At 39.8% G+C, this 144,179-nt stretch overlaps 1 protein-coding gene across 1 annotated transcript; it reads right to left on the bottom strand.

The window, feature by feature from the left end:
- Positions 1-52,337: 52,337 nt before the first annotated feature.
- Positions 52,338-139,514, bottom strand: LOC124721657 (protein N-terminal glutamine amidohydrolase). Its single transcript, XM_047246726.1, has 6 exons — positions 139,249-139,514; positions 115,734-115,887; positions 79,304-79,449; positions 58,560-58,684; positions 58,340-58,446; positions 52,338-57,158 (listed from the first exon to the last, which is right to left on the bottom strand). Exons 1-5 carry the CDS (start codon positions 139,377-139,379, stop codon positions 58,340-58,342), a joined length of 663 nt encoding a protein of 220 aa, XP_047102682.1. The 5' UTR covers positions 139,380-139,514; the 3' UTR covers positions 52,338-57,158.
- Between the last annotated feature and the right edge of the window lie 4,665 nt (positions 139,515-144,179).

Here is a 144,179-nt window from a genome sequence, read left to right as displayed (position 1 = left end):
TATATATTTATCTACCTAAGATATTATTTGTCTGGTACATTAATGCAATTATTATCGTTCTAGAACAACACAGATTATCATTATTATTAATTCTAGTGATACATATTTTAGGCTTTATGTTTTCAGCTAAATTTATTATCTTTTGCCTTTACTACCTCTGGACTACAGTCTGGATGATTCACTGATCTGGCCCTGTAACACTAACCAAAATAGCCTTGCTGTTGTGGTACTGCGAACGGCTGAAAGCTAGGGGAAACTACAGCCGTAATTTTTCCCGAGGACACGCAGCTTTACTCTATGATTAAATGATGATAGCGTCCTCTTGGGTAAAATAGTCCAGAGGTAAAATAGTCTCCCATTCGAATCTCCAGGTGGGGACTACACAGGAGGACGTCATTATCAAGAGAAAGAAAACTGGCGTTCTGCAGATCGGAGCGTGGAATGTCAGATCCCTTAATCGGGCAGGTAGGTTAGAAAATTTAAAAAGGGAAATGGATACGTTAAAGTTAGATATAGTGGGAATTAGTGAAGTTAGGTGGCAGGAGTAACAAGTCTTTTCGTCAGGTGAATACAGGGTTACAAATACAGACTCAAATAGAGGTAATGCAGGAGTAGGTTTAATAATGAATAAAAAAATAGGAGTGCGGGTAAGCTACTACAAACACCATAGTGAACCCATTATTGTGGCCAAGATAGACACGAAGCCCACGTCTACTACAGTAGTACAAGTTTAGATGCCAACCAGCTCTGCAGATGATGAAGAAATTGATGAAATGTCTGATGAGATAAAATAAATTATTCAGGTAGTGAAGGGAGACGAAAATTTAATAGTCATGGGTGACTGGAATTCGACAGTAGGGAAAGGAAGAGAAGGAGACGTAGTAGGTGAATATGGATTGGGGCTAACAAACGAAAGAGGCAGATGCCTGGTAGAATTTTGCACACAGCATAACTTAATCTTAGCTAACACTTGGTTCAAGACTCATGAAAGAAGGTTGTATACATGGAAGAACCCTGGAGATACTAGAAGGTTTCAGCTAGATTATATAGTGGTAAGACAGAGATTTTGGAACTGGCTTTTGAAATTGTAAGACATTTCCAGGGACAGATGTGGACTCTGACCACAATCTATTGGTTATGAACTGTAGATTAAAACTGAAGAAACAGCAAAAATGTGGGAATTTAAGGAGTTGGGATCTGGATAAACTGAAAGAATCAGAGGTTGTACAGAGTTTCAGGGAAAGCATAAGGGAACAATTGACAGGACTGGGGGAAAGAAATACAGTAGAAGAAGAATGGGTACCTTTGAGGAATGAAATAGTGAAGGCAGCAAAGGATCAAGTAGGTAAAAAGACGAGGGCTAGTAGAAATCCTTGGGTAACAGGAGTGATACTGAATTTAATTGATGAAAGGAGAAAATACAAAAATGTAGTAAGTGAAGCAGGCAAAAAGGAATACAAATGTCTCATAAATGAGATCGACAGGAAGTGCAAAATGGCTAAGCAGGGATGACCACAGGACAAATGTAAGGATGAAGAGGCTTATCTCATGAGGGGTAAGATAGATACTGCCTACAGGAAAATTAAAGAGATCTTTGGAGAAAAGAGAACCACTTGCATGAATATCAAGAGCTCAGATGGAAACCCAGTTCTAAGCGAAGAAGAGAAAGCAGAAAGGTGGAAGGAGTACATAGAGGGCCTATACAAGGGTGATGTCCTTGAAGACAATATTATGGAAATGGAAGAGGATGTAAATGAAGATGAGATGGGAGATATGATACTGCGTGAAGAGTTTGACAGAGCACTGAAAGACCTGAGTCGAAACAAGGTATCAGGAGTAGACAACATTCCATTAGAACTACTGACAACCTTGGGAGAGCCAGTCCTCACAAAACTCTACCATCTGGTGACTTCAAGAAGAATATAATAATTCCAATCCCAAAGAAAGCAGGTGTTGATAGATGTGAAAATTACCGAACAATCAGTTTAATAAGTCACAGCTGCAAAATACTAATGCGAATTCTTTACAGACGAATGGAAAAACTGGTAGAAACTGACCTCGGGGAAGATCAGTTTGGATTCCGTAGAAATGTTGGTACAGATGAGACAATACTGACCCTACGACTTATCTTAGAAGCTACATTAAGGAAAGGCAAACCTATGTTTCTAGCATTTGTAGACTTAGAGAAAGCTTTTGACACTGTTGACTGGAATACTCTCTTTCTAATCCTGATGGTGTCAGGGGTAAAATACAGGGAGCGAAAGGGTATTTACAATTTGTATAGAAACTAGATGGCAGGTATAAGGGTCGAGGGGCATGAAAGGGAAGCAGTGGTTCAGAAGGGAGTGAGACATGGTTGTAGCCTATCCCTGATGTTATTCAATCTGTATATTGAGCATGCAGTAAAGGAAACAAAAGAAAAATTCGGAGTAGGAATTAAGATCCATGGAAAAGAAATAAAAACTTGGTTCGCCGATGACATTGTAATACTGTCAGAGGCAGCAAAGAGATTGTAAAAGCAGTTGAATGGAATGGACAGTGTCTTGAAAGGAGGATATAAGACGAACATCAACAAGAGCAAAACGAGGATAACGGAATGTAGTTGAATTAAGACAGGTGATGCTGAGGGAATTAGATTAGGAAATGAGACACTTAAAGTAGTAAAGGAGTTTTGCTATTTGAAGAGCAAAATAACTGATGATGGTCGAAGTAGAGAGGATATAAAATGTAGACTGGCGTTTCTGAAGAAGAGAAATTTGTTAACATCGAGTATTGATTTAAGTGTCAGGAAGTTGTTTCTGAAAGTATTTGTATAGTTTAGACAAGAAGAGAATAGAAGCTTTCGAAGTGTGGTGCTACAGAAGAATGCTGAAGATTAAATGGGTAGATCACATAACTAATGAGGAGGTATTGAATAGAATTGGGGAGAAGAGGAGCTTGTGGCGCAACTTGACTAGAAGGAGGGATCGGTTGGTAGGACATGTTCTGAGGCATCAAGGGATCACCAGTTTAGTATTGGAGGGCAGTGTGGAGGGTAAAAATCGTAGAGGGAGACCAAGAGATGAATACACTAAGCAAATTCAGAAGGATGTAGGTTGCAGTAGGTACTGGGAGATGATGAAGCTTGCACAGGATAGAGTAGCATGGAGAGCTGCATCAAACCAGTCTCAGGACTGAAGACCACCACCACCACAACAACAACAACAACCTCTGGGAATTGCTATCATCTGAGTATTAAACGAGGTATCTGCTAGATCAGTAGTCTCATCAGATGTTAATATATCTCTGATTTTATTGCACTATACTTGAACAGATTGTCAAGTATTATCTGATGCATTGTATCCTGTAAGAATGAGATAAAACATTTTTGGATGTTATATTCAGCTTATTCCTTTTCTAGAATTAGTTCTCTTTTTTGCTACTACTGCCATAGAATTGAATGCCTCCGTTATGGAATCTGTTTTTTCACAAACGGTATCGAGTTTAGCAATATTAGTATCATTAAAGAGAATTTTATAGTCAACAGACCAAGCTTGAAATTTTTCATTAAATCTTGATCTTATTTCTTCAATCTCATATAAATGCTTTTTAGGTGGCTCAGTCTCTTTTTCTGGCTGAAATAGTTTGCTACTAAATGGATTAATTTGATCTCGTCTCACTTCTTTTCTTGCCCCAGTGGTCGATTTTTCAATGACATCAGCATAAAATCTGCAAAAATAATTTATATTAGGTACTCGTTTTAGCCTTGATTTAGTCTTTTGAAATAATTCTGGATAAAATTTAAACTCCTATAACCCAAGAGCATGAACTAACTCTGATTTCTCTAACTTAAAGTTTCCTCTAATGCTCAGATTTTAGCTGTAGCTTTGAGTGCACTTATTTTCAAATTATCTAAAGTTATTGTAGGAGGAGGTAAATTATTTGAAACGATTAAAGTAGTTAAATCATATTTTCTAAATCTGCTGTACACTCATAAATTATTCCTTCTGCAATAATCACATAGTTGAGCAACTGTAAACTCTCCTAGTGAAGATTCCATTTATTGAGAATAAAAAAACATTATATTTGTAAAAAATATGATCAAAAATTTAAGAAGTTGATTAATCATAAATGTCTTTTGATATCACTTGTAATTATTTCATTTCCACATTTACATGCAATTTTTCTTTTTAGTTGGCAAATCTTAAATTTACTTGAGAGTTTGTTTCTAGATGAAATGATAATCTAAAAACTACTAAAATCTTTAGTTTTTCACAACCAATACATTTTTTGTTGAATTATCACAGTCATCATTTATCAAAGAAAGCAATATTTTAGAATGCTCCTCCCACATAATTTGTTTTAAGTGCTTCTTATAATATTCAGGTGAAACATATTTTCCACACACACAAAGAACGTTAATACACCAATTTTTGTGATAAAGATTATCACATTGTTTACTAATATGTGAATGCTTATCCTTTTTGTACATGTGTGAATAAAAATTATCAATCAACTTCTCTTCATCGCATATTTTTGCACTTCTTGAACATCTCCATTTGTAAAGACAACTTTTCATTAGATTAATTATAATTATTACTTAATAAATTAATCCACTTACATAGTGTTATGGCATAGATAGTTGTATAGTTAAAGTATTTACACTCTGTTTTTTTCCTGCTACAAGCGTTTTTAATGTGTATGTTTTATTCCATTTATGAGTTTGCAGTACAATACATGTGTCATGAAAAAGAAATTGTAATCTTTAATGACACAAAATTAAGGAAATTACAAAACTGAGTTTTAGATAGAATTCCAGCTGGGAAATATCTCCCTCCAGAAAAATTAAAAGACTGCTATAGAATTTTAATTTACTTAATATATTTTTATCCTATATAAATGGAGTTGATTCCACTGACAGCTGAAGCAATCTCAAATACATCCACTACTGTTGTATGTGTTTTAGAATCATCTACCATGAGTATATATAAATTTATTGACAATAAAAGTTATCAGTTAAATTTAGGTAGTTGGTTTAAAGAAACTTGGGTTCCAATATTCGAAGAGAAAAATGTACTGATCACAAATAAAATTTCATGTTTTATTAAGTATGAAATTATAGCGTCAATAAGTGACAACCCTAAAAACATTAAATGAATAAAAGGAGATTTCATTAAAACTATGAATAATTACAATCTTGAATACAAAGATATCAAATATGATAATACACTTTCTTTAGAATATGAATATATTCAAAATGAAATTAAACAATTGACACCAAATAATTTAGTTAAAAAAACTTGGATATTACTATCTGTAATAAATTTCATGTAACTTGTAAGAGTTTAAGAACAAAGGTTGCTAATGAAATAAATGATTACTATATTGAACTTGAAGAAATATTTCGTGAATATGTTAACTGTTGTTGTTGTGGTCTTCAGTCCTGAGACTGGTTTGATGCAGCTCTCCATGCTACTCTATCCTGTGCAAGCTTCTTCATCTCCCAGTACCTACTGCAACCTACATCCTTCTGAATCTGCTTAGTGTATTCATCTCTTGGTCTCCCCCTATGATTTTTACCCTCCACGCTGCCCTCCAATACTAAATTGGTGATCCCTTGATGCCTCAGAACATGTCCTACCAACCGATCCCTTCTTCTGGTCAAGTTGTGCCACAAACTTCTCTTCTCCCCAATCCTATTCAATACTTCCTCATTAGTTATGTGATCTACCCATCTAATCTTCAGCATTCTTCTGTAGCACCACATTTCAAAAGCTTCTATTCTCTTCTTGTCCAAACTATTTACCGTCCATGTTTCACTTCCATACATGGCTACACTCCATGCAAATACTTTCAGAAATAACTTCCTGACACTTAAATCTATACTCGATGTTAACAAATTTCTCTTCTTCAGAAACGCTTTCCTTGCCATTGCTAGTCTACATTTTATATCCTCTCTACTTCGTCCATCATCAGTTATTTTGCTCCCCAAATAGCAAAACTCCTTTACTACTTTAAGTGTCTCATTTCCTAATCTAATACCCTCAGCATCACCCGACTTAACTCGACTACATTCCATTATCCTTGTTTTGCTTTTGTTGATGTTCATCTTATATCCTCCCTTCAAGACACCATCCATTCCGTTCAACTGCTCTTCCAAGTCCTTTGCTGTCTCTGACAGAATTACAATGTCATCGGCGAACCTCAAAGTTTTTATTTCTTCTCCATGGATTTTAATACCTACTCCAAATTTTTCTTTTGTTTCCTTTACTGCTTGCTCAATATAGAGATTGAATAACATCGGGGAGAGGCTACAACCCTGTCTTACTCCCTTCCCAACCACTGCTTCCCTTTCATGTCCCTCAACTCTTATAACTGCCATCTGGTTTCTGTACAAGTTGTAAATAGCCTTTCGCTCCCTGTATTTTACCCCTGCCACCTTTAGAATTTGAAAGAGAGTATTCCAGTCAACATTGTCAAAAGCTTTCTCTAAGTCTACAAATGCTAGAAACGTAGGTTTGCCTTTCCTTAATCTTTCTTCTAAGATAAGTCGTAAGGTCAGTATTGCCTCACGTGTTCCAGTATTTCTACGGAATCCAAACTGATCTTCCCCGAGGTCAGCTTCTACTAGTTTTTCCATTCGTCTGTAAAGAATTCGTGTTAGTACTTTGCAGCTGTGGCTTATTAAACTGATTGTTCGGTAATTTTCACATCTGTCAACACCTGCTTTCTTTGGTATTGGAATTATTATATTCTTCTTGAAGTCTGAGGGTATTTCGCCTGTTTCATACATCTTGCTCACCAGATGGTAGAGTTTTGTCAGGACTGGCTCTCCCAAGGCCGTCAGTAGTTCCAATGGAATGTTGTCTACTCCGGGGCCCTTGTTTCGACTCAGGTCCTTCAGTGCTCTGTCAAACTCTTCACGCAGTATCGTATCTCCCATTTCATCTTCATCTACATCCTCTTCCATTTCCATAATATTGTCCTCAAGTGCATCGCCCTTCTATAGACCCTCTATATACTCCTTCCACCTTTCTGCTTTCCCTTCTTTGCTTAGAACTGGGTTTCCATCTGAGCTCTTGATGTTCATACATGTGGTTCTCTTATCTCCAAAGGTCTCTTTAATTTTCCTGTAGGCAGTATCTATCTCACCCCTAGTGAGATAAGCCTCTACATCCTTACATTTGTCCTCTAGCCATTCGTGCTTAGCCATTTTGCACTTCCTGTCGATCTCATTTTTGAGACGTTTGTATTCCTTTTTGCCTGCTTCATTTACTGCATTTTTATATTTTCTCCTTTCATCAATTAAATTCAATATTTCTTCTGTTACCCAAGGATTTCTACTAACCTTCTTCTTTTTACCTACTTGATCGTCTGCTGCCTTCACTACTTCGTCCCTCAGAGCTACCCATTCTTCTTCTACTGTATATCTTTCCCCCATTCCTTTCAATTGTTCCCTTATGCTCTCCCTGAAACTCTGTACAACCTCTGGTTCTTTCAGTTTATCCAGGTCCCATCTTCTTAAATTCCCACCTTTTTGCAGTTTCTTCAGTTTTAATCTACAGGTCATAACCAATAGATTGTGGTCAGAGTCCACATCTGCCCCTGGAAACGTCTTACAATTTAAAACCTGGTTCCTAAATCTCTGTCTTACCATTATATAATCTATCTGATACCTTTTAGTATCTCCAGGGTTCATCCATGTATACAACCTTCTATCATGATTCTTAAACCAAGTGTTAGCTATGATTAAGTTGTGCTCTGTGCAAAATTCTATCAGGCGGCTTCCTCTTTCATTTCTTAGCCCCAATCCATATTCACCTACTACGTTTCCTTCTCTCCCTTTTCCTACATTCGAATTCCAGTCACCCATGACTATTAAATTTTCGTCTCCCTTCACTATCTGTATAATTTCTTTTATTTCATCATACATTTCTTCAATTTCTTCGTCATCTGCAGAGCTAGTTGGCATATAAACTTGTACTACTGTAGTAGGTGTGGGCTTCGTATCTATCTTGGCCACAATAATGCGTTCACTATGCTGTTTGTAGTAGCTTACACGAACTCCTATTTTCCTATTCATTATTAAACCTACTCCTGCATTACCCCTATTTGACTTTGTGTTTATAACCCTGTAGTCACCTGACCAGAAGTCTTGTTCCTCCTGCCACCGAACTTCACTAATTCCCACAATATCTAACTTTAACCTATCCATTTCCTTTTTAAATTTTCTAACCTACCTGCCCGATTAAGGGATCTGACATTCCACGCTCCGATCCGTAGAACGCAAGTTTTCTTTCTCCTGATAACGACATCCTCTTGAGTAGTCCCCGCCCGGAGATCCGAATGGGGGACTATTTTACCTCCGGAATATTTTACCCAAGAGGACGCCATCATCATTTAATCATACAGTAAAGCTGCATGCCCTCGGGAAAAATTACGGCCGTAGTTTCCCCTTGCTTTCAGCCGTTCGCAGTACCAGCACAGCAAGGCCGTTTTGGTTATTGTTACAAGGCCAGATCAGTCAATCATCCAGACTGTTGCCCTTGCAACTACTGAAAAGGCTGCTGCCCCTCTTCAGGAACCACACGTTTGTCTGGCCTCTCAACAGATACCCCTCCGTTGTGGTTGTACCTACGGTACGGCTATCTGTATCGCTGAGGCACGCAAGCCTCCCCACCAACGGCAAGGTCCATGGTTCATGGGGGGATATGTTAACTATACAAAAGAATATAGTATTATTCAATCTCAAAAAATTATCGAAGAACAAAAAAAATAGAAATACAAGCAAAAGATCAACAATTAAAGAAAAGGACATAGAATGTATGTATTTAGAAGATATAGTACATGGTGTGGTGGAAATGAAGAAAGAGCAAATTATTTACTTTGACACATCAAAGCAATATGCCAAGAACAATTATTTCAAAGTTGGTGGTGTATTGTCCAAAAATCGTTATAATAGTGGAAGACCTAAACAAGATAAAATATTTTATGTCAGAAAATACGAGGGCTATCCACAAAGTACATTACGTTTTGGAATTAAAAATAAAATAAAATATTGGAAATTTTTTTTATTATATACAGATTAAAGCCACACTTAAATACTACTTTTTTACATAGTTGCCATTTAAGTTAAGGCACTTATCGTAGCGATGGACGAGCTAGGAAATTCCTTCGTCGTAAAATTCGGCCGCCAGCGCCTTCAACCACGTGGTTACCTCTTCTTGAAGCTGTGTGTCGTCATCAAAACGCTGCATAGCCAACCACTTCTTCGTTGCTGGGAATAAGTTGAAGTCGCTCGGTGCCAGGTCGGGACTGTACGGCGGATGAGGAAACAACTCCCACTTAAAAGATTCTAGAACTTCACGAGTGGCATTTGCCATGTGGGCCCGGGCGTTGTCGTGAATCAGCAAGATCTTTGAGCCCAACTTTCCCCTGCGCTTGTTTTGTATTGCTCTTCTGAGGTTGTGCAGAATTTGGCAATACCTTTGAGAGTTTATTATGGTGCCTCTTTCCAGGAAATCCACAAAAATCACACCTTTTCTGTCCCAAAAGACAGTCGCCATCACCTTCCTTGCCGACATTGTCTGCATGCATTTCTTGGGTATTTGGGGGGAATTTATGTGCCCCCACTACGTTGACTGCAATTTTGTCTCACAGTTCACATGCTTAACCCATGTGTCATCACCAGTAATGATGCGATCGAGTAATGAGTCGCCATCTTTCTCGTAAGCGTCCAAAAACGTTAACACTGCAGCCATTCGCTGATTTTTGTGAATCTCTGTTATTATTTTTGGTATCCATCTTGCACAAAAACTTGTGGTAACCAAGCTTTTCGGTAATGATTTCGTGCAACAAACTTCGTGAAATTTGTGGAAAACTCATAGAGAGTTCCGTTATTGTGAAATTACGGTTTTCACGGACTGCAGCATCGACTTTTTCAACAACTTCGGCAGTCACTATGCTGGGTCTTCCACTTCGTTCTTCGTCGTGAACGTTAGTTCGGCCATTTTTAAATTTTATGACCCATCTACGCACTCCACCTTCAGTGATTATGTTGTCCCCATACACTTTACAAAGCTGCCAATAGATTTCTATCAGAGTACAGTTTTTTGCAGTCAGCATCCTTATTACAGCACGCACTTCACACTTCGCTGCATTTTCAATTAACGCTGACATATCAAACTGTCACAGTAACTCAACGGAGTACAGCACGAACCTCTCACTAGCACGGCAGGATGCCGACTGAGCGGCGGAATGCCATGACACAAAGATGGCCGCGCTAGCCCCGCCCCTAACGGACACAAACGAAAACGTAAAGTTCTTTGTGGATAGCCCTCGTATATACGTACAGATTATAAATTAGTTGAACATATGCTTAATATTTATTTCGGTGCACACATTTATTTTGTTGAGAAATTATGTGATCAGTCCAATGATATTGTCGATAAAATAAACGAAAAGCGAAAAAATATTTATGACGAAATTTTGAATGAGCCCACTATAAATTCAAATTTATCTAATATATTTTGATTCTATATTAATGGGGTCACTTGTGGATCTAAAAATTTAACAAATTCAATTGCAATAATAAAAATGTTTTAATAATTATTGGTGAAAATAATAATCCATTATTTAAAGCAAAAGATGTGGCTATACGTTTAGAATATTAATCAAACACATAAAGCCTTTAAACATATTGATGAAGAAGATAAAAAAACATTCGAAAATATCAGACCATCCAATCTGAAAGGTCTGACTCCTCACAAAAAGAAACAATGTTTATTAATGAATCTGTGTTATATTGCTTAATATGAAAACAAAAAAGAAGAAACAAAAGAATTTAGAAAATTTGTTACACATGAGGTATTATCAGCAATTCATGAACATGGTGAATGTAAGATTAGAAAAGAAATGATAGATTCCTACAGATATCAAATAGAATACAAAAATTATTGTGTAGAACGTCTAAAGAATATAAATAAATTGGTTGAATGATGAGTAGAAAACTTGAAAGTGCCGGTTGATATGACTTTTGATGTAATAAACAGAAGAAATGAAGAAATAAATACATTATTACCACATGCTGCTCCTCAATTAAATGATGAAAATTTAAGACCGACTTTTGTTATTTTTAGATTACATGATTTTCATTACTTTTTTTTTTGGTCATCAGTCTACTGACTGGTTTGATGCGGTCCGCCACGAATTCCTTTCCTGTGCTAACCTCTTCATCTCAGAGTAGCACTTGCAACCTACGTCCTCAATTATTTGCTTGACGTATTCCAATCTCTGTCTTCCTCTACAGTTTTTGCCCTCTACAGCTCCCTCTAGTACCATGGAAGTCATTCCCTCATGTCTTAGCAGATGTCCTATCATCCTGTCCCTTCTCCTTATCAGTGTTTTCCACATATTCCTTTCCTCTCCGATTCTGCATAGAACCTCCTCATTCCTTACCTTATCAGTCCACCTAATTTTCAACATTCGTCTATAGCACCACATCTCAAATGCTTCGATTCTCTTCTGTTCAGGTTTTCCCACAGTCCATGTTTCACTACCATACAATGCTGTACTCCAGACGTACATCCTCAGAAACTTCTTCCTTAAATTAAGGCCGGTATTTGATATTAGTAGACTTCTCTTGGCCAGAAATGCCATTTTTGCCATAGCTAGTCTGCCTTTGATGTCCTCCTTGCTCCAACCATCATTGGTTATTTTACTGCCTAGGTAGCAGAATTCCTTAACTTTATTGACTTGGTGACCATCAATCCTGATGTTAAGTTTCTCGCTGTTCTCATTTCTACTACTCCTCATTACCTTCGTCTTTCTCCGATTTACTCTCAAACCATACTGTGTACTCATTAGACTGTTTATTCCGTTCAGCAGATCATTTAATTCTTCTTCACTTTCACTCAGGATAGCAATGTCATCAGCGAATCATATCATTGATATCCTTTCACCTTGTATTTTAATTCCACTCCTGAAACTTTCTTTTATTTCCATCATTGCTTCCTGGATGTACACATTGAAGAGTAGGGGCAAAAGGCTACAGCCTTGTCTTACACCCTTCTTAATACGAGCACTTCGTTCTTGATCGTCCACTCTTATTATTCCCTCTTGGTTGTTGTACATATTGTATATGACCCGTCTCTCCCTATAGCTTACCCCTACTTTTTTCAGACTCCCGAACAGCTTGCACCATTTTATATTGTCGAACGCTTTTTCCAGGTCGACAAATCCTATGAAAGTGTCTTGATTTTTCTTTATCCTTGCTTCCATTATTAGCCGTAACGTCAGAATTGCCTCTCTCGTCCCTTTACTTTTCCTAAAGCCAAACTGATCGTCACCTAGCGCATTACTAATGTTATGTTATTTGAGCACAATTTAAAAATGTGCAAAATGAAAAAGATATTATAAGAAATAGACATCTAAATTGTGAAGAACTTTTAAGAATTAATTATTTGGCAAATTCAGTAAATTTTTATAATCGAATTAACTTTTAGAATTAATTGCCATCTAAATTATTTCAATACTTTGGATAATTATTTATGAGGAGAACTAATTAATTATATAATGAATCTTCGTCACCAAAATTCAACTTAAAGAAAGTCATTGGTTGGAAAAATGAGCCACTGAGAAAAACAATAATAAAAGTAGTATGAGAATATATATTTGAAGACAGAGATTTTAAATCGCTATTTAAATTTATTAAATCTCCTATGCATATTTCTATATCGAAATTACTTAATGAATTAGGATAGAAATCGATTACTTATCAAAATTTTTTTTCTAGGTCCAGCGCCTTTCTTTTCCATTGGTCGATTATGTCTTTTCTGTTCTTCCAATTCAGCATCAGCTTTTTTGTTGGTTATTACTGTATAGTGTCCACTGTTCACATCTGGACTCTGTTCAGAAATTATATGATGCCTGCATCAGACCTATATAAAATGATCGTTAGTAGCGTGTGATACATCCTACAAGTAACAAATAAACGCACAGCAACAGCGTCCAACAATTGAAAATTACAAGTCATTCCATCACTAACTCTGTAAACAGGACATCTGCGGGGCAAATGTGTACACGGGGATTGCAAGGCCTCACAAGCTCCTATCGCTAACTTAGTTATGACGCTGAAGTCTGGATTTTACACCCAGGATGCGATAGGGGGGATGGAATACATGACATAAATCAAAATTCGTTTAGAGGAATGTGTCAAGTTTCATCACACATGAGATGGAAGTCCTTTGATGACTGACAGGTTTACCGTTAACGATCGAAAGTAGATATTGCTTTAAACCACATACAGAACACATGGCTGTATATGAGTAGAATGTAGGCTATATCACACGACTGAATCATCCGCACAGAACACTGGGAAAAAAATCACCTGCAGCAACTTCTCCTTCTCTAGAATGAATCAGTCAACCATTAAATTGTACCTCGTTACAGCTCTATCTCAATCGATCATCCCATCCACTCTATATTACCCTTTAACGCAGATGCAAGTAAGTTGAGAGGTGAATGGTCCTCTGTCCTCCTGAAAAGCATCAAATACTGTAGTCAACTCGCGTGTATCACTGGTATCTCAACAGACATACAGTATAATAGTGCCTTGACAGAAAAAACTTGACTACCTCCTTGATTCCCTTCGTTTCGATGTCGACCATTTCCCGCATTCCTCCTGTTGCCGCATTCTTCCCATGTACAAATTGTTCTGCACGAACCAGAAGATACGCAATTACTTCCTCAATTTCACAGCATTTTGGTGTATATACTGTCAATTTATATCTAATCCCTCGTTATTTTTCGCAATTCTATCCATTTTAGGTCACATCTATCCATGCGATCACGACATAACATCTCGTTCTGTGTTCTAAAATTGCCTGTAAATGTAGCACAGCTGCCAACACCTAGCCCAAATGCACTATACTCGATTGTATCTAGTCACATTCGGAGAGCGTTTCCCCTGTTTTCTATATGTCTGCGTATATGCACGCCTCACCCCTCTAGACGACCGAATAGCGAACTAAAAATACTTAGTATGTTTTGGGCGGCTTTCGTGATCAAGTGGAAATTTGAGAAGATTGTGTATGGAGGTGCGTTGGCTCTGGTCTGTTATTCCCTCCCATGTAAATTGTTCCGTTGACTGCTTCTGCACATTTTGCACTTTTAGTAGTTGAGGGAAGATCGATTGTGGTGTGTAGATCTAGCATGTGGAAGACACGTTTGCCTGTTCTCTAGACATGGGAAAGACCTTAGTTGTCTTGTAAATTATAGGTGTGATTTGGAATCTGTTACATCACCGACATCGTATTCGAGAGTGGAAATATCAGTTTCGTCTGTTTGTTTCTAGTTACTCAGTGGTTTACAGCACGCTGCACCTCGCTAAAGTTTGTCGTTTGTAGAGAAATAATTTCAATTCTATATCTTGGGAATTATATCACGCTAGCGATCGGTAGGAAGCCACCTAGTGCTTGATATCGAGAAGTACCGCGAAAATGGTATAATATTATAGTGAACCATGCGAAAATAGGTGTGTTCTTGTAATCCCAGAGTCTAGACATGTCTGTAGAAAGCGAACAGGTTCAAAGCAGGAACAGTAAAGCGTTTGTGCCGAGGGGAAACGATCTCGAATTTGTAGAAGAGTTCTGAGAGCGACTTTGGTCCACTGAGGGTGCTCTGACGTGAAAGGGATGATTTTGTATGGCGCTGAATGTCACGTCCGTAGAAAGAAAGAAAAGGCGTACGGTGTTTTCCTAGGACTAGGGAGCATCGTGACACAAAGCCGGTGTGAGTGTAGGCATACAATAATTTTTTCGGGTGCTGTGCAGATGTAAAAGATAACTGCACTGTTTGTGTAAAATAAGTATATATTGCATTGTCAAGTTAATGTGGCTTATCTGTTGTACAATGTGTATATATTGCATTGTAAAGTTAGTATGGTTTATGTTGTGGCATGACTAGAGAGGATGACTGTGTGTCCTATATTGAGGGAAGTATATATTCAGCACATCGATAACGGAGAGAGATTTTTTAGGTGGAAAATTACGTGCGCTATAGATAATGAGATTGGTTCCAGAAGCACAGCCGTCAAGAGGAAGCATTAACTGTACAATGATCGGTGTCAGACTGTAGCAGCAATAGTAATATTTAATTGTAGTTACACTGGTAAATATTCTCTTGGCTTTCAATATCCTCGTGAGTCTAGTATGTATTTGATGATCTATAAACAGCTTTGCGGGTTTAACTGTCAATGCAATTTTTGCCATCTGTGTAAAATAATTTTACTGCTGAAAATCCCAGAAAGAAGAGATGGATGGTGCTTCGACATCGGCGGTGTCAGTAATTTAGTGGGTAAATTCGATAAGAGCCAATCATAATGCTCGATTCACTAATATCCTTTGTGCTGGAATATAGGAGCCTCTACATAGCGGTGAGAACGTTTGTGTGTGTTGAAAGCAGGAAGGGTAACACGTGATGGACTGGGGTATCACGTTAGGATCGCTGGGAAGAGTGCATTCGGCGTTATTTTCGTAAATATGTTCTGTTAGGGCAAGAATTTCCGTGCATACAAGCTGAGACAACACGAAAACTCCTACAAAAGCGCAGGTTAAGTATTTCTGGGACAATATGCAATTTACTAGAGTTCGATTTGGTTATTATTTTAGATAGCAATGTGGCTTGAGATCGCTAAGGAGAAAGCAGCTTGTGATATTGTGGAATGGATTTCTGCAATGTCTTTGCCGGACCGCAGTTAGAGGGAGGGTAGCGACGAAGCCATGCACCCGGCCCAGCTTAGAGCATGTACGCTCTGTAAATAAGTCTTCGCTCCTGTCTGATCACGTCATCAATGGCGCCTAGATGACGTTCAGCGGTGGCTCGCGGCTGCGCTCCCGCCCAGTCCCATCAGCACGTGTGTCTAGGTGAACACATATTTGGATAGGAATTTCTCAGAAGTCAAGTATGAAAGGGATGTCCCCGGCTCATGCATTTGGGCATCTGTGTGTGGTTTGACATTCAGCAATACTAAACAGTCCTCCAAAGTAGTACGTTCAGTCAACGATTTAACAATTGCAAATTTCAGGGAAAGCCTACAGCAGTTAGACTGGGATGAGGTGTACCGTGAACCTGATGCCAATTTAAAATATAATTTATTTCATGACATTTTTGTAAATGCATTTGAAAACTGCTTCCCCAAGAAAATAGTTAAATATACTCGTAAGAAACCTTGTAACAAACCATGGCTTACTAAGGGTATAAAAATATCTTGTAACCGGAAAAGGGAAATGTATCTGACAGCAAGAAAGAGTAGTGACCCAGAAACTATCAAAAATTATAAAAACTACTGTGTTATATTAAGAAAAGTTATTAAAAAATCCAGGAGTATGTGTATCATGTCTGAAATCAGCAACTCTGATAATAAAATTAAAACAATTTGGAATATTATTAAAAGAGAAACAGGTCAACCAAGAGCAGAGGAAGACAGTATTACCATCAAATTGAATGAAAACTTTACGAACAAAAAGTCAGAAGTTGAAAATATTTTTAATAATCATTTTCTAAATGTTGTGGATATAGTAGGATCCAGGTGTTCATTAGAAGATGCTAGGCTGTTAATGGAAGAGGCCATACCTATGCAATTTGATACAATTGAAATCTCACCCACTTCTCCCTCTGAAATTAGGAAAATAATAAACTTGCTTAAAAGCAAAAACTCACATGGAATTGATGGCATTTCCAGCAAAATACTAAAAGCTTGTTCTCAACAGATAAGTAAGATTCTCAGCCACCTGTGTAATAGCTCTCTGGAACAGGGCATTTTCCCTGATAGACTGAAATATGCTATTGTTATACCTTTGCATAAAAAGGGGGATAGATCTGATGTCAACAATTACCGTCCAATCTCCCTTCTAACAGCTTTATCCAAAATTTTTGAGAAAGTAATGTATTCAAGAGTAGCTTCACATATCTGTAAAAATGAAGTACTAACAAAATGTCAGTTTGGTTTCCAGAAAGGTTTTTCAACAGAAAGTGCCATATATGCTTTCACCAGTCAAATTTTGAATGATCTGAATAACCGAACACCACCCATTGGGATTTTTTGTGATCTCTCAAAGGCTTTTGATTGTGTAAATCATGAAATTCTGCTAGACAAGCTCAAGTATTGTGGCATGAGTGGGACAGTGCACAAATGGTTTAATTCGTACCTAACTGGAAGAGTGCAGAAAGTTGAAATAAGTAGTTCTCGTAACATGCAAAGATCAGCACATTCCTCAAACTGGGGAACTATCAAGAATGGGGTTCCACAAGGGTCAGTCTTGGGTCCTTTGTTGTTCTTATTATATATTAATGACTTGCCATTCTATATTCATGAAGAGGCAAAGTTAGTTCTCTTCGCTGATGATACAAGTATAGTAATCACACCTGAGAAACAAGAATTAACTGATGAAATTGTCAATACTGTCTTTCAGAAAATTACTAAGTGGTTCCTTGTAAACGGACTCTCACTGAATTTTGATAAGACACAGTACATACAGTTCCGTACAGTGAATGGTATGATGCCATTAATAAATGTAGACCTTAATCAGAAGCATATAGCTAAGGTAGAATATTCCAAATTTTTAGGTATGTCCATTGATGAGAGATTAAATTGGAAGAAACACATTGATGATCTGCTGAAACGTTTGAGTTCAGCTACTTATGCAATAAGGGTAGTTGCAAATTTTGGTGATAAACATCTTAGTAAATTAGCTTACTACGCCTATTTTCACTCATTGCTTTCATATGGCATCATATTTTGGGGTAATTCATCACTGAGGAATAAAGTATTTATTGCACAAAAGCGTGTAATCAGAATAATAGCTGGAGTCCACTCAAGATCATCCTGCAGACATTTATTTAAGGATCTAGGGATATTCACAGTAGCTTCTCAGTATATATACTCTCTTATGAAATTTGTTATTAACAACCAAACCCAATTCAAAAGTAATAGCAGTGTGCATAACTACAATACTAGGAGAAAGGACGATCTTCACTATTCAAGATTAAATCTAACTTTGGCACAGAAAGGGGTGAATTATACTGGCACTAAAGTCTTTGGTCACTTACCAAATAGTATCAAAAGTCTGACAGATAACCAACAAGTATTTAAGAAGAAATTAAAAGAATTTCTGAATGACAACTCCTTCTACTCCATAGAGGAATTTTTAGATATAAATTAAGGAAAAAAGAAGAAAAACAAAAATATTAAAAAAAATAATAATAAAAAAAATAAATAAAAATAAAAAATAAAGAAAAACAAAAAACACAAAAAAAATTGTTTTGCTAACTTAAGTATGTTGTTAAATTAACCTAATTATGTCATGTATTGGAAAATTCGACTCGTTCCACATCATTACGAAATATCGTATTCATGATCCATGGAACTAGTATTAATCTAATCTAATCTGACGACTGTGTCACTTCGCAGTCCGGTGGACAGGGTGTGGGGGGGGGGGGGGGGGGTGCTTCCGCGCATTGACTGCATTATTTTGCGAGCGGGTCTGTAGGCTGTGCCATGCGTTATTTGGACGGTTTACAAGTACTCAGCATGTCTACACATCACCGTGCTGCATTATTTAGGAGCAGTTAGCAGGACTGTACTGAAATTATTTCAGAAAATTAGGAGTTGTTTGAGTGTCTGCAGACTGTATTGTGACCCCAAGCACATCAGGACGAGTGTTTTGCGTCAGTGTGATAAATATACCTCATAGCTAAATAAAATGTTCCAAACTAAATAGAGTGCACTCCTTCCTTACTTTCCTCAGCAGCCCAACGCAGCCTGAGTCATTTTCGCGGCATTTTCCCCCTACAGACCACCATCTGGGATTAGGTCATAGGAGGGATGACAGTACCCTCTGATGACAGTAATGTGTACTAGGTCAGTTGGAGTCTAGATCTTGTGGTGGAGACATTGCTTGCAAAAAAATAATGACTTATGTTTAGCATAGGCAGAGTCGTTTTCCAGCCATTTCACCCCACCATCTTGGATGACGTCGTGCACTGTGCGTGTTAGTACACGTTAGCGCACGTTAGTACACGTTAGCCCGCCAACATGGGTTGGTAAGGGGACGTGGCGGTCGGTTGAGGATCGTGGTGTAGAGTTTAACTATGTCCTTCCAAGTACAGGTGGGCTTGGCACTCGCGAAAATTCATTCCAAGTCCACAGTAGCACTCTCTAGTGGTGTCAATATGTACCAGGCCTTGTGGTGAACACAATGTATGCCACCATCTTGAATAGCGGTAGTCACGTCATCAGCTGATGGCATGGTAGCGCCCTCTGTCGGTGGCGCTGAGTACTAAGTCAGTTGGAGTCTGGAGCTCATGGTGAACACAATGTATGCCGCCATCTTGAATTACGTCACAGATGGGAGCGCCCTCTGGTGGTGGCGATGTGTACTAAGTCGGTTGGAGTCCGGAACTCATGGTGAACACACTGGATGGCCATACTGCATGAAAATGAATAAATAAAGATTTACGTACAAGTCCTCTTCCCCAAATGCTTAGGAGAAGGTGGCGGTCAGGTGACTGAGGTTAGTACAAGTGTCCTTTCTTTTGCGCCATTTTGTAGCTTAGTAGAGATATGCGAATTGACGTTTGTTTACCACCAAAATTCAAACTTGGCGCCAGTTCATAGGAAGAAGTGGTGGTCGGGTGACTTAGGTTAGTAGAGGTAGGCCAAGTGACCTATCTTCCCGCGATTTTCTTAGATTAGTAGAGATAACTGCAGTGTGATGGATTATCCTGTTGGAATTCAAACTTGGTGCCAGTTCATAGGAAGAAGTGGCGGTTGGGTGAATTAGGTCAGTGGAGGTAGGCCAAGTGAGCTATCTTCCCGCGATTTTCTTAGCTTAGTAGAGATAACAGTAGTGTGATGCATTATCCTGTTGGAATTCAAACTTTGCGCCAGTTTGTTGGAGCAGGTGGCAGTCGGATGACTTAGGTTAGTGAAAGTAGGCCCAGTGACCTATCTTCCCGCAAATTTCTTACATTGGTAGCGAAACCCCAAGTGACCTTTATTTACTGCCACAATTCGAACTTGGTGCCAGTTTGTAGGAGGAAGTGGCGGTCGGGTGACTTAGTTTAGTGGAGGTAGCCCAAGTGACCTATCTTCCTGCAATTTTTTTTGCTTAGTAGAGGTAACCGTGCTGTGGTGCATTATTCTGTTGGAATTCGAACATCGCCGGCTGGTGTGGCCTAGCGGTTCTAGGCGCTTCAGTTTGGAACCGCGCGGCCGCTACAGTTGCAGGTTCGAATCCTGCCTCGGGCATGGATTTGTGTGATGTCCTTAGGTCAGTTAGGTTTAAGTAGTTCTAAGTTCTAGGGGACTGATGACCTAAGAAGTTAAGTCCCATAGTGCTCAGAGCCAGCCAATTTGAACATCCCACCATTTTTCGGGGGGGGGGGGGGGAGAGGGGTTACGTTAGTGGAGATAGTCAAATTGACCTTCTTCCCACCAAAATTGAAAACTTCATGCCAAAATCCGCCATCTTGAATGACGTCATGGCCGACATCTTGGATGACGTTATTGCCGCCATCTTGGATACATCTGGCAACAATGCAGAGTGTTCTCGTATTGCTCTTGCACCAATACTGAGGTTTTCACCTCTCCTCAGTATACTGTGTTCCTATTGGCTAATTCTGGAGACAAAGGGAGATCTCACGCAATTTCTACTTAAAAAATAGAGTGGAATAAGCCATTTACACTACCCTATCAAATTAATTGTTTAGCAATTTGCATGAGTCAAAGCACTCACCTCCTCTTTACGATGATGGTTCTTCATAATAAAACATATTTTCAGTATTTTAGTATCACACACAGACATTATGCAAATCAAGTAATGAAATTTCCACTACAAATAGGTCATAGAGCTAAATATATCCGACATCTTGCCCACGCCAACGTTTGAGAGTACAAACACCATCCTGCACCATAATGTTGCCACTAAACATATCTTGTGAAAAAGAAAAAAAAAAATCCTACCGCTCATACAAATTCGCGATTGCGAGGCGCGCGCCATTCGCCGACTGCTGGGCATCCCCATCGGCACCATCCATGAGAGAGACCTGCACCGGTGTAGGCGATGCCTGCCGATACTGAACGCATGCTTGCTCGTAATACAACTATAGGAAGCAATAAATTGTTCAGTTGGGAACTTGTGACTGGGTTTTTAAAGCACTGTAGAATATTGGTCCTCTCCACTCCATTCAGAAGGGGGAGGAGGGGTGTACCACATGATAGGATAGTAACAACAACAACAACAAATACCGCTATGATGTACTGAGAAGCACCTAACACGACACACTTAAATCGTGATGAAATTCATAGTTACAAGTTGTCATAGCTAGATGTCAGAGATCGATGAAACATAAGCACATCCCGCACATTCACATGCAGAGGTCCACACACAGCATGCCAACCCCCCTCATACACTGCCGGCGCCAGTGTTCAGAGGTGGGTGAAAACTACTGCCACAGCCGCAACTGCAGTCGTGTACGCTCGTATATACCTTAATGCACCTGCCCCGGTCATGGAGGGCATCCAGGGATGATTGGAGTGTAGGAACTCGGATGTTATCAATACGTCCAACGCAAACACCCGTGTTTTTGAATCTTTTCTTGCATAACGCACACATCTGTTTCCATCCCCGCTCACGCAGCATACTGATCACTTCACTAGCCCCCCGTCTACCGCAGACAAGAACAGAGAGGTGGGCAGGACTGGATGCATTTGACTACAGTGCTATACTATGCAGTCCATCCAGAAAAATAGTGCATTTGCAGTAGGTGTTGACAACTTTACTACATTTACAAGCAATTTTAGAATACATGACAAGAAGTGATGTCACGATCGCATCAGCAAAAGTGACATAAAATTGATGAAATTACCAAAAAAGAAGAAAAATACGTATAAATTGAGGGAAAATACGCCAAACTGAGGGAGAAATTGAGGGGGAATAAGGGAGTACTTGCATGTCTTTTGCTTGGTACAGGAAAATTCTTGTACTTGGGAACGAATATGCGACAACAAGGAGAATACGAGAAAAAGTTGACATGAAAGCATTGGGAACCAGGGAAACAGCCATTTTTCGTGAACAGTGATAAGGCGGTTGGAACAGAATGTTTAACGCGGATTACCACCAATTGTAGAGCAAAAAATTTATGTATTTCGGATCGAAAGTTCAATTGTGACTCCAAAGCTATCAGCAACCGCCTTATAAATTTTTATAAAGTGTTGTTAGCTAAAGAGCGTTGTATTACCAGCTGCAGTGACCGCAATATACAACATCAGAATCGATCGCTTGTTTGGCCCGATGCAGGATTGTTTAGGTGTATTTACCATGTGCTTCTCTGTACTCTCCACCAATCACAACCATGTGGGGGCAGAAGACAAATACCTTACAGACAGTTGCTGTATAGTTTTTTTTAACAACATCCTACTGTACGTCTATTGAAGTAATAGTGATACACGCCAATTGACTGTTGCCTTTGATGTTTTCCTAGAAGAAAGAGCAATCTGCCTCTAAACTGACATGGATTTGTGTTAAAGGGTGAGAGAAAGTAGATGGAGTGATCGGTTGAAAGTGGTTGTAACGAGATACGATGCATTCCAGAGAGAGGGAGATGTTGCTGCAGGTTATTCATCATGCATTTAACCATTTTTTATGTTGTTCTCTCAGGATATATCAGTTGTGTGGTATAACCTGTGATTGACTCGTATATAGCTGTGTGTCCTGTGTGTGACTTAGAGCACTGTCTACCTATGATCGTTAACAGCAAACCTTTCCATACCACCAACTCATGCCTGATAAAACATGTCCATCGATAGAAAACCTGTTTTACTACCCTGCATTTCTCTGTCACTTTTTAGACATAGAATTCAGTTTCATAGACGTACGAAGCAACTGTTAATATACTTTTTATGTTCGTCCTATCCAAAATGCATCCACATGAATTATCGGCAATAAGGTAAGTCTTACGATTTTTTAGTAGGTTGGTGTATAAGATGCGTAAATATTCTCGAAGAAAAGCAAACAGCACATGGGAATGTCAGCAATATGACCACATATACACTCCTGGAAATTGAAATAAGAACACCGTGAATTCATTGTCCCAGGAAGGGAAAAACTTTATTGACACATTCCTGGGGTCAGATACATCACATGATCACACTGACAGAACCACAGGCACATAGACACAGGCAACAGAGCATGCACAATGTCGGCACTAGTACAGTGTATATCCACCTTTCGCAGCAATGCAGGCTGCTATTCTCCCATGGAGACGATGGTAGAGATGCTGGATGTAGTCCTGTGGAACGGCTTGCCATGTCATTTCCACCTGGCGCCTCAGTTGGACCAGCGTTCGTGCTGGACGTACAGACCGCGTGAGACGACGCTTCATCCAGTCCCAAACATGCTCAATGGGGGACAGATCCGGAGATCTTGCTGGCCAGGGTAGTTGACTTACACCTTCTAGAGCACGTTGGGTGGCACGGGATACATGCGGACGTGCATTGTCCTGTTGGAACAGCAAGTTCCCTTGCCGGTCTAGGAATGGTAGAACGATGGGTTCGATGACGGTTTGGATGTACCGTGCACTATTCAGTGTCCCCTCGACGATCACCAGTGGTGTACGGCCAGTGTAGGAGATCGCTCCCCACACCATGATGCCGGGTGTTGGCCCTGTGTGCCTCGGTCGTATCCAGTCCTGATTGTGGCGCTCACCTGCACGGCGCCAAACACGCATACGACCATCATTGGCACCAAGGCAGAAGCGACTCTCATCGCTGAAGACGACACGTGTCCATTCGTCCCTCCATTCACGCCTGTCGCGACACCACTGGAGGCGGGCTGCACGATGTTGGGGCGTGAGCGGAAGACGGCCTAACGGTGTGCGGGACCGTAGCCAAGCTTCATGGAGACGGTTGCGAATGGTCCTCGGCGATACCCCAGGAGCAACAGTGTCCCTAATTTGCTGGGAAGTGGCGGTGCGGTCCCCTACGGCACTGCGTAGGATCCTACGGTCTTGGCGTGCATCCGTGCATCGCTGCGGTCCGGTCCCAGCTCGACGGGCACGTGCACCTTCCGCCGACCACTGGCGACAACATCGATGTACTGTGGAGACCTCACGCCCCACGTGTTGAGCAATTCGGCGGTACGTCCACCCGGCCTCCCGCATGCCCACTATACGCCCTCGCTCAAAGTCCGTCAACTGCACCCGGTTCACGTCCACGCTGTCGCGGCATGCTACCAGTGTTAAAGACTGCGATGGAGCTCCGTATGCCACGGCAAACTGGCTGACACTGACGGCGGCGGTGCATAAATGCTGCGCAGCTAGCGCCATTCGACGGCCAACACCGCGGTTCCTGGTGTGTCCGCTGTGCTGTGCGTGTGATCATTGCTTGTACAGCCCTCTCGCAGTGTCCGGAGCAAGTATGGTGGGTCTGACACACCGGTGTCAATGTGTTCTTTTTTCCATTTCCAGGAGTGTATATGGAAAACTGTGGAAAAAATATTAAAAATGACATAACATCGGTAAAATTCGAGGAAAACTTGGTAGAATCATGAAAAATTGATGTGACATACGTAAAAATTGAGGAAAATACGACGAAATATGTAAAATTTTGAAAATACGGCAACGTTAAGGAAATTCACTGAGAATACATAAAATTAGAGAAAAATACCATGAAATGAGTTTTGGGGAAAATAAAAAAAAATGCGCGTTCTGGAGGAGGAGAGTAGACTGATGCTACATATACACACCTTAATAGTGCAGAGAGGAGGAATTCTAGAAATGTGGTGTCAAGGCGAAAAAGCAGTATTATCCCATCCACAAGCAATAGAACCTAAAACTGGATCATGACTTCTGTGTGCAACAGGAAGGTTACCAGGGGTGGTGGTAAACTGCAATAATACTGTTACATCTCCTCTGGCTATTGACTGCGGTGTTTATTTCCTTGTAAGATGTTACTGATCCTTCTTATGTTGTGAACATACCATAATTTCCGAAACATAATTTGGCATGAACTTCGTAAACAGTGGGCGTCTTACCCCTCTGGAAACCTATGTAGTGTTTATGTTACAAAAAATCTTTTTTTTTTGTGTGTTAGATAGTAGTTTGATCACTTTACAGTTTATAACGGTAGTTTATGATACAGAAACTTGCAGGCACAATGTATGTCATGCGCTGGAAATATATTTCTTACATAGTAACACTAATAGCGTTGGAATCCACATGTCTAGTAGGTTCCAAACTGCACTGCTCTAGCATTATAGCATGTTTTAAGTGCAAAACCATGTTACCTTAAGAATGCATGTGTTTATGTTCCATGATCATTTCTCTCATATCAATACCTCCTTAGTGCTAACCCCAAACGCCAGAACACAAATTTAGAATTGATAGCGCAATCGATTTACGTACAATGCATCAAACTCCATAAGTCTGGAGCTCCATCATGCATAAACCACATGTTCCTTGAAACTTCCTGGTAGATTAAAACTGTATGCCGGACCGAGACTCGAAGTCAGGACCTTTGCCTTTCGTGGGAAAGTGCTCTAACGACTGAGCTACCCAAGCACGACTCATGCCCTGTCCTCAAAGCTTTACTTCCGCCAGTACCTCGTCTTCTACATTCCAAACTGGTGGAAGTAAAGCTGTGAGGATGGGGCATAAGTCATGCTTGGGTAGCTCAGTTGGTAGAGCACTTGCCCGCCAAAGGCAAAGGTCCTGAGTTAGAGTCTCAGTCCGGCGCACAATTTTAATTTGCCAGGAAGTTTCATATCACCACACACACCACTGCAGAGTGAAAATTTCACTCTGGACACGTGTCTTCTTCAGAAGCATCTGTTATATCATCACAACATGCCCATATCTGCTAGACACGGATAAAGGGTGCTAATCTCCCCTACATGCTCGCATCTGGAGAGAACTTGTGCACTTGGATGGGTGCCTTGGGTAAGATTGGCGCGGATATTTCTGATCAGCCGCAAATGAAATCGAGGACAGTGTTACAGGGAGGGTTGGTCAAAGACAGTGTATGGACATCTTCCAATTTCTGACTTTACCCTAAGAATGCGATAATGCTCTGTGACTCCCATCAGCATAGGGAAAGATGGGCAATCATAATCGTAAATTAAGCACTTGACTGAAGTGCTAGAAATATGTAGATCTGTATGGGACACTGTCTGGTATACTTCAGTATATATATGTTTAGGAATTAACAATGAATGGATGTACTACACAATTATCTATTGACATTTGTAATCTAGTATATGATAATTGCAAAGAAGTGGAGGTGTGGTTTAGCAGCGATACGGAAAATGGGAAGTATGCTGTCATGTTATGGGTCGGCATTGAAATTATGGAAAAACTGGTCAAATTGCTAAAGTTGATCGCACTGTCTGCTGGGGTGCTTATTACAGTACATTGATGGTGTCTTTTCCATACCATCCATCCAATGGTACGCTGTTGATTACTATATAATGACTGACTGGCATCACTTGTTTGAGATGGTGCAAGAATCTTGGTTCAGTACCTTCTATGGATGGTCAGCACCGAAACAGTGATCGCCTACGTAACTGCAATATGAGGAATCAATTGGAGTGGAACACCAAGACATCTGCTACCCCAGTCACTGTGAAGATGAGTTTAAATGTAGAGGTCGTCAGTCACCTTCAGACAGCTGTTTGGAAACGCTCCACAATGTCACAAAACTCGCAGTTTCCATACGCTGTGGTGTCTTCCGCATTTTTGTCAGTAAGAAACACCACCTCTGTCTTTTATTTCAATCATCCTGTGTATTGTGGGAGCAGCACCATAATTTACACTGTGCGATGCCCAGTTTTCTGTGAGAGACAATAGATTGAAACATATTAATGTCAGTTTAGAACCTTACACAGACCTCGAACTCGTGGTGAAAAAAAAGTATGGCAGTGTACAAAACTGTAGTCATGCACTGCTTGGATTTGTTACAGCAGAAAAAAAACAATGCATCAAGCTGCTTATGAAAGAACAACACAAAAGCCCTCTCTTGCTGCTGAGTGTCTGTGGGATATGGTAGTCCTATAGTACAGGTGATGAAACTATTCACTGGTCTGTGCAAGTGACTTCGATCACTGGCCACCTGCTCCAGTGGACCAGTACCTGTGTATTTAGTGGGATCGCCACATATGCTCAATGTCAGCATGCAGAGGGTATTTGTTTCCCAATATATCAGAAGAAAGTGATGCACTAGTATCTTATCAAGTTCTCTGTTGGATGAAGTTAGCGGAGATTTTATAGTTTGTAGTTCTTCTCTGTTGAATGGTAGAAAATAATGAGGACAGAGAGAATGTTTGGGTGACGGACATAAATGCACACTGGGAGACACGGATCTCCTTTGGACTGCAGTAGCTGTTCATAGCTTGGAGACGCACTGCAATGCAGTAGCAGAATACTCGTCCTTCTGTCATTTCACATTTGATGTGGAGCCTTCCTAATTTTCCCAATAAAACACATCACCATAACTGCTTGAACTCTCTTTATTCCACTACTTCACATTGCAGGACACGGCTGGCTTTATACACTATACATTGTTGGCGAAATTATGACAACATTTCCCATTTCCAGCGAGTGGTCAAAACATGGTCCTGTCACATTAACTCAGCTCACTCTGCTTCGCCATGGGAAACACAAAGTGGTAGACGTAATGCTCTCTGACTTCTGTTTAGTTCCGATTTAAAGTGGACCGATCACATGGACAAAGCTGCAGGGAGAATGGGGCAGAGAATGAGGAGCAGTTACAAGATGTGGAGGGACTATCTAAAACCACATTGGAGCTTTGCAGTTTGGGATCCTTAGCAGACATATTCGAAATAAAAGGTGACTCGTTTCGAGATATGAGAGTGTCACGAATATGATTCACCTGTGGTTGTAATCATTAAAAGATATTTTCATAGGATCCAACCCAAGTATGCGGCTAAATGGAGAGACTTGATTCTAAATCGTAGACAGCAATTCCGCCAGGAAGCGTAACTCTATCAGTGACTCTTGTGTGCGCCTGTAGACCCAAGACCGCTTTTTATGAACTATTCAGGATGACATAGCTATTGTGATCGTGTTTTTAATAGCGTGGTCCTAATGCAAAATGTGTATTGGTGGGAGTAGAATCCCTCTGTGGTCTGCTTCAAATGTCGATTCTCAATTGTGTTCCTCCAAACGAACATCGTCTTCTCTCGATCGATTCCCATTCGAGCTACCCCTTGACTGTAATCCGACTGCTGAAAAAAATATTACTCACGATGCAAAGTGACATCACGCAGTAGGCTCTTCCTCCTACCGAATGTGATGGAGAGAACCAATTTAGGAATTGTATAGTGCTTTAAATAATCAATCGTGACGAGAATTTCCCGATTGATAGCGATCACTGACATCTGGCCATGACAACCTATTATTACGGATTGGATCACAGTTTAAATGTGTCGTGTTTAGTGCTTCACAATACATTGCAGCGGCATTTGTTGTTGTTATTGTTGTTACTGTCGTATCATGTGGCAGCCCCTTCCTCCTCCTTCCGAATGTAGTAGAGAGGACAAATTTAGGAATTCTATAGTGCTTTAAAAACTCAATCGTAACATCGAATTCCTGATTAATCAATTTGTTGTTTCTGATAGTTGTATTGCGAGCATGCATGCTTTCAGTATGGTCAGGGATGGCCTGTGCAGTTGTGGATCTCTCTCCCAGCAGGTGTGGATGGGGTTGCCCTACAGTTGGCAAAAGGCATGTGCTTCGCGATCGCAATTTTGTGTGATCGGTAGGATCTTTTTTTTTTCACCAGCTATGTTTAGTGGCATTGTTATGGTGGACGAGGGTGTTCGTGCTCTCAAACTTTGGTGTGTACAAGACGTCGGATATATTTAGCGCTACGATCTGTTTGTGGTGGAAATTTCATTACTTGATTTGCATAATGTCTTCGGTGTGATACTCAAATATTGAAAATATGTTTTATTACGAAGAAGGATCATTGTAAGGTGAAGGGATGTTTTAAGCGATCTATTTGACTCCTGTAAATTGTTAAACAATTAATGTGGTAGTATCAGCCCCAGATCTACGATATTTCAGAACCAAGGCAAAAACTTGATAGTTGTATCCCCCCTTCCTACTCGAGCTTTTGACATAATACATCAAAAATTAAAAACAAAAAAGGTTTTTCTAAAATATGTGCATTTTGTAGTTCACATTTTTCTGAAGAGTTTGACATATAAAACATATGTGTTCGAGAAAATGTAAGACATGCTATTTGCTCTTAAGTGTGCCACAATGCAGTGCCATGACTCTTCGCACAGCATTCTTATATCTCACATCACTGAATTTTGCTCCGTTGTACTCAAACTTGCATATTTTGTAATGGAAGCCATCAAACCAATATTCAGGACAGTGGAAATTAAAATGTCATGTGGTGCCTCTCCTGCTCCCAGTCAGCTGGTTTGACATCCTATAGCTTCCTTTACAAAAGTCACAATTTAAATTCCTTGGGATTATTTGTGACCAGAAGAATAAAAACTCTTCAGAAAATTTGCAGTCTTTATTGCCTATTAGGTAATAAGTTTCTCTTTTGGGTGATATGAAATTAAATGTACGAAACTAAAAACAGAAAAGGCAAGAGACAAGCAAGACAGTACACATTTCTTCAATTCTTAGATACCAGCATTTTTCTCTCTCTAATCTTGTCACAGGTTTACACTCTTGTGCTTTCCTTTCTGTGAAAGAATCTATTACCTTATCAAATTTCATCAAACGTTTTGCTTCATGAAATATCAAAATGCCGTTGTCTAATACTGAAAAAGCTTCTAATACAAATAGTTCCCAGGACTGGTGTGGTTTCTCGATTTGATTACGTCTATTTTGTCACTGTCTGCTAGATAAAACGAAACAGGCCTTTCTAGGATTGTAACAATTGTAACACATGCCAAATAAGCAAGACTATTTTGGCAGGAATGGTAACTTTTATCTACCCTATTTACATAAATAACACGACAGAATACAACTGATGAAGCACCAATATCAAATGATTACTATGCCTTACACGCAAAAAGTTTACTTTAGAAAATACTCTCATATATCGTTCAAAAGCTCCAGTTTCCCAAGTATGAGATCGGAAAGTAGTAGTAGCACGAAATTTTTGTATAAATATGGAATCGTCATATTCTTCCATATAGTTTACGTCATGTCCTCATACCTTTTGCTTCCTAGTTCTAACAAACAATCTTGTCATCTCCTATTATGTAACTGTTCCTGCCACTGTCAAAACTTATTCTCCGGTTAACTCCTACAACTGACAGAATCACCAGTTCAGTTATCCCGCATTTATTCTCCAGTTAGGCGTTATTACACGTTTGTGCAACGCGGTTTCCGCACTATTCCGAGAACAGAACTTAGATAGCTGCTAACTAAAGACTGTGCAACTAGTCATTGGTAGTGTAGCGATCGGGCAAAAATTTTCTGTCAAAATTTCATTCTCTTGGATACACTGGGAAGATAATATTTAATCTTTCTTACCTCTTATTCCTGTTGGTCGTTTGTTTCCACTCTGGCAGCCTGAAACTATGGGTTTCGCTAATAATTATAACACTTCTGAACGTTTGCACACCCAACCAATCACATAAACAAACAGCAATCGGCGTTTACCCGTTTGGGTTTATTTGGCTCAGTCATATAGCCTCATCCCTTTTTGTCTGCAGGAAAGTTTTTTTTTTTTTTTTTTATTTCTTGATGCAGTGGGGATTCCCTGGCAGAGACATCACGTACATTATGTATGCATTCAAAAACCAGTTTATGATTATTTCAAAAATCAACTTAGAATATATTTAAAAAGTTCGAAAACGAACAGAGATGCATTTCAAAACCATATGAATAATCGTTAGACCAACCTGCGCTGGATGCTAGGGGCTTTGCGAAACAAGGTTTTTTTTCTTCAAGAATATGAATTTGACGCCCCCTGAAATTGCCGCCCAGGGCAGATACCCTGGATTGCAGCCCCTCCCCCAGAACCAGGCCTGGTTATGGTAGTGCTAATACATTATTTCACTCTATTTTTTATACCGAAGTCGCATCAGCTCTTCCTTTGTCTCCAGCACTAGCCAACAGGAACACAGTCTTCTGAGGAGAGATGAAAATCTCTATGTGTGTTTCGAGCTGTTGATTCACACAGACAAACAGGGAGTAACCTATTGAGAAAGACAGAGACAGGAAGCAAGTCTGGAATTTCCTGATGAACAGAATGCCGCCACTTCATGCTTTGTTTGGGGGCCGTAAGATCAAAGAAGGCCTATATCCGGACCGTGGTCGGTGGTATATAAATGGTTCAAATGGCTCTGAGCACTATAGGACTTAACTTCTGAGGTCATCAGACCCCTAGAACTTAGAACTACTTAAACCTAACTAACCTAAGGACATCACACACATCCATGCCCGAGGCAGGATTCGAACTTGCAACTGTAGCGGTCGCGCGGTTCCAGACTGTAGCGCCTAGAACCGCTCGGCTATCCCGGCCGGCGGTGGTATATAGTAACATGGACCTATAATTAGGACATTGGGCTGTTTTGACCTTTGTGGAAGCGCCCTGATGATAGACGCACACATGGGAGACCCCAAGCAGTGGCTACTATACTGCACTTCATTCTGTTCATGACTTGTAGACCACTTTTGCACAGTTTAACTTTCAGTGCAATATGACTGCTGTATGTTTCTCGATCTGTACAAAATAGTTGATGCTGAAATTCTAGTAGTTTTTCCGTCTGCAGAAAGTGGGAGTGGTTTTCTAAATGTCATGAGCTTTTAGATATGTAGTTGTTCTTATTTTCCCATCTGTGCTTCGACACCAGAGTGCTTCGAAAAGTGAGGAAAATAAAAAATAAGAGCCTTAACATCCCTGACTGAGCAGCAAATATAAACTAATTCCACTCAGCGTTTCCATGCATGATCAGTATAAAAAGCGCTGCAGTTGTTTGAATATTGCATACTGCCTTGTCACCCACAAATTGTTTAAATAAACAGTAATCAATACACTATAGTCAATTTCCTGACAAATTCTTTAACTAAATAAATAATAAGTATATTCCAAATACTGCCTTGTATCCCATAAATAATTTATATAAACAATATTTCACACATTGCCTCAACTGCCAGAAACCGTTTAAACAATATTCCATACATAGCAATCCATTTCCCACCCCATTCTTTAAATAAATAAATAAGCTATATTCCATACACCGCTTTGTATCCTATAAATTGGTTAAATAAACAGTGTTCCAAATACTGTATAAATTGTTTAAACAATATTCCATGCACTGCAATCGATTTCCCACCAAACAGCCAATCAAATGAGTCTTTTTCCCACAAATTTCCAGATAGGGGAAGGCTTAATTCATTGAACGATTTAATTAATTAGTCAATCAAATTGATATCAAAAATGTGCTTGTATCAGCCAGGGGATTCATAGAGGGAAGGAGGGGGGGGGGGGGGGGGTTCTTTGAAGGATGAATTGTTCCCAGGCAGTCATAATCCACTTAGCAGAACAATAGGTGAAGAACCTGTCAATCAAAGGGTTAGATTATCCCTATGGGTTCATAATCCTTTTAACAGAAAAATATGATAAGGACCTGTCAATCAAAAGAGAAGGGTAGGTTTGCTCCTGAATGTATACTTGCCCCTGATGCAGATAACCAGCACTAATAAATTGTGCTGATTCTCTCTTTGCTCCACTACTATCATTGATGAGAAATGATTTGTTCAGCTGCTTGGAGGCCATTTACAGCCATTCATGGCTTTGTGTCCCCAAACAACGATGTTGTCATTGAGCCACATTGAGCCAATGATATGGCCATCCAGATGCCCCCACATGAGTTACATTGAACATTTATGGGATATAATCGAGGGGTGAGCTCGTGCACATCCTGCACCAACAACACTTCCATAATTGTGGATGGCTATAGAGGCATCATGGTTCAATATTTCTGCAGAGGACTTCCACCGACCTGTTGAGTGCATATCAAGTTGCTGCACTCTGGACGGGTCAAAGGTCTGACACAATATTAGGAGATTGTTGTTGTTGTGGTCTTCAGTTCAGAGACTGATTTGATGCAGCTCTCCATGCTACTCTATACTGTGCAAGCTTCTTCATCTCCCAGTACCTACTGCAACCTACATCCTTCTGAATCTGATTAGTGTATTCACCTCTTGCTCTCGCTCTGCGACTTTTACCCTCCACGCTGCCCTCCAATACTACATTGGTGATCCCTTGATACCTCAGAACATGTCCTACCTACCGATCCATTCTTCTAATCAAGTTGTACCACAAATTTCTTTTCTCCCCAATTCTATTCAATACCTCCTCATTAGTTATGTGATCTACCCATTTAATCTTCAGCATTCTTCTGTAGCACCATACATCGAAAGCTTCTATTCTCTTCTTGTCTAAACTGTTCATCATCCATGTTTCACTTCCATACATGGCTACACTCCATACCAATACTTTCAGAAACGATCGCCTGACACATAAGTCTAAATTCGATGTTAACAAATTTCTCTTCTTCAAAAACACGTTCCTTGTCACTGCTAGTCTACATTTTACATCCTCTCTACTTCGACCACCATCAGTTATTTTGCTCCCCAAATAGCAAAACTCATCTACTTTAAGTGTCTCATTTCCTAATTTAATTCCCTCAGCATCACCTGTCTTAATTCAACTACATTCCGTTATCCTCGTTTTGCTCTTGTTGATGTTCGTCTTATATCCTCCTTTCAAGACACTGTCCATTCCATTCAACTGCTTTAACAATCTCTTTGCTGCCTCTGACAGTATTACAATGTCATCGGCGAACCTCAAAGTTTTTATTTCTTTTCCATGGATTTTAATTCCTACTCCGAACTTTTCTTTTGTTTCCTTTACTGCATGCTCAATATACAGATTGAATAACATCAAGGATAGGCTACAACCATGTCTCACTCCCTTCTCAACCACTGCTTCCCATTCATGCCCCTCGACCCTTATACCTGCCATCTAGTTTCTATACAAATTGTAAATAGCCTTTCGCTCCCTGTATTTTACCCCTGCCACCTTCAGAATTTGAAAGGGAGTTTTCCAGTCAACATTGTCAAAAGCTTTCTCTAAGTCTACAAATACATACGTTTGCCTTTTCTTAATGTAGTTTCTAAGATAAGTCGTAGGGTCAGTATTGCCTCATGTGTTCCAACATTCCTACGGAATCCAAACCGATCTTCCCCGAGGTTGGCTTCTACCAGTATTTCCATTCGTCTATAAAGAATTGGCGATAGTTTTTTGCAGCCATGATTTATTAAACTGATAGTTTGGTAACTTTCACATCTGTCAACACATGCTTTCTTTGGGATTGAAATTATTATATTCTTCTTGAAGTCTGAGGGTATTTCGCCTGCCTCATATATCTTGCTCACCAGATGGTAGAGTTTTGTCAGGGCTGGCTCTCCCAAGGCTGTCAGTAGGTCTAATGGAATGTTGTCTACTCCCGGGGCCCTGTTTCGACTTAGGTCTTTCAGTGCTCTGTCAAACTCTTGATGCAGTATCATATCTCCCATTTCATCTTCATCTACATCCTCTTCCATTTCCATAATATTGTCCTCAAGTACATCGCCCTTGTATAGACCCTCTACATACTCCTTCCACCTTTGTGCTTTCCCTTCTTTGCTTAGAACTGGGTTTCCATCTGAGCTCTTGGTATTTATACAAGTGGTTCTCTTTTCTCCAAAGGTCTCTTTAATTTTCTTGTAGGCAGTATCTGTCTTACCCCTAGTGAGATATGCCTCTGCATCCTTGCATTTGTCCTCTAGCCATCCCTGCTTAACCATTTTGCGCTTCCTGTCGATCTCATTTTTGACCATTTTGTATTCCTTTTTGCCTGCTTCATTTATTGCATTTTTATGTCTTCTCCTTTCATCAGTTAAATTCAATATATCTTCTATTACCCAAGGATTTCTACTAGCCCTCGTGTTTTTACCTACTTGATCCTCTGCTGCCTTCACTATTTCACCCTCAAAGCTACCCTTTCTTCTTCTACTGTATCTCTTTCCCCCCTTCCCATCAATCGTTCCCTAATGCTCTCCCTGAAGCTCTCTATAATCTCTGGTTCTGTCAGTTTATCCAGGTCCCATCTTCTTAAATTCCCACCTTTTTGCAGTTTCTTCAGTTTTAATCTACAGTTCATAATCAATAGATTGTGGTCAGAGTCCACATCTGCCCCTGGAAATGTCTTACAATTTAAAACCTGGTTCGTAAATCTCTGTCTTACCATTATATAATTTATCTGAAACCTTCCAGTATCTCCAGGCCTCTTACATGTATACAATCTTCTTTCCTGATTCTTGAACCACGTTTTAGCTGTGATTAGGAGGTATCCCATGACTTTTGTCACCTCAGTGTACATTGCTATATGGAGATCTGAAATGCCCTCCTTTCAGTGTCTTCAACACTGTGCAAACAAGCTACTACAAATAGTTATCATATTCGGAAGTATGCTCAGAATAATGCACTGATCAGATTGCAGCCATTCACACTGTTCTCCAGACATTATTACACTGCTGGTGCACTGAATTGTCCCTCAGATGAATGTGAACCTAACAGGCAATATGTGACTACCAGTTTGTCAAAGCAATCGTTGCTGTAGTCCATATGCAAACTCATGAGCGAGCGAGTCCCCACTCTGCCCATCAACTACATCACAAGGCACTTCTACAGGCTGTTTAACAAAATTGTAGCGGCCTTTCCGTGGTGCGCGCATTTACCCTGTAAATACCACGCATGTCACAGTCTCATGAGCTACATCTGGCAGCCGCGTTTCCAAAATGGTATGATCCATATATTTTTGTAAGTATTATTACGTGTATAATATCAGTACTGTACAATATAAGAGCATTAAACGCTATAGAAAAAAATATTACTTTTGAAGAATGCCTAAGTGAAGAAATAGCATATCAGTTGCATTAAAAACTGTTTTTCATGCAATCGGTGTGCTATTTCTTCACGTCGGAAATATTGCTATTCCATTCTCACCACAACCCTCCAGTGCAATCGGACTGCTTCCTTGTACCACCTATACTTGCTTCACACTGTCAAAGAGAAAGACTGGACGCGATGGAAGCTCAAAAAGTAGTAAGTCTGCTCCACATTACGTTCTACTGCAATTTCGAAAGAAAAATTTCAAATACAGGGTTATTACAAATGATTGAAGCGATTTCACAGCTCTACAATAACTTTATTATTTGAGATATTTTCACAATGCTTTGCACACACATACAAAAACTTAAAAAGTTTTTTTAGGCATTCACAAATGTTCGATATGTGCCCCTTTAGTGATTTGGCAGACATCAAGCCGATAATCAAGTTCCTCCCACACTCGGCGCAGCACGTCCCCATCAATGAGTTCGAAAGCATCGTTGATGCGAGCTCGCAGTTCTGGCACGTTTCTTGGTAGGGGAGGTTTAAACACTGAATCTTTCACATAACCCCACAGAAAGAAATCGCATGGGGTTAAGTCGGGAGAGCGTGGAGGCCATGACATGAATTGCTGATCATGATCTCCACTACGACCGATCCATCGGTTTTCCAATCTCCTGTTTAAGAAATGCCGGACATCATGATGGAAGTGCGGTGGAGCACCATCCTGTTGAAAGGTGAAGTCGGCGTTGTCGGTCTCCAGTTGTGGCATGAGCCAATTTTCCAGCATGTCCAGATACACGTGTCCTGTAACGTTTTTTTTGCAGAAGAAAAAGGGGCCGTAAACTTTAAACCGTGAGATTGCACAAAACACATTAACTTTTGGTGAATTGCGAATTTGCTGCACGAATGCGTGAGGATTCTCTACCGCCCAGATTCGCACATAGTGTCTGTTCACTTCACCATTAAGAAAAAATGTTGCTTCATCACTGAAAACAAGTTTCGCACTGAACGCATCCTCTTCCATGAGCTGTTGCAACCGCGCCAAAAATTCAAAGCGTTTGACTTTGTCATCAGGTGTCAGGGCTTGTAACAATTGTAAATGGTAAGGCTTCTGCTTTAGCCTTTTCCATAAGATTTTCCAAACCATCGGCTGTGGTACGTTTAGCTCCCTGCTTGCTTTATTCGTCGACTTCCGCGGGCTACGCGTGAAACTTGCCCGCACGCGTTCAACCGTTGCTTCGCTCACTGCAGGCCGACCTGTTGATTTCACCTTACAGAGGCATCCAGAAGCTTTAAACTGCGCATACCATCGCCAAATGGAGTTAGCAGTTGGTGGATCTTTGTTGAACTTCGTCCTGACGTGTCATTGCACTGTTATGACTGATTGATGTGAGTGCATTTCAAGCACGACATACGCTTTCTCGGCTCCTGTCGCCATTTTGTCTCACTGCGCTCTTGAGCGCTCTGGCGGCAGAAACCTGAAGTGCGGCTTCAGCCAAACAAAACTTTATGAGTTTTTCTACGTATCTGTAGTGTGTCGTGACCATATGTCAATGAATGGAGCTACAGTGAATTTATGAAATCGCTTCAATCATTTGTAATAGCCCTGTATTTACCAGAAACTGCGAGAAAATATAAAAGTGTCGACACTCGATATTGCCGCTATATCGATACATCGTGGTGGACTTTTGTCGTCATATATTGGTATTTGTTAGAAAAAATACAGACGTATCGACATATGACAACAGCGGTAGTTGTAGCGCTCTCTGCTGCCGCGCGGTAATTAGAGCATTAAATCTGTAGCGATGAAGTGTGTAGATACGCCTGTGCGACATTTATTTTTACAGAAATGCGCGTTACCACCTTACAAAACGCAAAAGACAATTGCCTTCTTCCGAAACAGAATATCATAGAGAAAATTATATTAGCATAGGAATGGAAGTCAGGATTCCTATATCTATTACAAATATAGAACTGAATGCAATAAGAATACATGTTTGTCTACCATCTCCTTCTAAAATAATGGATATATTCTTACAGACTTTTCAGCAAAATATAGTGCAATTACGCAGCACAATTTATGTCTTATTCTTACGTGTTACTTTTCTTTTAAGCGGTTTTCAGATGCAACAATTTTTGCTACACGTGTCTAAAAAGTAATGAGGAATTCATAATTTCGCGTGTTGCATTAAACTGATTCGCACCACTGTTTTTTGTCATTGTAGTGGTAAACATGTACAAACGTATGTGTATATTGTTAGGCATATTGGATATTTAATCTATTGTCAGTTATCAAAAAGTTTACATGTGTTGTTACAACTGTTATGGTGGTATCAGCGATTATTTATTTTCTATAAAAATGTATCAGAGAATTTGTACTAAATTTGTTCTAAGAACGGAATAAAGAGCGTCGAAGTTTTAGAAATGGGACATGTTGCTTTTGGTGACTCTGCTATGAGCAAAAGGAGAGTTTAGAAGCAGTATAATTGTTTCTAAGAAAAAGGCCACGAGGACGTTGAAGATGGCGGACGCCCCAGAACATCAACCGATGAAATCGTGGAGAAAGTGAAAGAAATGACTCTAAAAGACCGCAATCAGAGAAGTCAGTGATGATGATGTGTGACGTCAATTGGCTTATGCCATAAAATTGTTGTGGGTGTTTAGGATACATCTGTTCCGAAATTTTTGAATTTTGAACAAAAACAGTAGTTGCTCAGTTGTCACTAGACTAAATCAACAGTGATATAGAACTATTCAAACGAGTCATAATAGGTGATGGATCATAAGTTAGTGGATGTGACACTGAAAATAGGGCTCAGTCGTCCCAGTGGAAGCAACCTGGATCGCCAAGATAGAAAAGAGCTCGACAAGTGCGGCCAAATGTGAAGGTTATGCTCAAGAGTGTTCGATTCTAACATTTACAGTGTACCATGACCTCTTACCACAAGGTGAAACGAACAATAAACAGCACCTACTGCTTACAAGTTCAATGTTGTTTGCGTGAAGCAGTCTGTAAAAAAAGTCTGGATCTTGACGGAGGAATTCATGGTTTTTGCACCATGATAATGCACCTGCTCACATTTCGTGTATTTTTGCCCAAAAACAATACTTAGGATGCCCTCGTTCCATGTGACAATTTGGTTCCCCCCCACCCCCCTCCTCAAAAAAAACTTTAAATGCAGTCTTTTATAAGTATAGTTAAGACTAAAAAAGCGGCGCTGAGAAGACTAATAGCCGTCTCAATGTTTCTTCTAGAAGTGTTTCGGGTTTTGGAACACGCTGGCATGAGTGTACAATATGCACTGGGGAATAATTTGAACAGATTAACACTAGTAAACAAGGCCAGCCTTAGACCCAATGTTCACCACAATAATCCCATTGTTTTTAGTTTAAACTAACTGTAACACCCCACCCGTCACTTATCTGGTTTTGGCATGTGTTCGCCCCAGCTAATTGACTGACAGATCAACAGAGAATGCAAAACTGCCGCAATATCGGATAATGCAAAAAAAAGTAACAAGGCCCTTTGACTCCTGATTGAACTGCGGTGGCGGTGTTGACATTAATTCATTCAGAATTGATCACTTTTAATTAAAAAGGGGTACACATTGATGTTATATTCAGCTATTGAACACCAGATGCAAATGTTGAACATAAAATTAATTAAGAAAGTGACTTGGGATTTCAACTACTTGATTGAAAACAGATGCAGTCGAATAGCACAAATTTATTTTAACTCCTGACCTTCAATCATCACATTACAAGACTCTCCTACAGGCAGTGGTAATAAATTGCGTTTGCATGGAGTAAAGTGGGATAACTCAAAAGTAATTCCTGTCGACTGACCCAGGCGTAATGCGAAGTGCGAGAAGAATTCTACAATACACGTCCCATGAAACCTTTGCTGACGTGATCCAACGAATTAATCAGTGGCCGGAGCGGGCGCAATATCACCGAATACAGCGTGACAGAGCGGCGTCATTGTGCGGACGTCAGCCAACCTCGTGGTGCTGCAAGGCTGCGCTCGTCTATTCACTCCTAGCTATCTTGCTCAGTACATAGCTGAACCAAAACTTCCTATCTCCAAGCTCAATCGTTCCATTTGCTAAGTCCTAAACTGCAGAGATGCTCACTCTTTCTCAGGTAAGCTGAGTAAAGAACGCCACGTCCGCACTCCAGGCAAACTGGGAACGGAAGACCACTACAGGGACTTCTCCCAGTCCGCTCTTCGCCTCGGTTTCCCCTCCAGCAAAATCACTTACGCCAACTGCAGCGCAAGTCGCGTTAATTATGCGTCGCTTCCCAGCGCCGACCAATGCCTGCTCTGGGAAGTAAACAAATTCCCACAAAATTTCCCTTCCTCTCAACTTCTGCTATTTAGCTTCTCCCAAGCCACCCATCAAGGTTAGCGTCTGCACAAAACACCAATTTTTCCGGAATTCTGACTCCCAGGAGAGTACTTCAAATTCCTTGGTCCTATGTTCCCATCGGAGGCAGGCGTATTTTATTCTGTCGCTCTTCACCTGATTTACTTCAGACTCTGCGGACCGTGAATTCAGTGTGAAGTTGCTATAGTCACGAACACGCATATTTTGGCCTCTGTTGACCGCTCCACCGTAGCTTTGCGTGGCTTACTCTCATTTTTCACTGAAAACGAGACGACGGACATTTATCAACAGGCATACAAGTTCAAGTGTCAACCACCCACTCACTGTCACTCATCTTAAGCCAGCTGGAGGCCGCGCCCTGTTACTGCTTTCTCAGAGCTTGAGCCACCCTAAGCTGCCTATTGTCGCTTCCCTTCGCCGCTCCCCAGCCGGCCACAGTCAACTCGAATACTTCCCTGGGATAAACTAGCCTCCAGTAAATCGATGTGTTTCCACAAAGTTTTCATGTTGTGTGAATTACTTTAAAACCATCACCCGACACTAATTATTCCAATACGTCCATACTATGCCCCTCTATAAGACGCATTGTTCCTTGTCAGTCAATTTTGTTGAGCCCTGGTGTTCGCTCAACGTGAGTTAGGTGATCTTTAATGACTTCATGTAAGGGGCATAGTTCTTGCCATCTTACATAACGTTGTCTATTACGTCGTCAATGACAGGACCCAGACACTTTCTAAAAGTAAAGTTGTTTTTCACCAATGTTTCGTCGATACAAAATAACTTTCCGTCTTACTTGTATCAAGTATTCGGAAAATTTATGGTTAGTTCCTATGGGACCAAACTGTGGAGGTCGTCGGTCCCTAAGCTTACACAATACTTAACCTAACTTACGCTAAGGACAATACACACACCCATGCCCGCGGGAGGACTTGATCTTCAGATGGGGGGAGCCGCGCGAACCGTGGCAAGACGCATCAGACTGCGTCAAGTATTTGTATTGCCAGTCAGTTACATTAGTTCTCTTTACCAGATTATTTGTTTTACTTACAGATCTCTTCCAGTGAAGTCCCATTTCCCGTACTGTCTTGCGCGAACCAACTTTCTGCCAAGGAAATTGGATTTGTTTTGTTTGGAATACGTCATCTGCGTAATGCCTGCAAAAAATTTTTGACTGATTCAAAAGTTCTCAGTCATTTGTCTAATTACTGATTCTTTATAGCTGTCTGTAGTGATGGGTTTCTTCAAAAATCCTTAATGCGCTTTCTTGGTGATTCGTGTAAACCGTGGGATTTATTTTCGCGTTTCTTTCTAATGCATCCTATTGTGGCAAGGCTGACTTTTTTATAAAACGCAGCCATTTGTTTGGGACTGGCAACATTAGCCAATAGTTGCTTTTGTTTCAACTCTGATACGAGCTGTAATTACGTTAGAGGCGATTAAACACACTTTACACTTAAAAAAAAAAAAAAAAAAAAAACCTTCCTCTTCGTATTGTGTACATTTTCTTACAGTGTATTACGTTTATCCATGGGTTCTGAATAACTAAGTATATCACAAAATACACAGACTGAATTGACTCATGCTACTGATTAAAATCGCATGAGCAGAATCGTTGTGCACAACACATTTGGACAGGAAAACGGCAATCAATTTTGGTTGTGCCTGTAGGGCAGCTGCAGGGTCCTTCCCCGAAAGGCCACTTTCCCCACCAAGTGTGCTGCTCACTCATGAGTTTGCCGACAGACTATACTGACATATATTTACTTTTTTCTTTCTTACTATTTACTACATTGATGACAAAGACAGGAGCATATTTTTAGTTTGCACAACAGCTCACAACATATTGTGGTCAAGTTGAATGAATTATCTCAACATATCCATGTGGTCATTTACTTTATGGTAACCACAGATGATTTAATTCAAGAATGGGTTTCATCTGGCTTATCCTGTTGTACTCCTTGTTGAGAGGAGTCATCTCATTATGATGTACCCTAAAAGACTAGCAGCTTCACTCTGAAAAAGACAGCAATATGTGATGTAATAAAATCACCACCGTGTATTAAGTTTCTTTACACCATCTGTGGGTATTTTATATAATACAAGAGCTAAGGAAAATGCCAAGTCTGTTGATCATTGCATCCCTGCAGATAATTTAATAGTAATTTCTAACTTTTCAGCATTGTAAAATGATGATGTTTCAAGATAGTAATACAAAAAATATTGAAGCTTTATTACAACTTTTATCTTCAATCGCATTTGCTATACAGGAAATAAACACGAAGCATATCTATGAAATCCGCAAAACTAAGATATTTCACCCCACAGTTTTTCTTCTGATAAACCGAGTCTAGTGAAACTGTACCAAATTACATTCTTATCAAAGAATGGAACAAAATATAATGAACTGCAATCTGTTGTGATCTCCTGCTTACCTTGTGTGGGCATGGGTGGCAGAAAGCAGCTCAGAACAATGACCCTTTCACACAGTAGTATGCAAAATATCAAGCCCAACTGTCCACAACACTCTTTGAGAAGCTGCAGTCTATACATGTAGACCTATAGTTGGTATTTAATAAAACATCAATCATTGTGTCTTAAGACACTAGATTGAAATACCAACATACAAAACCTCTTCTATCATTGTCACTGATGTTGACCTTCAAGTGATCTGAAAAAGTTTGCCAGTTTGTATGGTATAGGGTCAAGTTCCACTCACAATGGCCACTGCCAACGCTTTCCTTTTATTAAGAATGTCAATGCAGTGCAGCACATTAATGTTGTGGCCAGTATGTCTTCCAGGTGTAAATGTAATAAAATTATCTAGTATTAGATTTGAAGACTTATTACAGCTAGGTTATATCTCCAAGACTATTACAAAGTTGGAAAATTTTCATTGCTTGATTATCATTCCTCACTAGCTCATCAATAATCTCACTGAAGTCACATAGCTCAGTGGTACAGCAATGATGGATGTTCACAGGGACAGAACACTATAAAGGACACTGTGTTTATGGCTGCTTCACTTACTTTTGATCTATTTCTTGGTGCAAAAATCTGTCTCAACTTGTCTAACAAATCTACCACAGCACCTGCAGAACTGTATTCCATAATTAATAGGTGGTCCATATTATAAATTAACTTTTTCCTGCTTTAACATGTTGACTGCCACATGCTTAGTGATGGATGTTTCACCTCCAGGCCAAGCACACAGCACGACTGCTGCGACCGCTGGCTTCAACTAGGTGTCAGGCATGTAGATCTGCTGCGGCTATGGCCAGCGATGGATACACAGTAGTGAGTGTGTTAATAGCTTATCAGACAGCAAGATCAAAGCAGGCATACAAGTGTGTTAATCTCTCTTACTAAGTTGCAGTATGATTCGATCATCATATCCTGTGCACTTGTTTCTTCTTATAAAATGTTTAGTACTACTCCTACACAGAACACTGGATAGTGTCTATGCAGGATTTGACAGTTCTTTCGCATACATTTTCCAGTGTTAGGTCTTGCCCAAGCAGGTATGGTACATAAATATGCAAGAGGAGTACTAGTACTAAAGGCAGAAGATGAATACTAGAGAAAACAGGTAGTTACGTAGGCACAACAATGTTGAAAAGATTGAGTTTCGGTAAGTAACTATGGTCAGAATACTAGATAGCATTTATCTCCCTTCATGCAGTAGATTACAATAGCTATAATCCTATCAGACGAAGTGCGTGGACTCTGGTCACTTCTATGGAAAACTTAAAGAAATGCTCCTTGGGTAAGAATTAATCTAATCTGTATACAACAAAGGGAGTGATTTGGAACCGAGTGTGAACAGAATAGAGAAGACATTGAAAGATGTAAAGGAAACAGGTTAATAGTAGTGTCTCTATCTGAAGTGCAAATATGACTGCCACATATATTCTTTTAATGAATGGCCACAAAAAGTGATTGTCAAGTAATATTAGTTTCAGCATAATTTTTATGGAAGTGTACTAGCTGTCTCCAGAAAAGTGAAGAGTTGTAACAAAATCACATTCTATTTGGAGTAACATCATATGAAGCTGAGGAAGAGTATTAAGCTAAATGTTCAAGACCCACAAGAACGTAAACAAAAATATGAATTTGCATCACACAAAGGTCTGAGTGCTTGTTGCTCTCAGAAATCTTCATTTGTCTTACCATGTTGTTTGTAGTTGCAGAATAATAGAGGTGCAGTAGTTAACCACCAGAAAAATGCTCCTACTGGAGCACAAATTTGTCAATAAGTTTACATCTACATTTATACTCCGCAAGCCACCCAACGGTGTGTGGCGGAGGGCACTTTACGTGCCACTGTCATTACCTCCTTTTCCTGTTCCACTCGCGTATGGTTCACGGGAAGAACGACTGCCAGAAAGCCTCCGTGCGCGCTCGAATCTCTTTAATTTTACATCCGTGATCTCCTCGGGATGTATAAGTACGGGGAAGCAATATATTCGATACCTCATCCAGAAACGCACCCTCTCGAAACCTGGACAGCAAGCTACACTGCGATGCAGAGCGCCTCTCTTGCAGAGTCTGCCACTTAAGTTTGCTAAACATCTCCGTAACGCTGTCACGCTTACCAAATAACCCTGTGACAAAACGTGCTGCTCTTCTTTGGATCTTCTCTATCTCCTCTGTCAACCTGACCTAGTACAGATCCCACACCAATGAGCAATACTCAAGTATAGGCCGAACAAGTGTTTTGTAAGCCACTTCCTTTGTTGATGGACTACATTTTCTAAGGACTCTCCCAATGAATCTCAACCTGGCACCCGCCTTACCAACAATTAATTTCATATGATCATTCCACTTCAAATCATTCTGTACGCATACTCCCAGATATTTTACAGAAGTAACTGCTACCAGTGTTTGTTCCGCTATCATATAATCATACAATAAATGATCCTTCTTTCTATGTATTCGCAATACATTACATTTGTCTATGTTAAGGGTCAGCTGCCACTCCCTGCACCAAGTGCCTATCCACTGCAGATCATGCTGCATTTCGCTGCAATTTTCTAACGCTGCAACTTCTCGGTATACTACAGCATCATCTATGAAAAGCCGCATGGAACTTCTGACACTATCTACTATGTCATTTATATATATTGTGAAAAGCAATGGTCCCATAACACTCTCCTGTGGTACACCAGAGATTACTTTAACGTCTGTAAAGAACAACATGCTGTGTTCTGTTTGCTAAAAACTCTACAATCCAGCCACACAGCTGGTCTGACATTCCGTAGGCTCTTACTTCGAGTATCAGGTGACAGTGAGGAACTGTATCGAATGCCTTCCGGAAGTCAAGGAAAATGGCATCTACCTGGGAGCCTGTATCTAATATTTTCCGGGTCTCATGAACAAATAAAGCGAGTTGGGTCTCACACGATCGCTGTTTCCGGAATCCATGTTGATTCCTACAGAGTAGATTCTGGGTTTCCAGAAATGACATGATACACGAGCAAAATACATGTTCTAAAATTCTACAACAGATCTGCTCAACAACCCTGTTTAGTTAAAAGACTGACTGAAAAGTAGGGTACCAGCTGCCTCATTCTACCTTCCTCAGCACCTTTAAAATTTTTACCAAAAATTTTGGCATGCGAACATATTTGTGCTTTTTGTAAATGCAACTCGCTTCAAATGCCCACAAGCTCATCTAACTGTAACACACCTTCTAGTCTATCACCAAGAGTCACTCATACCCATCCACTCCCAGTTGCCCTTTCACACTGTTATTATGTCTTTGTGTGTGTGTCATTGTCTCCTGTGTCACAGCCACAGTTCCCTTTGTTCTGTGCTACTACTTAAGTCACCACTCACCATCTTTCTCTCTCTTACTGTTAATCTCTCATTCCTTCCTTTCTGCTGCTGCTGTCTCTTCTCACTGTCACTTTCTCTCTCTTCCCCACTCTCACTGACATATATTTACAGTCTCTCATTATCACTGGCTCTCACACACTTCCACAGTGTTTATTCCCCTCCCCTTCCCACACCACCTCCCGACACTGTCTCCTTCACTTTCTTCCTAGCACTTTTCTTTCACTATCAACTATGTTCCACTGCCACTGTGTCTCTCTCTTTCTCTCATACTACCATTGTCTCCCTCCCTCTTTTTGTAACACAACCTCTGTCTATTATCTTCCAGTATTTATTACTTTTCTGTCTGCCACCTCCAGTTTTCTCCTCCCTCAGCATAAAAAACTGCACATATGTTCACAAATTTTTGGGAACATTTTTCTAAAGGTGTTGAGGAAGATAGAATGAGGCAGCTGGTACTACACTTTTCAGTCAGTCTTTAAAGTAAACAGGAAGATATTTGCATTTTTGTGCCTCAATAGGAGCATTTCTTCACTGGTTCCCTTCTTTTTTCTGCTGCAGCAGAGCATGTAACACATTAAAAAAAAAAGAATCAGTAAAATTTAGATAGTTTTGTTATATGAAACTGAAATAATGCAGGACTAATTTTACGGGCCAAAAAAAAAAAAAAAAAAAAAAAAAAAAAAATTGCATGTGCTTCAGTACTACAACATGGAGTTCACAGATGATAACAAAGACACTTTGCAGCACATTTCTCCATGCTACATCGCTTTCTAAACTATATTTTCACCTCGCACTGGATTTTGTGTGTGTATTTTACATGTGTAAGTATGGTAAATTTGAACCTTTGTGTCTCAGAAATGGATAAAGATGTAAAGAAAATTTTCAAGGTCGCTTGAGGTTGCGATCTTATGAACATATCATAAAAATTTCAGCCATTTGCAGTGCATTTGGTATCACATGCTGTTGCGTGCTTACTGGTCATGTGTTACATCAGTACCGTATTTACTCGAATCTAAGCCGCACTCGAATCTAAGCCGCACCTGAAAAAAAGACTCGAAATCAAGGAAAAAAAATTTTCCCGAATCTAAGCCACACCTGAAATTTGAGACTCGAAATTCAAGAGGAGAGAAAAGTTTTAGGCCGCACCTCCAAATCGAAACAAAGTTGGTCCATTTTAATATGAGACACAATTTAGGTCGAATGAATGACGATACAGCTACAATAGTTTGGTTTGAGTTGTAAGCTTAGCAGTTAAGCTTTACCAGGTAGCCATTGCTATGCGTCAGGCGCTCCGTCCATATTTATACAGGTACCCTTCCTTTTTCACGTGCTTCGTCTGGTTTGAATGGATTGCTTATTTTTCTTTGATCTGATAAGCGCCATTTTTTGTTATAGTTGTTTACGTCACTCTAAGCTGAAAATGCATTACTGTACTGTGTCATGCATTGTTTGCCACAAGAACCAAATAACAGACTGCGTATGACAGAAGATGTTCTGCACGAGAGTTTAGCGAAAATTTTTCCCCGTTTGAAAATCTTTGCAGACGCCTCTTTAGTACATCACATTACCTTCTGCACAGTAATTAGATCCACCTTAGATTTAAAAATCGAGTCACTTGCTGTGCTTCATTTCTGATTGTATCACTATTAGCCATAAGAATAATACGAATATAAACATGACATGATACGTATATTCTTCCGCATTTGCTGTTGTCTCACTCTAGTTTCGTAGTTTATTAGGCAGTCAGGATTTAAATGAGGTAGCAGCAAACACGAAAGAATACATCACAAAATGTTTATATTCATATTATTCTTATGGTGAAGAGAATACTGCATGTGATTCACAATTCATAAAAGTTCCTATTAGCAACCATCTCTTCTCACAGGTAGGAAAAAATTCAGAATGTAGAGTTGGCCATATTGACAAAAACCCCAACAGTCTTGCCAGTCGGATTTTCGCAGTACATTGGAATGCTGCTACATTCGAAGATGAACAATATGGAATCTGTATTTACTTCGTTGGATAACGTATGAAAATGCAGTGGTCGAAACTTGGGGCAGAGAAATAAGCTCTTCTTCCACCTTTTTTTAAAATTTATTTACTGATGCAGAGGTTTTGGCGCCGGTATTTATCTTTGTGCCTGCAAAGCAAGCCTGTTTAGCACTACATATATTCGACGGCAGAAGTTAGTTGTGGCGGCACCTACCAACATTTTTCAGAACTTCCGCTTACTTTGCACTCGATTCTAAGCTGCAGGCGGTTTTTTGGATTACAAAAACCGGAAAAAAAGTGCGGCTTAGATTCGAGTAAATACGGTAAATGGGTAGTGACAAAAATGAGGGTGGAAAAAGGCTGAAAAGACAAGTGAAAAAAGACAATGACAAATGTGCATGCATGTGACATCCTGATACAAGCATAAAACGAAGATGTAGCCACTGATGTTTTAATCTAATAAAACTCAAAGGATATGGTGAAATACACATTTTTGTTAGATGCATGCACAGACCTAAAATGGTTTAATTAATTTACAAACCTTGCCTAAGGTATCCACCATATACACAACCTGTTCCACATTGTCATACATAGGACACATTTACTTGCATGGGATTCAAATATAAATTGACTAGGAAAGAACGCAAAGAGTGTGTGTATAGTCAAGAACGCCTAGAGAGAGAGAGAGAGAGAGAGAGAGAGAGAGACCCCTCCACACACACACACACACACACACACACACACACACACACACACACACACACACACAGGATTTGCTAATCAACGCACAATCCATCTACATAAATTATTTTCAGTGGAGGAGACAGCTATAGAGATGTCAATTGTAATATGATGTGAAAGGTTGACAGGAGTGGATTTTTAACAGTCTGTATCATATGGGCAAATAGTTGACTTAACTGATGAGAAAATCATACAAAGGGAAAAAATAATGAGATATCACAAGTTTGTGCTACCTGAACCAGCAAATACTGGAATTACTTAGGACTGAAAAGTATGGGGGAGGCAGCAGGGCAATACCAGCTGCAATAATGAGAGTGAAGTATACATCTGTCACTTTGGTCATCAGGCATGGCATGATAGCTCAGTTGGACAAAAAAAGAAATTAAACACCTTCTTTGCCATATCTATTAGCACTTTGGTAGGCCTCCGAATTGCTGTTACTGATGTGGTCGTTCCCATTCATGTCATCTGGACTATGAAACTTAGCTTGTCTATAATGATTTCCAGGCCTTAAATTGCATGAAAACCATTCGAAGTATGAAATGGAACCAAAGATGTTTGGGTCAGACATCCTTCAATCAATGCAGAAAAATACACTAAAGTACATAACAGTTATCAATTTTTACATAATTTTATTTAACTCCTGTGCATGCTTTGGAGTGACTTAACTCCATTTCACTCACAGGGAAAATTATTACTTCACTTCAAGTTTACAAAAGCAGTCGAGTGTCTCAACAAAGATGTATTGCTGAGTACAAAGGGTTTACCAGATTGCACTCACAAGCATGTTCCATTTCCTGTAGCTACGAACTAAATAAAATGTGGTACTAGTTTTAAAAAATCTGGGCATAATGGGGTATTGAGGAGTGAAGAGGGACAGAGTTACCTAGGAATGTTTTTAAATAATTTATTTAAGCATCAACACCGCAATAACAATGTTCTCAGAGAATTTAAGTGCACAGAGTGGGATACTGATCAAATAGTTTGAAAATAAGTTTTTTTATGTAATTTACATTTCTGTACAAAATGACTGATATATAAAATTTGTAAAAGATGAGGGAATCACATGCTGTAGATATTAACAAATGTTTATTATTACAGGTAAGTAATAAACATACCTCAACAATGGCACAATGAAAAAATGCAATGAACAAATGTCCACACCGGAGCATTGCTCCACACTCCATACTTAAAGCTAGTTAACTCCTTTCGTTTATTCTTAAAATAAAAAAAAACAAAGATTATGAACAAAGTTAATTACAAAGATTATACCCGTAACTTTATCAGAACAATGTAACTGAATTAAAAATCTATGAAAATTTGGAAACTTGACTGCATAAGATTCCAATGAATCTTAAACAGATGAAACAACCCATATTACAAATATTTCAATAAATTTAAAGCATTTACCACTGGAGCCACAACTTCTTAGATTCACAATATTTCCTTTTCCATATGAACTTTGAGAATATTATACACGAATTCCTAGATTTTTTTACTTTGAAATGGTTCTCTTTCAAAGTATTTTTATGTACATATCAAGGAACAGGAATTTCACAAATTTATGGTTACAAGGCAACTACCACATGTGAATAGTTCAAGCTATTACTGCCAACCCAACCAAAGTATTTACAAAAATGGGTAGAACATACAACTGGTTTAAGAAAGTTCACACCAGCGTGGATAAATGTAGAGATGCGCTGGTTTCAAGAAAATCACAGGTAATTTGAGGAACTCTAGGCAGCTGTTATTAACATCAGAAATGACAAGACATTTCAGATGTGTTAAAGGCACTATCAATATGAGTTTGTCTTAACAGAAAAACGGTAATTTTACACACACACACACACACACACACACACACACACACACACACACACACACAGAAAGAGAGAGAACATCTTCAAGTATGGAAAAAATGACCAACATTCTTTAAATTTGATAAACAACATGGCACCCTTGTGGAGCTCTATAAGAGTTACATGAATGACTACAGTATACAAGTGCTCATAAAATATGAGTGGATAAATCTCTAAAAAAGAGTCAGTATGGAAAATCGTAAGTTGTCAATAACACTACCCAGATATTCACTATATCTCAGTGTAGTAATTGACGTATTGAGCAAATTACATATAATGATCAAACAGAATTTAATTTCATAAAAGAATGGAGTGAAGTTGTGGCCCCAAGGTGAAAAATTAATTATTACATACAGACAATGGATGGAGAAATGGGCCCCTTCTCACATTTAAAGACTTAATGCTAATGAAACTTGCAGACACACAAGAAACTTATTTCACCACATACAAATTAAGCTTTTATAATAAATTTTTCACCTAAGTGACAGTTGCAAAAATGCATTGATTATATCAGGAATAGTCTTATGTTTTGAATAGTTGTGCTCTTGGTCAACATCCCAATTAAATGAACACTACTATCCTCAGATGAAAAATGTCTCAGACTTTCAATTATGAAGCAATTTCTTCATGTTTTCTTTTTGGGGCCCATGTCTGCAACCCGTGTAGTTACATTTTTCAGTTTTTGGTCTTCATATATATTATGTACATCTATTTACAGTTTCCAAAATGAGAAGGTGGAAAGACAATAGTAGATAGAGAAGGCTAACTCTGCAGTCTTATACTTCATAAATATCACATAATGACATTTTCATATTTGCCCTTGCATGTTATATCACAAATTGAATTGTAGAGAAGATAGACCTTGAAAAGCTTTCATTATGTGTAATGTTGCAAATTAAAATAAATGATTAACACTTACCAGGAACAAATACTGAAACACTAATAGCCTAATTTATAGACTGATAACTGTAAAAAAGAAAGCAAAGCAAAAAGGAAAGGCACTGTCAGCAAAATTGAGGAGCAGGTCAGTCACAAATTGCATTACATTTTTACTGCTATTCTTCAGATGGCATAATTACCATTTCTGTTGTTACTAATCTGGGCTAATCATGCGAGTGACTTGCTCATCTCTTTTCTTGCCCTACAACACCTCCTTCCCTCATCTTCTCCTTCTGAAGATTAAGCTTAGATAGCAAAAGTGATGGGACAGAAAAAGAATGGCCATTTGCATATATATATATATATATATATATATATATATATATATATATATATATATATATATATATATATATATATATATATGTTATTGTGAACAGTTACTTTAGCAGTCATTATTAATTTGAAGAACATTGTACGTGGTTTCCTTGTTGTTCCATTATTATTATTATTATTACTGACACACAACATTTCTAACGCCTTGAGTCTATGTATGCACCAATGCACCACAGTCACATCAGTCTCCTTCAACACTCCATCACCTATTGTCCAATATGCTTATCTTTTTGTTCAACTGGGAAGCTGCAGGGTAGGTTCTGTGATCTTTCCTTAATCTTCCTTCCGTTAGATAAGTGCAGGGGGCATTTTGAGGAATGATATCTACTTTGTCCTTTCTCATAAAAAATTTGGTAAGAAAGATTTATAAAAATGTAGTAGGTTACTAAGTAAGATTTACAGAAAATGCAAGTCCATTTGTTACATCAGTCATTTAGGCACATGTTGTCATTTTCTGGAAATAATGCTGGGAAATTATCTTCACAATAATTCTAGTATATTACGTGTTCTTATGATTGCATAATGTGGGATTTCAGAGTTCGGGGGGAAAAAAAACTGAATTTACACTGGCCTTCGATAACATGATCTTGACATATCATTTCAAAAAAGAATGAACAAACAAATCACAGTTCACTTAGCAGATGCAAGTTTGGAACTGAGAATGTAACACTCAAGGTAGAGGTTTCTTAGATACTTTTTTTTGTCACTATTTCTGTTTGTTATGGCCTTTCCTTCACCTGAGGTATTCAAATTATTTTTCAAGCCTTTTAAAAATCTCATGTATCAACTGTAATTATTGTATGAATCATACTACTAATTAAGTGTGAAACAGCAGTGAAGTTTAATATACATGCACTGTTCTTTACACAGTATATAGGCATTAAGTGACAAATTACGTGAACTGTTTAATTCAATTACACACAGAAGTTACAATGAATGATACAATATTAGAAAAGGTTGAGTAAAATATGAAGAAGAGAATGAGTGAAAATAACCACTCACTATATGGTAGAGGCATCGCGTTGAATATAGGCACAAATAAGGAACATGGTACTTCAACTTGTTCTTTGGAGTGTGCCATTTATTTCAACTACATTACCGTGGATACTTATTTTTCTAATATTGTCTAAAAGTGATGTTTTGAAAAGCAATGCCTTGCAATAAGCTACATACATATATGCCAAACTTTGCATGTAACTTATTACTAAGAACATGGCCATCGCTGTCAGGCCTGAACATTTGAGCAAGCTATCTTCAACAGGAAGACAATCGAATTAAGCACAACATATTTCTTTTTACTGTTCAAACTTTCATGATTAAAACTTTATTTTCTGCCCATTCAACTAGTCAATATTTATGACAGCTACTGTCTTATTCTGAATTTTATTGTCTATCAAGGTAACCTGTTGGATGTGTTTATTTCTTTGCTAATTGCAAAAATTAGCATTTGGCATTTGCAAAATGAATGTAGCTGCCGGCAACTTCAGAGCAATATTCGTGTGGTTCAGAATATGTAGTATATATGTATTTTACTTCAAGATACAACAGTCAATTTTACTGCAGACAACAATTTATGAACATATGTATTAAACAAATTGTGTTCCAAACACCAATCAGTATACAAGTGTATCATATTAAGTTTCTTCAAGGTCTATCTTCTGAAAGCAATAGTGGGATATTTACAACATATTCTTAACTAACCACACATAGAGGAACCACAAAGTAAGCATGGTATGTCAGAAAGTGCTATAAGGATAGTGCAATCCCTTATAATTTTAGTTTATTGATCCTTACATTTACTTATACATGGAAAAAATATTGAAACCATTATTAAACAATAACAAATTCTGAGGTTTCAAAAACTGTATGGATTACATATTTTTATAGTAAGATGTTTAAAACTTTGTATAAAATGTAATTTCAAAATACTGTATATAAGTTTTAAGAAGTTTTGTACAAATCACAAAAATGTGTCTTAGTTAAAAAAAAGACTGATCACAAAAAAGCACACCAATATAAGGTGGAAAGTATGATTTTATTGATAAGCAAGCTAAGTGGGGTAATGTTTTATTTTCTTTTTTAGAAAAAGTACGCGTTCCTTAGGAGAATTACAATGTCCTCAATACCACTGATCAAACTCAAAACACTTAAAAATGAAACTCCTATACAGATTACCTTTTCCTTTTCCACCTTTTTACCGAAAATAAAAGACTGTTAGACTAATGTAATTTTACTGCTTCTTTCATAAACATTGATAACATTAAAAATAATTTAACAATTAAAGAACAACACATTAAACTAGACTACAAATATTGTCAATTTATTTCACACAATGTCATGTGCAACGTAAACACAAGAAGAAACTAAAATTACCTTTGAATAAATCTCAATAAATCTCAACAAATCAGAAGTACAGTAGGTATTTAAAAAAGAAAAAAAAAATGAGAGAGAGAGAGAGAGAGAGAGAGAGAGAAGAAGAAGAAGAAGAAGAAGGGAGGTAGCAGAGAAATAGGTAATCTCTTTCATAACAGCAGGTCATTTATCCCAGGCCACCACCATAACCACAACACCAACCAGGTCCTACAGCTCCACTCTCTTTTTCTCTTTTAATTCCAACACACAGCTATCCTGCATAGAAGGACTTTCATAACTGCTGTTAACGTAAACATTCATTTCCACTGCTGCATGTTTCAATACAATAACACATTTATACTGAAATGTCTGGCATTTAACTGCACTGTAATTCAATACTTTTATGCAGTCCTTCGATTGGTTAATTTTGAAGAAGGAAACAACTTTCAGGGATTGCCATTTGACATTGACAAAACAACTAATGAGTAGTCTTTAAGAAAACTGCTTATGGACAAGTAACCACAGATCACAATGATAAAAATTATTGTGAAACTAGAAAATTAAAATAAGTTTCTAATGGTTACCATCAGTGCAGGGCAGCAACATTAAACAGCGCAATATTAAAGGGAAATCTTAATACATAGTAACTGCGAAACATATCACCAAACAAATAAGTTTGTTACACATATAAGCAGGGATATCACAAAATTTGGTCTTACAGCTCACTTTCCTTATACTTTGTCAGAATGTGTCTACTAAGATATTAAATAAAAGCGAAAGGCGGAAAAGTGAAAGACAAATACAACACATACAGCCACACTACCCTATAAGACCAGGAGGCATTTATTGCCTAAAGGGATATTACATGGCATTTCTCCATCAACAAAATGATGTAATATTATTGCTCTTTACTCCTTTTGCCATCTATTGAGCAACAAGATGGGCTTATGACTCACTTCCCCTGTACTATATCATTATCTGTTAGTTAACATATCAACTAAAAAAGAAAAATCATAAAATTAGAAGAAAGATTGGTTAGTGAAAGAAGAGTAACATACATATAGCAAACTACCCTACAAGTCCAAAAGGCATTTAGTGCCTAATGGAGTATTACATGCCATTTGTCCTTCAACAAAATGGTGTAATGTTATTACTCACTGAACCTCTTGCCATCTGTTTATCAACAAAATGGACTAATGACTCACTTCCCCTATACTATGCCATTATGTTTTAACTAACGTATCAACTGGAAGTTAAAAATCAGAAAATTAGAGGAAAGGTTAGTTAGTGAAAGAAAATTACAATATTTACAGCAACTTCTCTATAACGCCAGAAGAAAGCGACCAATTACTAGTTAAAGGTATTTTACGTGGATCACTGCCATTCTTTATCAGAACTGTTAACTAACACATCAAGTATATGTAAAACCCTAAAAATTAATACAAAAGTTAGTTACAGAAAAATTTCAAGAGATATAGCAAACCACCTTTTGCAGCCAAAAGAATTTTGTCACACTTCACGAATCATTTTACCATCTTCCCACATTCCAATTTTCCAAAGAGTAGGTAAGGTCTTCAATTTGTAAGATATGCAACCATCTGGACTTGATGTGTATTAATTCCATGAAAATGTCTTGATCGCTAAAAACTTTATTTATTAAGTGGTCGAGTAATCATCATCAGATAACATATGTTTAGGAAAGTTCAAGCAACTGAGCAATACACGAAAATTGTACAATCTCGTGTACAATTGCTGTTAGGCGTATTTGCAAAAGATGTTATATGGAGACACAACATCTTTTGCAAATACGTCAAATGGCAATTGCACAGAGATTGTATGTTTTTCTTGTACTGATCACTTGTATGAGCTTTCTTAAGCATATTTTGTCTGATGATGACTACCCGAAATGTGTCATAAATAATGTTTTTAGCAATTAAGATGTTTCCATGGAATTAATACATCGCAAGATTAGATAAGGTTTGTCTACCACAAATTGGAGCTTACTTCTCTAATTGATGCAATGTTACCAAGGACAATAAAAGGTTATTTGCAATTACACTTTTACATAGGAACTACAAAATGACTAATGATCACAAAATATCTAAGTTTACTCTGAATGACAACCACAAAGCAGAGTAAGTAAAGTCAATCTCACCTCAAAACTGCTGAAACATAACACCAAAACATAATACACAGTTTTGTAGCAACCTTTACTTATTCTTTGAAAGCTATACCTTCTCCTTTCAGTACAACTTCACAAAATTTGTTAGTAAATATATTAGATGAAGAGAAAAATATTAAATGCTAGTAACACTCAAAATTATAAATAAAGATAGAAAGAGAAGCTCACTATAAATTTACATTACAGATACACTAACACTTGTTCATAACAAAATCTATAGACTATGTACAACTACAAAACACCAACTGCTGCCTCTCGTATTTTTCAGTTATATGATGTGGTTGTGGTTATGATGGACAAAGCTATTTATGGACAAAAGATTTTTTACTGCAACAACAAAATTCTGATAAAAACTGTTTTGAGTTTGATTCTGGGCACTTATCGATATGTCCTCATTACCTTTGTAAATGGACAGGTTAGAGTTGTAATAATCAACTATATGCACCTGGTACAAGCTTAAAATTTACAGTATTTCGCAGTGATTTCTGATACATATGTGACTTGGAATTACATGCAAGAAATCATCTTTCAGAATTTATTACAAATCTGGAGGTTGTAGCATAAGTCTGCAAGGGAAGAAAGAAGACAAGAATCAGCTCCTACTTCCATTTCACACCACACACAGTGCATCTTAGCACATCACACTTAAAAACAAATCAATTGTTACATTTTTGAGAAGTACTAAGGATAGTAAACCTTAAGGATACACAAGATCAGTAACAGAAATATATATGCAGAGTCAATATGAAATATTTACCCACTGAAGATACACAAATTTTCTGAACAAACTTTCAACTTATAAAATTTAGTGTGAAACTGCAGATCACCCAAGCACAGGAAGGAGGGTGAGAGAGGGACAAAAATGAACACACACACACACACACACACACACACACACACACACACACACACACACACACACACAGACAGAGAGACTCAACAAAGATCTTCCTTCCTATTTGATTTGACTACTAGTCATGTAGAAGTAACCAAGAAATTATACAGGTAAAGGAAATATCTAGGATTTCTCTATAAAAAATTTTTGCAGATGAATTATGATCTAGGACAGCTGCAAACAAATGCAGCAACTGTTATTCATCTGTATAACTTCTCACTTCAATACTACCATATTCAAATTTAACAAATTATTACATTATAACCCTTACAAATATTTATCAGAACTTCTTGTTATGATTATAAATGTCTTTTATGAAAATTTTCAAAAACTTCTACTGAAGCTGATATAAATAGCGCTTAAATTTTGTAAAGAAATTAATAGGTTCACAACTGCCTTGGTAAATGAGGCAGGATGTGGGTATGGGGTAAAAACACGGTAATGGACATATACTAACAGAAACTGTAGGAAACTTTAGTTTCAACAGCGTATTTAACAGGCAACAAATTCACAAAATATTATCTGCATTTTACAGCAACTTGTGACAAATTATCCATGCCATACCACTGTGCAATGAGCATTTGATATATAGGAAGCATTCACAAACAGAATATCACATATTATGCTCAAGCACACTTTTATCATCAGCAAATAGTTTTCAGTGCCAACAAGCAAACTTCCCTTAAGTTAATCAACACACTCAAAACTGTAACAATTTAAAATGCAACTATTACAGGTTTCACACTTCAACATCATTTAATAGAATATCAGAGAGTAAACAGTAAATTCCAGTGGTTTTCTTGTAGAAAAATTAGTATAAAACTTAATTACAATGATGTACGGAAACCATACCTATGTCTGTTGATAGAACTTGCGAACAAGTTGTGTAAGATTCATGACTTCTCCATGACCCTTTGTTGGATCCATATTAATAAATTCTTCAAGATTGTGAGAACAAGCTGGAAGATAGAATGTAATATGACAATACAAAATAACTGTTCACATTTTTATCTTCATTATAACAACCAATACTTTTACTTTACAAAATTTTTGCTGTTAGAAAATAACTTACAAGGAGTTGTGATAGGGGGATAGTCAGGTGGAGCCTTCAACCAAGCACCATCCAAACGTTTCATGTGTCTTCTGTCTGATGCAAAGTGTTGCAAAAATACTGGTGCTGGCACAACACGAAAATACCTAATACAAATAATAGATTTGATTAAAATTTATTAATACAAATGACAGAACTGAAAGCGTTTACAATGACAAAAATATCAAAATAAATTGAACACCAGTGCCAAAGGAAGGGCCAATTTGTTCAAAAAATAACAGAAGAGAGGATCGTTGTATGTTCAGCTCAAACTCTTTTTTGCAATGTGAAAATTGTAACTTAATATAAAACTACTATTCAGACAGACATCACTGTCATGACCACAACTCAATCGAAATTTTACTTTCAACAAGCAGTTTACACATTTTGACCAGCCTCTGTGCCTTCATTTACTCATGCAACCACTCTTACAATGGCATTAAACACAATCAGCTGCACTAACTTTAAGATGACAAAGAATGACCATATATTGAATGTTAGTTTTTGTTAACATCAATACAGGACATCTATACAGAATATGAACTTGCCATATACTCACATAATACGGCATGAGTACCCTAACTTGGATGGCCACAGAACAATGAAAATTACAAAGCTATACTCTGAGCAGTATTTAGTTGCAAGTACTGTAATTATTCCATGCATACTGACATGTCAAGGAGTATGTAGATCACAAACAGCCATGCAGAATATCCAGACGTTTGGAATATCATTTGAGGCTGTTCACAAGTTTTGTATGTACACAGCCCAACTGCTCTCTCAACACGAATTGTAATTTCTCTTTGTAACATATATGTCCAGGACATGCCATGCATACTCAAAATAAGATATGTACCTTAATCACTCAAAATAAGATATGTATCTTAATCTCCACAATCTTATTATAGCACAGGAGACCAGATTCATTTGTGCAACAATGCAGGAAGTAACTAGCTGTGTCAACAATGCAGGAGCATATGAATGGGAAATGCTACTGCATGCCAGTGTCACTTCCATTCAAGCTCTCTTAGGTCAGCTTTCACGGAGTGTTGTCTTGGCCCAAAATGCTCTCGGTTTAATGTAAGAATCAGTTTCTGTAGCATGCTCCTTGTAAATATTCATAGGAAAGCTGCTCTGCTTTTAAGCAGTTGTTTAGTGGCATATGATGTGGAGTTGTATGACAAAGTATTAATAGGAATAACAAGACTAGTTGAATTGCAGTGCTTCTGTTCTTAAGTGACAAATCCTGAAAATTCAAGTGATAAGTACTACAAACCATCTTGCTATGAGACCATCTGAGCACGATTTTTGTGTCTGGAAGGATGAGTGGGTGTTAGATCTGTTGTTGTTGTTGTTGTTTTCTTCAGTCCTTAGACTGGTTTGCTGCATCTCTCCATGCAACTCAATCCTGTGCAAGCGTCTTCATCTCCAAATAACTTTCACAACTTACATCCCTCTGAATCTGCTTACTGTATTCATCTCTTGGTCTCCCTCTACAATTTGTACCCGCCACACTTCCCCCAGTACTAAACTGGTGATCCCTTGATGTCTCAGAATTTGCGCTGTAAGTCAATCCTTTCTTATAGTCAGATTGTGCCACAAATTTCTTTTCTTCTGTTTTGTTCAGTACCTCCTCATTGGTTACATGACCTACCCATCTAATCTTCAGCACTCATCTGTAGCATCACATTTCAAAAGCTTCTGTTCTCTTCTTGCAAAAACTGTTTACTGCCCATGTTTCACTTCATTTCAGACAAGTACCATCAGAAAAGTATTTGTAACATTTAAATTTATATTCAGTGTTAGCCAATGTCTCTATTTCAGAAATCCTTTTACTTCTATTGCCAGTCTTCATTTTATATCCTCTGTACTTTGGCTAACATCAGTTCTTTGGCTGCCCAAATAGCAACACTCATCTACTACTTTCAATGTCTCATTTCCTAATCTAATTCCATAAGCATTTCTTTAATTCAACTACAGTCCAGTATCCTTTTGTTAATGTTCATCTTACATCCTCCTTTCCAGAAAAAGTCCATTCCGTTCAACTGCTCTTGTAAGCACATTGCTGCCTCTGATAGCATTACAATGTGATAGGCAAACCTCAAAGTTTTTATTTCTTCTCCCTGAACTTTAATTCCCATTCCAAATTTTTCCCTTGTTTACTTTACTGCCTGCTCAATGTACAGATTAAATAACATCAGCAATAGGCTACAACCCTGTCTTACTCCCTTCTAAACCACTGCTTCCCTTTCATGCCCTCTCGACCCTTATAACTGTAGTCTGGTTTCTATATAAGTTGTAAATAGCCTTTCAATCCCTGTATTTTACTCCTGCTACCTTCGGAATTTCAAGAAAAGTACTCCAGTCAACATTGTCTAAACCTTCTTTCTTCTAAGATAAGTCATAGGGTCAGTGTTGCCTAGTGTGTTCCTCCATTTCTCTGGAACCAAAACTGACTTTCCCCAAGGTTGACTTCTACCAATTTTTCTATGCTTCTATACAGAATTCATGTTAGTATTTTGCAAGCATGACTTATTAAAGAACATCTACTGGGCCCTAATTCAACAAATTTGCAAGCTAGCTCATTCACAGGATAGCCTCACTCTCCAGTATCTCAGCAATGCGGGAAATTCATTAGGATGTATATTATTGCCCAAGATAAATAATTCAGGGCTCACAACACAATAAGAATTCTAATAAACATGAAACCATTTGCCTGTAATTGAAGATATGCAACAGAATTTGTGCTCTGTGCACAATATTTGCTCACATAATGACCCCAAATTCACCACAATTTTCATTCCATTTTACTTTTGTAAATGGTAAAATGTTTGTCATTATTACCACAAAGGAATATGGTTAGTCATACATGAATATTCATCTGGGACTGTAGCCCTGGTTCAGTGCCATTTCTTCGAGTAACAATTTTCAGTATATCTCTGGAATCTGACAGTATGGGCAGATGGGATCAAGTGGGCATCTCAGAACACTGTCCAACATTTCGCAGTCATTGTCAAATAATTCTACAAAAAAACATGGGTGAGTGAAAAGTAGCAATTTTGGGCTCAAGCTTGTTCATTGGAGTACTTGGAATATTTGTGGATCACCTCTGCTTCTTGTACACCTTCTAAAACATACACACACAAATGCACACATTTGGAAACTTACTACTACTACTACTACTACAATAGGTTCCTTCTGTCAAAAGACCAGGCTTTTTTGCTACTCTCACTGCACTTGAAATGTTGGCAAGACTAATTCATCACAAATCAACTAACTGTCTTTACACAATCATAATCGCTCATCTGACACCTTGTAACTCTACCTAAAGGCTTACAACAGTTGCAGCCCATAGGCATTATTTTTCAAAAGACATGACCTCTAATTCTGGTGATGCGTGTACCACATATGTATGACATAAAAAACACCATACAGATTCAGCAATTGACATGTCTATGATCACTGTCGACTATCAGGCAGTTTAGATACACGAGAAATGCAGGTTAACTGCATTCACCAGAGATGAAATAAGAGATGAATGACATAAAACAATCAGAAGACCAGTTAACTATTTAACCATGAACCTTTGGATTTGTATTCAGGCACTTACACACCCTTTCCGCATTCACACTGCCCAACAAAACATGTCAAGTATCCAGAAGGAGAGGAGGAAATGAAACTACATGGGTTGAGAGAGTATGTGGTGTTATTTCAATGATTACAATATCCAGTCAAATTTAGATAGACTTAGCAGCACGAGCTCACTTACCAATATGGTATTGCACCCCCTGTGGCCTGGATTCATGCTCCAATTTAGTTAGGAAGGGTATAGTAAAGCCAATGTTTCCTCTAGTGAGGCAAGCTGGCCTACACCTGTTGTAACTGGCCCTCAATATCCCAGACACTTGCACTGGGACCAATCTGAGGCTGAGCTGGTGCCACAGATTTTATACTGGGGAAGATCGGGTATCTTGCTGGCCACTGGAGTACTTCATCATCATGCAGACAGTTCATAGAGAGACATGGTATGTGTGAATGAACACTGTCCTATTGAAACATGGCACTATGATACCATTGCATCAAAGATAACAGGTGAGGATGTAGGTCTGTAACATACTGTTGTGCCATCAGTGATCCCATAGTCACAACCAGCCACAACCTGAAGTCATACCCAATGGTGTTCCACACCATGAAACATTGTGCTTATCCAAAACATTGGAAGAATGTTACCTCTTCACCAGGTTGCCACCATTCTCACTGACAATGGTTATCTAAGGTAGTGCACAACTGCAAATCATTGCTGAACACAATTTGACACCTTAATCAAAATTCCATGTTTCCCAGTCATGCACCACTCCGAATACAAGTAATTTGTGGTGTGATATTAACAGCAGCTTACACACGAGATAGTCCAACACGGTGCCACTGTCACATCCAAATTCACCACAAATCTGGATACTGCATGATTCAACCAGCTGGTCAAATGGAGACCCACAATGGAGGACCCTTTTCAGTCTCTATCAGGTGCTGTTAATGTTGTCTCACACAATTACGTGGCATCTGAGTGTCCTTCACAGTGATCATCCCACATCTCATGCTGTTCACACCTCTTACATTCCCTACTAAACACATACAACACTAATGCACTCTGGTAGCCATTCTACCTATTACAGAGAATTGCACTTCTAATCATTTAAATATCAACTAACGGATAGTACTTAGTACACTTAGTTACATTGGCACTGGACCTTATCTTCCGGGTGCTTCATCTTTTTTGTTGGGTAGTGTATTTAATAATATAAATTACAGGATGAAACGTAATTTTTCACTTAAAAAAACTGTGGGCTATTAAATGTATTCAAATGAACAAAGTGGAGATTCGTTTTCCACTTTTTGAGAACAGGGAGCCCCAGAAACAAAAGTAATGATGTTTACGAGTGTGGGTTAGTGGCACTTTCCTCTTAGTGCTGTGGCTAAAATGGTAAAACTGTCTCCATACTGACTGTATCAGACATGCTCTCTTCATTTCTGTGCAGAACTGGTAAACATAATTATTATGTAGCTGTTAATTTGAAGTCACAGTCCTTGAAGCTGTCATATACACCTTTAGCTGATATGATGAAAATAATAACAAATAACAATGATAATATGCAAACTCTGACTAACAATTTGAGTACATGCCACCATCCTTCGCTATTAGAAAAAAGTTTTAACATTCTTGGCATTTCTTAAAGGACAATTTCTAAACACCATGTGCACACTTTAAACATTTATTAGCCAAACCAGTACTCATGTGTACAACCCAGCAGTCAGTGGCATCTGGTAATGAGGACACCAAAAAATTGCATGTGTATCTACATCTAGAACAGGAAAATTGTATACATGACAGCAGAAACCTAAATCTACCAACATTATTAATCTCTATATCAATGACATGCATGTCAGTTATAACATCCTGAGACACTTGTGTCACTTATAACACTCTTACAACAAATTGAAAGAACATAGTTACAGAACAACATGAATATATATTAAGCTCGGTTAAGGATCTCTCCACCTCATGCATGAAGAATTGTCTATTTGACCTGAAATGTTAGATTACCCTTGGATCCAAGTCCAAACTACCAACCTCATTATATGACAGTGATTCTGCATTAAGGCCAACTAGCTCAATATGTAATTTGCAACAATAAACATCAGTTTTTATCTATTTTGTATACATTTTTACAATTTTATGCTTAAGTCCCAAGCCATTGGCAAAAAAAAAAAAGCACAGGTGACTCCTGTATAAAACAAGGGTAGAAGACTGGACCCACAAAATTACAGACCAATATCTTTAACCCTTTACCTACTATGAGGCCTCAGAGGGCTGTCTGTGATGTTTAATATTGTCTCTATTAGTAACCATATATTTTATTTCAATGAAATTTTATGAAATTCCCTAATTTGTCAAATTACTAATAATTTTGGAAAAAAATTATAAAAATTTACACATGGCTTTGTGTTAAAGTGTTGGTGTATGTTTCCTTCCGCACGGGCATCACAGACAGTGCGATCAGAAGCAATTTTTCAACATCCAGATGTCTGTGTATGCAGGGTCTGTTACACCATTTGCCACTGTTGACTCCTGCTACTGTTCTTTCACTATTCAAAGGTCCTCCTTGTGATAACCATATGTTTATTGTGGTGCATTATTTCATAACAGCTGTCTGCTCTATAAACTGAAAACGTTATGGAGAAGAGGACTATCACATGAGGAGATAAGGGAATCGTTTGAGCAGCTTTCTGATTCTGAAAACCCACCTGGTGAATGTGAATCTTCCAGTGATGACGATAATAAGGTTGATGTCACTGAAAACTTAGAACTACACAAAGAGGATGATCATGAAAAAGCCCTTTACAAAGGTGAAGAAGAATAATTTAGTGCAAATTCTGCAGAGTGTGACATCCTGTTTTTTTTTTTTTGTTTTTGTTTTTTGTTTTTGTTTTTAGGGTGCACAACTACAGTGGTCATTAGCGCCCAGACTAAATTATGAATGCACTGTGAGGCACAATGGTAAAACAGCAACTAAAAAGGACAACACTATAAAAGGCACATTAACAGGCAAGGGATTAAAAGAAAACAGCATAATCAAATGTCCTTAGACAGGTTTGTTAAAATTCTGACAGGATGTTAAAATGTGGTGTACCGTCAGCAATTGCCCACATAGGCAGAAGGGCGCTGGCAGAGCCGTCAGCAAATGGTAGTGGTTGAACCGGCAGTGTCCAATCCGTAACCGGGCCAAAACGACCTCCTCCCACCGAGAAGGGCGCGAAGAGGTCGTCCAAGCCATGGGGAGAGGTTTCAAGGCCCGAAGCTTGTTTTCAGTAAGCGTAGACCAATCGGCTTGCCACAGCGATAAAATGCGCTGACAAATGACCCTGCTAAAATCAGATGAAGGCACACAGCAAGAAGCTGTCTGAGGCTGGAGGACCGCAGCCTTGGCCGCGGCATCTGCAGCTTCGTTCCCAGGGATACCGACATGGCCAGGAACCCACATAAAGGTAACTGGAGAACCGTCGTCCGCCAGCTGCTGAAGAGAGCGTTGGATGAAGTGCATGAAAGGGTGAATCAGATACGGATCACTGAGGCTCTGGATGGCACTCGGGGAATCAGAGCAGAATGTCGGTGGCGGTGGATGTAAAGAACAGCCTGATAGAGGGCAAATAGGTCAGCTGTGAAGACCGAACAATGGCCATGGAGCTGGTATTTGAAATTGTGTGCTCTGACAATAAAAGAACACCCGACACTGTCATTGGTCTTAGAGCCATCTGTATAAATTAAGATCGTAGTAAGGAACTTTGAACGAAGTTCGACAAACCGCGAGCGGTATACCGAAACTGGGGTAACCTCCTTTGGGAGCGAGCTGAGGTCAAGGTGAACCTGAGCCTGGAGTCAAGTGGGCGTTCGGCTCTCGCCCACTCTAAAGGTTGCAGGGAATGGAAAATCAAGTTACCGAAGGAGGCGACGAAAGCGAACTCCAGGGGGTAGCAGGGCAGATACATACAACCCGTATTGATGGTTGAGAGAGTCGTCAAAAAAGGAACGATAAGACGGGTGGTCGGGCATTGACAATAGCTGACAGGCATACCGACAAAGCAGTATATCACGCTGGTAGGTTAGTGGCAATTCACCAGCTTCAGCATGAAGACTCTTGACAGTACTAGTATAGAATGCTCCAATCGCAATACGTAACCCCCGATGTTGTATAGAGTTGAGGCGGCGTAAGATGGACGGTCGTGCACAGGAGAATACAAAGCTCCCATAATCTAGCTTTGAGCGGACGATCGACCGATATAGGCGAAGTAGGATGGTTCGATCCGCTCCCCACGACGTACCGCTGAGAACACGGAGGACATTTAGGGAACGGGTACAACAGCCAGCCAAATATGACACATGTGGAGACCAGCTAAGTTTCTTGTCAAATGTAAGACCTAAAAATTTTGTTGTCTCCACGAATGGGAGAGCAAAGGGACCGAGATGTAAGGACAGTGGGAGAAACTCTTTGTACCGCCAGAAGTTAATACAGACCGTCTTCTCAGCAGAAAAACGGAAGCCACTGGCGACACTCCAGTAGTAAAGACGGTCAAGACAACGATGAAGACAGCGCTCCAGGAAACATGTATGCCGCGTGTTGCAGTAGATGGTAAAATCGTCCACAAAATGGGAGCCTGATACATCAGCTGGGAGGCAATCCATTATTGGATTGATCGCTATGGCGAAGAGAGCGACGCTCAAAACTGAGCCCTGTGGCACTCCATTCTCAAGGCATCGGACAGGACAGAACCCACACATACCCTGAACTTTCGATCCATTAAAAATGCATGAATAAAAGGAGGGAGGCGACCGTGAAGGCCCCATGCATGCATGGTGCGGAGAATGCCTGCCTTTCAACAGGTGTCTTAAGCCTTCTCCGAATCAAAGAACACAGCCACTGTCTGGCGATTCCGCAAGAAGTTATTCAAAATGGAGGTCGACAAGGTAACCAGATGGTCAAAAGCAGAGCGGCACTTACGAAATCCACATTGTACATTGGTAAGTAGGCGTAGAGATTCGAGCAGCCAAACCAAATGAGAGTTAACCATTCATTCCATCACTTTACAGAGACAGCTGGTAAGGGAAATGGGTCGATAACTGGAAAGCAAGTGTTTGTCCTTCCCCGGCTTAGGAATCGGGACAACAATAGATTCGTGCCAACATGTGGGAACATGACCCTCAATCCAGATGCAATCATAAATACGAAGAAGAAAACCGGGCAAATGCACTTTCGAGTTCCCACATGGTGAATGAGGCATTATAACTTTCATGATTCGAGGAGCGGAAGTTAGGTGGCCCTGCCTCCTCTGCCTGTTTTAGGGGGAGGAAGGCAGGGTGCTAATGAGCGGAGCTCGAAACCTCTGCGAAAAATCGGCCGAAGGCATTGGAGACATCCTCAGGGGCCACAAGCATATCATTCGCGACCGTCAAGCCAGAAACTGGTGAGTGGACCTTAGTGCACGATAGCCGGCGCACGCTACCCCAGACAACAGAAGAAGGATTAAAACTGTTGAAGGAGCTTGTGAAAGCAGCACAGCTGGCTTTCTTTAATAACATGACGACACTGCGCACGTAATCGTTTATGACTAATACAATTCACCATCATAGGGTGGTGTTTAAAGGTGCATAAAGCACGTCGACGAGCACGTATAGCGTCTCTACATGCTGCGGTCCACCAGGGGATTAGTACGCGACATGGAGAAGAAGTAGTATGAGTGATGGAATATTCAACAGCAGTGAGAATAACTTCCATGAGGTGTGTGACCTGACTATCGCAGCTTGCGAAGTTTTGATCCTGAAATGTCGCCCTGGAAGAGACGAGCCCCCAATCTGATCTGGAGATGTTCCAACTAGTTGAGCAAGGAGATGGGGTATGATGCAGGAGATGGATAACACAAGGGAAGTGGTCGCTCGAATATGCATCAGAAAGAACGTACCACTCAAACCGAAGTGTAAGTTGGGTAGTACATATAGAGAGGTCTAAATGGGAACAGGTGTGAGTTGTGTCCGAAAGAAAAGTAGGGGCGCCAGTATTGAGACAGACAAGATTGAGGCGGTTGAAAAGGTCTGCTAACAGGGAGCCTCTCAGGCAGGATGCTGGAGAGCCCCAAAGGGGATGGTGTGCACTGAAGTCTCCAGTCAACAAAAGGGGTGCAGGTAGCTAAGCAATAATTTGCATCATGTCTGCCCTAATAACGGCAGACGACGATGGAGTGTAAACAGTACAAATGGAAAATGTGAAAGTGGGGAGAGTAATTCGGACGGCAACTGCCTGCATATTGGTGTGCAATGTGATGGGATCATAGTAGATATCATCCCAGACCAGCAACATAACCCCTCCATGAGCCGGAATAACTGCCACATGGGGTAGGTCAAAACGCACAGAGGTATAGTGTGCCAAGTCAACACGATCGCATGGACGTAGCTTCGTTTCCTGGAGAGCTACTACGAGTGGACAGTGCAAGCGTAGCAGCAACTTTAAGTCCTCTCGGTTGGAGCGAATGCCACGAATATTCCAATGAAGAAGTGCCATCGTGAGAAGAAAAAGAAAAAGGAGAAGCAAGAAGGGGTCGCCTCGAAGGCCGCTGAGGGCCTGGCTTCGAGCGAGCACTGCTGCCGCTATCAGCAGGCGGAGAGTCATCGTCCATTTTTTCAAGAGGTTCGTCGGCCACCATGTTAAGATGGTCGGGAGGGGGAGCTTCCTCCGCCGGTGAACGGCAAGATGTTCGGCTACCAGTGGTGCGGTCAGGCGAAACGGATGACGGCCTGGGGCGCAGGAGAAGAAACACGCTGTTGTGGAGAAGGAGAACTTTTCTTCCTATGAGCCTTCTTGGAAGGTTGTTTAGCCAAAGTACTGGTCGAAGGCTGGGAGTTCGGGGTATGTAAGGAGTCTTCACGGGACGGTTCCTTCTTGAAGGCCCGTGCATCTGACTTCTGGGTCTTAGTCTTGGCAGAAGTTGATGAAGGTGCTTGTGTCTTAGGGGTGATGGGAGGAAGAGGAGACATTGACCGGGCGATCTTAGCACTGGCCGAACGGACGACCGTAGCGCTGAAGGTCAGATCGCATGTCTGCGTCGATACTTACCTGGTAGGCTGAGGAGAGCCGAGGATGGTACTGCATTTCCCCGCTGGGAGCGGTGTGGGCTTCCTACTAGGAAAAAGCTTGCGAGCAGCCGAGGTGGACACTTTCTCTTTGACCTGAATTTCCTGTATACAGCGTTCATCCTTGTAGATAGGACAGTCGCGAGAGGATGCCGCATGGTCACCCTGACAGTTCACGCAATGAGGAGATGGAGATAGACAGTCACCCTCAAGGGTGTCCCTGCCACAAGTCACGCATTTAACCGCATTAGAGCAAGACTGGCGGATGTGATTAAAACGCTGACACTGGTAACAGCGTGTAGGTGTCGGGACATAGGGGCAAACAAAAATAACCTCATAGCCCGTTTTGATGCGTGACGGCAGCTGAACACTATTAAAGGTCAAGAAAAGTGCCCGGGTCAGACAAGGTCATTGTCGACCTTGTTCATGACTCTACGGACAGCCGTCACGCCCTGCTCAGCGAGGAGAGACTGAATCTCCTCATCAGTCAATTCCTCGAGTGATCTAGCAGATACCACACCATGCGATGAATTCAAAGTGCGGTGAGCCTCCAATCGGACAGGGAACGTGTACAGGAGTGTGGCCCAAAGGAGTTTTTGTGCCTGAAAGGTGCTCCCAGTTTCCAACAACAAGGTACCGTTATGCATCCTGGTACAAGACTTGACAGGTCCGGCTATGGCACCTACGCCCTTCTGAATAACGAAAGGGTTGACAGATGAAAAATCCTTTCCATCCTCAGATCTAGAAACTATGAGGAACTTTGGGGCAGGTGGTAGTACTTTTGTCACTGGTGGCTGGTCAAGTTTCCGTTTTTGGGCAGAAGTCGAGAGAGAAGATGAAGAGAAATCCATTGCAGATGAATCCCCCATGATTGCCAGCATCACCGATGGTGCGTTCCTTCCTTGTGGGACCCCTCTCGGATGGCGCTCCCACCTTAGGTGTATGTTTACACCTCAGGTCACACCTCCAGAGAAACGGACGGAGGGACCAATCGGCACGGTCGGAAGGTGTCAGCTCGGGTAATCACCCCTCCCCAGGCCTGGCCTTTACCAGGGGGTACGCACGGGCCCTACTTGTCTACTCAGGGCGGGGAATTATGCTTTACCCCATCACCGGCTACGCGTGCGAACATGTGGATCGGCCTTCAGGCACGCGCAGGGAGGATAGAAGAATAGGAAAAAAAAGGAGAGACGGAGAGAAAGGACAGACTGTCTTATTAAACGCCGAGGCGGAGACCATAAGGTGGATAAGAAGGCAAGGTGAAAAGTAAGGAAGACAGTGAGAGTGGGAGAAGGACAAAAAAGGAAACAAACAAAGGAAGGAAGAAACCAGAGTAAGCGAAAAACCAAAATGACCACAAATGTAAGTCGTTGAACCGTCCGTTTCCGGATGCAGGCGCAAACTACCACCTTGAGGGGGAGGGACTCCTCTTAGTCGCCTCCTACGACAGGCAGGAATACCCTGGACCCACAGGGGGGGGGGGGCCGAGGGAAGTATGATAGGATAACTGTTAATTTCTGTATACATAAATGATCTGGTGGACAGGGTAAGCAGCACTCTGCAGCTGTTTGTTGAAGATGATGTGGTGTATGGGAATGTGCCACAGTTGGGTGACCGTAGGAGAGTACAAGATGACTTAAGACAAAATTTTAGTTGGTGCTAGCTAGTTCTAAATATAGGAAAGTGAAAGTTAATGTGTATGAGTACGAAAAACAAACCCATAATGTTTGAATACAGCATTAGTAGTTTGCTGCTTGCTACAATCACTTTGATTAAGTATCTACATACGACGTTGCAAGCAGTATGAAATGGAATGAGCATGTAAGGATTGTAGTAGGGAAGGTGAATGGTTGACTTCAGTGTATTGGCAGAAATTTATGAACGGTTGGTTCATCTATAAAGGAGACTGCATATACGACACCTGTGTGACAAACTGTTAAGTACTGTTGAAGTATATGGGATCTGCACCAGGTCAGATTAAGGGAAGACATCGAAGAAATTCAGAGGCAGGCTGCTATATTTGTTACCAGTACGTTCAAACAACACACACACATTATGAAGGTGCTTCGGGAACTCAAATGGGGAATCCCAGAAGGGAGGGTGCCATTCTTTTCAAGGAGCACGTGTGACAAAATTTAGAGGAATGGCATTTGAGGCTGACTGCAGAACGATTCTAGTGCTGCAATGAACATTTCCCATAATGGCCTTGAGGATAAGATCAGAAAGATTGGCGATCATATGGAGACAGACACACAGTTGTTTTTCCCTTGCTGCATTTGTGAGTGGAACAGGAAAGGAAATGGCTAGTAGTGGTACAGGGTGCCCTCCACCACACATCACATGGTAGCTTGAAGAATATGGGCATAGATGTTACTGCTAGTGAACTTCTCAAACTAGCACTTCATATGTACATTTTGCTAAGGTTCTGAGATCGAAGTTTAGTGTGCCAGTAAAGTCATATGGTCGCGTATAACAGGTGCGTGTGACATGAAGTTAATTGTTGGATGTTTTTACTGGCAACCTGATTCTGCTGTGACAACTGTAGAGTCATTCAAAGAAGGTCTACGGTCAGCATTGTGTAAATACCCAGATCCTGCAATACTAGTTGTAGGCGACTTTAACCTGCCACATATAAACTGGGATGTCTATGGGTCCATTGTGTGTAGGGGGGAGGGGGCAGTACAGACAGACAGTCATGTGAAATACTTCTGAAAATGTTTCCTGAATATTGACTTCAGCAGCTAGCTTGGCAGCCCACATGCAATGGAAATATCTTAGACGTTATAGCTACAAACAGACTGGACCTTATTGACAATGTCAGTATAGAAATGGGGATTAGCAATCATGTCATTATAGCAACTACAATTACGAAAGTTAATAAATCAGTCAAGAAGGCTAGGAGAGAGTTTCTGCTAGATAGAGCACATAAGCAGTTATCAGCATCTCACTTGGACAGTGAATTGGTATCACTTAGTTCTGGTAAGATGGATGTAGAGGAATTATGGGCAAAGTTTAAGCAGATTGTAAATCATGGTCTGGAGGGTTATGTGCCTAGTAAGTAGAGAAAGGATGGAAAAGGCCCACCATGGTTCAATAAAGAAATTTGCAATAAAAGAAATTATTCACCTAGTTAAGGGAGACAAAAATTTAGTAGTCATGGGGGACTGGAATGTGATTGTAGGGAAAGGAAGAGAAGGAAAAGTAGTAGGTGAATATGGAATGTGGTAAGTAATGAAAGAGGAATCCGCCTGGTAGACTTTTGCACAGAGCGTAACTTAATCATAGCTAACATTTGGTTTAAGAATCATGAAAGAAGGCTGTACACGTGGACGAGGCCTGGAGACACTGGAAAGTTTCATACAGAGATTTAGGAACCAGGTTCTAAATGTTAAGACATTTCCAGGGGCAGATGTCGACTCTGAATACAATTTTTTGGTTATGAACTATAGATTAAATCTGAAGCAACTGCAAAATGGTGGGAATTTAAGGAGACGGGACCTGGATAAACTGAAAGAACCAGAGGTTGTAGGGAGTTTCAGAGAGAGAATTAGGGAATAATTGACACTAATGGAGGAAAGAAATACAGTAGAAGATGAATGGGTAGCTTTGAGAGATGAAATAGTGAAAGCAGCAGACGATCAAGTAGGTAAAAAGACAAGGGCTAGTAGAAATCCTTGGGTACCACAAGAGATATGAATTTAATTGATGAGAGGAGAAAATATAAAAACACAGTAAATAAAGACGGCAAAAGAAATAAAAATGTCTCAAAAATGAGATCAACAGTAAGTGCGAAATGGCTAAGCAGGGATGGCTAGATGGCAAATGTAAGGATGTAGAGGCATATATCACTAGCGGTCCGATAGATACTGCCTACAAGAAAATTAAAGAGACCTTTGGAGAAAAGAGAACCACTTGTATGAATATCAAGAGCTCAGATCGAAAACCAGTTCTAAGCGAAGAAGTGAAAGCAGAAAGGTGGAAGGAGTATATAGAGGGTCTATACAAGGGCAATGTACTTGAGGGCAATGTTATGGAAGTGGAAGAGGACATAGATGAGGATGAAATGGGAGAAATGATACTGCATGAAGAATGTGTGACAGTACTGAAAGACCTAAGTCGAAAAAGGCCCTGGAGTATACAACATTCCATTGGAACTACTGACAGCCTTGGGAGAGCCTGCCATGACAAAACTCTACCATATGGTGAGGAAGATGTACGAGACAGGAGAAATACCCTCAGACTTCAAGAAGAATAAAGTAATTCCAATCCCAAAGAAAGCAGGTATTGACAGATGTGAAAATTACCTCAGTTTAATAAGTCACAGCTGCAAAATACTAACACAAATTCTTTACAGACGAATGGAAAAACTGATAGCCGAAATCGAGGAAGATCAGTTTGGATTCCGTAGGAATGTTGGAACACGCGAGGCAATACTGACACTAAGATTTATCTTAGAAGAAAGATTAAGGAAAGGCAAACCTATGTTTCTAGCATTCGTAGACTTTGAGAAGACTTTTGACAATGTTGACTTGAATACTCTCTTTCAAATTCTGAAGGTGGCAGGGGTCAAATACAAGAAGCGAAAGGCTATTAACAATTTGTACAGAAACCAGATGGTAGTTATGAGAGTCGAGGGGCATGAAAGGGAATCAGTGGTTGGCAAAGGAGTGAGACATGGTTGTAGCCTATCCCTGATGTTGTTCAATCTGCATATTTAGCAAGCAGTAAAGGAAACAAAAGAAAAAAAATGGAGTAGGAATTAAAATAAATGGTGAAGTAATAAAAACTTTGAGGTTTGCTGATGACATTGTAATTCTGACAGAGAGCAAAGAGCCTGGAAGACCAGATGAACAGAATGGACAATGTCTAGAAAGGAGGATATAAGATGAACATCAACAAAAGCAAAACGAGGATAATTGAATGAAGATGAAGTAAATCAGGCAATGCTGAAGGAACTAGATTTGGAAATGAGACACTTACAGTAGTAGATGAGTTTTACTATTTGTGGAGCTAAGTAACTGATGATGGTCAAAGTAGAGAGGATATAAAATGTAGACTGGCAATGGTAAGGAAAGTGTTTCGGAAGAAGAGAAATTAGTTAACATTGAGTATAGATTTAAGTGTCAGAAAGTATTTTCTGAAAGTATTTGTATGAAGTGTAGTCATGTATGGGAGTGAAACATGAACGATAAATAGTTTACACAAGAAGAGAATAGATCATGTAACTAATGAGAAAGTACTGAATAGAACTGGTGAGAAGAGAAACTTGTGGCACAACTTGACTGGAAGAAGGGATTGGTTGGTAGGACATGTTCTGAGGCATCAAGGGATCACCAATTTAGTATTGGAGGGAAGCTTGGAGGGTACACATCGTAGAGGGAGACCAAGGGACGAATAGACTAAGCAGATTTAGAAAGATGTAGGTTGCAGTAGTCACTTGGAGATGAAGGAACTAGCACAGAAAAGAGTAGCATGGAGAACTGCAACAAACCTTTCTCTGGACTGTAGACCACAAAAACAACAACAACAGCAACAACAAAAAACAACCCGAACTTTTGTTACCTGCAGAATCCTCAGTTCAAATATAATAAACTTTCTTGAGACCGAGAAGCAAATGTCCACCAACCAGCATGGTTTTAGAAAGCAATACTCGTGCGAAACTCTGCTTGCCCTTTCCTCACATGACATACTGAGAACTATGGATGAAGGGCAACAGGCAGAGTCCATACTTCTACATTTCTGGAAATAATTTGAAACAGTGCCCCACTGCAGGCTGTTAATGAAGGTACAAGCATATGGAGTGAGTTCAGAGATATTAAAGTGGTTTGAAGACTTCTTAAATAAGAGAACACAGTATGCTGATTTGGCGGAGAGGGTTGGCAGCAATCTGTGGTTGTTTGCTGATGGTGCCATGGTGTACGGTAAATTATAGAAGTTGGGTGACTGTAGGAAGATACAAGAAGACAATAGAATTTCAGTTGGTGTGATGAATGGCAGCTAGTCCTAAATGTGGAAAAATGTAAGTTAATTTGGATGAGTAGGAGGACTAAACCTGTAATGTTTGGCTACAGTATTGCTAGTGTCTGGCTTGACACAGTCAAGTTGTTTAAATATCTGGGCATAATGTTGCAAAGTAATATAAGGTGGAATGAGCATGTGAGAACTGTGGTAGGGAAGGTGAATGATCGATCTCGGTTTATTGGGAGAATTTTAGGGAAAAGCTTTTTACCTGTAAACAAGACCGCATATAGGCCGCTGGTGTGATCTATTCTTGAATACTGCTGGAGTATTTGGGATCTGTATCAAATCGGAATGAAGGAAGACATCGAAGCAATTCAGAGGCAGGCTGCTAGATTTGTTACCACAGGTTCAAACAACATGCAAGTGTTACGGAGATGTTTCAGGAACTCAAATGGGAGTCTCTGGAGGGAAGGCGACATTATTTCCGAGAAACACAATTGAGAAAATTTAGAGACCCGGCATTTGAAGCTGACTGCTGAATGATTCTACGGCTGCCAACATACACTGTGCATAAGGACCATGACGATACAATATGAGAAATTAGGGCCCATATGAGGCATATGGACAGTTGCTTTTCCACCACTCCATTTGTGAGTGGAACAGAAAAGGAAATGACAAGTAGCGGCACATGGTAACTCCGCCATGCACAGTACGGTGGCTTGCAGGGTAAAGATCAACAGAAAGCGAAGATTACTACTGGAGAGTGTACAGAGTCCCAAGTAGGACACAACACAGCCTTTTTTTTTTTTTTTACATGTTAGTGCTGTCTTCATCTTCCAGCACTACCCATAGTGTGCACATTTATCACTGTGAGTAATATCACACTACATTCAAACAGTTTGTCAAATTCATTTCCTGGCAATGAAGAAAACAATATAAAAGCTCAGTATTTATTGAAGGCTTTCATGATCAGATAGTCCGCCCCAGTAGCTGAGTGGTCAGCGTGACGGATTGCCGTCCTCTGGGCCCGGGTTCGATTCCCGGCTGGGTCGGGGATTTTCTCCGCTCAGGGACTGGGTGTTGTGTTGTGTTCATCATCATTTCATCCCCATCCGGCGTGCAGGTCGCCCAATGTGGCGCCGAATGTAATAAGACCTGCGATATGGCGGCCGGACCTGCCCCGCGAGGGGCCTCCCGGCCAATTGACGCCAAACGCTCATTTCCATTTCCATGATCAGATATCTTAGTTGCTGGTGAACCTTCCAGGTTATACGGCCGCAGTGCATGAAGCGTTTTTGTTCCTGACATTTCGTTCTGAGTTGTGCCGGAAATCTTCAAAGATGCTCCTGGTTCCACAGTCTCTAGTCAGCAAGAACCAGCAGAACCAGGGGCACTTCTGGAGATGTCCAGCACAGCTCTGGATGAAATGTTAAAAAAGGGAAAGTTTCATGGATCACAGCTCTACAACCCAGCAAACTCACAAGCTGCTAATGCATTATGATTATATAGTTTAAATAGCTCTATATATAACAACCAAGACTTTGATAAAAAGAATATTGGAGTTGGAGGAGATGTAATATAAAATGTTCCTATAATATCTTATTTGGCATTTTAACTACATCTGCAACTCTTATACTTATGCCTGTCAGTTGTTCACACTGTGGAAAATCATTTGCATATTAAAAAACTGAACACAGTGAAATTTACCATCCACACAAAGAGTCACAGAATTGTTGCAGCTCCTTTTTCACAACACTGCATTACACACTACAACTGCATAAAAATGCTATGCTACAGAAGTCCAGTACACACTTTTTATCCAAATCGAGTGTGTCTGAAGTGTATACCTCAAACAACATATACAATCAGCCGAGGAAATACGTCGTGAAACTTGTCGTGCGTTGACGAAATCCAAGCCGATGAAGTCAAATATCAGCAGTAAAGAGAGGGCGGCCATTCGTGATCTGAGGGAGCGCTCTGAAATTGTCTTACCGGCTGACAAAGGCAATGCTACAGTTGTTGTCTCCCATAAGGACTACACTGATAAGATGCAGAGCCTGCTAAATGACGATTCCTACCGGAAGATCAGCGTTGACCCTACAAAGAAGGTGGAGAACAAGACGAGGGCGCTTCTCAAGGATGCAGATTTACCGGAGGGTGACGCTAAGAAATTGTTACCCCAAGGTCCGGTACCGCCTAGACTATATGGACTCCCGAAGGTTCACAAAGAGGGGATACCATTACGCCCCATTGTCAGTAACATCAGGGCACCTACATATTTGTTGGCCAAATACCTGACGGGAATATTAAGTCCTTATGTGGGTAAATGCCCTCATCACATCCGTAATTCCGTGGATTTTGTTAAACGCCTTGACAGCTTCAGGTTGGATGAGTCAGATATCACGGTGAGTTTTGACGTCGTTTCCTTGTTTACGAGGGTACCCCTGCGAGAGTCACTAGAATTGATTAGTCAGAAGTTTGACGAGAAGACCACTGAACTTTTTAGGCATGTCTTGACTTCGACGTATTTTCTTTTTAATGGAGAATACTACGAACAAACGGAGGGAGTCGCCAAGGGTAGCCCACTCTCACCGGTGGTAGCGAATTTGTACATGGAGAACTTCGAGGAGGAAGCCCTGTCGTCATCCGTATGGAAACCTACTTGCTTTTTCCGTTACGTGGACGACACGTTCGTCATCTGGCCACATGGTATGGATACTCTCCTTGACTTCCTTACACATCTAAACTCCATACACCCCAATATCAAATTCACTATGGAGACTGAAACGGAGGGTAAATTACCTTTCCTTGACGTCTTGGTCAAGAGAAGGGCTGACGGCACCCTAGGTCATGGGGTGTATCGGAAGACTACGCACACTGATCTGTATTTGCACGCAGACAGCTGCCACCACCCTTCACAGAGGAATGGGGTACTTAAAACTCTAGTACATAGGGCGCGCACTATCTCTGACGCAGAGAGTCTACCCCAGGAATTGGAACATCTGAGAACTGTATTTCGAAAAAATGGGTACTCAGAGTGGCAGATTCAACATGCTCTCCGCCCAACCACTGCAGCACAACCTCTTGAGATGGATGAAGTCACGAGGGAGGAGGTAGGCACTGCATTTATTCCATACACAGGCGCACTCTCGGGGAAAAATCGCTCGCATTCTGAAGAAACACCGGGTCGGAACTGTGTTTTGTCCTGCAAATAAAACTCGTGCACTGGTGGGGAGCGCCAAAAATGACCTCGGTTTGAGGAAGGCCGGCGTGTACCAGATTCCGTGTCGATGTGGCAAGTCGTATATTGGTCAGACGATGCGTACCGTCGAGGATCGATGCTGTGAACACCAGAGGCACACTCGCCTGATGTATCCGAGCAAGTCGGCGGTCGCTGAACATTGTTTGTCGGAAAATCACGCCATGGAATATGACCGCACGAGGATTCTGGTACAGACGTCGAGATACTGGGACAGCGTTGTTAGAGAGGCCATCGAAATTCGCACCAATGACGACCTCATAAACCGTGACTGTGGCTATAATCTTAGCAAGGCTTGGGAACCAGCGATCGGGTTAATCAAGAGTAAATCGAGCAAACGTATAGTTGTGACGACCACGGCGGACAGAGCCATCACTCCGACGTCATCTCAGACGCCGTCGCAATCTGTTCCACCGCGCGACCGTGGCGCGGGGCGCGGACGGCGGAGGGAGCGCGCCGCGGGCGGAGGGTATTTAAATTGGCCGCCGCCGCGACCGAACCCAGTTTCCTCTGAGCAGCCATAGCGTACGGATCTCCGTGCCGGCATGTTCACAGGAGCTCAGTCCGTCAGTTCACCTGATGATGGCGACATGTATGATCGCCGAAATATTGTGCCCGTTGGACACTATAGACCAGCAGCACACCCGTGGATATTTTGACTAACATATACAATAATATTACTGAGTATCAATACCGGAATGAAGTATATTTGAGAGAATTTTTTTTCTGAGATACAAATGCATAAACTCAAAATAAAATTAACAACTTACAACAATCTCAAAACATGTAATTTTTGTTTTATTCCCTAATTATTTGTGATTAACATACCTGAAGTAGTCAGGCTTGAGAATATGATCTGTGCGGAATGTTTCTGTAACATATTTGTGGAAGTAAGTCGGAAATGGTAACTCCGAATCTAAATCATATACCAAACAACGGTCATCTGGAGTGTACAGGAAGAGTACATGATAATCCTGAAACACATGGAAAATTAAATAAATCAAGCACTTTCAAACTCACAGCCATAAAAAATATCAAAATACGTCATTGCATTCCATCGTTAAAGGTCTGTTAATTCAAAATCCATTCAAATGGTTCAACCTTTTGTTGCTTCCATTCACAGATTTCAACTTTTGCCGCATGTCTTTCACAGAAAACCACGCACATGATGTAGGTTGTGATGTTTTACATTTTAAGAATAGAAAGATCACTATTAGAAATACTGAAAGCCAGTAGCCACCTAACACAGAATGCTAGCTTAGTATTAAATGAACAAACTTAAATTTAGTTTTTCCCGTCTGTTGATTTAAGTTATACGAATATTAGGTTACACTCGTAAAAGCAGCTTTACTTTTCTTCTTTTGTTGAATGTAACTCTACAAATTATTTTTCATTTTTAGTTACACATGACTGTTTCTATGTGACACAGAAATTTAGTACTTTCCTTTGTAAACACAGTACATGACATTTTTGTATTTTGTGTACAAATAATATCTGTAATTTTCATGTCATTTTATCTGCATTTGCAACATTCAGTTGTGACCTGATGGTGGCCAGAGAAGCTGAAAGCCAGCTTATGACCTACTAAATATAATTTTGCAGAACATTACGAATTAGTGTTCCTCTCTAATATTGCTGTCATGTTCAGCCAAATACCAACGGAAATTTCTGTTAATTTTTCAAATTTCAATTGTTTTCTGATTGTAACAAAATGGGCTGTTTCAAAATACAGATAACAGCATTATTTTTTACAATATGGTCCACACTAATTTCATTTAAAATTAAACAGAATAAATCTTGTTGCCCTCATATCACAGACATTTGTGAAAAAGTGTAAGGAAGTAAATGATAGAGGGATAAAATAATTTTTCCAGATTATTTTACCAAGACTAGTCAGAAGGCCATTTACGACAGTGGGTCATTTTCACATTGGTAGGAAAGTAGTAGTTGTGGTAGCTTTATTCATCCATAGATCTCTTTTTTCAAGCATATAGGACACATCAAAGTATTTACAAATTTAGATCAATTTAAAATAAGCTAATTCGTATACATATACATTTACAGACTTCTAGTTAGAGACAATCATTAGATTTACTCCTGGTATACTTTTTTTTTTAAATAACTTAATAAATAATAACGCAACTTCCCATTTGCTATCCTGGAAAACTGAGTCAGCATCTCTCCATAATGAGTGAGATGTTGAGCTCAGAAAGAGGAATACGTGTTAGTATTGTGCTATGCATCGCTTGGGGTACGTATTTATAGAAAGGAAAAAAAAGAAGGAAAAAAAAAGTGAAGGTGTTACGTGGAATGTTGGATATTTTGTAATCATCATTATTATTTATTTGTATAACATTGTTTATCAAACCCCTACTCTGTTTTAGCTAAGTAATCCTTCAATGTATAAAACGTACTGCATAACAGGTACTTTTTAGCTACCTTTTTAAATAAGTATATTTTGGCAATTTCTTTAATCTCTTTTGGTAATTTATTGTATAGTTTTATATTCCTTGCTAGAGAATGCTGTTTTGAGTTTTATCTTTATTTTTTCTTGGTAAATGTAAGTAGAGTCTATCTCTTGTTGTATGGTCATGGACAGAGTTGTTTGTGCAGTAATTATCAATGTTATTTTTGATGTGTACAACTGACTGGTAAATGTATTCACATGGAGCAGTTAAAATCCCCATTGCTCTGAACAGATCTTTACAATGAGCTCGGCTATTATTTTTGGTTATAATTCTTATGGCTCTTTTCTGGAGTTTGAAAATTGTGTTCATTGTCATTTTTCCTCTTCCAAACTGAAATTCATGGCATTAGTTTTCTTTATGTTCAATGTGACTTTATTACTTATTGACCAATCATAAACTTCCTAGAGAGGTTCATTTGCTTTCTCAGCAAGGAATCCTCTTGTTTTCTCAGTGACTATAATAATGCTGTCTTTAGCGAAGAGGATTTTTTCACCATGAGTAACACTACTGGGAAAGTCATTGATGTAAATCAGGAACAGTATTAGTCCTAATATGCTACCTTGCGGAACACCTATATTAATGTACTTTGGTTCTGATAAGTGTTTTACTAAATGTTTGGATCTATTTGAAGTATGTGTTATCTCTACTCTTTGTACTCTATCTGTTAGGTATGATCAAGACCAGTTGTTAGCTACCCCTCTTATTCCTAATGCTTCTAATTTATTTAATAGAATCTTGTGGTCAACTGTATCAAACGCCTTGGAAAGATCCAAAAATATGCCTGTGACACACTCATCTTTATCAAGAACATCAAGTACAACTCTTGTGAATTCTACTACGGCTGACTCCGTGTTTTTGCCACTTCGGAAACAAAACTATGATTCGCTTGTAACAACTACAACTTAATTTTATGTCACTGGAAAGATAAAAGAATCACCTATGATATAAAATTACTACAATGCTGGAGTCATGCATACAAATATAAACAAATGTCAAATGAAAGTCATTTCTACACATCTATTTTTTCTAAATTTCAGAAACTTTTTCACCAAAAATCACAAGTTTCATCTCAATGTTTGTTTTGCATAACGCCTATTATCAAACTTTTCAATACAATAATATTTAATGACATAAATCTGGAAGAACATAAAAATATAGTTGTTTCATTTTGCTGCTCTTAGCTAGTGTACAACATATGATCTGCAATTCAATAAAACGCATTCATAACATTTTAGAAATTGTCCATATTTTTAAACAAATTATCAATGGAGAATACTGTGTCTGAACCAAAAGTTTTTAAGGAACCTGTGCTTGTACCAGGAGCAGGCTATGTCATTAAAATGTTTTCATAGAAGGTCCAGCAAACATCAGCATGAAATGGCCACAAATAACTGAGGAAGGTCCCCTTGGTTTCATGAATTTGAACTCTGCATCTATATGTTTCTCACTGAACTAAAAAGGTGTGCACATAAAAAGGCAGGTGGGAGGATGACACACAGTGGCAAGGAGTAGTACCACGTGACACTCCAGTCAATAGGGTCTGCCATGTAGCATGCGCATCAGATTGCGTGTAGAATATTTAGTACTGACTTTCATATTAATTTCAGCATGAGGAGATTACTTGGCCACACACTAATAAAATATCATAGACCTTAAGACACCTATGGATGCAATCAAACATTACCCAAGTGGTGGTTGATTCTGTTAAAAATAATTTCTCATCCCCTAAGAATAAGATTACTGCATATGCAAAACAGGGTAAGCCTTCATTCCCACACTTAGGACAGCCGCAACACCAGACCTGGTGTCTCCCCCACTTAATCATACAGTCTATCCACTTCTTCCATGTGAAGACTTCAATATATACAACATACTTTTGGGATGCTACCACTATTTGCCCCTGGTCATGGCTACAGAGAGCATAATGCCAAAAGAAGACTGTGAAAGGCATTATCTTTTCAATTCTCTCATGGTGTGATCCTGTGCCATTTATCTCTTGTCCTGAAAGACATTACACAATAACTTGCTATTAGGTTACCATCGATCATCTGCCTGCAAATGTCAGACAATGTTGTCTGAAAGAAAGACATCCAAGTGAGAGCTTAGCATGGTGAAACTTGTTATATAGTCATCTGGTTAAGGTTGTATTTTAAAATCGGTATCTGCAACTAGGGGCTGGTAGAGCACATTAGAAACCTCATCTGCTATTCCAGTGATTTATCTATTCCACAGTTTCCTTGTAACATTAGCATTACTGATTTGAAGATGGAAATGTCTGTAACAGTTGCAGGGAACTCTAAATCATTTTGGTAGTGAAGACAAAATGTCAACACACTATTACATGGAGTAAGAAGAAATCAGAGTGCAAGTTCCTGAGGCTCCATCTGCATTTATACTTCTCAAGCCACCTTACAGTGAGTGGTGGAAGGTATTACTGGTACCATTATCACTCCCCCCTTCCCTTTCCCATTCACGAAAGGCATGCAAGAAGAATGACTGTCAGTGTGCTTCCATATGAACTAATTTCTTCGATTTTCTCATTGTACTCATTTCATCTTATGTCGGTATATTTACAAATTTCATAATATTCCTAACATTTAAACTAATAACCTGTTTGCTCAGATCATAACTATTTGATATTCAACAGTCAACTCTCTTTTTTTTACAGAAGATTACAACAATAGTTAGTATCTCAGGAAACTAGGCCTCTGCATTTAATTTGGTAGACTATTTGCAACAGCACATTAATTGTGTTTCATCAGTAAACTGCACAGAGGTGTTTGAAGCCACACTCATTTCACTGTCACAAAACCTTATTGCACTCAATAATTAACCTTGTCTCAAATGCAGTACCTCACTGTGAAGTAACCACAACTCTCAATTCTTATTTCCTATAAACACAGTTGTAACTGAAAATACAATGCCTATACTGGCCATGTGGCACACCGTAAGTCAAAAATTCCCTTAGTTATATCAAACATGTATTTCACTTGATCCACTTGTAACTTACAGAACTACCAAGAAAATTGGAAATCAGTTTTTGCTTATTTCACTGTTTTGGTGTCTAGCTACTGATACAGTGTCACAATTCTATATCGGTAAACTTCACTGTAGTCCATTTTTTACTCTGCCTGTAATGACAATTTCTGCCATCAGAATGGTGCACTAAACCAGAAACAAGAGCTGCCACAGCTTTATTCTAAGAAACTTTTTCCCGTCCGTAAATTTACTATGAGCAGTTTTACTTTTGATTTATTTGTTATAGTGGTAAGAACACATATTATACTCAGTACCAATTACTGCTGTGAATGACACAGGTATTTTGAAATAGTTTCAATACTTGTAATGCAGTCAGAAGTATCAATGGCTGATGTCATGATACTTCACACTACACCTACAACAGGAAGAATTGCAGTGAACAGAGACCAGCACAGTATCTCCGGCCAGCTCGTCATCAGAAAGCCAATTTAAGGAAAAGTGGGCACAGGCCCAGTCTCACTTTTGTCCACTAGATAAAGAATTCCTCTCCACAGTCAACTGAAATATTGATGGCAACTCTGCAAAACATGGGTTATTCTATGGACTCATTTTAACTGAGCCTGATTAGAGTTTAATGCTGTCTACTATTTCTGTTAATTTCTACTTCAGTTGACTGTATCATCATTTGGCTAAGTGACAAGTCTAAGCCTTCCCTACAAGTTTGTCACCACAGTAATTCAAATTGTGCTATTGCCGATTATTTCATCAGTAGTCCTGGACAATTCACAAGAACAGTAATGCTTATGAACAATGTGTCATTTATTGTGTGTCCAGTGTAAACAACAAGTTTTACTAGAAGACTTTTGCGATCTGAATTGGGATCTATAAAATTGGCCAAGCTATTCCAGCTTTCTAGCCCTTTAATGACAAATTTGAGAACTGGGACATTTACCAGAAGCATTTTGCACTACACTTAAAACAAGTGATTACCACGTACAGAAACTGGTCACACTGTCTGAAGCCTAAGAGTTACCTGTTTCTGACATTTATGTTTCACTGACAGAACATTTTCCTACTAAAATGCACGTGACAGCAGCTCAATTCGAATCTGCATCATAAACCATACTCTGAAACATATGTTTCATGAATTTCATCTCTTGAAGGAATTACAGTATTTATGATTTAATTTTTGAAAGTTTGTAATTATTCAGTATAGTGTATTATATTACTGATAAGGAAAACTGTAGACCAGTTTTTGTGTTCTGATGAGTCTCCTGTACATGAAGTCAATGACTTGAAGTTGTTTGTTACTAGACAATAAACTTCTGTTCTCTTCCATTCTATTCTAATATTATGCGTGAATTTCCATTTGCTTGTGGCCGGTTACTCATGGGAAGTTTAATTAGGGATGTGGTAATTTGTCTTGCCCCTGGTAGAGGTACACACACACACACACACACACACACACACACACACACAAACACACACACACACACACACACACACACACACAAGCCTTACATCAGATGTGTTGTTGGCAGAGCTTTCACATAGACTACACTTTTGATATTTCCCAAGCTGCTCAGCAGACTTTTAGCAATGTCTTTTAAATGTCTAAAATGGTCCCAGAAAGGCCTGACAAAGTGCAATGGAACATTTCTGCTTTCCCTGAAATGATAAAACATGTTGCACCTTGTAGCAACCCACCTGCCCCGTACTATCCACCTTGTGACATTCAGAGGTGTCGACATGACTGTTTTGCCTCTTTGTCCTGATTGTTTCATTTTATATCCACATCAAAAGTACTCTCAATAGGATGCCACCTGATGTATGTATGAATGTCAAGGGTCTGACAGGCCCCAGCTGCATGTCTCTACAAGTCAGATCAACAACGTAACAGCAAGTGCTTGTGCAGCAGTTCCACAAAAAAAGCTGCAAGAGAAGCTAAGCTTTCACATATAATGTTGATATTTTTTGTGCATGTTGCACTTTGCATAAAAGGAAATTTACTTTGAAATTAACGCTTTTCAAACCACCATTCCCAGTATTTTCCCGCGACCTGTTAGAAATAGGTTCATTTCAGCAGTTTTAAGAGAGCGCCAGATAACAGGTGCCACCGTGCTTTGGCAGCTACTATGATGCAGGAAGCCCGTATGTTCGTACGTGTAATACATTAAAAGATCTTACATTATGTCATAAAAGAAACAAGACATCAGAGGATACTCCAAGAGCATTGGAATTTCGTGAACCATACTAAAATGGCACATTTAAAGTGCACTCTTAAGGAGCACATTCGTATATCCAGATTCCCAATGAAGTAGGCCTCGACCTGATATTAAGCTTTTCAGTGTGGGTTTCGGGATGTAAATTTTCTTGGAGTACCAGTACTGTATTAACTCATTTTTGATTCTTTATTATGGCATAATGCCATATGTGCTAGAAGATGAAAACGTGCACTTTAAATGCAGTGAGCAGTTGAAATTAGCCAATAGTATGGAACTAAAATTCGTTTCAAACACATTGACTGCCTTGTTCTACAAGGCGATTAACGCATGACTGTCAGAAAAGTGGAAATAAAATAAAATCTGAAACTAATAACATGTATTAGCCTTCCGTAATTATGTGACTGTATATTAATTCAATTGATAGATCCCGGCCACAGAAACCCGTTTCGTTTTCATTTGACGTAAGAGCAGCAAACAAAGAGGAAACAGCAAAATCACTAAATGTAAACACGGGTCACGTGGAGACTACCCACTTCCCCACTATAACTCAGACTGCTCTGCACATCAGCCCCAGATCTACGATATTTCCGAACCAGGGCAATACTAAGATTTTTCCCAGCTGCATCTAGCTGCTTGCTGCGACTGCTTACACAGCCAACAGCTACATTTCTATGGCCAGAATGGGGAGAAAGTACAGCTCATACACCACTCAACTGTGCATGCGCATGAGCCCGCTCGTAACTGCTAAAACGAATCTAATGTAAACAGTTGTGACGTCACCCTCATCAGAGGCAATTTGTTGTTATGAAGCATTGCATCGTCTTCCTAAAGCCTTTGACACATTTTGCTGTTGGCAAACAGCTTGTATGAGCACTGTGTTTTGTAGTTGTATATGGCACATTTCCAATGCCATTTATGTTTTATTTTGATATTTTTTTCTCGTTCTATTGTTGCAGTATTATTCTGCAGTAGCAAGACACAGTAATATCCTTTGTTAGAGTATCAATTCTTACCAGTCAAAATTACAAAAATTTAACTGAAAACTAAAAACAACAAAAAATTCCTGGAATTCTAGAAAATTCCCGGTTTTCTCCCAGATGAAAAAATTCCCAGGTTTTTTCCGGATCTCCTGGTTGTACCGGGTCATATACACCTTGTGTTACATTGTTATTTCATAAGGGTGTGTGTCCGATCAATAAATTTATGTACTTTAGTATTAACACCCTGACCTTAGATAGTTTGTGTTCCTGTACAATGTATAACTATTATTAAATCGATATTTTAGATTCTTCTTCTGAGGCTGGGGCAGGGAGACAAGAGGCCACATGCCATACCACCAGTGTTGACTGTGATGTCAGCACTGTTTCTGCAGCACTTCCCAGGTCATCAGTGAGCTTTTCCCAATCAGACTGGCCCAGTTTTACATATAGCGGATCTAGGAGGCAGCTTGTTCTCAGTGTTACTGGCCTCAGGACACGTCCAATTGATCTTGGAGACTGAAGTTTTCTGCTATGTGTGCCCCAATGTTGGAACTCTGTTTCCCTTCTTTCCAATAAATAACTTTGCTGTCAACTATGCCTTCATCTTATTACTCATGAAGTCACAGATTATCCTGTCACCCACACACCTAGTTTGGACATTCTGTACAACAGTGTCAGAAGTGGGATTAAACCTATAACCTTTTAGCTTGTTCTTTGCTACTAAAGTACACCCAGGAGAATACATTCACACCAAATACACTATTTTTTTACAATGCAAGAGCATGCTGGACAGCCCTTTTGCACCACCCTTTCAATGTCCTCTGATTTCACTATGTCACGCACACTTGTGTGAGCCCTGCAAGAAGTAATCAGTTCTTGTTTCTATATGGTTGAGGCAATTTGGCATAGTATCATGCTGTTTGCTGTTCGAATTTGTCAGGTATGACACTGCACACAGGGACCCATCTGGTGTGCACACCTCGTGGATGCATGTATCAGACCACCAGGACAGCTAGCTGCCTGCCGGCCTGTTTGCTGTAAAGGAGGGTCATGAGGTTGTTTCTCACTGTCACAAGTTGATTATGTATCACCAGCCGACTGTGCTCCGCCACATCATCCTCATCCCAGCCTCAGAACATCCATGAGTGATTAACTGTCATTATTCTAAGCCACCTTGATTGCTGAAGCTTCATTTAGAGCTTAACAGAGTAATGAGATGAAGGTTGGCTATATCCACCTTCATTGAGGCAACATTTGCCTGACAATATTTGTCTATTATAATTATTAGTGATTTGTTGTCTCGTGTAGCTTAAGTGTGGCACTATGCTATTTATTTTATTATTCTATTCATTGTGTAAAAGACGGGAAAATTTTTAGAATGTAGGTTAGGACAAAGAATGGTTAGGAATAAAGCTCAGGGAAAAGATGCACATTGCCCAAGAACTTTAGTTGTAAAGGGAATTATTATTGTATTCTGGATGAGGCAAATATAGATCACTCTGTTGCAACAGAAAATTGCTGCACTCATGTCAGAAAGCCAACAATGGAAAGAAAGTTTAAACCAGGCAGTTGCAACTGCAGCAGCATCTAATAAGGACAAAAAGATGCAAACCAATCCCCCTATAGCAACTGTGTCAAACCCACAAGCACCTGTGGCAATGGCAGTTAATCTATTAGATGTTTCCTTGAGTAATTTTGTACATTCCGTTTTAAGGAAAGTTGAATGAAAACGTGCACACACTTCTACAGAATATTAGAGATGTGAGTCATTTGTATGCATGATGGAGAGTTTCAATTGAATATCACACAAATCGTCCGGTGATGCCAAGAGCTATGTTGAGTCAGTAAATCCACTCAGAAAGGCTACCTCTTCTGAAATGCTTGCACATGGGTTGGTGTAATGTTTCATCAAGACAAAGCAAGTGTTAGTTTTTATTGGGATAAGTTATGCATGTTGAGGAAAAAAACCTGCCAAAGACCTTTTAATCATTTGCAGACAAAATGCCACTAACACAATGATAAGAAGTTGCACAAGGCATAGCTGACCACAACTGATGGCTTTGTAAAAAGGACTGATCTTAGAATAGGAAATGAAATAAAAGTTGTGTCTCCTAATACCTCACAAGAAGTGGTACAGCAGCGGCAAACCAATCTGCAACAACTGGAAGCCGTGAGACTGATGCACGCCACTTTTTCGTAATTGGCACACCAAGTAGTTGTGACCGATGACTGGGATACCGTATGTATGAGTGTTTCAGAGGGATAGGACACAGGTAACAGGCATGTCATAGGCTACGATATGAGCAAAATAGGAATTTACAGGGTGTTAGAGTTCGCTGCAAAGGTAATAATAGAGGCCAAAATGCAGGAAACGCATTGGGAGCCAGAGTAGCCACTGCCCCCATCTCCCATTGACTCAGGTTAATCTGGTGAGGAATCAAGAATTAGGAAACATGGTAAATGTGATGATGACAGGAGAATTAAACGAGAAGAAAGTGAAGATACTTTTGATACCAATTATTATCCCACCTCAGCAACAGGCATGCCTTGTGGCAGCATCACATCACCTGATTGGGTTAGGAAATGAAATAATAAACCCTGTAGGCTCACAGAAGGTTAATTTGAAGATTCATAAAGAAGTATTGGCACAAACAGTAGAGGTGCTGTCACGGGAAAATCCAGGTTTTTAACATGCTACCAGGGAGTGATTTCTTGCACTGCATTACTGGTGCAGTTGACTTTGGGTCACATAGTGTCTGAATAGGTGACCAACAGTTCCTATTTGGCAGAGAGAGTACTATACAGGCACCTGAGAATGGCAGGAAAGGACCTGTCCTATCAGAGGATTGATGCACTCCAGTGCTTAAGTCAACTGACTATGGAACTATATACAGTAGAATGGGAAGGATTTTGTGGGTGAAGGTCAAATATAAAATCCCATGCATTCATTTATTCTGGTGGACCTGACCCCAGGAACAATTTGCTCAATGAGTTGCAAGTGCACGTGAAAAGAAGTATTTGTCAACCAGCTGTAAGGAATGAAGAAATATTTTTTGCCAGTTAGTATTAATAATTTTGGAAGGACAGATGCCACGACACCCAAGGGAACAGTTTTACCAAGTATACAAGAATTGCCGGAAAATGAACAGCTACGAAGTGTGAGAGTAAAAAGAATAAAACAGTTGTAACGCTTCAGGCTTTCCCGGCGATCTAATGACATCTTGGGTTGTCGGGTGTTCTGCCGGATACCAGCGTCGTACTTGCACGATATTTCGTGGTGAGCGGGCGCGGACCGCAGAGGGAACACCTAGAACCGCAGCGGACGGAAAACGGAGCAGCAACGCTCCAGCAGGTCGCAGGGAATGGGCGCGGACCACAGAGGAAGCGCCTGCAGCCGTTGGTGGAGGGGGAAGGCCATAGGCATAAATACTGGACCAGATCCACTCGAGGAGCAGTCTCAGGTCTCACCTGATGAAGGCCATGAGCTACATGACCGAAATATCGTGCAAGTACGACGCTGATATCCGGCAGAACACCCGACAACCCAAGATGTCAATAAAACAGTTACTGGTAGCTGCCAGGAGAGCTACTGTTTCCAATGTATTTAATTAATGGTTAATATATACATAAGAAAAATTTTGTGTTATTCACTTTGTCCCTTGTCTTTATGTGCACTGAATGAAAATGTTACAAATGTGGTTGTTAGCCTTCTCACTGATAAAGAAAGTTAAGTGTGGTAACATGTCCTGATGTTTTATGTCTGATGAGTATGTTACTTTTATGTTCAATGCCTACAATTGATGGGATCAATAATGTTAGCTTTGTTACATAATGGCTAATATAATGAATTCTTTTACCTTAGTACATGTATTGATGTAGGGTTCAACAGTACATCATTTAGCTTTGTGACAGATAGTGGTATCTTAGTGGGTTTGTTGTCAGAAGGATGTGGATCTATGCAACACTTGCAAAGTGGCTGTCCTAGAAATGAGAATTGAGCAGACCAAACTTCCTCTTCTTCTATTAAAAAGAAAAAAATAATCTTGTTTGGGTTGTAATCTGTTAACGGGAGTAATCTGCCATGAGGAGGATGATCTCACAGCTGCTTTGTGTGCTTGTGATTTCTCCTTACCCTCTGAGATAAGCCTTATATAATAGCTTCAGTGTATCCACTGCTTTCCACTTGTTCTGGAAAGTACATAGGTTTCTAAGGACTTCAGGATGATATCAACACGCAATAGTTATAATAAAGTGACAGACATGTGCCTTCTGGAGTCAAACCACAAATCAACATTATCCACTACAACTAGATAATTTTTTTTTTCCTGCTGTGGCATGATCTTACATTCCTGACAAAAAGAAAGTAGCCCAACTGCCCAGTGAGACTATTTTTCCTAGTCTATCATGATTTCATGTACGCAATGGATATCTTCCATATCCTACTAGTATCCTTATCACAGTATATCTATTCCCTTTCTAAAATGTTTTTCGCAGAAACAGAACCCTTAGTTCCTATATTTATATTCTGTTGATAACCTCTGCTTTATGCATTATGTCAAATCCACAGTAGGGCTAATCTAACCACTAGCGTAAACAAGCTGACCGCAAATGTCTGCACCGACACATGCAAATTTCTTGTCACTTGGAGCACTGGCTATACCTTGTCCCAGCTCAGGTCGTCTTCTGTCTTATGCACTCTTCTGTTATCACCAACAGCCACCAATTCTAAATTTATTTTCACATGCTTTCTATCTAGTCATTTGACACTTTGCTATACCTCCCCCACTTTAATGTCCACTTTAGAACATCTTGACTGTTGCAGGAAGTGCCTAATTCTACTAATTATGAATTAATTACTTTTTGGAACAGTTACAGTTCAACAGCAATAGCAACTTTCATTAGAGAAAGCAATTCTCTGCACAACAAAGCTGCATTATCACAACAAAATGCTTAATCCAATTTACCTCATTTACAATCACAACTTTATTAATAATGAGTATATTTGAAAAACTACAGAAAGAAGGATACCTTATTTCCTGCTAATGCCCTGCCTAATCCACATACTGAAAGAAATTATAGCTCCCAAGAATCTGTAGATACTGACATAAGTGGATGATTAATCCAGTTTTGTTTATGTTTACATATGTGCATACTGATTGTATGTATTTTATGTGTTTATTGGAGTGTAAGTACAAGATTTGTAAAGTGTGGCACCACATTTCAATTTATTCTATGCGTATTAGTAGTAGCAATTGAAAGATATATTTTTACTGAATACTTCATTTTGTGACTCTTCCCCATGTATATTTATCTCTGTTAAAGAAATTGTGCTGTATTACACTCGTGTACCCTGCACCATTTCACTAGTGCACCCATTTGAGGAATCTGTCAAAAACATACATTGTACAGCAGACAACTAAGCTAGCCATATCTAGTTCTTCCAACCCTCCTTGACTAAGGAGATTTAGTGTGTTCCTTGCATATTATACTTACCTTTTCAGACAATGAATGCATATAATGCTTATCTAAAGGGACCTACGAATGTTCTAATTTTGTATGCACACTGCCATTGGTCTATCTGAAGACTTTTTTCTGCATCCATGCACTTCCTACAACACCCCATTGCTGAAGGGAGCAATTCTATGTTATTCTTATTTTGTCTCACGACTGATTCTTGCGAGTATGAGTAACTAGAGGAGGGTATTATGGCTATTATGATATTGATAATAGGTAATCTCTCCCTTTTCATCAGTTCATTTTTAAAGATAAGACTGATCATTATGCTATATTTAACCTACTCGTAGACGTACAAAGGAGATCAGTATAATGCACAGTTGTTTTCTTAATCTATTTTAAGTAGTTAATTTTGAACCTAATAAAACACCGGGAATATTTAACTATTCATATAAGTGTGTGCACACTTTTTGTTGCATTAAGTAGATTTAGTTAGTGTCAATTTCTTACAATTCCCTGAAACATATATAAACTACTTAACTTTAATTTTTTATTGCAGTTCTTAATGCAACAATATGTTGTCACTTCATTCTCAAAAAGCAATTATTGTTAATTTTTAACTTCATTACATCGACTAAACATTTTAAATTATAATGTTTAATATTACCCCTCCTACGATGACAATGTCATCACTGTGCTCTTACAAGTTGTACAAGCTTCAGCTCACCTACACGTACCTACCAGCCTGGCAGCCACTCTACCCAGTCTACTGCCACTGCTTATAAGAAGGCCAGTCACATGAACATTACTGTTACTTTTGCTTGCATGGCCTTCAAAAATTGCATACTGTAATGCAACCCTTCTTAAAATTTTCTTCTTTAATAATTCCTCCATTATTAAGAGTCAGCAATCAGAACAGAATAACAACAAATGGACCTTTGTGAATGGGTAGGAGTTTACAATGTATAATTATTAAGTACTATAACAGCCTAAATAATTTTGATTCTTCTTCTGACGTGGTGGCAGGGAGATGAGGACTCACACGCTGTACCACCTCTGCGGTGGCAGCGGTGATGTTACAGAAGCCAATGAACTTTTACCACTCAGATCGGGAAAGTTTTCCCGGTAGCAGATCTGAGAGGGAGCTCACACTGTTACGGGCCCTTTGAGGAACATATTATTTTAAAACCTTCCGCAGTGATGTGTTTTTTAAAAGCTTGTTACTTTGTTCAAGATAAGTTTTGTTGAAATTCCATATTCTGGAACAGCAGCAAGTGCTTTCATCTATTTACTTTAGCTAATGGGCCTCTCCCTTATTAGTAGTACATAAAATTGGTGACCAAACAGATTATCAATGCCCTGGTGGAAGCAAGTTCCTATTCTTTACCTGAAGTGATGGAATTTTTTTACAAATTAGCTGGTAGCCAGTTCTGAAAAAAAATTTCTGGGTGAGGCTTATTTCCTGCTTCCAGTGGCAGAGGAGTGGAACAAAATATTGGTAGTGAATATGTTTTTTGGCCTTCACCTGTGTAGGAGGCTGCCGTCTGGTGTCATGAGTGCATCTAGTATTTTCCAAAAGTTTTTAAAACAGTTTACAGATATTCCCAATGCATCAACTATATGTCAACATTGTGGTTGTACAACAAACAAGGAAATACGTACATTCTTTGCATCAGTGTTTTTGCAGCTCTGTCTGAAAAGGACTGACAGAGCAATTTTTCAAAATGTTGATTTAATCTCCCATCACTACCCCAGGATACATCTTTAGCAAAGAGGAGTTTCGGCCTGCACGTGTCTATGTCGAGGCAATTAAATATATGCTGTTTCTCAGATCTGTTAAGGAGCTCCTGGTGTTTCTTGGAAAGGTTACATATTACGCCTGTTTGCCTCTGTAGCTGGGTTGTCAGCATGGCTGACTGACCTACAGGTTCAATTCCTGGTACTGCCATGGAGTTTTCCTTAGTGAGAGGACTGAACAGGGTCAACTCAGCTTCATGATGCTAACTGAGGTGCTACTTTAATGGGAAGTAGCAGCCTATGTCTGCAAAGCCAACAATAGTTGGGACAGTGGTGTTCTGACCCCACACCTCTCCATACCGCATCCAACTGACACCATTAGCTGAGGGCGACAGCAGTCAGTTGGTATCAAGTTGTCTGCCTGAGGCCAGATCAGTGGAAATTTACTTCACTATTATGCTCAGTTTATTCCTTAAGCAGCTTCCACTGCTTATCCTTTGAATCAGTTGTCTCTCAAGTTTGTGCTTTTTTAATGGTTTGCAGCGTATCAGCAAGCATTTCAAACTTCAAAAAACTTTCTTACACTTAGCCCCTTGTTTAACTATGTATGAGGTTCAGTTACCATTAGTTTTGGAAACAGATGCCTCTCATGGCATTCGGGCCATCCCATCCCTTAAGTTCCCAACTAGTTCCAGAAAGCATTTCTTTCCAAAACCTTAAATCAAGTTCAATAACGTTATTCACAAAAAGAGAAGGAAGTACTCACTATCAATTGCACAGAGAGTATTTTCTTTATGGAAGTAACTTTAATTTAGTTACCAACCACTAGCCTTCGTTGTCTTTGAGACCAAGGCTAAACTGCTGGAACAAATGACTCACAATTTCCCTCTTTGGCCTTTTACTAACCCAGTTACAAGTAATACATACTCTATCGCCCTTCCCATTGACATTCTAACAACAGATGCCCTCTCCAGACTATATAAGGGTCTAGATTTGAAATTGAACAGGGATCTGTGATTTTATATTGACTCTCACATTGAGTCATTGGAGGACTTTGTGTTAAATTCTAAGGCTGTCACAGAGGCATCCCTGCAGAATATCCTGTTGCTGTGTGGTTTTCAGCATGTTCATGCAGGATAGCCTACCAAAGTGCCAGCCGAAGCCCTGCCACATGTTCACTGTTACCAGCTCCAGATACACCAAGGTGTCAACTGCTGCTTGTGGTGGTGGTGGTGGTGTGGACATATGACAGCAATGTCTTTAGTGGTCGTACTAAAATGGAATGAGACAAGCATGGATGGAGGTCGTGAAATTATTAAAATGGGAATCGCAAATAAAATCATAACGAACGACCTAAAAACACAACACACGCCCTATTTCCCCCCTCCCTCCCCCCCCCCACTTCGCATGGGCGCACGCCCCCCCCCCCCACACACACACACGACCCCCCCCTCCCACACACACAAAATGAAAACAACTCAGATCTAAAAAACATAGTAACAAGGGGGAAAATAAGTGGAAAGAATTTAAAGAAGACAGGCACCTGCGGCTGGATGACCACTGGAATAAAAGAGATAAGCCAGCCATTCTGCAACACACAAAACCTTCAGCCTAAAAGCTTAGGCCACAGTCCAGCAAAATTTTACAACCTTCACCACACTTGTCTCATCATCAGCTAAAGTAGAGGGTGGATACCCGCTTAAATCTACTTCTGCCCACTTATCACAAAATAAAATACACTCAGTTAAAATGTGGCGTATAGTGATTAGCACACCGCAGGCACCACAGACAGCGGAGTCCTCTTGATGGAGTAAAAACTTACACATCAGGGGTCAGTGCCCAGTTCGGAGGTAGGTCACGGCCACTTCTTCTTGCCAGAGCAAACGGCACGAGGAATGCCATGGCTTGACAGTTGGCTTCACTACCTGTAGTGTATTGTCTCTCACTGTCAGTCACTCCTCCTCCTCCCCCACAACTGCATGGAACTCAGACTCAACAAAAGGATAGTCTGCACGAGGATAGTATATTGTGTCATGTTTCCTGCAGGCATTCTTGGCAGCTTTGTCTGCTCACTCATTTTCGCAAATTTCCATCTGCTGCATAACCCAGCATAATTATACCAGCTTCGCTCGTTGCTGATGGAAGTGCAGTTGGTCAAGTATTAGCTGCACCATTTTCTCTGCTTGGTACATGTGCTGCAGACTGGAGGGCACTGAGGGAATCTTAGTAGATCAGGAACTGTTTACTCGGCAGACAATCCCATCTGTTATGGCACCTTCAAGATCAAATGGAGCTTTGTAGTAAGTACAGTATATTCACGGGGAAGTTTGGAGCCTGAAGACATTGTTGGGCAACATTACTGAACAGGCAACCCAGTAGGCAACGGTAAAACTGATGCCTATCTCAAATGTTAAAAAACAAATATTGGAATGTAAAAGCCAGAATGCAATCTTCCTTATAATGTTTCCAGTCTAAAACAATTCTTAGTCTCTATGGGAGCCAGAGTGAGCATCTGCTCTAACTATGGTTGTAAACCTTTAAAACCAGCCACACTAATGTTGAAAAGACAATCCTCCATCCAAGTCCAGTTAAGCCTCATTTCTTGGTCTCAATTATGGAAAAACTGTTCCACTGGTGGCCTAGCAATGGTATGGTAGGGGGTGCCATGGACACCAGTGGAGAAGGACCCGACAGCACTGGGGAAGCACTTGTGGTAGCGATGTCACGTGGGAAGGGGTGGCAGCATAAGCTGTGGGCAACAGAGCCCAGAGCAGAGGCAGGAGGTGGCAACATCCCCAAGGTCTGGTCGAAAACCCCCACCCCCCAAAACTGACATCCCATGAGGCCTAGACAGGACGTAAAGGTGGCAAGGTGGCAGTAGTGGACATGCAGCCATAGCTGTGGTGCAACAATATATTCAGATTGTGGTGGCACACCACTGGGCCCTCACTGATGTGCACCATACAGAGGCAGCAGCCTCAATAGCTGTGGATCATGGAGAAACCGCTGGGCCCAGACTGCAGAACCAGGAGTGAACCATGATGAGGGCTGTGCTAATGGCCGTTGGTGTGATGGCATGAGCAAATGCAGGAGGGTGCACGGCTTGTGAGTGTAGCGCATTTCGGCCAGACTCCGATTCCTCACTGACGTAAAGCTGTTTTAACTCAAGAAACGTGTCACGGCATTGTCCATGAAGGAATATATCATCATTTGAACCTCGAATATGTGGACGAGACATTCTGCCTTGCCGTTAGACTGGGGTGGAAAGGAGGAGCAGCCACATGGGAAATGCCTTCCTTGATGGGCGCACAACTCGTGGAAGGTCTGAGATGCAAACCGAGGACCTTAATCTGTCAAGTGTACAAGGCAGTCCTTAAGCATTCAAGAAAGAAAACAGGAGTAAGCTTATCACTAACTTTAATTTGGAGTAGGATTTTGGACATATACTGTCCACTAACATTATGAATCACCTCAAAGAAAACAATTTACTGACAAATAGCCCATATGAATACAGAAAATATCATTCTTGTGAAATACAAGCAGATCTTTATTCTCACGAAGTACTGGGTGCTGTTGACAGGGGATGTCAAATTAATTCCATATTTGCAGATTTCCAGAAGGCTTTTGACACAGTTTCTCAAAGCAACTTCCAATCAAATTATGTGTCTATGGAGTATCATCTCAGATCTGTGACTAGATTCATCATTTCCTGTTAGACATGTCAGTTTGTAGTAACTGATGGAAAGTCACTAAGTAACTCAGAAGTATCTAGTGTTCCTCGAAGAAGTGTTACAGGCCCTCTGTTTTTCCTCATCAAAATAAACAATTTAGGAGATAATCTGAGCAGTCCTCTTACCTGATTTGCAGATGATGCCATTATTTACAGTCATTTGAAGTCCTCAAATTATCAAAACAAACCACACAATGTTTTAGACAAGATAACTATATAGTGAAAAAGTTGCAATTGACTAAATCATGAAAAGCAACATGACAATGTAAGGACTTAATCCTGACCTGCCAAGTTGCATTTCAACCCAGCAGAATGTAAGATCATAAACAAGGTACATAAGCTACATAAATGCTCTTTCATCAATGCACCCACAATGACGATATTGAGATAGTTGATGCAACCTGGAATGAATATTGTCAGTTGTTCCAAACAATGCTGAAAAATTGCTGGGTCACTTCCCACACTGAATGGTTGGTGCTGATATTGCTACAACCTGAAGATGTGTTAATCACAAGAAGTCTTTTAGAATTCTCATCAAACAGAACCTGTAAACAGGCTTCAGATATACCAATTTTGGAGACAAATTGCCAACCTCCTCCCACCCACACCCATCCCTCTACTGGCAATTTTAGTGATAATTCATCCAGATGGGGCAAAGGGTAGGTGTTGATGGCAGAGTGAGCATTAATTGGCACTTTTAAACTCAGAGAGGAAAAGCTGACCAGTCAGTTTAACAATCACAAGGGGAGTCGCCCATTTACTCTATGTAATCAGTTGTATGACCATCAATAATGTCAACTTATCCAATTCTGATTTCAATTTATCGCACAAAGCACATGAACAGGGTGTGCATGGAAAAAGCACAGCCACACCATAGGTTTTAGGGTAATGCAGGCCACAATTAGTGGCACTACCTAACCCTTCCAAAAAATAGATGAGAACACACTCTACAGAGAATGTAACAGCTGGTAAGGGACCGGGACTGAAACGAGGCGCACCATACTCTAAATGGAAAAACCAAAAGCAGTGAAAGCATCCAGACTGAGCCAACTGTCAGCACCAGCATCATCCACTATAAAGAAAGTCAAGGAACGAACCAGAAATTTACACTGTGGGAGCTGTAAATTTCCTCAAAACTGGAACATGGTGCTTGTTGTAACTCACCAAACATTGAGTAACAGGAGAAAATGCCAGAGCCAAAACCCACATCAGCTTGTGAGTTAAAAAATAAAAGAAATATCGTAGCTGCACCCGTGTCCACTTGCAGTCTGAGCACTTTGTTCATCATTCACAATTAAATGAACAGTTTGTAATGAGTTGTACGCACTGGAGACAATTAACATCCACAGCCATATGAGGGTCCTGGGAACTACGCAGTCACCTTATGTCCATTTCCCCTACAGTTGTTGCATGTCGCCCAGTGCTTAGGGCATGTGGTCTTGTCATGTTGCACGAAACAGTATGGTCAAGATGGGAGGGTGGAGTACTGCCACTGTTGTTCTCGTTCGGCACAGAGCTGTCCAGTGCACTGGCTGCATTTGTATGGCTGCCTTGTTGTCCTCCCGCTGAGATCTGACTGAAACCTGACAACCAGGAACAGGAGCCACTGTGGAAATGTTACACCAAGCCTCAATCTGACCATCTGTAGCAAGACATAGCTCTAAAGATTGAGCAACATTTAACACATCAGCCTAAGAGGGAGCCTTGCACTGTAGTGTGTGCTGATGCACCTACTTGTCAGGAGCCAACCAAATTATGGCATCACAGGCCACAAAATCAGCATGGGAATCATGATTAGCATTGGTAACAAACTGCGACTGAGGCCATCAATCTTGGCTGCCCAAGCCTGGTAGGACTGTAGGGGCTGTTCACAACAATGCTAGAAGCTGCAGTAGTGTGTGTGCATTTATGGTGATAATTTGACAACAACGTACACATTTTCTCAGACAAAAGCAATGCATGTTCATGAAATGGGGCTACTTGGCACAACAACTGGTAGATTTGAGGCAAAATCTTGAGACAGCAACAAAGCCTTACACATGTTTGCATCAGTGACACAAAATGCGAGGAAGTGCTGCTGAAGCCACTTCTGATAAGCCTTCCAGTCTTTGGCCGTATTGCCATGAGGGAGAAAGGGAGATGGGTTTGCCGACAGTGTGGGAGCCTCTACATCTACATCTACATGATTACTCTGCAATTCACATTTAAGTGCTTGGCAGAGGGTTCATCAAACCACAATCATACTATCTCTCTACCATTCCACTCACGAACAGCGCGCGGGAAAAACGAACAACTAAACCTTTCTGTTCAAGCTCTGATTTCTCTTATTTTATTTTGATGATCATTCCTACCTATGTAGGTTGGGCTCAACAAAATATTTTTGCTTTCGGAAGAGAAAGTTGGCGACTGAAATTTCATAAATAGATCTCGCCGCGACGAAAAACGTCTTTGCTTTAATTACTTCCATCCCAACTCGCGTATCATATCTGCCACCCTCTCTCCCCTATTACGTGATAATACAAAACGAGCTGCCCTTTTTTGCACCCTTTCGATGTCCTCCGTCAATCCCACCTGGTAAGGATCCCACAACGCGCAGCAATATTCTAACAGAGGACGAACGAGTGTAGTGTAAGTTATCTCTTTAGTGGACTTGTTGCATCTTCTAAGTGTCCTGTGAATGAAACACAACCTTTGGCTCGCCTTCCCCACAATATTATCTATGTGGTCTTTCCAACTGAAGTTGTTCGTAATTTTAACACCCAGGTACTTAGTTGAATTGACAGCCTTGAGAATTGTACTATTTATCGAGTAATCGAATTCTAATGGATTTCTTTTGGAACTCATGTGGATCACCTCACACTTTTCGTTATTTAGCGTCAACTGCCACCTGCCACACCATACAGCAATCTTTTCTAAATCGCTTTGCAACTGATACTGGTCTTCGGATGACCTTACTAGACGGTAAATTACAGCATCATCTGCGAACAACCTAAGAGAACTGCTCAGATTGTCACCCAGGTCATTTATATTTGTAGATCAGGAACAGCAGAGGTCCCAGGACACTTCCCTGGGGAACACCTGATATCACTTCAGTTTTACTTGATGATTTGCCGTCTGTTACTGTGAACTGCGACCTTCCTGACAGGAAATTGCGAATCCAGTCGCACAACTGAGACGATACCTTATAGACCCGCAGCTTGATTAGAAGTCGCTTGTGAGGAACGATGTCCAAAGCTTTCCGGAAATCTAGAAATACGGAATCAACTTGAGATCCCCTGTAGATAGCGGCCATTACTTCGTGCGAATAAAGAGCTAGCTGCGTTGCACAAGAACGATGTTTTCTGAAACCATGCTGATTACGTATCAATACATCGTTCCCTTCGAGGTGATTCATAATGTTTGAATACAGTATATGCTCCAAAACCCTACTGCAAACCGACGTCAATAATATAGGTCTGTAGTTCGATGGATTACTCCTACTACCCTTCTTAGACACTGGTGCGACCTGCGCAATTTTCCAATCTGTAGGTACAGATCTATCGGCGAGCGAGCAGTTGTATATGATTGCTAAGTAGGGAGCTATTGTATCAGCGTAATCTGAAAGGAACGTAATCGGTATACAATCTGGACCTGAAGACTTGCCCGTATCAAGCGATTTGAGTTACTTCGCAACCCCTAAGGTATCTACTTCGAAGAAACTCATGCTAGCAGCTGTTCGTGTTTCAAATTCTGGAATATTCCATTCGTCTTCCCTGGTGAAGGAATTTCAGTAAACTGCGTTCAATAACTCCGCTTTAGCGGCACAGTCATCGGTAACAGTACCATCGGCACTGCGCTGCGAAGGTATTGACTGCGTCTTGCCGCTTGTGTACTTTACATACGACCAGAATTTCTTCGGATTTTCTACCAAATTTCGAGACAATGTTTCGTTGTGGAACCTATTAAAGGCATCTCGCATTGAAGTCCATGCCAAAGTTCGCGTGTCTGTAAATTTTAGCCAATCTTCGGGATTTCGCGTGCTTTTTCCGTTGCCTCTGCAACAGCCTCTTTTGTCAATATGGCTGACAAGTTAATCATAGCACCATAAGAGCCTGCTGCTGCTGCCACCTGAGGAGAGATTTGTGCACTGCCTCTACAGTCAGAAGAACTGAAGGAACACCACACGTCACAAACTGTGTAATAATGTAAGACACAAATAAGATTGCAGCCACAATTAACCCACAGACACGGGTTCACAGGTAGATGCCGTGTTTCTTGATTTCCGCAAGGCATTTGATACAGTTCCCCACAGTCGTTTAATGAACAAAGTAAGAGCATATGGACTATCAGACCAATTGTGTGATTGGATTGAAGAGTTCCTAGATAACAGAACGCAGCATGTCATTCTCAATGGAGAGAAGTCTTCCGAAGTAAGAGTGATTTCAGGTGTGCCGCAGGGGAGTGTCATAGGACCGTTGCTATTAACAATATACATAAATGACCTTGTGGACGACATCGGAAGTTCACTGAGGCTTTTTGCAGATGATGCTGTGGTGTATCGAGAAGTTGTAACAATGGAAAATTGTACTGAAATGCAGGAGGATCTGCAGTGAATTGACGCATGGTGCAGGGAATGGCAATTCAATCTCAATGTAGAAAAGTGTAATGTGCTGCGAATACATAGAAAGATAGATCCCTTATCATTTAGCTACAAAATAGCAGGTCAGCAACTGGACGCAGTTAATTCCATAAATTGTCTGGGAGTACGCATTAGGAGTGATTTAAAATGGAATGATCATATAAAGCTGATCGTTGGTAAAGCAGATACCAGACTGAGATTCATTGGAAGAATCCTAAGGAAATGCAATCCAAAAACAAAGGAAATAGGTTACAGTACGCTTGTTCGCCCACTGCTTGAATACTGCTCAGCAGTGTGGGATCCGTACCAGATAGGGTTGATAGAAGAGATGGAGAGGATCCAACGGAGAGCAGCGCGCTCTGTTACAGGATCATTTAGTAATTGCGAAAGCATTACAGAGATGATAGATAAACTCCAGTGGAAGACTCTGCAGGATAGACGCTCAGTAGCTCGGTACGGGCTTTTGTTAAAGTTTCGAGAACATACCTTCACCGAAGAGTCAAGCAGTATATTGCTCCCTCCTATGTATATCTCGCGAAGAGACTATGAGGATAAAATCATAGAGATTAGAGCCCACACAGAAGCATACCGACAATCCTTCTTTCCACAAACAATACGAGACTGGAATAGAAGGGAGAACCGATAGAGGTACTCAGGGTACCCTCTGCCCCACACCGTCAGGTGGCTTGCGGAGTATGGATGTAGATGTAGATGTAGAAGTTTATTCATCCACATACAAATGAAAAACAAACATAGAAGCATGTACAAGTAAACAGTAAGAATATGTCTGAGACCTAGTGCCTGCTGCACAGTCCTTATACAGAGGAAGGCTCCCCAGACAATGAGCCAGCTGTCGTACTTTGTGCACAAGTACTGTGACCCACTGCAGACAACCTCTGATGGCTAGAACGTGCAGGTGCTGGATAATTTGAAGTTTAGCATGCTGGTGGCTGGTGCCATGGTGCTTATCCACATATTGCAAACTGGGTTACAGCAACTAGTAATGCTAGAATGGCAGGGCTCAGCAGTGTAGATACTTTGAAGAGATACATATCCTTTCTAATTTAATGGAAAAGCAATTTCTCATGCCAGGAGGAAATTCAGATGTCTGCTGCTGAATACTATTTGTGTGTGCCACAAATCATTCTGCTATAGGTAAGTGGTTGCCTTTCCTTTATAAGGTGTTTGATAGGTAGAGTATATTTTTATTTTAACATAACATTGTAAAACAGTGATCTTGGATACATATAAAGAACATACAGTACTTAGAAATTCAGCCATGAAAAATGTAACAAAGATCGACAAGAACATAATACTAACATTGGCTACAAAATTACACTATAACTGGCCATAAAATACATTATTGCTATCCAAGTTCCTGATGTCCATATTGCAGCTTCTCTTTTGTGCTAAGCTTTCTTTAATTTTGCATAACACGGGCGAAAGTGTTTCCTTTTTAATATTTCCTTTTCCTGCTCTAGCCATTCCTGCTTCACAGTTGTGCACTTCCCATTAGTCTCATTTTTAGGTGTCTACCCTTTTTCAGCTCTTATTAGCAGCATTTCTTTCTTTTGATCAATTAAATTTAATAGAGTGCTGTCTAAGGACTCTTATTAGGATCATTTCATTTAGTTGTTCCTCTGCTACCTTCACCATTTTGTCTAACAAAGCTACCCATTCCCTCTAAATTATTTGTTTTGCTTATTTCAGTCATTTTTTTCTAATGCCTCTGCTGAAACTTTATGAACTCTGGTTGTTTTAACTTGTTCAGGACCCATCTCCTTTTTAACTGAAACATGTTCAGCTACCGTAACAGCAATCTGCAAAGCCTTCATTATGTGGCACAGCAAAATGCATGACTTGTCCCAGAACCCAAAAAGATTTTGGTCATATGTTAAGGCACTATCAGTGGTGAAAAAATGTCTCCACATACTTATTTACGATACAGGAAGCAAACCAGGAAACAGCATAACAGAAGCCAACAGACTGAATTCTGTTCAAAAATGGTTCAAATGGCTCTGAGCACTATGGGACTCAACTGCTGTGGTCATAAGTCCCCTAGAACTTAGAACTACTTAAACCTAACCTAACCTAAGGACACCACACACATCCATGCCCGAGGCAGGATTCGAACCTGCGACCGTAGCAGTCGCACGGTTCCGGACTGCGCGCCTGAATTCTGTCTTCAAATGGTAATTCACAGACAAAGATCAATGACTGCAGCCTTTGCAGAATACCTGTGCTGCTGCTAAGATGAATGACATAGCAATCAGTACTAGTCATGTTGAAAAACAGCTTAAATTGCTAGAACACAGAAGCACTAGAGTCTGATGTTACCCCAGTTAAGTTTTGTACTGAATTTGTGAGTGGATCAGTTTAATGTATCACAACTTTAATAAGTCATACCACTTAAATATTTGGGAGGAACAGTATGTACAGATATGAAGTGGAACCACCATATAGGCTCAGCTGTAGACAAAGTAAAACTAAGGCTACAACACAGAGAGAGAATACTGGGAAACGTCATGTTGGCTATGTATGAGGCTGCAAACAACACTTATGACCTGTACTTGAATCCTGCTGAAGTGTGTGGGACACATGCCAGGTTGCTGTAGGAGACGCTGACTTGTACAAAGGATGTATGTGAATGGTCACAACCATGTTTGTATGGGAAGGAGAGTAAAAGAAGTATTGAAAAATCTTAACTGGCACACCTGAAGAAAGACAGTGATCATTTCATGATAATTTGTTCACAAATTTGAAGAACTGACTCTCAAGACAGTGACTGAATAATCTACAGTGCCCTGCATTTCTATCTTTTATAGAAATTACGTAGGTAAAGTCCGAAAGGTGACAATTTGCATAGTATCATACGAGCTGTCATTCTTCCCATTCTCCATTTGTGAATGGAAAGGGAAATCTTAATACAATAATCTTAATAGATTATGCAATAAAAGTACCCTCTATTAGACACATCAGTAACTTACAGAGTACAGCTGTACATATAGTTGCTGTAATAACCACAGTTGTGTAATGTAGTTATACTGATTATCAAACAGTTTAAATAAATCTAATGCAGCAATGGTTGTTCTATTGGCAGGTTGTGCTGAATGCCCAGTTTTACTCTTATTGCAAATAAAGGTATGTGAACAGTTACCTCTATCCACATTTGTTTTATGGTGTCTGTAGGAAGTATCTGAGTGAATGAGCAAATGTATCATACACACCATCAGATTACTTTTATAGCCAGTTATGAGAGCAACTGTGTGTACATCAATGAATGTCTCAATTTTATCTACCTGCCCACAAACCAAAACTCAAATCAAACATGCTCAGGACCAGATTTGAGCTGGAGGCCTCTGGTTTACCATTGTGATGCTTTAAATCAATGAGCAATTGAGACTGATACACTTACTTTTGTAGCCCTGATTTTGATCACAAGTCACTTGTTACCATTTTTTGATTACACTGAAACACAAAATGAATGACACATTGTTCGAAAGCATTACTGATCCCGTGGATTATCTAGGACCACAAACAGAACATTCGGCACTAACAACTCAAGTTACAGAGGTGGAAACCACTTGCCAGAGAGAGAATTTAGTTACACAGCCAAATGCTATCACAATCCATCTGAGTAGTAGTTAACAGCAGTAGGCAGACAACACTACATTCAGATCTCGAGCTGGCTGGAGATACTGTGCTGTTCCTCACCCGCAGCGACTATACTGGACATGGGTGTCGTGCAGCTGATGAATAAAGTGGCACTGTTCATACTGATACGCCTTCACGGCATTGTGGCAACACAATGATGCCAGGTGAGTCTTTGCTAGCACTTCTGAGATGTTGATGGCCATGGCTTTGGGGGCAGGCGGGGGGGGGGGGGGGGGGAGGAAGGGGTAGAGTAGTTTAAGCAAGAGCTGTAGTCAAGAAACAGGCTTAAGGTCTATGAGGACCTCTAACAGCAGACACAAACAAGATGCGAGGGCCAAACAGCTGTATCTAGCAAGATGCTGGAGATCGTGCAGCAGAGGTATCCACTGCTGTGGTAGTCCCTCAAATGGCAGGCAGGTCTAATACGGATGACACAGCCAAAGCAGATTATGATACCAGAGGAGCAATCCTCGTGCAATGGCCTGCTTAACTAACAGGCCTGTTTAACTGAAATTGACCTCCAGACCTAATCTGGGGTCTACCCGAAGGTATACTAGATGAGAGGGCCCACAGGAAAAGGTGTTTCCCCTTAAACTCAAGCAACACCCAATGGGGATGCGCATACAGTAACCCACCAGACTGCAGTCGATTGGTGTCACTCTGTAAGAAGCTAGGAAATCAGAGACACTTCAGACTGACCTGTCCTCTTTAACATTTGACATTTGGGTCTTAAAAATAGGGACAAAGCATTCCACCAGGCTGTTTGAGGCAGAATGAAATGCAGGAGCTGTGATGTGTGTGATACCATTATTGGTGCTGAATCTCCAGCTGCAACTGCTGTAAACTGCGGTCTATTATTTGTGACTAAGGTACTGGGATACCTGTAATAGGAGAGGTCCCTGGCTGTAGTAGTCAATCGTCTGCCACGAACTAATGACATAGGGGATTTAGGAAAGAACCTACATGGATGAACTATGTGGCTCCCAAGAGAGGTCCAGAAAAAAAGTGGCATGCAGGCAGTCCAAGTACTGTTGTTGTTGTTGTTGTTGTTGTTGTTGTTGTTGTTGTGGTCTTCAGTCCTGAGACTGGTTTGATGCAGCTCTCCATGCTAATCTATCCTGTGCAGGCTCCTCCATCTCCCAGTACCTACTGCAACCTACATCCTTCTGAATCTGCTTAGTGTATTCATCTCTTGGTCTCCCTCTACGATTTTTACCCTCCAATGATAAATTTGTGATCCCTTGATGCCTCAGGATATGTCCTACCAACCGATCCCTTCTTCTACTCAAGTTGTGCCACTAACTCCTCTTCTCCCCGATCCTATTCAATACCTCCTCATTAGTTATGTGATCTACCCACCTAATCTTCAACATTTTTCTGTAGCACCACATTTCGAAAGCTTCTATTCTCTTCTTGTCCAAACTATTTATTATCCATGTTTCACTTCCATACACGGCTACACTCCATACAAATACTTTCAGAAACGACTTCCTGACACTTAAATCTATACTCGATGTTAACAAATTTCTCTTCTTCAGAAACGCTTTCCTTGCCATTGCCAGTCTACATTTTATATCCTCTCTACTTCGACAATCATCAGTTATTTTGCTCCCCAAATAGCAAAACTCCTTTACTACTTCAAGTGTCTCACTTCCTAATCTAATTCCCTCAGCATCACCCGACTTAATTCGACTACATTCCATTATCCTTGTTTTGCTTTTGTTGATGTTCATCTTATATCCTCCTTTCAAGACACTGTCCATTCCGTTCAACTGCTCTTCCAAGTCCTTTGCCGTCTCTGAACCTCAAAGTTTTTATTTCTTCTCTGTGGATTTTAATACCTACTCTGAATTTTTCTTTTGTTTCCTTTACTGCTTGCTCAATATACAGGTTGAATAACATTGGGGAGAGGCTACAACCCTGTCTCACTCCTTTCCCAACCATTGCTTCCGTTTCATATCCCTCGACTCTTATAACTACAGTCTGGTTTCTGTACAAACTGTAAATAGCCTTTCGCTCCCTGTATTTTACCCCTGCCACCTTTGGAATTTGAAAGAGAGTATTCCAGTCAACATTGTCAAAAGCTTTCTCTAAGTCTACAAATGCTAGAAACGTAGGTTTGCCTTTCCTTAATCTTTCTTCTAAGATAAGTCGTAAGGTCAGTATTGCCTCGTGTTCCAACATTTCTACGGAATCCAAACTGATCTTCCCTGAGGTCAGCTTCTGCCAGTTTTTCCATTCGTCTGTAAATAATTCGCGTTAGTATTTTGCAGCTGTGACTTATTAAACTGATAGTTCGGTAATTTTCACATCTGTCAACACCTGCTTTCTTTGGGATTGGAATTATTATATTCTTCTTGAAGTCTGAGGATATTTCGCCTGTCTCGTACATCTTGCTCACCAGATGGTAGAGTTTTGTCAGGACTGGCTCTCCCAAGGCCGTCAGTAGTTCTAATGGAATGTTGTCTACTCCCGGGGCCTTGTTTCGACTCAGGTCTTTCAATACTCTGTCAAACTTTTCACGCAGTATCGCATCTCCCATTTCATCTTCATCTACATCTTCTTCCATTTCCGTAATATTGTCCTCAAGTACATCGCCCTTGTATAGACCTTCTATATACTCCTTCCACCTTTCTGCTTTCCCCTCTTTGCTTAGAACTGGGTTTCCATCTAAGCTCTTGATATTCATACAAGTGGCTCTCTTTTCTCCAAAGGTCTCTCTAATATTCCTGTAGGCAGTATCTATCTTACCCCTAGTGAGATAAGCCTCTACATCCTTACATTTGTCCTCTAGCCATGCCCGCTTAGCCATTTTGCACTTCCTGTCGATCTCATTTTTGAGACGTTTGTATTCCTTTTTGCCTGCTTCATTTACTGCATTTTTATATTTTCTCCTTTCATCAATTAAATTCAATATTTCTTCTGTTACCCAAGGATTTCTACTAGCCCTCGTCTTTTTACCTACTTGATCCTCTGCTGCCTTCACTACTTCATCCCTCAGAGCTACCCATTCGTCTTCTACTGTATTTCTTCCCCCCATTCCTGTCAATTGTTCCCTTATGCTGTCCCTGAAACTCCAGCTAAGGTGAATAATACTATGGAGCTGCTGGAATGCCTGATGGGGGGAGGAAAGGGGGGAGGCAGTGGCAGTCACTGTGCATGTCCACGGATGTGCGACTTCCATCCTCACTCACGATTTCAGCCCAGAATCTCCTTCCGATACTGCCGTCATCACTTGCTGCAAAGGCAATAGTTATCTCATCATTTACCCTAACACCTGCATCAGAGCAGCACCCTTTCCCCAAGGTGAGAGGGGTGCTGTAACCCTGAATGCAATACCTGCATACATGCTGCAGCACCTGGCCACTGGTGTGCTACATGTCGAATCGTCCACCGATGGCATTGTGTGCGCCGGCCACCAGAGACTGCCTGCAGTAGGCTACAGAACTTGGGTACACAGCACAGTAGCCACTGCACAGTCTTCTCATAAATAAGGTCATTGCAGCAGGCAATTGCTCTCACATGTTCTTACTGTTTACTTGTATCAGCTTCTATGTTGTTCGTTTGAGGATGGATGAATAAACTTTGGTTAATTGTTGCCACACTGTTAATCATGTCTTACATCATGACACTAGTGTTCATCAATATCATCTTAGAGATGAAATGAGAACTTAAGTCCATAAAAATGAACTTGCATGGATCTGTGGCTTAGAGAGTTGTCAGCCCAATTTGAAGGGTCAGCCCAGCGCATTTCATCATTTCATTCACCGTTAAGTGAGTTACTTATCTCTTCATGATTTTTAAAAGCTTTCTGGTTTCATTGCCTAGAATTCCTTTTCCAGCAATAATGAAATCATTTTCAGACTTAACCCAGAACAGAGGCAACAGTTTTAACTGCAGGCACCTTGTTCCCAGTAGTTGAGCACAACAAAACACACCCAAAACAACACACTTTGGAGAGATCTTTAATGTGCTTCATCATGCAAGTTAAGTACTTTAGTACACAACCATAAACAGAGAAACCTCCAAATATGGCACTTCAGCTTCACAAACAGGTAAATCAACAAGTTGCCTGCTTGGGCTCATTCTATCAACCAATCACAACAGAGGATAAGTGACATTACACAAACATGTTCCTGATGATACAACAGAACACAGCGATTTTTATTTCAATATTTATTCAGTATTATTTTACTATTTGGTGAGTAAGTTTGTAGTGACAGCCTGACCTTTCGATGTCAAGTTTATGTAAGAATCCCATGCGATGATGGTTATGTTTTCATGATGTCTCATATCTTGGGCTATGATTTGCTGACAGAAGCGAACTGAGCAGAAACAATACTGATTTACACGTTTGCAAAGCTACACTGCCACTTATGGAGCTTTTCTTATTTATAGTTGTAAACTACAAATACATGTACTGTAAACTGGGATGAATAGGGACAGTTTTGTGTTTCTTTTGTCACTTGTGAACAGTAAATAACTTCTGTACTGAAGGTAATATTTTTATATTGTGTAACACTGTTCATGCAATCCATGCCATATAATAAAAATCTGTTCTCCTTTTTCTTACACATGTATATATTTCTCTTGTTTGTGTCCCTATTCCCCCCAACGTCGGGGTGAAAAGGGACATGTATTTATTTATCACTGTGTTCCCTATCGAAATATCTGGTGGGCTGTATATGGACATTATTTTTCTTTTCAAGATGAATTTAATGATATTTATTACATAAATGTAGCAGTATAAAGGAACTTTTGTTTATTTTAAACCCATAACTATAATGTGTACAATACACTTTACAATTATACACATAAGGGCTAACAAAAAATGAGCAAATTGATTATCCAAAGAAATCAGTCATTACATAAATAGGTTTGGTTTGAAGGTGTAATGTCCTCTTCGCACAGTTGGTGCCTTCAAAACACCAAGAATATCAGCTTTTGAGAAAACACACTCATTGGGCACATCAGGAAAAACAAACACATCAGAGCACTTGTTCAATTGGCGAACAAATGTTCCATTGTATTGTCCATTTTCTTTATCAATTTGAAGAACCTTTCCAATGAACACCTTCACACACTTATCATAAGAAAACTTGACCTTAACCCAGTCTCCTTCCTTTAAATTGTTTATCTCATATGCAGTGGCTGCATCACCATTTTGCGCATCTTCTACAGAAGAGTGTAGGTCATCTGGAATGGTTTCTTCTTCTTCATCTGATAACTGTTCATGGTCATCTACATTAGTTTTCTGAAAGTCCGCTAGAGTAACACTGCGACCGGCTGGGACATTCAGTCTCTTTTTCCGACCCCTTGTCTGCTCTGTGTCATCATTCCCATAACGCATTATTTTTAAAAATTCTGTCAGACTGTCTGTTGTAGAGGTTGGGGCAGCAGTTCCTTCATTTTCTTCATGTTGAATTGGCAAGTTGTCAAGTACTTTCTTCCGGTTAAGAGGAAATATACCTGCCTTTTGAAAACCAGATTGGATATTATCTTCCAATGCTTCTTCCATTAAATTTAATGTTTTCTTCAGAAGAGATGGAATATACTTTTTATCAAATGCTCTACATTTGTCATTTGCTTTGGATTTATTATTCTCAAGAACTTTTCTCCAGTTTATCTTGAGTGGTCGGAATGGGGCAATATCTAATGGTTGTGTCAGATGCGTCGAATTTGCGGGAAGGAATACAAACGAGATGTTATGGTCCTCACATAGCCAGATAACAGTTGGTGATAAGTGAGAACTTAAATTGTCACCTGTCACGAGCTTCCTCCCCTCAAATCGCCGAAATTAAGGTATTATAACTCTCTGGAACCAATCAAGGAAGCTATTTCCATCCATCCAGCCAGACTTACCGCGGTTATAAAAGGCACTTGGAGGACCGCCTTCAGTCCACAAGCCATACATATAAGCTGCTTTGTAGATTACATAGGGGGGTAACGGCATCCCAGAAGCAGATGCTGCAAACATGACAGATACACTGGACTTGCTTTGATTCATCACCCTCTCTGGGTATTTGCAACCTCTTTTAAAAATAAGTTTTCGTCAGCCTGGGTCATCAGAGAGAGCAGTCTCATCATAGTTTATTATCAGATGTGGTGGTACACTGGCTCCAGTACCTTCCACTGATGCTGTCAACTCATCAAAGTAAGTGTTGATAACTGCTGGGGACACTTGTGCTCGGCTCCTTTTAATATTTTGACACAATTGTTGGGAGAGTTTTGTTTTGTGTCTAGTGAGGAAGCCAAGCGCCCACTCATATCCAGACATGTTATCTTTAAATTTAGCTACATTCTTGCCCTCTCTTTCCAAGTGATATTTTACAAAGCAACACAAGTCAAAGGCACTTAATGGATATCCCCAACCTGCACAAACTGTAAGACATTCAACAAGTTGTTCTTCAAGATGATTAGGAAGGCAAGTCTGACCACCTTTCTCCCTGAACTCAATATTCCCAGCAAGCGTGTCTCTTGATTTCTTCACATAACGTTGTAGGGCTGATTAAGAAATTTCAAATTTTTTTTGTGCTTTTCTTATAGACATTCCGCGAGCAACTGCCTGAATTATAATCTTTTCATCAACAGGACGATGTATGTTCGATCGAGGATCTCTTTTATATGTCCTAGGCATTGTGAAACACTGGAATGAGGGTAACCAGTAAGTAAATAAAGTTGTTAAAAGTAAATTTTGTCTATCATCAAATTAAATGTTTTTAAGTTACATGTGTCACCAGAACTACTTCCGGTATTTTTCGCCTTGTCCCTATTCACCCCAATATAGCTACACAAATGCTACTTGAAACAAACAAATTAAATGGGTGCTTTCAGATCCATTTTACTTTTACAGCTTTCTGTACTTTGTTGCCACAATTACTTCTTGATTACTGATCCAAGTCTCATTATGAATGTCCTCCAAAGATTTTGTGTCTGACTGTTGCCAAAAAAGTCAAACATATTTCCCATCATGAGTAGGATGCAAAACTATTAGTTTTAGGTGTCCAATTATTTCACAAAAATTCTTTCAGTCATTACTGAAACTTCAATTTTGTCAACAAATTGGGTGTGAACAAAATCTATTGCTATTATTATAGCATGAACTGAAACCTAACTCGTATACTAATCTTAATTGTCAATTAAGGGATAGAGAAAAAACAAGTTGCACAATTATAGTTATTCCAACAAACTAATGCAATCCCAGCTATTTTAAAAGAATTTCTCCATAAGACCTATAGATTTTACTTTACGTTTAATTAAAATTGCATGTGAATGTATTTAAAATTATATCATTCAGTCACAGTCGTGCAGGATAATAAAAGTATTGAGCCGTTCCATGCCAAGTGGTCTTTCTTACTGACTCCTCAGCTCTACAGCCCTTGATGCGCCTTGGCCTGCATCACAATATCCTGCCATTCTATCCGATCCATGGCTTTCCGTCTCCATCCTCTGACACCCAGCTTTTTCATATCTTCTTCAACTCTATCCACCCATCTCTTTCTGGGGCGTAATTCTGTGGTCTAGAGATTTGTGGAAGTAATTGTGGGATACACATGAAACTATATTGGCCCATATCCCGCTTGTACTCAAATCAAATCTGACATCTGTTATTATGTTCTGCAATTGTTTAGTATTCTCTGTGGAAAATAATATTGAAAGTCCTGATCACTAGCAAATGAGCTTAACTGCAAGGCAGAAATCATTTGACATCTATGCAAATCTTTTATAAAAAATGAAATAGAATAAGGACTTCAATAAAAATAACAGATTTCTCTTTTTGTGCCTCTAATAATTTAAGGTAATCACATTTGGAAAGTGTAATTTTTTGGATACTGTCTTACAAAAATTTCTTCCCAAATAATCCTGTCAGTGATAACATGTAGCCAATACTGTAGTTTTTGTCATGACATTCTACAGCAAACTAATGAAAATTTTAAAAATTGTAGAAAACATATGCTTAGGATCATAAATGAGACCTCTTCAAGCTTTAGCCTCTTAGACTTATATAAATGTATCACCTGGTTGGGATCCTGTGTGAAGAGACCCTTATGTTTCGGAATCTGTGCTAAAGAAACTCACCTGTGGCTGCTGGTGCACAGTTATCAGGCATGGTCCCTATGGTGATGGGGATGCTGGTTTTCTCACTTTAAAAGGAACCAGCAGTGTTTATGTCACCATAGACCGTACCAACAAATTTATGCAATTTTTCAAGTGTACACTAATGTTCTGCATTAACTGCAAACTATGCAAACACCAAGTACGCTAGACCTTAAACTGGAATTAAAGCAGCACATCAATAGCATTACACAATAAAGACATACTAATAATTCTCTATAACACGAATCCATTTCAAGAAATGTCAGGAACTCTGCTGTGAACTTCTCCAGTATTTGCACAATGTGGCAATGGTGTAAAACTTGAAGGCTATTTATACGATGTGTGCTGCAGCTGTTATGCAACAATTTTACCACTATGATCTCCAGTGCCTTATTTGGCCACATTACAGGAAAAACAAAACACCAAATGTAGTTTTGGTGGTTGATGACATAGCCTTTCTAATGAAAACAATGTAAAAGTTTGCACCAAAACTTTTTTGTAATAAGTGCACCAAAAATAGCCATTTTTGGCATTTTTAGAAAAATTGACTAACTTCACATTATTTTCAAGTGTCTTTTTCCTGATCTTGGCTGTATGCAAATCACTCAGGAAATCTTTTTTTATTATTTCACTGAAGAGAGCACAAAAAGTAAAAAATGGCCTCATTTTGTTTCTTTCCCAAAAATTTAGCCGAGATATTATGTCTCTAAGGTTACCAAAAACTCATGGGTGCACAGTTGACAGCTGCACTATGAGGTCAAACAAATGACTATATCTCTGAGAGTATTTAATTAATGATTGTGAGACTACCTATGGTCGTTAGGGACAAGTGCGATTGTTCATACAAAATTTCATCAAAATCTGTGATGGTCATGCACAAATCTCTAGACCACTTGGCATGGAATGACCCTATTACTAGTTTCAGCTAGTTATAGCCTTTTTATGTGGCTATATTATATTAGTTTCCATGAAGTGATTTGTAAGAAGTACTGAAACAAGATTAAACAAAAGTGTGCTAATAAAACTGCTAGTGAAGTTGGAACCACTCACTATATTGTTTAATGAATGGTGAAGTTTTCCTGCACTTTGACGAATCAATGTGACAGAGTATAATACTGATATCTTAACAGGGCTACGAGCAGGTCAGTAATGTATTTGCAAATTACCATTTACAATTTAGACTGTACTAAAACTCATAAATGTTTAAAATCAGATTGTTGTTTCTTAATTAAACAATATGTTGACACACAGTTTCTCAGTTTATGTTCTGAATAAGGTTTACTAGTTACAGAACAACATAATACAAAGAAACTTACCCATATGACAAGTTTTTCTTCTTCATGCCCGGCTTTCTGCCTCCATAATGGGACAGTACGGTGGTCGTTCGACACAAATACTACATAACAGTGCTGGAGTTCCTTAGGATGGTGATTACTTACAGCATGACATAAATGCCACACATTTTCTTCACTGAAAATAAGCAGGTAAAACCGGTAAACTAGAATTAACATTTAATGACCTATACAGTATATAGGTATTAATGATAAACACATCTATGATGAAATTACTTCATCTTTTTTCTATAAAGATATAGAAGCACATTATCACTTGGAAAAGCTATTTCAACAGTGCATGAGAGCCTATAGAAAGAAACATACAATGACGTGATGCTGATTAATGTTTTTAATGAAACAGTTTCATGATAATAGCAGCCAGTATGATAAGAATGAGAACACCAAAATTGCTGTCTGATTACAGTTTCACCTTCATTCTTATGTGTCCATTGACTAAGAAGGCTCCTTTTAATGTCTTAGCTCTCACACTTAAAATATTATGCAATTATGAGTTTTTATTTATTTATTTATTTTGCAAACAACTATAAATCCTACATGACACTTGTTTCCAAGGATCACCAAATAACACTGAAGTTTACTATTAAGCTAAAAAAGCTATTGTCATTTTAACATGAGTGTAGAAAAAAAATGAGAGTATTAATCACACCAAAATACCTCCTTCATATGGTATATGATCATGTATCACAAACACTGTTTAAAACTCTTTAACCCCCTACAAAGTATCAGGAGACATGGGACACTCAATGTGTTTCTGCAGCACACAACAGAAACTAAAGTGAATTGTTGTCTATTTGACCTACAAATTTTGTATTTACTTCACAGAACTTACCAAACCTCTTATTATACACTGAAGAACCAAAGAAATTGGTACACCTGCCTAATATCATGTAGGGCCCCCACAACTCAGAAGTGCCGCAACACGATGTAGCATGGACTCGACTAACGTCTGAGGTGGTGCTGGAGGGAATTGACACCATGAATCCTGCTGGGCTGTCAGTAAATCCATATGAGTACAAGGGGATGGAGATCTCTCCTGACCTTGCAAGGCATCCAATATTGTTCTTGTCTGGGGAGTTTAGTGGCCAGCGAAAGCATTTAAACTCAGAAGAGTGTTCCTGGAGGCACTGTATAGCAATTCTGGATGTGTGAGGTGTTGCACTGTCCCGCTGGAATTGCGCAAGTTTGTCGGAATGCACAATAGACATGAATGGATGTAGGTGATCAGACAGGATGCTTACATACATGTCACCTGTCAGCGTCATAGCTAGACGTATCAGGGGTCCCATATCACTCCAACTGCACACACCCTGTGCCATTACACATCCTCCACCAGCTTGAACAGTACCCTGCTGACATGCAGGGTCCATGGATTCATGAGGTTGTCTCCATACCCATACACGTCCATCCCCTCGATACAATTTGAAACGAGACTCATCTGACCAGGCAACATGTTTCCAGCCATCAACAGTCCAATGTTGGTGTTGATGGGCCCAGGTGACGCTGACACAAGCTGACAGCCCGACATTGAAATCTGCAGCAATTTGTGGAAGGATTGCACTTCTGCCATGTTGATTGATTCTCTTCAGTCTTCGTCGGTCCCATTCTTGCAGGATCTTTTTCCAGCCACAGCGACGGAGATTTGATGTTTTACCAGATTCCTGATATTCACAGTACACTCTTGAAATGGTCATATGGAACAATCTCCTCTTCATCGCTACCTTGGAGATGCTGTGTTGCATCGCTCATGGGCCGACTAACACCACGTTCAAACTCACCTAAATCTTGTTAACCTACTACTGCAGCAGCAATAACCGATCTAAGAACTGCCAGACACTTGTTGTCTTACACAGGTGTTGCTGACCACAGTGCCATATTCTGCCTCTTTACATATCTCTGTATTTGAATACACATACCTCTACCCGTTTCTTTGGTGCTTCAGTATAATATTCCTATGGTGTCTTCTCTGTGTTTCTATCTCTTTAGATTCTGTATTCACATTCCCCCATTTACCTTGTTTCACACCTTCAATACACTTTTAGTTATCAATAAACCAACTACCAACAGTTCTTCAGAGAATACAACAGTCTCCGATATGATATAATGAGAATAAAAAGGCTGTCAATATTGAAGTGAAAATCAGCATTGAAATGAAAACTAACCTTTACATGACTAGTATTTCCTTACAATATATCAGAAACCTACACAAACTTGACAGCAACTACACACAAAAGGTATGTGCTTATAGATAAATGTGTCTAAAGCAAGGGCACATGTACAAACTCTTGTTTGAATCAGGTTTTTTCTGTTCCTTTAATTTTGCCTTATATAATTCAGTAACAAATAGTCTATGTCATATCATGACATGCTTATGTATGTCCTGTTTCTTCCATCATCATTTTATGCAATACTTCCATAAACAATCCATGTATATATGTTTAACCATGATACCTATACTAAGAAATCTGTCTACAGATAAATGATACTAGATAAAATATATAAAAATGGTTTCATCCCGTCATTCTGTAACACACTGGTATGCGAAACATTAAGGATGAAACTAACTTTCACACACTGTCACTACAAAGTGACATAGCCCAATGAAACTTGAAGCATACAAGGGAAGAATTGCTACAGTATAGTAAAAGTAAGTATCAAAAACTTGCAATGAGACAAATACTTTTACTCAAACACAATAATTATGCTGAATGCAACAACAAATTTACTGTTACCAGTCCCTGTTTATCTTCACGATGCATTTCAAAGGTTTAAGGGGAGATGGTGGCAGTCTTGCACTGATATTTTTGTAAATCCATATCTTTGCCATTTTTTGTTCAATCTCATTGAAATTTTACACATAGAAATCTAATACGATTTTTAAAAAAATTCAGAATTTTTAATAACAATCTAATGCAGTGAGATAATTTTGAATTTTTTATTGCATTATTATTTTAAGGTACACTTTTTCATAATTTTGAGGCAAATTTGGCAATTTTTTTTAATGGTAAAATAATCTACACTAATAGGTGTACAATTAAGTGCAGTAACCTTTTGGTAAATTAATGCTATTATTTTCTGCGATATTTTGGATTCGAACATTTTTTACAAGCAAACTTTTCAATATACACTCATGGAAATGGCAAAAAGAACACATTGACGCCGGTGTGTCAGACCCACCATACTTGCTCCGGACACTGCGAGAGGGCTGTACAAGCAATGATCACACGCACGGCACAACGGACACACCAGGAACCGCGGTGTTGGCCGTCGAATGGCGCTAGCTGTGCAGCATTTGTGCACCGCCGCCGTCAGTGTCAGCCAGTTTGCCGTGGCATACGGAGCTCCATCGCAGTCTTTAACACTGGTAGCATGCCGCGACAGCGTGGACGTGAACCGTATGTGCAGTTGACGGACTTTGAGCGAGGGCGTATAGTGGGCATGCGGGAGGCCGGGTGGACGTACCGCCGAATTGCTCAACACGTGGGGCGTGAGGTCTCCACAGTACATCGATGTTGTCGCCAGTGGTCGGTGGAAGGTGCACGTCCCCGTCGACCTGGGACCGGACCGCAGCGACGCACGGATGCACGCCAAGACCGTAGGATCCTACGCAGTGCCTAGGGGACCGCACCGCCACTTCCCAGCAAATTAGGGACACTGTTGCTCCTGGGGTATCGGCGAGGACCATTCGCAACCGTCTCCATGAAGCTGGGCTACGGTCCCGAACACCGTTAGGCCGTCTTCCGCTCACGCCCCAACATCGTGCAGCCCGCCTCCAGTGGTGTCGCGACAGGCGTGAATGGAGGGACGAATGGAGACGTGTCGTCTTCAGCGATGAGAGTCGCTTCTGCCTTGGTGCCAATGATGGTCGCATGTGTGTTTGGCGCCGTGCAGGTGAGCGCCACAATCAGGACTGGATACGACCGAGGCACACAGGGCCAACACCCGGCATCATGGTGTGGGGAGCGATCTCCTACACTGGCCGTACACCACTGGTGATCGTCGAGGGGACACTGAATAGTGCACGGTACATCCAAACCGTCATCGAACCCATCGTTCTACCATTCCTAGACGACCGGCAAGGGAACTTGCTGTTCCAACAGGACAATGCACGTCCGCATGTATCCCGTGCCACCCAACGTGCTCTAGAAGGTGTAAGTCAACTACCCTGGCCAGCAAGATCTCCGGATCTGTCCCCCATTGAGCATGTTTGGGACTGGATGAAGCGTCGTCTCACGCAGTCTGCACGTCCAGCACGAACGCTGGTCCAACTGAGGCGCCAGGTGGAAATGGCATGGCAAGCCGTTCCACAGGACTACATCCAGCATCTCTACGATCGTCTCCATGGGAGAACAGCAGCCTGCATTGCTGCGAAAGGTGGATATACACTGTACTAGTGCCGACATTGTGCATGCTCTGTTGCCTGTGTCTATGTGCCTGTGGTTCTGTCAGTGTGATCATGTGATGTATCTGACCCCAGGAATGTGTCAATAAAGTTTCCCCTTCCTGGGACAATGAATTCACGGTGTTCTTATTTCAATTTCCAGGAGTGTATTATCAACCACAAAACTGTGTATAGTATCTCGATAAAAATTTTGTGCCACTTAAATATTGCTTCAAAGTAAAAGAATAGATGTACCAAATTTAATTGCAATCCTTCCAGTAGTTTCTGATATATGTGTTCCTGAAAGCAGAAAACCTTCAGTTGCAGAAAAATCATTTTAAAGTTTGGATGAAATGTAAAAAATCTATCCTACCTTAGCTAAAACTGCCCATATCCATATTCCATTTCTTCCTCATCATCCTCCTCTACAGCTCTTTTAGCTTCTCTGCTCCTTTGCCTAGCAATTTTTTGTATGTTCTGGACTGAAGTCTCCGCCTTCGCGATTCTCTGCTCAGTGAAGACTCCAGATGTAAAGCCCTACTTGCTGAGGATGTGAAGTCTTGCCACATTCCCACCATTGAACAATGCTGCAGCTTCCAAAGCAGAAATCCTCACCACCAAATCGGAAACAAACACAGTCTTTGGACATCTTTTCCAAATAAGAGCATTGAAACTTTCATTTGGGTTCTGTATTTTCCCATGCAGACATTTTTCTAGCAGTTCTGGTGAAGCCAGTGCTCTAAAAGTTGATTTAACGGCCATTGAAACCTTATAAGAAAGGTTATTTTTATGGGTATAAGCTTCCCCACTTCCCTTACTTTTCACAAATTTGCACCGTTCATTAGAACAGAGGCCATGTTGAGATGTAGTGTCTGTTGACAAGTAATGAAACCAAATGGCCCATACTGCTTTCCTCATACTGTACAAGCTTGTGAGGTTACTTCTAACTGCAGCACCATAATAGACTTGTAGGCTGTCAATTCTCTTCTCTTCGGAGTCGTCCACCCATCTCTTCTGAATATGGCCTAAGCACTCCAGTTTCTCAATAGTGCAAACTTTTCCATAGGGCTGACTTTCAACTACATTCTTGAAAGCACTAGAGTCTCCATTTCCTAAATACTGTACTTATCTTACTCCATACTTTTGCAAAGATCTAGGGAAAATCAATTTCGTACCTGCAGCTTCCATTCCACCACTAGAGCCTGCATAATTTCTGCTACAAACAGCTTTATGGGCTTCTTGCCATTCTGTTTCTTTACCTGCATCAATATATTTCTTGTGCAAGGAACATGCAGAACAATATTTAGACATCACCTCTAAGTCTAATACTTTTCCAATGTTGACACTAATGATTGTTGAAACTCCATGCAGTGAAGTATGCCCCCCTCTACATCCAGGAACTGTCACAGGAGACTGCTATATCGTTGCTTCACAATGTTCTTGAATTACCCCCAGGACTGCCATTATCATGCTCTCTTCACTTACTTCTGCAACTACATTGAGGAGAGCAGTATTCATTGCAGAAAATTTTAGGGGAGGACTAGGCATGTTCATAATACCACATAAAAGGTTTCCACCATCTCTTCCGATCCCTATACATCTTAGTCCATAAGCAAATCTCATATTGGCTTCATAGATTCTATTACTGACCTCTGATGTCTTGAATGGTCAGTCAGCATCACAGTTTTGACACAAAATGTGCAATGTGCAAACCAAACCTTCTCTCTTTCCATCATCATCACCCAAATCCACATTTCCTCCACCCAACAGAGCACTTGCGCGCTTTTCTAAGTGCTTCTGCCACCATTTCCATATCCACAATTCTGAAACCTGTATTTCTGTCATGATTTGTTTCTTCTGACACAATCCCTGTCCTAAGTTTTATTTTAGATGCACTTGGAGACAAGCTAATGTTTGCATCTGTATGCCCGACCCTAACCTCAATGTCAGTTTTTCGCTTTATATTGGAAATATGGGACTTACTATATTTTTTAAATACTTCACCAGGCCTAGGCATTGTAAAAAGGGATCAACAGATTCAACCTTGCACAAGGAATGGCACAATAAATCAAGAATCACTCTAATTCCACTGAACAGCACAAAACTTTTTTACAACACTCCCCACCCTTCTACACCACACTGAACCAGAAAATGGCTCCACAGCCTTCTGTACAACACCGCTGTTACGTATACAAAAATCACAGCCTTCTAAAGCTTTATTTTCTAGGTTAACAGGCCAAATTCTGCAATAAAATTTTTCCTCCATTTGGTACATTGAAAAGTGGGCTTGGCGCATTACACTGCTTTGGGTTTTAATGTTTTTTATGCCATTTGTAGTTCAAATCTCAAGGAAAATTTTTTGGATAATAATCTCAATTATATTTATTATGAAATAAGCAAAGAAAAATAATTTGTAAAGTTTTCATTATTTCTGCCACCATCTCCCCTTAAACCTCCATAATCAGGTCGATTTACATTTGTTACTACTGTGAGTGTGTGTGTGTGTGTGTGTGTGTGTGTGTGTGGTGATTTTTTGGTGGAACTTATGGCACTGTCTAGTGGAGAAACAGAACACTATTTCAGAGCACGGTCTTTGATTTCTTTCGACAAAAACTAAACATGTATCTAATGGAAAAATAAAATAAAGAGTACCTCCAGCAGTCACAGGTTTCTTTCACCGTCTCAGCACATGACACATATACTGTCATATTTCGTAAAAAAGTATGGCGTCTGGTAAATATTAGGTGCAAGGATTATATAATTGAAGAGAAACATTATCACAAAGTACAAAGAAAATACATTGTAACAACATTAGTACAGAATAAGTTTTAACGGATTTTGGAGACCATTGTTTTGAGGCGTTTAATACATGCATTGGAATAAATATTTCATTTGGTATTTTGTAAAGTTAATACAGCTTAAACTTCATATTCATTTAAATAATCAGATTACATGTTGCAAGCTTTAATTACAATAATTATATTGTCTATAGTGGTAAAATTTTACAAAAATAACAATTTTGGTTGGGATTCACTGATAGGAATGAAAAGCTGGAGGCAGAAGCAAAGGAAGAGAAGGGGAAAGTGAGAGGAAGAGAGAGATTGTGGAAGGAGTGGTTGGATGAGAGCAAGCTTTCCAAAGTAGGGGTTTCTCAAGATTATATCTGTTACATGTAATAACTGCCTTAGGTTGGGTTAATACATTGTCTAATGCTTTAAAATATGCAGATGGATGTACAATTTGTGCCATTAGTTGATGTACATATAGTTTCAAACTGACAAGGGGTATAAGCTGTTGGGCTGCTGGTATATTTGTAAATGAGGTCAATCCCTTTTTTACTTTTGAGGGTATCATGGTAACAAAATGAAATACTTATGGTAAATATTACTGTGTGTGTGTGTGTGTGTGTGTGTGTGTGTGTGTGTGTGTGTGTGTGTGTGTGTGTGCATTGCAAATTTAACAACACAGGCAGTTTCTAAAGACAGAGATGATACTATTGTAAATATTGTCATTTAAGATGGATTCAGGTTGTTTTGTTTGATGTTTGCCTATTTGGAGTGTTTCAAGGATGTCTGGTGTTTTACCCTTAGGTTGGACATGCAGGATGCTGATAATTGTTTTGTTAACATGGCATTTTGTTTTATGCAGGTGGGTGGCTATTGCTGATGTGTTATTTTTTTTGTTTTTTAGTGCTGCCATGTGTTCTTTGAATCTAATCTCAAATGATCTGCCTGTCTGGCCTATGTAGAAGCAATCACAGTCCAAACATTCGATTTTGTACACACGTATGTGATGATGAGTGGGTTTCATGTGTGGATATTGTGAGGTAGCTTCTGTCCAATCTTATTGTCTGCGGTAAAGGATATGTTTACGTCTTTTGGTTTGAAGACGTTTGAAATCTGATATGAAATATTACCTAGAAAGTGGATTGTATGGAAGATGTTTTATTTTTGTTTTTTGTGATGTTATTGCTTTGCCACTATTGAGTGTACTAGGGTGTCTACCATGCAGCTGTTACAACCATTTGCAATAGCTGTTTGTTTTATTATTTAAATTTCTTGTTCACATTTGTCAACAGAGTGTGGTAGCTGGATAGCCCTACTGACCACGTACCGGTATGTTGCCATCTTGTGGACTGTAGGGTGAAAAGAGGAGCTGTGAATGGTAGTAAGTGTTTTGGTTAGGCTTCCAATAAATTTCAAACTTAGGTCATCTGTTGTTTATTCTAATGATAAGGTGTAAAAAGTTTATATTGTCACTTGCTTGGTGTTCAACTGTGCATTTTGTTTTCATGGGAATTGTTGAATAATTGGTTCAACTCATTATAGCGTCTTTTGTGCCATTGATTAAAATGGTGGTATCACCTACATATCTGTAGTAGTAGATATTTTTGAGGAGGTAGTGATTAGAATTCAGGATTTTTTCTTCTAAGTTACTTTTAAATATTTCAGCTAACAATTTATCAATGGTTAGATAATTTCCTCCCTATGCCTGACAAGACGCCTCCTGAGACGCGACAAGGTAGTAGTAGGCAAAACGCAACAGGGAATAACAATATTAATGTGGTAATAGTAAACTGCAGGAGCGTCTATAGAAAGGTCCCAGAAATTCTCTCATTAATAAACGGTCGAAATGCCCACATAGTACTAGGGACAGAAAGTTGGTTGAAACCAGATGTAAACAGTAATGAAATTCTCAACTCAGATTGGAATGCATACTGCAGAGACAGGCTGGGCAGTGAAGGGGGAGGCGTGTTTATAGCAATAAAAAGTGCAATAGTATTGAAGGAAATTTATGGAGATCCGAAATGTGAAATAATTTGGGTGAAGGTCATGGTTAAAGCAAACGTGGTAATTGGATGTCTCTATAGGCCCCCTGGCTCAGCAGCTGTTGTGGCAGAGCACCTGAAGGAAAGTTTGGAAAATATTTCGAGATTTCCCGACCATTTTATAGCTCTGGGTGGAGATTTTAATTTGCCAGATATAGACTGGGACAAACGGGTGGCAGGGACAAGGAATCCAGTGAAATTTTTTTAAGTGCATTATCTGAAAACTACCTTGAGCAGTTAAACAGAGAACCGACTTGTGACGATAACATATTAGACCTTCTGGTGACAAACAGACCCGAACTATTTGAAACAGTTGACACAGAGCAGAGAACCAGCGATCATAAAGCAGTTACTGCATCAATGATTTCAGCTGTAAATAGAAATATTAAAAAAGGTAGGAAGATTTTTCTGTTTAGCAAAGTGACAAAAAGCAGATTTCAGAGTACTTGACGGCTCAACACAAAATTTTTGCCTCAAGTACAGATAGTGTTGATCAGTGGACAAAGTTCAAAACCATCGTACAATATGCATTAGATGAGTATGTGCCAAGCAAGATTGTAAGAGATGGAAAAGAGCCACCGTGGTACAACAACCGAGTTAGAAAACTGCTGCGGAAGCAAAGGCAACTTCACAGCAAACATAAACATAGCCGAAGCCTTGCAGACAACCAAAAATTACGAGAAGCAAAATGTAGTATGAGGAGTGTTACGTGCGAGGCGTTCAATGAATTCGAAAGAAAAGTTATATGTACTGACTTGGCAGAAAATCCTAAGAAATTTTGGTCCTATGTCAAAGCGGTAGATGGATAAAAACAAATGTCCAGACTCTCTGTGACCAAAATGGTACTGAAACAGAGGATCACAGACTAAAGGCTGAAATACTAAATGTCTTTTTCCAAAGCTGTTTCACAGAGGAAGACTGCACTGTAGTTCCTTCTCTAGATTGTCGCACGGATGACAAAATGGTAGATATTGAAATAGATGACAGAAGGATAGAAAAACAATTAAAATAGCTCAAAAGAGGAAAGGCCGGCGGACCTGATGGGATACCAGTTTGATTTTACACAGAGTACGTGAAGGAACTTGCCCCCTTCTTGCAGCGGTGTACCATAGGTCTCTAGAAGAGCGTAGTGTTGCAAAGGATTCGAAAATGGCACAGGTCATCTCCGTTTTCAAGAAGGGACGTCAAACAGATATGCAGAACTATAGAGCTATATCTCTAACGTCAATCAGTTGTAGAATTTTGGAACACGTATTATGTTCGAGTATAATGACTTTTCTGGAGACTAGAAATCTACTCTGTAGGAATTAGCATGGGTTTCGAAAAAGATGATCGTGTGAAAGCCAGCTCGCGCTATTCGTCCATGAGACTCAGAGAGCCATAGACACGGGCTCCCAGGTAGATGCCGTGTTTCTTGACTTCCGCAAGGCATTCGATATAGTTCCCCACAGTCGTTTAATGAACAAAGTAAGAGCATATGGACTACCAGACCAATTGTGTGATTGGACTGAAGAGTTCCTAGATAACAGAACGCAGCATGTCATTCTCACTGGAGAGAAGTCTTCCGAAGTAAGAGTAATTTCAGGTGTGCCACAGGGGAGTGTCGTAGGACCGTTGCTATTCACAATAAACGTAAATGACCTTGTGGATAACATCGGAAGTTCACTCAGGCTTTTTGCAGATGATGCTGTAGTATATCAAGAGGTTGTAACCATGGAAAATTGTACTGAAATGCAGGAGGATCTGCAGTGAATTGATGCATGGTGCAGGGAATGGCAATTGAATCTCAATGTAGACAAGTGTAATGTGCTGCGAATACATAGAAAGAAAGATCCTTTATCATTTAGCTAAAATATAACAGATCAGTAACTGGACACAGTTAATTTCATGAATTATCTGGGAGTAAGCATTAGGAGTGATTTAAAATGGAATGATCATATAAAGTTGATCATTGGTAAAACAGATGCCAGAGTATGATTCATTGGAAGAAACCTAAGGAAATGCAATCCGAAAACAAAGGAAGTAGGATACAGTACACTTGTTCGCCCACTACTTGAATATTGCTCACCAGTGTGGGATCCGTACCAGGTGGGGTTGATAGAGGAGATAGAGAAGATCCAACGGAGAGCAGCGCGCTTCATTACAGGATCATTTAGCAATCGCGAAAGCGTTACAGATATGATAGATAAACTCCAGTGGAAGACTCTGCAGGAAAGATGCTAAGTAGCTCGGTACGGGCTTTTGTCGAAGTTTCGAGAACATACCTTCACCGAGGAGTCAAGCAGTATATTGCTCCCTCCTACGTATATCTCGCGAACAGACCATGAGGATAAAATCAGAGATGTTACAGCCCAAACAGAGGCATACCGACAATCTTTCTTTCCACGAACAATACGAGACTGGAATAGAAGGGAGAACCGATAGAGGTACTCAAGGTACCCTCCGCCACACACCGTCAGGTGGCTTGCGGAGTATGGATGTAGATGTAGATGTTATGTAAAATTTTACCACTGTAGACAATATAATTATTAAGTTTCCTTTAGTTTTGTCTATGGTCACAAACTTTTTTTTTTAACAGATTACCGGTTTCAGTCTATAATGACCATCATCGGATGTGTTTTATAGACACAAAGTAATAATGTTTTTATAAAACAGATCTGATGATGGTCATTATAGACTGAAACAGGTAATCTGTTGAAAAAAAAGTTGTGACCATAGACATAAATTAAAGGAAACTTATTGTGTGTACGGGTCACAGTTTTATTCGAGACAATGTCGCAGCTTGTGAGACAACGTAATTATTGTAATTAAAGCTTGCAACACGTAACCTGATTATTTAAATGAATATGAAGTTTAAGCTATATTAACTTGACAAAATACCACATGAAATATTTATTCCAATGCATGTATTCAACACCTCAAAACAAAGATCTCCAAAATCCGTTAAAACTTATTCTGTACTAATGTTGTTACAATGTATTTTCTTTGTACTTTGTGACAATGTTTCTCTTCTACTATATGATCCTTGCAACTGACAGTTTCCAGATACCATATTTGTTTACAAAATGTGACCGTATACATGTCATGTCATGGGTTATGGCAGAACGGAACCTGTGACCACTGGAGGTACTCTTATTTTACGTATTTTACTTTTACCGTTAAATGTACGTTTAGTTTTTGTCAAAAGAAATCCAAAACGATGCTTTGAAATAATGTTCTGTTTCTCTACTATACAGTGCCACAAGTTCCTCCATAAAATTTTACCCCCCCCCCCCCCCACACACACACACACACACACACAGCGTCATAGTAACAAATGTAAATCGACCTGATGGAGGTTTAGACCTTTGAAACACATTGTGGAGATAAATAAACAGTGACTGTAACAGTACACTTGTTTCATTTAATGTCAAAGTCACAGTAAAGCTTAACCTAAAATGTTCGCATGCTGAAACAGCTGCAATTCACAATGGTCTCCCCAACGTTACAAATGGTCGGGCCACGGTTTTTAACAAGTTGTTGGATCACCAGAGAGCAATGCATGCTCCGTAATGTGCTCCCATACTGGCCACGGGTTAGGGGAGGGGATCTTGTGAAACAGCATTCCGGTCCTCCACCAGTGCAGTTGCGAAGTAATGAATTGTCGTCGGTGCATGTGAGGTGCTGCAATATATCTCCCTAACAAACGTGCTAGATGGGAATTAAGCCGGGAACAAGTAGGCCGGTCTTTTTGTTGAGTATTCACTTATTCCAGGAGCTGCTTCACATGCACAGTTCGATGGATTTGCATATTGTGGTCCATAAAAATGAAGTGAGGACCAAATGCATCCCTTGAAAGACAAATATGGGGAAGTAGTACAGAGTCACTATAATGTTGACTCCTGAGTGTACTGTGTTCAAAGATTTGGGACTCGGTATGCCCACGAAACATTATGCCTCCTCACAGCAAACAGCTGGACCACCAAACCAATCATGTTTGACAATATTCGTGGGCACTTTATATGTTCCCACCCCTTGCCATATGTGGGTAGATAACACTATTAGTAATGGTCACTGTGCCCTACCATTAATGTCAAGCTTAGTTTGAATATGCGCAGGCGTGTTAAAGCCACTGTAGTTTTAAGAGGTAGCAGCTCAGTGTACTGAACTCTGCAGCCTGAATAACACCAAATCATTTAAAAATTTAATATTGTATGCTCTCTTCCATGCTGTATATGTACAATAACTAATATTTCCTAACTGGAAAACCTTCCTGATGTTACAATTTCTATGGTAAACAGTGTGTTTTTTGTTGTTTAAACATTACATATGAATTTACTTTTGTCCATCCCTTCTTTCTTCACATGTCTAACTTATTTTCTCGCAGTGGTCCATACACTGCTTCATTATGGCTTTAACAAGTGGATTCACGGCTCATCCAGTGACAAATCGGCACAACGAGTTGATAACTTCCGAAACAGTTGAAACATTTCTGTCCCATCGTGTTTAATATTTGTTAGCAATCAGTAAATGTAGACCCAATTTTGACATTTTCTTCTCATTAACTCTTCATTCAAATGTACTGTACTCTCTTCTGATATGCCTATGGCATAACCTATTTTATATACCTCTCATTTTTGATTGTCCAGTAACATATCGTGCAATTTCTTAATATCCTCCACATGCACCATCTTCAGTGGAAGCATAGCTACACTGAATTTAGCCACCTCTGAACTGTTGAAAATGAAGTAGCAGCTTTCTTACATGTCTTCAACAATTTGTATAAAGTCCATTGCAATAAACCAGGCATAATAAAGATCTATTTTGACAGCACAATCTATATCACACTGATTTATGCCAAAGTTGGCACACAGTGAAGTAGAGAAGGAAAGGGTGGAAGGTGAGGCAAATATAGCTTCAGTCCTGACACATACGGACATTTCCCTCAATTTTTACTGTACCTAACAACCTTTTTTTAAAAAAACTAAGGAATACTTCTTTACCATCTCCAACAATTCATCAAATTAGTTTATAACTGTCTGAATAGTGTTTACTTAATGTTAATGTCAGCACTTTCAGTCTACATTGAACACAAGGTAATAAGCACGTAACTGATACCACTTGTTAACTGAGGTGCATATAGTTTTCCTGAAATTTTAGCTCTGTTTCAATACATCCCTACCGCTTTTCTGGGGGCTTACAATAAACCTCTGACACTGACCCTGAAAATCACCCATCACAAATACGCTCACCTGGAAAGCACCTTGTTGGCACACATATTCCTATGAAAATATTCTTTTATTTAACAATAGCAATTTCACCCTTAAGACTGTTTTTGAGGTTTTATATGAACATTAAGAGCACAATAATTGTGTTTATTGAATGATTTTTAGAAATCTACTCACATTTTAGTACAATTTGTTTTACTCATCATGGTGCAAGTTTCAATGGGATAATCATAAACTACTTTCAAAACTGATTTGTTCACACATACTTCGTTTATTAAGTCACCATCTGAGACAACATCACTTTCATAAAAAAAAAAACTGTCAGGTCTGACTTAAGAAGGATATCAGAATTTTGATTAAACAAATAAGCAGAAGTCTGTTGTTGTTGCCTGACATTCATCATTAAACTACATATTACACAGAACAACTTCGAAAATGTTTTTTCTTCAGTTTAACAAATGTGATGTTAGCAACAATGATGCACCACAAGTTTCAAACAGTTTAAATTCTTATAATACATTCCAAATCAAATGGTATGTATTTTGCATGTGTGTGTTTTTATTGATCAGTACATGTGCCTAATGAATTACACTTAGCTTTTCTGATAAACAGAATATCTTTTCATATATCTGACTTCTTGGGATTCTAAACCATCACAAGTAAGATGTGATTCAATCATTAAAAGCCTACAATATATTAGGTGCCATAACAATATGTACCTATGTAATTAAATGCAAACAGTTTGATAACATAATTAGCAACAACTGGGCAACCAGGATTTTTGCTTTCAAGTCCCCCGAGTTTAATAACAGAACTACAAGAAGAGATATTACCAAACAGTATAAAAATAACTCCATACAGACAAGGCATATATCCAGTGGCCTTCAGCCAAGCAAAAATATTGTGGAACTGCATTAGAATACCTACATAAAACTTTCATGCAGTATGAGGGCTAATTTTTTTTTGTCATCAGTCTACTGACTGGTTTGATGCGGCCCACCACAAATTCCTTTCCTGTGCTACCCTCTTCATCTCGGAGTAGCACTTGCAACCTACATCCTCAATTATTTGCTTGACGTATTCCAATCTCTGTCTTCCTCTACAGTTTTTGCCCTCTACAGCTCCCTCTAGTACCATGGAAGTCATTCCCTCATGTCTTAGCAGATGTCCTATCATCCTGTCCCTTCTCCTTATCAGTGTTTTCCACATATTCCTTTCCTCTCCGATTCTGCATAGAACCTCCTCATTCCTTACCTTATCAGTCCACCTAATTTTCAACATTCGTCTATAGCACCACATCTCAAATGCTTCGATTCTCTTCTGTTCCGGTTTTCCCACAGTCCATGTTTCACTACCATACAATGCTGTACTCCAGACATACATCCTCAGAAATTTCTTCCTCAAATTAAGGTCGGTATTTGATATTAGTAGACTTCTCTTGGCCAGAAATGCCTTTTTTGCCATAGCGAGTCTGCTTTTGATGTCCTCCTTGCTCCGTCCGTCATTGGTTATTTTACTGCCTAGGTAGCAGAATTCCTTAACTTCATTGACTTCGTGACCATCAATCCTGATGTTAAGTTTCTCGCTGTTCTCATTTCCACTACTTCTCATTACCTTCGTCTTTCTCCGATTTACTCTCAAACCATACTGTGTACTCATTAGACTGTTCATTCCGTTCAGCAGATCATTTAATTCTTCTTCACTGTCACTAAGGATAGCAATGTCATCAGCGAATCGTATCATTGATATCCTTTCACCTTGTATTTTAATTCCACTCCTGAAACTTTCTTTTATTTCCATCATTGCTTCCTGGATGTACAGATTGAAGAGTAGGGGTGAAAGGCTACAGTCTTGTCTGACACCATTCTTAATACGAGCACTTCGTTCTTGATCGTCCACTCTTATTATTCCCTCTTGGTTGTTGTACATGTTGTATATGACCCGTCTCTCCCTATAGCTTACCCCTACTTTCTTCAGAATCTTGAACAGCTTGCACTATTTTATATTGTCGAACGCTTTTTCCAGGTCGACAAATCCTATGAAAGTGTCTTGATTTTTCTTTAGCCTTGCTTCCATTATTAGCCGTAACGTCAGAATTGCCTCTCTCGTCCCTTTACTTTTCCTAAAGCCAAACTGATTGTCACCTAGCGCATTCTCAATTTCCTTTTCCATTCTTCTGTATATTATTCTTGTAAGCAGCTTCGATGCATGAGCTGTTAAGCTTATTGTGCAATAATTCTCGCACTTGTCAACTCTTGCCGTCTTCGGAATTGTGTGGATGATGCTTTTCCAAAAGTCAGATGGTATATCGCCAGGCTCATATATTCTACATGCCAATGTGAATAGTCGTTTTGTTGCCACTTCCCCCAATGATTTTAGAAATTCTGATGGAATGTTATCTATCCCTTCTGCCTTATTTGACCGTAAGTCCTCCAAAGCTCTTTTAAATTCCGATTCTAATACTGGATCCCCTATCTCTTCTAAATCGACTCCTGTTTCTTCTTCTATCACATCTGACAAATCTTCACCCTCATAGAGACTTTCAATGTATTCTTTCCACCTATCTGCTCTCTCCTCTGCATTTAACAGTGGAATTTCCATTGCACTCTTAATGTTACCACCGTTGCTTTTAATGTCACCAAAGGTTGTTTTGACTTTCCTGTATGCTGAGTCTGTCCTCCTGACAATCATATCTTTTTCGATGTCTTCACATTTTTCCTGCAGCCATTTCATCTTAGCTTCCCTGCACTTCCTATTTATTTCATTCCTCAGCGGCTTGTATTTCTGTATTCCTGATTTTCCCGGAACATGTTTGTAGTTCCTCCTTTCATCAATCAACTGAAGTATTTCTTCTGTTACCCATGGTTTCTTCGCAGCTACGTTCTTTGTACGTATGTTTTCCTTCCCAACTTCTGTGATGGCCCTTTTTAGAAGTGTCCATTCCTCTTCAACTGTACTGCCTACTGCTCTATTCCTTATTGCTGTATCTATAGCGTTAGAGAACTTCAAACGTATCTCGTCATTCCTTAGTACTTCCGTATCCCACTTCTTTGCGTATTGATTCTTCCTGACTAATGTCTTGAACTTCAGTCTACTCTTCATCACTACTATATTGTGATCTGAGTCTATATCTGCTCCTGGGTACGCCTTAGAATCCAGTAGCTGATTTCGGAATCTCTGTCTGACCATGATGTAATCTAATTGAAATCTTCCCGTATCTCCCGGCCTTTTCCAAGTATTCCACCTCCTCTTGAGATTTTTGAACAGGATATTCGCTATTACTAGCTGAAACTTGTTACAGAACTCAATTAGACTTTCTCCTCTTTCATTCCTTGTCCCAAGCCCATATTCTCCTGTAACCTTTTCTTCTACTCCTTCCCCTACAACTGAATTCCAGTCGCCCATGACTATTAGATTTTCGTCCCCCTTTACATACTGCATTACCCTTTCAATATCCTCATACACTTTCTCTATCTGTTCATCTTGCGACGTCGGCATGTATAACTGATCTATTGTTGTCAGTGTTGGTCTGCTGTTGATTCTGATTAGAACAACCTGGTCACTGAACTGTTCACAGTAACACACCATCTGCCCTACCCTCCTATTCATAATGAATCCTACACCTGTTATACCATTTTCTGCTGCTGTTGATATTACCCGATACTCATCTGACCAGAAATCCTTGTCTTCCTTCCACTTCACTTCACTGACCCCTACTGTATCTAGATTGAGCCTTTGCATTTCCCTTTTCAGATTTTCTAGTTTCCCTACCACGTTCAAGCTTCTGACATTCCACACCCCGACTCGTAGAACGTTATCATTTCGTTGATTATTCAATCTTTTTCTCATGGTAACCTCCCCCTTGGCAGTCCCCTCCCGGAGATCCGAATGGGGGACTATTCCGGAATCTTTTGCCAATGGAGAGATCATCATGACACTTCTTCAATTACAGGCCACATGTCCTGTGGATACACGTTACGTGTCTTTAATGCAGTGGTTTCCATTGCCTTCTGCATCCTCATGTCGTTGATCATTGCTGATTCTTCCGCCTTTAGGGGCAATTTCCCACCCATAGGACAAGAGAGTGCCCGAACCTCTATCTGCTCCTCCGCCCTCTTTGACAAGGCCGTTGGCAGAACGAGGCTGACTTCTTATGCCAGAAGTCTTCGGCTGCCAATGCTGATTATTTATCAAAATTTAGGCAGTGGCGGGGATCGAACCCGGGACCGAAAACGTTTTGATTATGAATCAAAGACACTACCCCTAGACCTACTAAAATAGGAAATTTTAATTATCTCCTTGATAAAACAAAGTCAGGCTACGTAATCTTTTGTTTGCAGATACATGTGTGTGTACACACACATCCTCACACCACAGTATTCCAGCATACTGCTAGATGGGCCAAAACATAATGGCGCAGCCTGTCTCCACTTTATCTGGGGATGGGTGGTCCATTTCACTTTGGCTCCTCTAGCAGGACGCATCAGCACTTTCACATGTGGATTTCTCTGTGCCAGATATGCAGACATGTACCTGCAAACAACAAATTATGCAAATTTATTTTTTCATGGCGGCAATCAAAATTTTATTAGGACTGACGAAGGATGTAGGTTGCTGCAGTTACTTGGAGATGAAGAAGCTTGCACAGGATATAGTAGCAAGGAGAGCTGCATCAGTCCAGTCTCTGGACCGAAGACAACAATGACAACAACCACCCCCACATTCATGGTAGATAGGTACTTCACGCCTTTTTTTTTTACTGGAGTTCATGGAATGTGACTATATGGTTCACTGAAAATGCACACACTTCATACACCAAAACCAGAATTTAGACACTTACATTGCTCCAAGATGACCAGTTTTGACTGTCTTATGCTGCCATCATCTGATCGTCTGCAACTTGCTATAAAATTGCCACGTTACTTTACAGGAACTTAAAGTATAAAAGGCACTCTTCATGTATACATGTCTTGATAAAAGTCCAGTCGATAAAATACACACAGTAGCGCGGTGCTGTGTGGCAAGCTCATGAGAATTGTGGTCACCACCAGCTTGCACAGACGATATGAGGTTATCAGCTGTGTGCTTTTTAACATGCAAGTGCATTTTTACCAACTGTGTTTACTTTATCGACTGGACTTTTATCAAGACACGTATATGTGGAGAGTGCCTTTTATACTTTGGCTTCATGTAATGTAACATGGCAATTTTATAGCAAGTTCCAGACCATCAGATGATGGCAACATAAGATTGTCAAAACCTGTCATCTTGGAGCAAATAAAGTGCCTAAACTGTGACTGCAGTGTATGAAGTGTGTTCATTTTCAATCATATTGATCACCCCACAGAATATTATATGACTCATCTCTGCATATAGTGTATAGCTTCCCTTTATTGTTACTGACAAGTTTTTATAGTAATTTCTTATTGAAATTTGTATTTTTCCATTGATTTGTATAGCTCGGTATATCTTCTCTGTGGAGAAGTATAATTTAAGTATCATCTTTACTTTATGGCATAGAAAATAGAGTTCTGAACAAATACCAGTATACTGTGAACGGATTTCTCAAGATTAATAAGGAATTTCTTTAGATTACAGTTTTAATAAGAACTGCTAAAATGAACAGTTCAAAACTGAGTGCCAATTTTTCAAAAAGGGATAAAATCTGGTAAATAACTGCACTGTTGGGTGCTGAGTTTGGATGATGTACAATGCAAACTATCCACACAGCATGATTTTATCCTGGTACTTCAGACCTTCTGCATACTAATATTACTATTTACTGACAGCTCAACATGGCTGCTAAACATCTACAGTGCTTTAAATCATATTACAATGCACAATGAAGCTTTGGAAGGAGGAGGAAAGTATAGATAAGACTGAAAATTTCAGTCGAGATACAAAGTGAAAATGGCCAGCTCAGTTGGTAGGGCACAGATTACAAAAGACAAGACTCAAGAGACCCGGTCAGACACACTTAATGCCAGAAAGTTTCAGCACAGGCACACATTTTCAATGTCCGATAAAGCCACACTTGATGCAATTCCACAAAAACACCCAGCCTCATTAGCAACATAATCTAGCTCATGTCAAATAGCCTTGTACAAATACAAGATTATTATGAAACTTCCTGGCAGATCAAAACTGTGTGCCCGACCGAGACTCGGTCGGGCAAACAGTTTTGATCTGCCAGGAAGTTTCATATCAGTGCACACTCCGCTGCAGAGTGAAAATCTCATTCTGGAAGATTATTATGGGTTAGCAGTCACTAAATACGTGACATGATTATGAACTACCTTCTCACCCCATCTTTCCTATCAGTCAGACCCTTTCATCCTCTCAAAACTAATCTAATATGTGTGCTGAAAAGCCTTTAATGATATTTTTGTGAAAATCCAGAGAGTACATACCACAGGCATGTCTTTTTCTCCTATTAGGAGTTCATTCTTTTCAGCCAATCTGCACTATATGCAGTCTCACAAAACTGTTCAAATGGAAACCTTTCGCATTTCAGCATTACAACCCATTATTTTTTAACACACTTTTCTATTCTACCCTTATAACTTTTTAAACCCAAGATCTCAAGCATGTGTTACTTCCTAAATGTAACTGAACTTTTTTTTATAAATTCTCTACACAATTCAGTGGAACAATGAATGAAATAAATGTTATAGCCTAATTCTACTGTAACTCCATACCTTATCTTCAACATGTAGTAATGACCCATAAGAACCTTTCCCATTATTTTTTCAACATCAGCTGAATTGAGAATCATTCAAACATTCAACACTCCCACAATTAAAGCTGTGTGCTGGACCAGGTCTCTAACTTGGAACCTCCCATTTTGCAGGCAATGCTCATTCTCACTGCAATATATAGGCACAATTCATAACCTGCCACCGAGCGAGGTGGCGCAGTGGTTAGACACTGGACTCGCATTCGGGAGGACGACGGTTCAATCCCATGTCCGGCCATCCTGATTTAGGTTTTCCGTGATTTCCCTAAATCACTCCAGGCAAATGCCAGGACGGTTCCTCTGAAAGGGCACGGCCGACTTCCTTCCCCATCCTTCCCTAATCCGATGAGACCGATGACCACGCTGTCTGGTCTCCTTCCCCAAACCAACCAACCACAACCTGCCATTATCCCGTATCCTACTTTCCAATTTATTCAGCGTACAATCCCCTAGATTGCGATTACGCCATTTCTCCCCAGTAGTCTTTCTTTTGAGAGCGCTGGTCCGCTAAAGTACACAGGAGAGCTTGTGTGAACTGAAGTGAAGTGCACCTTTTAGTGCGTCACGAGTCGTGCCTGAATGGTTTACTCTGTACTAGCACTGCCTCCAACATGCAAAGTTCTGGATTTGTATTCCAGTTCAACAAACTGTGTTCATCTACCAGAATGTTTAAAAAAACACCACACAGTGAAAATTCATTCTTGATTCAAACATTCCAACTGTGCCAATATATCGATTCCACAAAAAATATCAAGACTCTTGGTCAACAATGTCTGTTGTCATACACCAATACTGCAAAGCTTTTATTTCTACCAAATGCAATTCTTTCATAATTACAGTGCCCCTACAACGATAACTAGGTAAAATTTTAAAGAAATGAGTAATTCTAGAAAGCTTAATGCAACAAGGCTTGCCACTGGGACTTTTTCCACTTCGTAAATTGGATTATTTAACGCCAACAGCTGTTAGTATTCTCCAACATTTCTACTGCCACAGAATAAAAATAATCATTGTAATGTTTGTGAACGCTTTAATTTTGCTACCGGTTATGAAGTTAAACAAGATTAAAGAAAAGTCCCCAAAGGAGTGTCCAAAAACTGGGCTGCGTTTATCAATACTAAATCTTCAAAGAAAAACTTCGGCCATAGTTACGTACGTAATCATATCAGATTAAGTAACCGCTACCGGTGCTACCGTATTCGAAGCTCACGTTGCATCAAAGTAAAATTGGTAAGAGTTAAATTTGTATGTTTATTTCGTTTCCTAATCCCGCCATTTTTCGCAACCTGCTATAAACAATATACCATTATAGCATGCTTACCAAGAATTGCGTTTTCTCCATATGCGTCCGTTAAATAATACATTCAATTGTTGCCGCAACGACGAAGTTATTACGCAAAGCATGGTGAAGATCACTCACTTCGCTTCTTATCGTCCATGACTATTTCTTACGAGATTTTGTGTTCAATCCCTACGTATCAACAAAACAACAAATAGTTACTTATTGTAAAGATTGAAATCTCCACACCCAAGTGGGTGTGCGAAGATGATTGCACCATCGGCTATCAAATCCGCCTACTGTAACCCGGTGAGAACAATGGTTGCGCGTCATTTTATTAATTTATTCTGCCCGAAGCATGACTCATGCCGCTTATAAACATCACCTAAAGCTATGTAACTACTGAATCTAGCTTCACTGCTATGCAGACGTGGTCGGCATGAACATTATTCATTATAATATTACACTAAATACTCGGACGCCAAAAACATTAGAAAATGGAAGGCGAAACAATGTTTCCGCCAAGAGAAACACGATAAACAGTTGCAACATAAACTGGAAATGGGGAATCCCAGTGCCGCCACCAAAGACTCCCACACGTATTGAGCATGTTCTTAAAAATGAAACAATACTGAAGGAGGTATCCCAACTAGTCATGCACGCTGCTAATATATCATAATAAAATTTTCAAATCAAAAATAAATTGCCATTACTTGTTCACATAATTTTTCGTCGTAACGCATCTTACCGAGTTTCATTTACGCGCCGTGCTTGTCCGTCATGTCCGCGCTAATATTACATACGATTCTAATATAAACACATATTTATACACAACTGAAAGATTATAAGGTTTATATATTCTATAAATTACGGTTCTGTATCATATTAAGAGACTAATATCATCCCACATCAACACACTGCAGCATGTTCCATTATATTGATCTCACTGCAGTAGCGTCTGAATGCAACAAGTGCCTAACTCTCAGTAAATTATCAGTTTATTAAATTGACTGAATTGGAGACTGCAGATACATAACTAAATACTTACCAGTAGCTGGGTGTATATTTACAGTCGGACCGTTGCGGAAATAAATTCAGAAGTGGTTTTTTCGTTGAACTTGTCACCACTCCGGTATCCTGTCTCTGGACTCGGGCTGCATTGGACACCTTTTCTGCCATTATAGTCCCCCGTGCTTGAAGTTTCCTACAAAAGCTACATGAGAAATATCAGGCTAACTTGTATACCAGATCATTCTAACGCGTTCTAGCGTCTCTACTAAGCGTCCGATTTATGCGTCTGCATCTACTTTGAGCAGTGCATTGCAAAGCATTTCACACCGGTATGTCTCAAAGATGGCACACACACTCTCTGAAGCGTTGATCTCTACTCTACGGAGTAGGTATTTCTCTGATGCGAACCAAAAGAAGGGTGTGAACATTCAGACGCGCAGAACGGATTTTTGTCATCAACATGCATTGTGTCCCTTGTCACATGACCCCGATATAGTAATAGTTTTCGATATAGGCACTCTGCTGAATTTACTTGTCATTACGTCGAACTAAGGGAAAAAGTAATGAACAGTTCTATATGGCCTTAGAATGTAGTATTATGGCGTTTTTTATTCCGGAGAACATCTAGTCATCAGTACTATAGAGCCTAATATTGCAGGTCAACAAAACTGGAATCAAAATCTCTACCCATAGTTTTAGCTAGTGTAAATGTTCAATGTCTACGAACAAAATGTCATCAGTTGCCTGTATTTATAGAAGATGCAAAGCCAGATGTGATATGTGTATGTGTATGTGAGCACTGTCTCGACAACGAAGAGGGTGAAAATTGCAGATGCATTGAATACCTAGAGATGGTGAGCTCATGGTATCGAGAAACTACCATTCATGAAAGCGCGTTTGTGTATTCCAATAAAAATCTCAACATTAGGGATGTGGACTTGAGAAATTACTGCTCGGATATGGATTTAAAACTGGCTGGCTTCGAACTAGTAGATATGCATATGATTACTGTTTCAGTGTATCATTCACCAAATGGAAAGTTCGAAAACTTTATCACTAACTTGGAAAGTTGTTTACGTCACATAACACACCTTACACCAAAAATTGCAGTGTGTGTCCATCTCAATGTACACATAGGTGAAAATAGTACTACAAAAGAGACAGCATTCTTGAATTTAGTAAATAGTTATGGTCTCTCTGTAGCAAACAGACTTCAAACTAGAGGTGATGCCTGCCTCGACATTATTATTACAATGTTAGATACCTGCAGTTACAAAATAAATGTAGTTGATGCAATGATAGCATTAGTCATGAAACTACAAACAAAGACTCTAGGTAACCAACAGACAAATTCATGGCAATCAAATTATGTGTTTCACAAAAGAGTAGTGCCAAAAGAAAAACTAGACACTTTCAATGCCTCAATGTCCAGTATAAACTGGCAGCAATTAATTACAGAAGCAAAACCCAATGTTGCCTTAAATGTTCTTTTCCAGACACTAAAATACAAATTTGGTGAGATGTTCTCACTGATACCAAAGAAAAGCCACACAGGTAAAGCACGAGGAAAACAGAAATAGTAAATGCAAGAACATGGTACACACCTGAGCTAGACAATCTAAAAAACATTGTCCTAATGTGGAATGACTGCGCCAAAGCAGCCACATATCCAAATAGTAAACAATTGTTACACAGCAATTACTTAGAGGCCAAGAGATTTTATGGGAAAAAAGTAGAAGAAGCTAAAAGGAGGGGGAATGAGAAGCTTGTAATCCGTGCAAAGCAGCATGGACACTAGTAAATGAACATAGAAAGAAGCCTACTTCCTCTTCTAATGCCTGCAGTCCAGATGACTTCAGTGACTACATTAACAAAGTTATAGAAAATGCTGTTGCTGAAATCTCAGACTCGCTTATAGATCCTGCTGTTTACTTACCAAATGAAACTCTCAGCAAATGTGAAACATGGAAAAAGGTACAAACAAATGACATACTGAAAAATAGTAAAACCTTACAAAACTTCGGAGAGTCAAGATATCTACAGGATGAGTTGGACTGTCCTAAAGAAAATTATTGGAGAAATAGCGCAGCCATTAGCAACAGCTATAAACAACTGTCTGTCTGCAGAAGTTTTCTCAGATTTCTTCAAACTTGCAAGGACGGTACCAGTTTACAAAAAAAGAAACCCAGATAATGTGTCAAGTTTTAGGGCAATATCAATCATCCCTGTACTAGCAAAAGTGATTGAATCCATCATGGAAGATCAGATCCTAAATTATTTTGAAAAAAAAAAAACAACCTCTTCAAAGATGCACAATATGGGTTACATAAGGGAAAGTCCTGTACCACTGCAGCATTACACTTATTAAGAAAAGTAATGAAGGCGTTTGAGGAGAGTGTGTTTGTGCACTCACACTGTGCAACCTAAGAAAAACTTTCGACTGCATTCCCCATAAGGTCTTACTCAAAAAACTAAAATGTTATGGTGTGGGAGGTATAGCCCTAGCTACACTTCTATCTTACTTGGAAAATAGAAGGCAAATTGTTTCAATCCATGGAGCAAGATCCCAGGAACAAAAGGTAGAACACGGCATGCCACAAGGTCTGGTCATAGCCCCACTCCTCTTCCTCATTTTTGTAAATGATCTAAGTGAAGTTGGTGAGACACTAAAATTTGCAGACGACACCACTCTTATTGTCAAAGGGGAAAACTCAGCCCAAGCAGTCATGAAGTTTGATGTACAGTTCCAAAATGCTAAAAAATGGTTCATAGCCAACAAGATGAAAGTAAACAAAGAAAAAAAACTTCACGTGGTATGCAGCCTTAGAAAAAACACAGACTCTGACCATATGGAATCTGTGAAACTGTTAGGCTTCGCAGCAGACCACTAACTCTCATGGAATGGACACACTGAGCATGTATGCAATAAACTCTCTTGTGTAATATACCTCCTACAAAGATTAAAAAAGTGATTACAGACCATTTTCTGATTACTGTCTACTATGCTTTGATCGATAGCCACATTTTGTAAGGATTAAAGCTATGAGGTCATTTGGCAGGCTGCAAGGATGTGCTGCTACTGCAAAAGAAGGCAATAAGAATTATTACATCGAGCAGCAGCCAGGAACACTGTACACCATTATTCAGAACATTGGGAGTAGTGACTGTTTATAGCCACTATGTATTATTATGCCTCATATAGGTAAGGAAAAACCTAGACACCTACAGCAAGAGGCATAACATCTATAAACATAATACCCACAGCAAAGAAGACATAATTCTGCCAACCTGCCGACTGTCCAAAACAAGAGACAGTTTTCCGGTGATCGCTGTGAGGATGTTCAACAAACTACCTGTTGAATTGTAGACCCTGCCACTGGATAACTTCAAGAAATATATTGCTGAAGGCCTGAAACAATGCCCACTATACTCAGTCCAAGAATTCTTTGACAGTGAAGAATGCGAATGGACACAGTAAACATGACATGATCTATATACATTACCTGTATAAAGTTAAGATGTTATTCTGTAATAGATTATATTGTAAATCACATGATTGTAACTTTGACACAGTCTGTCCAGCCATGGCTGATGAACGATGAAGACCTGGTAATAAATGGTAATATGAAGACATTCCGTTCAAAGGTATTGTTAATTTTGCTAGCACACTTCATCAGCATCCCAGCAGTACTTTTTGAATAGCGGATAAACTTGGCTTAAAGCTCTGTGCAAGTGTATTTCGTTTGTTTATGACACCTGTCACAATACAAACATCACTAGTTTTTTGTTTCTAATTATAGGCAATGAAGGGATGGCCATCATTATTTTTTAAGTTTTGTACTGAACTTTATCGTATTGCCGAGAGAGTGTTCTACCGAATTATGCTATATATGGGTTGCAAAATGGACACTGTCGTTGCACGTTTCCCGAAGTATGCCTAATTTACAGACTTGAAAGGCACCAAAATTTCAGTTTATACCACATGCTTGTCCATTACTTTTCATGATTTTTCTTTAATTATTTGTTATTTCTTATACGAGGTACTGCTACGGTCACAGGTTCGAATCCTGCCTTGGGCATGGATGTGTGTGATGTCCTTAGGTTAGTTAGGTTTAAGTAGTTCTAAGTTCTAGGGGACTGATGACCTCTGATGTTAAGTCCCATAGTGCTCAGAGCCATTTTATACGAGGTACCAACATTATTTAACATTTTAATGTGTTTATTTGGGACACTCTCGTGTCTACTACATCACAGAACGACTATAATGTAAAACAATTAAACTGAGTTTAATGTATGTACAGCAATGTATTCATTTCCAGATATAGTTTTAAATTTCGCTCATTATTAATCCTACACAATCACTCAGCATGTCATATGTAGTAGCAGTTTTATGAATTCTGATTTTAAGGGGCCAGTGGAGGGGATTGGTGACCCTTGATGGCGTCATTCAAAGACAAAGACACAAATACAATAAGACAAAACAACTGATATCATAATTATTCATTCCTGCAGTGCAAATTGAACTAGTTGTTATGAGAACATAGTGCAGCAGAAAACATAGTAGATGGTATGATTAAACTAATCGTTGCTAAGCTGAGGATAGCACTTTCTTTGGCCAACTCTCATTTCTCACACAAACGAAAGCAAAGAGTGTAAATGCTTTCACAATTGAAAACTGAATTGAGCGAGCAATATTCTAAGGAATTTGAGCTACATCATATTACAATGCCCCACAAGTCCACATTTTAAAATTAAAATAAACATTGCTACAAATCTTTGAACTCAACAACAACACAACTAACTGAAACTCAAAGTTTAGGGAACAATCACACTCTGTTATCACTATGGCTTAAAACTACAAACTTTTTTAATTTTACTAGTCCATAATAGTTTGCTACTGTAAGAAATATCACTGACGAAAAACAGCAACAGGCCACATTTTTTTGAGTCAAACCTCCATGACTAGTT

Source organism: Schistocerca piceifrons, chromosome X (assembly GCF_021461385.2).
Source record: "Schistocerca piceifrons isolate TAMUIC-IGC-003096 chromosome X, iqSchPice1.1, whole genome shotgun sequence".
Taxonomy (NCBI): domain Eukaryota; kingdom Metazoa; phylum Arthropoda; class Insecta; order Orthoptera; family Acrididae; genus Schistocerca; species Schistocerca piceifrons.
This window is presented reverse-complemented; position numbering and strand designations above follow the sequence as displayed.

Bases quoted from the DNA above. Each gene is read 5' to 3' on its own strand.
- LOC124721657 (XM_047246726.1), bottom strand. From the start codon at position 139,379: ATGGCAGAAAAGGTGTCCAATGCAGCCCGAGTCCAGAGACAGGATACC. The intron at 115,888-139,248 runs GTAAGTATTTAG...GCTTATTTTCAG, and splicing joins AAATATACACCCAGCTACTG to TGAAGAAAATGTGTGGCATT. The intron at 58,447-58,559 runs GTAAGTTATTTT...TCTATCTTCCAG, and splicing joins TCCCCCTATCACAACTCCTT to CTTGTTCTCACAATCTTGAA.